A 115837-nucleotide genomic window follows, 5' to 3' on the forward strand; every position below is an offset into this window, starting at 1 on the left:
TTAAGCCAAACTAGGTGGAAATGAGATCAAGAGGTGTGGGCACAAGGTGTGTCTGTGGGAGTGAGGCAACTGGAGAAGCTCACATCCAAAGGGACCAGGAGGTCTATGTCAAGTGATGAAGAGGCTGTAAGATCTGAAGGTCAACTGAGACACTGCATGTGTATGTGTGTGTCTGTGCAGGGGGCAACTGGAGAGAAAAAAGATCCAGGCTGGGTGGACTGCGTGTCTAAGCTATTGGGTGGTGTGTGCCTGGTTACTGGAAAGGTCCACAGAGTGCATGGTTATGTGCTGCTGTGTGCAAGGAAATCTGTTCCAGCAGCATGAGTGGGACTGTGATGGTCTTGCGACTAGTGTGGCCAGATGTCAGCAACTGTGGAGACCTGGGATCCACAGCCATTTACTGGATGGACTGCATGTCTAAGCCTAGCTACTGAGAGATCCACAGTGCATGTGTTTGTGAGTGAGGAGGTCTGTACCAGCCATTGGAGTGGCACTGCTGGCTTTGGGGGCTCATGTCTAGGGTACAGCAGCAGGGGAGATCAGGGATCCAGGTACCTGCAGATCCATAGTGTGTGTTTGTCTCTGAGCGAGATCTGTACCAGCAACTGGAATTCTCCCTCACCTCCACAGGTAGATTGTTTTAACTGGATTCCAGCACAGCAGCTGTCAAGTTATGGTCCACCAAGCTCTGCCAGGTCATTGGAGTCTGGTTACAAATGAAGGTATGAGGATGCACAACAACAGTTCATTAGATTTCTGCTGACTCCTGGACTATCTGTGCTCTAAGATTTTGCATGGGGTTACTCCAGATTAGGGCAGGCCTGCTCCTAGGCCAGTGGCAAGCTAAAGGAATGCAAGGTTTTATGGAATGCCTACTGCACTGCACAGCCCTGTCTTCCACGTGATTTTTATTTACTTTATGTCAACAACTACAGCTTAAAGCACAACCTACTAGCAATCCGGACCAGACCTGCCAGAGCTTGAGAGGCCACAGAGGACTGCGGTGCCACTCGTTCTCCGCTTCTCCATCGGGAGGGGGGAATAGGATGCTCGGGATGGCGGAAGCTGGGGGACCTGGCCTCGACTTCCCCGCCAGCCGGGGCGGAGGGTGACGGTCCCGCCCCGCGCCGCCCCTACTCCCGACTAGGGGAGCGCTCAGAGAGCTATCAACTCCTGGCCTCCCCTCCACCTGCCCCGGCCCACCTGCTGCCCAGCACCCGGCAACACGCAGGGAGGAGCGGGCAAAGGCGCCGCCAGGCGCAACCAGCCATTTAAGGCAGCAAAAGCAGCAGCTGCCCCTGCGTTATTCATTACCTCAGGCTCCGCGGGGGGCGGGGGCGGGAGCGGTCGCGCGCCGGACGGCCCGCCCGGCCTATAGAGGCCAGCGGCGGAGGGGCGGGCAGGCGGTGCCGGACGCTTGCCAATGCCTGGGCAGCGAGGGCGGAGCTTGCCGGAGCTGCCGCGCCGGCTTCACACGGGCTCTCGGTAGCGCCGGAGCCTGGGGCCGTGGCAGCTTGGGCTGACGGGACTTGTAGCCACTCGACAGCCGGCGGTGAGTGGGCACCCCTTTCGGGGGGTGTGGGGGGTGTTTTTCTTGCCCTCTCCCGCCTCGTTAGCGCGCTGGCTAATATATTTCTGTTCGGTTAACGAAGGCGCCAGGGGAGGAGGGGCTGGGCGTGCTGGAGAAGCTGCCCCGGGCTGGTGGTGCCCGCTGCTGCCGCGCGACCAGTGGCCCGCCCCTACCGGAGGGGCGCGCTGCGCCCTGCCTTGCTGCGTGCGGCTGTTATGTAACGGCCGCGGGGGGCTGCGCGCGAGGCGGCGGCAGTAGCAGCTTTCCTCCGCAGGATTAACCCCCTCGTTGTCTCCCCCATTCTCTGCGTCCCTTCTGTTCTCCCGCGAGAGCCCCGGGGAAGCGACTGGTCCGGCGGGGAGAGGGGCTCGGTGCGGAGCTGCTCTCCTTTACCTGCCTGTGGGGATGGGCCCCGGCACCCTCATCTTCCGCCGCCATTGGGGAGGGGAGGCGCGGCCGCAACCTGCGCGGGGTGGGGGAGAATGTTTCCCCGCTCCTGGCGGCACTGCCGCGGTAGATCGGTGGACGGGCGATGCTGGCGCCTGGTTGTGGGCGGCTGGCAAGCCGGGCTCTGCCTTTGGGCATCTCCCGGAGGAGCTGGGGGAAAGATCCACCTTGCGCACACACCAAACGTTCTGATATTAGCCATTATCTAGATACGACAGCAAAGCCTCTGCAGCTGCTTCTTCGTGTTGTTATGCAGAACAAGCGGTCCCCTTTTATGGAGATCGATGGGTGAAGACGATTTGCCTTTTTTTTTTTTCTTTCTTTTCCTGAGTGCCCGAGTGTTAGCTGAAGGCTGTCTCCGAGATCTGCTCCTATACAGCGTCCTCCATGAAAACTAGCATCAGGTGTGGGAGACTGTTTAGGGACTGCAGTTTAACACCCGCAGGTATTAAGCCAAGTGCAGTACACACGGGTGAAAAAAACTGGGAGCAGACAAAATTCCGTGAATTAATCTGTGACTTAGGCTACATAGATTGAAAAAACAACAACAACAACAACAAACAAAAAACAAAACAAAAAAAAACCAAAAAACCAAACACTTCCCAAAACAGCAGCGGTTGCAAGTAGTGTTTCTTCAAGCTTGGGTAAAACCTTTTGTACCTGGGTGAAAATCTTCCACGGGAAAGCTGGGTGCATCCTACGCGGTGCTGAATGTGCAAGTGAAATGTGTGTGTCTTAAACGTTCGCAGCTTTGAATCTTGCAGTAGGTGCTGCTGACAGGCGATCTCCCATGTTTTGCAAGGTCTACATGAGTAGGTTTAGGGGGAAAAATTCTTTCAGATTTTACAGAGGATTGCATAACTGCTTATGTTTATTTAAATGGCAAAGAGAAGGAGGGGCAAAACCAACCCCCAGCCTGAAATGAAACACATGGGATGAGACAGTTTTCACTGACTTCTACTGAGCTTTCACCCTGTTTTATCAACTAATATAATTAAATAGCATGCTTTAGAAGGTTGGCGAGTGTTAGCATGATAATGAAACAGGGGTTTTTCTTCCTGTGCTATGAAAACTTGGTGAAAAAACAGAGATACCTATATACTTTAATAGTCTCAGGTTTAAAATAGTGTGGCTGTTTATCAAATGTGTATTATTTATTTTTAACATGTCAGTGGCCATTTTTTAATCCTTTTGTGATGAGCCACTTATTTTTCAATATTTTTTTTACAGGCCCTACAGCAACTCAACCTCACCCCTCCAAAAAAACAAAATTAAATACTGCTTTGAATGCTTGTATATCGGCTAGGTCACAGTCATATGCCTTTAAATAATCCATCATTTGTAACTGCTAAAGTGTATGTCCAGTATTAAATCATTGTACAGTGTAATGGTTAGCATGCTGTGTAAGGATCAAATTGCAGATAAAGTTCACATAGGAATCTCCTTCAGTGCTTGCACTTGACCCTTGTAAATGTAAGAAAAGATCTTTATAAATGGAAATATACATCCAGCAAGTAGTTGTTTCTGTGCCAGATTTAAACTGGATTTGCTGTGGTGAAAAGAATGTATTTTAATTAATTTTTATAGTAGATATATTCATTCCAGTTACTTTCTGTAGGCAGCTGTATGATAGAAATTATTTTTAGTTCTTATGCCTTGAGGTTAATTTGGAAAAAAGCAGACTCTTAGGGAGGGAGACAGGCAGTTATGTCAATTTATGTTAAGATTAGTGTATTCTAACTATAGGTAGAGGCAATTAATTGTACTTATGCATCTAAGAATGCTTTAGAGAATAAACCATACAATGTTTAAACATGATAACTTGCTTTCAGATGATAAGCTAAGATGAAAATTAAAATAATATCAGATATTTTTCTTATTTTGCATACTTTGATTATGTGAGTCTTCAGTGTGAGAATGTAACTGTGTTCACAAGCTTGTATCACTCTATGAAGAAAAACTTAAGCAAAGAACAGTCTTTCCTGTGGTGTAGTCACTCAATGATGTCATGTCCTTTCTATTTTACATGCATACTGCTTGCAGACCTTGCATAAATGAAATGGACTCTTTTCAGCAAGCAACAAACAGGGTTTTTTTCCTTCCACCCATTTTTATGTTGTGCATAACTGAAATTAAATGAAGGTGTATAATTTTCACCCCTACTTTTTCTCTGCCATGCTGGCATGATTACTTTGGGCATAGGTACTTTCAGGTGCCTCTGTCAGTTAGCTGAAAAGAACTTTGCTTACTGTTTATATTGCCATAGTGTCTAGAAGCTGTGATCAGAGACCTTAACTAATGTGTAAGGTGCAATATAACTGTGGAATAACTTGGGCCTGGCCCCCAAAATATGGTGATTCAAAATGGAACACCACACTGTAAGCAGTACAAAAAAGGGAATGCAGCTGTTGTTAAGAAGCTTACGTTGGTACATGTGTGTGCATTATTCAGCTGTGGATTTTATCTTTCTCGTATGTTAGAGCAAAGGGGAATGTAGGTCTCAATATAATACTCTCACAGTTCTCTGGCAGAAGTTCTGGTATCAAAGTGCAATCTTGGGGCATGTGAATAATGGCTTGGATTTGGGGGACTTTTAAAATGTGTTTAAGTTGACTAAATGCTGAAAGTTGAAATAAAAATTAAATAGCCTGAAGATAAAATGTTTTACATTGGGACAATGTAGATTTTTTTTTAATTTTACCATTCTTTAAATTTAAGGTTGTTCTTTAAATTTTTGAAATGAGAGTTTTCATTTCAAAATCAAAGCATTATACAGGAAAAATTGCTTTGCCTTATTCCTCAATGTTTTCTATAAGCTGTTCTAGCTCTTTCTTCCTCTCATCTCCCAAACCCACAAAAAATATGTAGCAACAAATACACCTTCAGAAGAAAGAAATTTCTTAGTGAATTCATCACTCTGCCCAACCTAAACTGCCCATATGTATAAGTACTGCAAGAATTTCCCATTTTTGTGTAGTCTGGTTATTAGAATATTTTCAAATAGTAGTGAAAGTAACTGTATATTGAGAGGATGTTATTGGTAAGAAGACCATACATCAGGGCATAAGGAGCACATGGCCTGTACATGTGGTACAGGACAAGTATGCATATCCTGCCAGGTTTCAGGACCGTTTTTCTGACTGGAGTTTATCTGAAGTGCTGACAGAGCAGAACAGACTGATTTCATGTGTGTATGTGTGTGTTTGTTTGTTTTGTTGTTGTTTGTTTGTGTTGTTTTTTTTTTTGTTTTGGCTTATATCAAAACAGATGGGACGTTTTTCTCTATTGTTGGTTGTTACATGTAGCGGGTGAGCAATTCAGTTTGCACCCGCTAAGAGGGAATTTTAACTTTGCCGGGACTCTAAAGCAGATGTGAAGAAGCCTAGGTTCTTGCTCTTGCCAGTCTTAAGGTTCTGTCTTCTTTTCCTCCTCATCTTTCCCCTGCCTCATAAGTGTACTGATATGAATTTAAGCTTGTCCTGAATAGAAACCTAGGACCCAGAAACCAAGAGGACACAGACCAAAGCTTTAATGCATTGTGTGACAGATGAAAAGACAAAAATGAATCTGCAGTGTAACTGTCTTAAGTAATCATTCTTAACCAGTTTGGCTAATCTCAAGAATATGCTTGTGTGTCAGTGTTCAAATATTGGAGCATTCAGCAAAATGAGCACAGAGGAACTTAAAAAAAAGGACATAACAGTTTTTATTTGAATCTCTGAGTGTTGCAGTCCTAGTTGAAACAAGTTCTTAAATGCACAGTTGAGGAATGGTGTTCTACTGGATCAGTGCTAAGGAAATTCTTGCAATGGAAATTCAGATGCTAAGAGGTCTTGCTCACGAAAGTGTTATTTTGTTGATGACTCTGCTTATTTTCAAATTAAAACCAAATCTGCATCTGCTTGTCTCATCTGATTTTTAGCTTTGGAAGGACCATTACCCAAACATTTCACCAGACAGGAGCTTATAGGTGTGAAAGAACTTACTGATGTCTAGCAAGGCAAGTATATTGTACTGAGCTCTGTGTAATTGAAAAAAATCTCAAAGGCTAATTTTTTTTTTTTTAATTCAGACAAAACTGAAGCAGCAGGCTTGAAGAACATAAGGTATCTTTAGACAATCTAATCTGACTCATCTATTAGTTACTTTCAGTTAGTTATCTGAGACCAATAACATATATTTGATAAAAATCTTTCTTTCAGCGATGCTTGACTAAATGTATCTTCTTTCAGGATGTAAAGTATTTGTAGCTATTCTTGGAAGTTACCTTTAGTGTTTTCAAGGGTCGATTGCCTCTCTCTAAGGAAGTCTTATTTCTAATTTGCACTGGTATAACCTGAATTTTCAGCCATTGAGGTTTTTTTTGTATCTTTGATAGTAAAGAGCTGTTTAGTATGCGATGCAGTTCCTCTACAAAGGCATTTCAGTACCTCACTCAAGTGACTTCAGTCACTTGACAAATTACATTGGTGGAATTCTTTTAAGTCTCTATAGGTGGTACACAAAACCCCCTTTCTTATTGGTGTTTGAAATGATCTCCTTGCTGTACAATCTCTGATCTCATTTCATGGCGTGAATCTTCATTACTTGTGGCTTTGCAGAAATATTTGGAAAGGGTTCTATGGAAGTTCTGATTAGTAGTCTGCCCTGGGTGAGGATGGCAGGAGGGGACATTGTATAGTGTATGAAGAAATGGGGCAAAGCAAATTCTACAATTGTAATATTACAAGTTGGGGAACCTGTACTCAACTAATCCTAAAGTGATGATAGGCCTAGCGTGTTATTTGAAGCTGTAAATTAAATGTATGACTACTGCGGAGAGCAGCCGTTGTCTTCCAGTCTTTTTTGTTCTGTGATTTCCAAGTCCTTTTTTTTTGATAGGCCATGAAAAAAATACCTCATCTAAACAGATGAAGCTCCTCTTTTGTTGTGCCTTAATCAGCACTTCTGTGAAGGCTCTTGCAGACACTGTCTTGTACCCTTGCCTGTGTGTTTATTTGCAGAATATGTGTCCAGATTATTTCTTCATCTACCAATGATAGCAGCCAAACAGAGCTTGGAATGCATGATTAGTAAGTGAAATCTTCAAATGGGCTAGTCATATAATGGAAAAAAATGCATAGTAAGAGTTCACCAGTACCTAAATGTGTGGTGGATGCTTGTATTTATGCTTTTGCCTTCATAGTTGAAACCTTGATTACAGTATATTGTAAAACTAGGTGAGAGTTATTTAGTTACGTAAAGAGTTGTTATGTGGTTTTAAGTGTTGTCAGGTGAACATGTGTCTTTTAGAGGAAAAACGTTCTAATGGAACTATTGCTGATAAAGGTGCGTTTATCTGTGTATAGGTGCTTCATTTATGCATATATAAAGAGGTCATATTTTATCAAGTGGTTCTTTGGAACAGAGAAATGTAATTTACTAAAAACTAAACTTAGTTTTGTATATAAATATGTGATATTGTACCGGTAACTATGTAGGTGGATAGTAATAGTTTTTAGAAACAGAATAAATAATCTCTCTACTTGATAATGTGTTTTCTAAGGTTGTTCCTTTAATGGCATGTATAACTTAATCAGAGTCTGAAAGACTATTTTGGTGAGGAGAAACATTGAACAACTTGAGTAATTGCCTTTTTTGTTACTCTTTGTGTGTCCTGCTGAAGGTTGTAATGTAGCTGTATGATCTACCCAACTTTCTCCTTCTCCATAGTGCTAGGTACGAGTATATTGTTAAGAGAAATCAAGCTTCAGCCATGTAGTTCCTCATAAAGCCTGTGAAAGGATTTAGTTTGAGTAAAGATGGGTTTAAATGTAGATAAAGTTGTGTTAGCTTTGGTGGGTCTGCAGTGTTTTCTGCTCATTTTCCTTCTGTGTTATATTCTAGGGAAAATGGATGCCTCTCATTCACCTGAGCATCACATGGGGACAAATAAGCCCAGAGCAGAACTCAGAAGAGATATGTCTTAACTCTGATTCCTACTGATAGCTGTAATGGAAGCTTAAGGGAAGCTTTAAGAGCCTTGCATTTTATTAGGAGGATGTTGCATTTCTCCAGCTGTTTATCCCTTCCCTCAGCTTGGATGTTTATGCAAAAATGTGGGAAAAATATTCCATCTGCTGTGCTTTGTCTCTGCTGTTTTTATTTGGCATAAATAATTACAGACAAAACAAGTGAGAATTCCCTTTAATGGTGATGCTGTAACATTTTTTAAATGTGGGGAAGATAGATCAAGTACTAAAATAAAACAGATGCAGTTAGATAAAATGCCTTGCACAGTTTGATAGCATTATGGATCCAATTCACTCATAAAAATAGCACTTCTCATGCTCATTGAAAAGTTACTTTCTTTTTTGCTTGAATTGGCTGTAGGGTCTTAAGAAATTTTGGATGGTGGCTAGCTGTGGTGCAGTGGATAGGTTTTACCAACAGTGCAGAAACATATCTGACAAAAATGGTACCTTAAGCGCTTGTATGCTTACCAACACTTGATGTGCAGTAAGGATTAGCAGAAGAATGGAAGGTAAAAACAGATAACAACATAAAACTACAAGGTTGTGTGCCTGTGGGCAGAATTCTTTGTAGTATTCCTATTTTCTAAAAGACAATCACCTTTCAGGTTTAATACCATCTAAGAAATAAGGAAGGCTGGTGGTTTGGCTGGGCTGAGGAGCTGAGAATGTAGGTGTGGAGAGGCTGAAGGCAATGCATTTATAAGAGAATGGCACAGAAATAGGTCTTTTTGTGAGGTTAAAACAAGTAAAATTGTTAATGTTGACATATGGGTTTTCAAATCTTTATGTAATACTGGACTTATCTTAACTTGCTGGCTGTATTAACTGCATTGCAAGGGGTCTACTGTCTCTCTCTTTTCCCCCTACTGTGTTTCTAGTTCTCCATAAAATCAGTAGGTTCCTGGCTACCGTTTTCTTGAGCATTCATTCAAATGTGAACACGTACATGAAGTGCTATCTGACTGAATGTAGAATCCTATTTTTCTTGGGCGACTAAATACATGTATAGATGCTTTTGCAGATTAGTCTTATATTTTCCCCACTTTGGAAGGTCAGGGTGTAAGGAAGATCAGCTGGATGAAATTCATCCATAAGCTAGGAAAAGCCTGCATAGTCATACTTGGCTTAACAGCTCACAAAAATGGAATAGAGTGCTTGAAAGATTTTTTGTTTGTTTGTTGTTTTTGTTTGTTTGTTGTTTTGTTTTGGTTTTTTAACCTGCTGGTAACATTTTGCAGACAGTAGAACAGTATCTTTGCATATAAATGTAGGGTTTGTTCTGTGGATTACCTACTTTCCCTTCTCACTTACCAGATCAGGCCCAGTCAACATGACTTTATGAAAGGAAGGTCCTGTTTGACCAACCTGATCTCCTATGACAAGGTGACCTAGCTAGTAGGTGAAGGAAAAGCTGTGGATGTTGTGTGCTTAAACTTCAGTAAAGCCTTTGACACCATATCCCACAGCATTCTCCTGGAGAGACTGGCAGCTCACAACTTGGATGGGTGAACTCTTCATTGGATAAAGAACTGGCTGGGTGGCTGGGCCCAAAGTGTTGTGGTGAATGTAGCCAAATCCAGTTGATGGCTGATCATGAGTGGTGTTCCCCAGGACTCAGTATTGGGGCCAGTTCCGTTTACTCTCTTTATCAGTGGTCCGGATGAGAGGATTGTGTGTATCCTTAGTAAGTTTAGAGATGACTCCAAACTGGGTGGGAGTGTTGAGTGTTGGGTGGCAGGGTTGAAAGGCTCTACAGAGGGATCTGGACTGGGTGGATCATTGGGCTGAGGCCAGCTGTAGGAGGTTTAACAAGGCCAAGTGCTGTGTCCTGCACTTGGGTCACAACAACCCCAGGCAGTGCTACAGGCTTGGGGAAGAGTGGCTGGAAAGCTGCCTGGCAGAAAAGGATCTGTGGATGTTAATCAACAGCCGGTTGAACAGCCAGCAGTGTGCCCAGGTGGCCAAGAAGGCCAACAGCATCCTGGCTTGTATCAGGAGTAGTATGGCCAGCAGGAATAGGGAAGTGATTGTCCCACTGTACTTGGCACTGGTGAGGCCACACCTTGAATCCTGTGTTTACTTTTGCCCGCCTCATCATAAGGACATTGAGGCACTAGAGAGAGTTCAAAGGAGGGTGACGAAGCTGATGAGGGGCCTGAAGTACAAGTCTGATGAGGAGCAGATGTGGGAATTGGGGCTGTTTAGCCTGGAGTAAAGGAGGCTTATGGGAGACCTTATTGCTGTTTATAACTTCCTGAAAGGAGGTTGTACCATGGAGGGTGTTTGTCTCTTCTCCCACGTAGTATGTGATAGGACAAGGGGAAATGGCCTCAAGTTGTGCCAGGGGAGGATTAGATTGGATATTAGGAAAAAAAATCCTTCTCAGAAGGGGTTGTCAGGTATTGGAACAGACTGCCCAGGGAAGTGGTGGAGTCACCATCCCTGAGAGTGTTTAAAAGGCATTTAGATGAGGTTCTTAGGGACATGGTTTAGTGCTAAGGTTAGGTTAGGTTATGGTTGGAGTCGATCCTGAGGGTCTCTTCCAACCAAAATGGTTCTATGATCATGGACACAGAATGTACAATAGAACTGCTGAGTGGCAAGGAGGTTGCAGAAAGACTGCCTGGGTAATCTCTATTTTGAATTACATCTTTGTAATTATTTAGGATACGGTTAAGGTACCGTCTCCACTCTACTTTCTGACAAAAGCTCTATGGTGTGACTGTAAGCAAAGCAGAACCTTGGACTGCATAAAAACAACAGCAAAAGGAATCGTAGAACAGAAGGGAGTCAAGGACAGAATTTTTAGATTTTTACTTCTTAGTTTTCTGGGGCATATGGTAGAAGAGGTTAAGAATTTAGGGAGGAATCAGGGCTAAAATTGAGAACTTGAGCAGATATTTCATTTTAGGCCTACTTTATCCAAGTTACAGTCTTCGGGCTCAAGATGAGGAATTTGCATTGTAGACTTAGGGTTTTAGCTAGAGGATGACCCTGATGGTCAGTGTAAACATAACTGTGGAGTTGTATTGCAAGTTGCATTGGAGCTAGGTGTTGCACATGATAAATAAGGTTGCCATATGTGAAGGCAAGGATTACAGGAAAGAGTAGATGTTAGTAATAGCATTATTGCATTGTAACTGTGCCATTGTGCTGTTGAGGCTTTTCCCCAAGTTCAGCGGTCTGCTGAACAGAGGCTTGCTTGATGCTTGAATGCTTTCTACCATTAAAAATTTGAACTGAAAGTTTTCCTTAGTTCACAGGACTTTTGACCTCATTTTTTGACTAACCTTTCTTGGTTAGTAAATATTCTAAAAACCCCTGGTTTTGTAATACTTGCTGCAAATAAAAGGAATTCAGCTTACATTCAGAGGGAATGTTCCTAGCCTAGAGGCAAGCTAGACAAAGCAGATGAGAAGGTATATGATATAACCCAAAAAGTTAGACATTCACACTTTTGATAGTGGTGGTTTGGTTTTTGTTGTGGTTTTTTTTTTTTTAACATTTTTTGGTGTGAAAATAGTAAACTGTGTTAATACATTTGCAGCTAGTAAGACTGTATTTTCTCCCTAGAGGCAGAATGTTGGTTCTTCAGAGCACTCTGTACAATCATATACCTGCTTTATGTGGTCTAATAATTAAAGCAGTGTACAGTATGGGATGGGTCCCAGGGCCCTCATTATGTTCTGGACTTTGGCAGCAGAACAGAAATGTTTCTTCATCTCTCTGCTTTGGTTTCCCCGTCTGTGAGATGGCAGCATTGCTAACTTCTGTTATAAATACTAAGCTGTCTGCACTTCTTGAGCAGATTAGACATGCACTAGTTCTCAGAGACAGAGAAGGTACTGCAGTGAATTCTGACTGCATCAGATACATGCATATTCTGTAGAGTTGCTTAAGCTGCTGAAATTGTTAGCAAAAATACTCTGGGTTTAAGTAAGTCTTTGGGTCTTGTTGGTGCTGGGAGATTAATTACTTCTAAGAGCAATTCCCCCAAATCTAAAGCAATGCTGTACCAGAATTCCTTCAATATGTTGACACCTGGAGAGGATGCAGATAAGTGGAAGTGTAAATTAATATAAATCTTTCAGTAGAGCTGACAGTTGGTCTGTACGGAGGCTCTGGGCTTATTTATATGTACCTAGTATTCATGAAGCTACAGAGAACTGACAGCCGGAATTCACAGAAGCAATAGCTGCTTGTCCCCTTATTATTGGAAGAATCCAGGTTAATACGTGACTTTATCTAGGGGAGTTTTCTCAGCTGTCTGTTTGCAGATGAGTATGTATTGTAGTCTCTGGCAAAAGAAAGTTTGATGATATGAGAATACTTCTTTTTCTAATGGGTTAGGCATATGCTGAGAACATAGATCTGTACTTTCAGTCTGTTTTAGCATGAGTTAGTCATGACCTCAGTCAGTTTGATCTCTAGCTTATTCTCTGTCTTCATCAATATCTCTGTCTATATAATGTGCTGCATTATCTATTGCAGAGTGAGAGAAGGGACCAGAACAGGTTTTTTTGTTATACTAATATGACACAGACTATACCACAACATACCATAACATAACACCTAGTTGTCTAAGTATTCAGTTGATTTCTGGAATTCCGTTTTTTTGGGACAGTTGTTCTTTCACAAGCCTTCTGAACTCTGGCATCTGCTTATACCTCTTTCTTAATGTCATATATGGCTGTGTTTGGTGATGTGGACCTGCTAGCTTGGAGCCAGCAGTATTTGGAGAGGTTGGGATCACTGCCTAGTCCCACCTTCCTTCCCTCTGCTGGCTCTGGAAATGTGGTATCTAATTGTGTACATATTAGACTTTCTGGATGGTGATGAAAGGTGTTTCTTTGGTTAGCTGTAATTGTACTTGGCATCTACACAGCTTATGCTTTTCAATAGCAGCTTAATTTTGTTTTACAGAATTTAATAATTGGTATTTTGGAGTAGTCACTGTATTTTGTCACTTCCACCTGTCACCCTGTTGTGGCCTGTCCACAAATTACTGTTAGCCTTTACTTCAAGCAGAAGCTAGCACGTACCTTCTGATACCTTTGTCCTGGAAAAAAAAAGGGTGAGGAAGACTCAAGACTGCATTTGATCTTGAATTTTTGGCAAACAGGTTATTCTGTATTTCTCATTGGAAGATTATTTCTTTAACATAGCATGATCTCTCTCCTCATCTCTTATCACTAATAAAGATACTGACCCCATTACAAATCTGATTTCATGTCCTGTGTTCTGCAATTCTTTACCTTTTCATAGAGTATATTAATTAATATATTTATCTTCAGAGCATGTTGTTTGTAGTGTTAAGAAACAAAATTTTAAGTTAAGGGTAAGTCAGTATTTTCATAAACCATGTAGCTTTTTAGTAAGTTTCCTGCTATTACATGGGATTTTAACAAACTGTAATTATGGTTCAATAAGAAAAGGCATACCTATGACAATTTTGGGCAACCACAGCAGAAGCCTAGTTTTAATCTATCCTTGACTGCCTTAGATGGTGAGAAGTTCTTTGAAATGAGTCTGCTTTGCATACCAGATTTCACCATTCAAAGCTGAACCCTTTTCTGTAGAGCGTGTCCTGTTCCCCCAGCCCAGAAATACTTGAAACACCCCAATACAATGTTCATTTACCGATGTCTGAGAGAACTAAGTCTATTAATGGCCTTTCTAAAGGCCAAATATGTTCTTTAGGCATTTTTCCTATACCAAGTCTAGAAACTAATTTATTAGTAACTGAAAGTAAGTAAAAAATGTTTTCAATAGATACAGCTATCATATTGAAGACAGTAGTATGGACAAAAAATAATTTAGCCATTTTAAAAATCACACAATTCAGGAAATCAGAACCCTTTCAAGTGTGGGTTTCAGCTCATGATTTGAAATCACTACTTGCTTTTTTAAACACACTTCTGCTGTGCTGTACAAAGTTGAGTTATGGCTATGGGTAACATGGGATTAGGCAAAGTTGGTCAGCAAGGTAGTGACGCTGACTAAAGAAATATTTTAGTTCAGGATATACTTAAAAATGTAGGCATGTGGTTATTTTTTCTAGTTTCGGATGAGACAAGACCAACACAGATGTTTTCTTGCTTATAGTTTGTAAACTGTTCAATTGTTGTATCTTTCAAGGATATTTACATTGAATATAGATTCTTGACAGAATTGCTAAGAGCAAGAGGGGGGGATTGGACTAGAAGATCTTTTGAGGTCTCTTCCAATCCCAAACATAACTGTGATACTGTGAAGAGAAAGCTAGCCCAAAAAATCTCTTGGAAGATTGATTGACTGCTTCTATGGCATGCTTCTGACACGTTAGGGCTTTTTTCTTTATGAAGACACCTGAAAATAATTTGTGTTCTGCTGCTCTGTTTAAGGTTTCTTTTAAAAAAGGCAAACCTATCCTACATGAACATAGGGTAACCTGAAAGTTGTTCTCTGCAGTAATGACATCCCTTCTCAGTGCTTCTGCATCATCAATTTAATTCCAAATGAATTCTACAGCTACAGTTCTTTGAATATAAACTTGAGAAATAAATGGTTTTGTTAACTAGAGAGACTTATCTAAGCATTTCTGAGGCTTCCTTACTTGTTATCCCCTACATTATATAACTTTAGTAGTATAACATTAATACTTCGCCACACTTTCAAAATATTCATTTTTCAATTAAAAATAATAATAATAATAAAGGTCTCTTTATTTTTCCTTTAGAAATAAAAGTAGATAGTAATGCCCACAATGCAAATGGTATACTTTTATTCAAATCAGTAGAGTGACAATTGCCATTAAATAAAGGAACAAATACCAAGTCTTCTCTTATAGGCTGACGTAATGACAGTGCAATTAGGTTTATGCCCTATTTTGGAATGTTCCTTCCTTGACTTTTTTTTTTAATATGCTAGTTTTTTTTTCTAGATGGGCAGAGTTACACCGTTCTATGTATTGACTGTTGTTTGATAGTGGAGGGCACTGAGTTCTTGCTAACTTGGTATACCACTTATTCTTCATACGTTATGACAGAAACTGTAGCCTGTAAGTAAACTAGTGCAAGTTAATGTAGTGAGTTTACTCTTCTCTTCTTTGTAGCACAATGGCTGACAATAAAGTGAAGTCAACAAAACCTGTGAATAAGACTCCTCCAAAGTCTCCTTCAGACCCAGCAAAGGACCGAGCAGCAAAACGATTATCTTACGATTCAAACAGCTCCCATGAGGGAGCTGTGGCAGGAGAAATAAGTGCCCTGGAAGAGGCCTTTAGAAAATTTGCCATCCATGGTGATACAAGAGCCACAGGAAAAGAAATGCATGGGAAGAACTGGTCAAAGCTATGTAAGGACTGTCATGTGATAGATGGGAAGAATGTGACAGTCACAGATGTTGACATTGTCTTCAGTAAAATCAAGTAAGTTTATTTCTGACAATATTTCCTTGTCTCCCCAGCATGTTTTGTAGATATCATCTAAATTTATCTTCTGTTGCTTACAGATGTTGTGAGGCACTGTATGTGTTTGCCACAGTTGATCCTTTTCTTTTTCCTTATACTGTGATGCTTTGTTTGAAGATACAGCTTTCAGCTTCTGTCATGCTATCTTAAACTGAGTTCAGTGTCACAGGTATTATGCCATACAAAGAGTTATGATGTGATCAAAACAAATGCAGGGTATTCAAAAAAACACTTCTTTTGAACTGCAGTAAATGATGTGAATGTTTCCTGAAGGATATCTGAGTGAAGTCAGGATGTAGTTTTATATCTTTCCAAAATTCAGCCACAGAGGACAGAGGTTAAGGTGTACTAAAAGCCATTATTCTAACAACAGTCCTGATGTCCAGCATACCACCTACTCAAGTTTAGAGTGTAGGGCCATGCCAAACAGATGATGAATTTGTGATGCAGACTGATGGCTGTAATTAGTTGGTTAGGATTATCTCAGTGGTCCTAGTTGTGAGCAGACTGGAGCTTTAGTGAAACTTTCTCCCCAGATCGAAAACATAGGCAGGCTTGATTCAGAAACTTGTCACATCCAAGGGAAGACATTCAAATGTTCTGGCATATTCTGTATGAAGCCCCAAATATTTTTATTTTTTTTTGTTCTTGCATTATGTGTAGCAGTGGGTCATTTTCACCTTCTCTCTTCCCTGGTATCTGATCTCATAGCCTTGTCTTTTCTGCTTTTCATTACCGCAGTAACTGTTTAAATAGTCTCTGTTGAGGGTTTAGATTGTGGGGTGACAATAAAACCCTGGCAGATGTATTGTTAACCTCCTCTCCCCCCTACTTCTCTCTTTTGGCCCTCCCTCTCCCCCCCCTTCCCACTAAGGACAGGTGATTGGGAGGAAAAGAAGGACAGAGAGAAGAGAGTTGGAAAAATTAACAATGTTTTACTAATGCTACTAATAAGAATAGAGAAAATAATACAAAATATACAAAACCAATCTTTAAAGTCTCAGCAACTGCAGAGCCGGCACCCAAAGTCCTGGATTAGACTCTGCAGCCAACCGGAGCTGGATTCAGTCTCTCACTAGGCCTCAGTTCGCAGGGACAGCTAGCAAGATCCTCTCCTAATGTTGGCCATAAGCAGAAGGGAAAAGAAGGCAAAAAGGGAAAAGAGACGAGCTCCTTGTGATCTCCCACTTTCATATAAAGTATTCACGTGAATGGAATGTTACACACAGTTGGTGGTCAGTTTCTTGGTCACTTGTTTCACATCGCCCCTCTCGCGAGATGTCCATCCATGCTTATCAATAACTTCACATTCCATTGCTATGTTTACCAAAACGTGTATCTGGTTCTCCAGGAAAATGCAGCTAATATGAAGGCTTTAGCTGACAGGCAAATTCACTAAAAGAGAAACTTGTTTTTTAACAAAACCAGGATAGTCTCACACCTCATTGTGTTGAGGGACATGCTTTAAGGAAGGTCCCTTAATTGTACTTGTAGCTGGTATGAATGTTTATTTGGCTTATGCTCTCAACTGTTGTGGTGTAATGTTGGGGAGGACATGCAAACGAGTTGCTTACAAGGGTAGCTGAAAAAACTTGATAAAAGCACTGACCATTTAGAGTGCATCAAAGCATAGAAAGGCAGTGAAGAAAAGGACCTTGATCTTGAAAGGCTGTCCAGTGTAATACACATAGTTAGAATGATATTACTTATTTGATTTCTTTTTCTTTGTTTCTTTTCACCTCAGAGATCTTATCTAGATAATTGAAAGCACTACGTATGCACACTTCAGCCCTCTTGTTTTTGTATCAGTCCACTTTCTCTTTGAGTCCCTACTTTTATTTTTTGGAAGTTGTGTTGCTGGAGTTAGGTATACTGTCAGTGAACTAGCTTATTTGAAATGGATGTTTAGGGTATAGGGTTGCTTGTTTCTTTCTTGATCTATGATACACAGTGCTGGCATTTATTTTCAAATTTTCTTTGGCTTTCATCAACTTAAAAATTTCCCTGTATTTGTCATCACAGGAAATAATAAAAAATCTTAGAGCTACTTTCTCATGTCAGTATCTGGGCAAGTTAGTGATAGAATAGCCCCATTATATGGCATAAACAATTGTGCAACATTAGCAGCTATAAAGAAGTATCAGCTTTGGTGCCTGCTGAGGTAGAAGGAATCAGGTCCTGTTGTGCAGGCATGAGTTTTGATGTGGTGGGGACCTGAGGCTCAAGGGGAATGTTAACATATTCCCTTGTGATTGTTCAGTATTCTCAGCTCAGCTGGGGGGTTCTTGTGTCTGCCTCTGTGGGGAGGTACCTGTTCAGCAGTTTCTCAGACCTTTCTTCCTGACCGCTATGAAGTGTTATCATTTCTCCTGGAAGAAGCATACCATCTTTTCTTCTCTCTGTCTAGTATTTAATAGTTTAGAAGTTAAATGCATCAAATGCAAAGGCATTTTAATCTTGTTTATTAATTACTTGCTTACCTATACTGTACATATAATGTATTTTATATATTCTTCTCTTTTAAAGTTATTTTCTTTTTAAATTGATATTGCTTAAATGGCAGATGGGGAAACTTACTATAGCTGAGATTTGCTGTCTTTATTAGGAAGATCTGTTTTTCATGTGCATGCTTTTGGTAGGTATACTTAGGTATACTTCCGCATTTTCTTAAATATTTATTCTTGAGAGCATATGTCAGCAATTCTTTTTAGTCTAGATCAGATTTATTTCATCTATAGTATTTTATGTTTTAACAAGAGAAGATTTAATGGCTATAGTTACTCAAGTATTAGCAATATACTGTAACTTAGGAGGCTGATGCATAGGCTGAGTATGCAGGGTTCCTCAAGCGTGTTCAGACAGCTGCTTTTCCTTGCTTTCTCTTTTGCTTCATGTTTAACCCTCAGCTAAAGGATAATGTTCGATTTGGTGATGCATTAAAATAGGCATATTCACAAAATATACTTTACTCATTTCTGTGTTATAAGCAGCTTTTTCCCAGCGGAGCATGAGGCTTTTTGTCAACCCTTCTGTGTTGAAAGAAAAACATTGAAGACTATTAAAGAATCTACAGTTCCTCAGAAAGTGCCAGGTACATGCCTCAATGAGAGTTATGCGTATAGGTATCAGAAGGCTCTGTACTCCACTGTTGCTTTTATGTTCTTCAGCTAGACTGCTTCTCACAACATGGACTTTGGCCTGGGGTTCTTAGGGTCAGCCATAGTGGTTCAGTCAGATGGGGCTGATGGATCTTGGCAGTTGTAGTCTGGCCAGGGAACACACCCAAAGATAAGAAGAGATGTTTGTCAGGATAAGAAGAATTGGTCTAATTGGTCTAATGCAAAGAATGCACAGTAGTACACATGAAAGAAGGACTGATAGAATTGTATGTTTGGTAAGAAAAGATGTAAATTGGGTGATTTCCCCCCAGTATTTTTGTTTAACAGTAATTTGTATGTTCTTAAGGGTCTCACAAATCTTTCCAATTTGGCGGATTGTTACATAAACTGTTGTGTGTTTAAAAATTTGTTTAATGATGTATTCTTCTGCATTTTTTTTTCTTCTCTATTTTTAAAGCCTATCTATTGTCAGTGCAGAAAATACATTAAATTAAGCAGTAATGAATTTTGCAATGGAATTACTTGAAATGAAAAGCCAAAGCCCACTTGTGAGAGTAGCCATGTGTATATGTGTATATGTGCAACTTATATTCAAGTTGCATCCCTGGACATCAGAGAAAAACCACCTACGTTTATGCTAAATATTTGGATTGCACTAATGCGGTTAGGATAGACTGCCATTTCTATAAAGTTTGAAAAGTTTTTGGTTTTTTTTAGGTTATAAAAATATACAACAAAGACATCTCACATGATATTGTTATCTTTCTATGCATGTTGTACCTAGAAAAGCAAAAGAAATTGTGAGGAGTGAATTACGAAGTTTTACAGTATGTTATAGGAAGAAATATATTAAAAATGCAGCAAAACCAAAAAAAGTGTACATAACTGTACATGCAGTTACATACTAAGCTTTCCTTATTGTATTTTTTAGTTTCACAGCCAAAACTTGAAGTTGGACTCTTTTCTTCATGTGTTTGTGGGACTGCATACTACGGTAACACTATGGTTACAGGATAAACTTCCATTTCAAAGCTAGCTCCTTGCATTAAGTTATGTAAAAATCTCATTTGCTAATTGGTATCAAGATAGCTTTTTCTCTTTAAATGGCAAAAGGAAGCAATGCCTTATCTGAAAAACCTGCTTATATAGTTTTTGTTTGTTTGTTTTTTAAAAAAAGAAAGAGCCTGAAAATACTTAGTAGGAAGTATTTTTTTTAACTGGCCCATAAAGTCACAGTCACATTCCATGAGAAGGAACGATTTCATAAATTACTGTTTATGAAATATTTATGACAGGACCAAACCAAATATTTCACCATTTTTGCAGTGATAACAATTTCAATCTCCTTCTAGCTCAGGCTTTTGCTAAAATGTAAGGTTTTAGTATAAATATCTTAGTAATATTAGATAATTCAAAGCATTTTTCACATACTATCTGAGCCTTGTATAGACATCTTTATATTGGGCAAATTAAGAGTGATAAGGCAATCTGAGTCTACTGAATTTTGAGACATACAACTTGCAGACATGCAGTAGCATTTGAAAATGGATGTTTTTCATGAGAATGGGAATTCCATGGATATCTTTTTAGTAGCTGAAACAATCATCTTCCTTCTTGGAAGTTTTCCTCATCAACTGGCCATTTCTTTTATGTTACTGTTCCAGAGCTGTAAAATTTTGTAGGCTGTGTATCTTGTGCTTGCAGAGTGCAGATATGGGTTCAGTGAATCTTGTTGCCTTGGAGAAAGCAAGCTCATTGGTGACACAAGAGAAGGGCACAGAAGTGTTCTGCATTTGGTATGAAAAGCAACATGTGACTGCATTCTTCTTAATCCAGTAAGAGAGTGAGACACAACAGTCTAAGAACTTCAGGGTTTTTGTATTAAGGAAAGCAGAATACCCAAGTAGAATAGATGTTACTGATCTCTGACCAGCATTATGGAATGTTGCCTTAAGAACTTAAATTTCTTTGTTTATTGGGGTCAACAACTGCTCTGGGAAACTGGATATGTTAGCTATGCCATACACATACTCCACTTGTTGTATGTAGTTAATATGGTAATAGTAATAGCCCTGATATAAATACCTCTGCTCTTATTTTAGAAGTGTTACCACTAAACACTGCAAGAATATTGTTTAAGCACTGCTATAAAACTGCTAATTCTATGACATTATTAGATAGAAAAATAAAAATATTTCTGTTTACACTGGCATGTTACTATGGTTGCAGGCAGGCCTGGGTGATGTCAGGCCCTGGATTCGTTGTAAGCATTTATTTAGGTAGTTGTCTCCATGGAAACATTTATTTGTTTTGATGTTACTATGTGTTAAATTTTAAACAAATTTTTGTGGTTCTATACTGGATTGTTATTGAAGACTAGTTAATCTACAGAAGCCTTGTAAATATACCTTACTCCCCATTCTCTAAAATATTTTTGGTAAAAGATCAAGTGAAAGCATAATTGTCCTCTCAAATTCCATTAATAGTTTCTTATATTGCTTTGACATGTTTTCTTGTTGCTGAGGAAGCCATGTGTTCTAAAGGCCAGAAAACTCTCCTCCATTTTTTTGAGAAAGGAAGGTTTTGTTCCCATGGGGAACCTTCACAACACACTTTACTGTGCCCTGACTTCTCAGCAGTCCCACCCATGCTCTACACTTAGTACATCTTGCAGTCAGCTGTTCAGCCTGGTTCCCACAGTCTGGATCAGTCAGGTCTCTGCAGGGCTGCTTCCACCTGAGGCGAGCTGGGTCTTAATTCAGCAGTAGTTCACCACTGCTGCAGGAGTGTGGAAGAATTTAAATGGATAATGTTTGCTTTAAGCAGCTGGCAAGATAACTCTTGGCAAGAATGGGTACATGCTTTCCCCATTTGTCAACTATAATATAATTATTGTCCTTTCTTTTTATTGAACAATTACGATACTTCTTGCCTTCTGAATGTATGTGAAAGGAGTAAAACTTTGACACTTGCACTCATTTAAAACAAATATCTCTCCTTGAGGTTTCTCTGAAACAACTTGTATTTAACAGAGATTTTACTGAAGCCTCTCCTAATTTTTGAAAATATCTGAATAGGTATGGAGTGGTCTTTCTATATAAATCGAGCACAAAGTAGTTGTAAGTTGTGTTTTACTTCCCTACTGGAGAAATTCTTTTAATGGTGACACAGAATCTGATTTGCATAATCATACATCATGCTCGAAGTAGCTGTAACAGTTAACTTGTGTACATTAATATATCTGTGTTACAAAATAAGTTTTAAGTGGATATAGAATGGCATGTGGAGCGTAATCTGTGCTAAAAATTATCTCCCAGGCAAATCGTGAAGTAGTAGAGTTATAGACAGAAATGTAGGAAAGTTACAACAGAAACTTTCCTACATTTCTGTCTATAACTCTACTACTTCACAATTATTCTTTACCACATCATCTGTATGTATCATCAAGTATTCATGTATGTACATATGAATGTATTGTTTCATCAAGTACTCTTTACCACATCATCTGCACTGTATTTTAATTGATTCAATCTCCTGTTCAAGAAGCCAAATGTAATGTTGCCTTTTGCACTTTATCCTTGAGATATTAAAAAAAAAAAAGCAAATGTTCTCCCCCTTCTACCAAGAGGCATAACTTCTCATAAATGATTACTTTTTTAGAAGATGTATTTAGATTCACTTGCTATTATGCAGACTTGTTCTGTGCATGTAAAATGGATTAAGTTCTGTACCCCAAATGATATATGCTGATTATGATTTTAAAAACATCATCATGAGTAGACATCACATGAAAACCCATAGATATGGTGGTGGGCGAATAATTTCCCAGATGATACAGAATGCTGCATGATATCATACAAAGTTCGCTTGGTATTTCCTACAGCTTGTGGCATATGCTGCTTATAGACTACAATGACTTCTAGTGGTTTAGAGTAGAGGTAAGACTCTGACATGAGATCTTGTCGTGTGTGTTTTTAGAGGGTTTTTAATTACTTTTTTTTTTTTTGCGCAAGTCAGCCTTATTGCACAATAATTTAAAATCACCTATTTTTCATTTATAAAAGCAATTAATCAAAATCTGGGAGGGAGATGAAGACCAACGTGAGAGGTTTCTCTAAGTACACTGGTAGCAAAAGGTGGGTCGACTACTTGGTGTGGCAGGGGACCTACTGACAAGGGACAGGGAAAAGGCGGAGATCCTCGAAATTTTTGCCTCCCTTTTGAATCAATAGGGCTTGCCCTTAGCATTCCCCAGTCCCTGAGCCTGCCAGCAGAATCTGTGGGCATGAAGCAGAACCCACAGTAGAGGAAGACAGAGTAAAGAATGACCTGAGCCAATTAGACATACGCAAGTCCTTGAGACCACGTAGGATGCATCATCTTCAAATGGCTGTGGCAGTTGGGGGAGGTTCCCAGTGACTGGGAAAAGACAGATGTCACATACATCCTCAAGAAGGGCAAGAAGGAAAATGCAGTTACCTACAGGCGAGTCAGCATAACCTCAACCATGGAGGCTGTGAATTAACTCCTCTTGGAAGGCCTTTCTCAACACACAAAGGATGAGAGGGTGCTTTGGAGCAGCCAGTGTGGATTTGCCAAGGCCAAGTCATGCCTGATCAACCTCCTTGCTTTCTTTCTATGGTAAGATGACTGGCACTGCAGACAAAGGTGTGGAGTATACATTAGTTGTGGCAAGGCCTTGGCCCCAGTTGCATCATCACCAGGTTGGTGAGCTATGGGCTGGATAGCAGGCTGACAGTCTAGGAAGCAGCTCTAGTGGTTTTAATAGACAACTGACTCATGAATGTGGGTCAGCAGCAGCCCTTGCAGTGAGTGAGTTAGGGCAGCATGGGCTGCATGAGTAAATGTGTGGCCAGCAGGTCTGGGGAAGTGACCCTTCCTTTATGTTTGGCACTTGTGAGACTGTATCTGGAGTGCTGTGCCCAGTCTGGGGCTTCCCTGTGCAAGAAAGAGAGTTATACACTGGAGCAAGCCCAGTGCAGGGCCACCAAGATGGTTGGGGGCTGCTTATGGTATATGATGACCATGGCAGGAAAAAATTACGTATCATTCTTTATGTTCCTGTACAGAGAATAGAAACTAGCTTGGTGTTCTGAAGTTAGAGCAGAAATGTTATAGGAACAAAGCATGTGTTTGACTTCTAAAATAAGGACATGAGCTAGAAACCCTACATCTTGTAAAGAAAGCTAATATACCATAAATGTTGTAATTCTGTTTAATTTGCCTGTGTGTATAAAGCTACCAAAAGAATTAAGATGTGGTCTGTTTAGGGTGTGATGCTGGTAAATGGAAGCATTTGATGCAGTTTTTCATCTTCCTTCAACTTTTTTGTTTTTTAAAGATAATGAGTTTACTTGGGAGACGCCCATTCTTGTGTTCTTTCAGTTTTCTAGAAATTTAAGAGGACTATTTTACAGCTGAATCAGAACACATCTCATCAAAGACTGGTTGTAGCGTTAAGCTGAAGAAGGTTTCCCCAATGCCCCAGCTTAAAAACCCACCAACCAAAGCCAAAAACACAAAAAAACCCAACCAAACAAAAAGCTAACAAACAAACAAACCCCATGTGTCTCTACTATCCTCCCTGTCGTGTTTTGTCTTCACCACCAACAGGAATGTAAAACTCTTCCTCAGAGAAGTCTTGGCATATTGTTTTCAACTTTGTGGAAAGCCATGTTAATCAGGCTACTAGATCCCATGATTTGTAGTTGCCTGGAGTCTTGAAATGCTTGGTAGCTGGAGTCTGGGGCTAACATTACAGAGGAGGAAAAGAAAGGGTCACTTGTCAAGACTGAGTGTGCAACACCTGATCTGCCCCTTAAGGCTGGGCACTGGGTCTTATCTTGATGGAGTTAGATCTGGGCCAGGCAGGTTTAAGTTATTGATTTGAAATTGTTCCTGGGAGCAATGTTATATACAATGCACCTTCTTCCTGTGTTTTGGTCTAGCTCTAGTCAGACTACTAGTTGGCTAGAAGTTTTAGATGCTATATATGAGTTAGGACTTGCAGTGTTAGGAAACCCAAGTGGTATTACCAGAAGCCACTTCTTTGAAAGTCATCACCCTGATTAATTAAAAGTGCTGTTACTTACTACTTTCTGGCTTTATTGCAGTTGCTTACCTTTTTCTTGTGTGTCTGTGTGCACGCTAAACTGAAGAAACATAGTTGAAATTAATTTTTTTCTTTCATCATCTGGTAATACAGAGTTAGTGCTGTAGACTTGTTCGTCTCTTTGTCTCTGCTGATACAGCAGAGCATTGTACCACTTAGTGTAATTTGTGATCATGGGCACCAGCAGCTGCAGAACAGTGGTGATCTTTGACACCAGGCTGTGACTCTCGTGACACATGACAGTACTTGCTTCATTGCCCAGTTGTCTTGGGTCTTTATTCTGTGCCCCTCAGTTGCAAATAGTCTTCAAGAAAATAAGCTGATGAGAGGAGCAGTTGCTGTGCTGTCCGTGGCTGTGTTTTTCTTTAAAAGCTACCAGTCGCATCCTTTACATAGCATATATAGTTACAGAAGTATGTACAAGGATAAGTTGTTTTTGTTTCAGCTAACAACAGATACACAGTGATACTATAGCATGATAGCATTACACCACAACCAAAAAAATCAGTATGAGAAAACAAGATAGGTCTGTGCTTATTGTTTGGAATCTAACTCTGTTATACAAGATCTCCAGATATGCTAATTGTGCTTCCCAGTTCAGTACCAATTAACCCTGGATTTATCTTCTTCATATCTGAGGTGTTTGTTATTCAGTGTGGGGTAGTGTTTGTTAAGCTTCTGAATGGAACTGACAGTGCTGAGAATGGAGAGTTTATCTGACCTGGGGAAGTGTGGAAGTAATACAAGAGGCTACTGACATGAGGATCATAGAGGAGAGGGTAGGCAGCACTTACTCATCATCACATGCAGTCTGTATTTCACACAAAGTTGTTGTGTGTTCATTTTTTTGAAGAGCAAGGCTCTGTGGTATGGGGTGAATGAAGAGTGGTGACTGCACTGTTTATCATCTTGTCCAGTTGCTTCCATGTGTATATATACTGCTGCCCACCAAGCTAGTTTCTGGCATTAGGGGAACATGGTGAACCCTATTTTGATATTCTTTATGCTTAGTCTTCCTATGTCTCAAAATGAAACAGGTAGCTTAAATTTGGAAGAAAGATTACTATTTACATTTGCTTCCTGTGATGAAGGCTGTATGGAAATAGATGCCTGGAACACTTGTATTCCAAGGGGATATCAGTGTGCTCTTGTGTGTTAAATACCATACTGCATACTATTCTCATTTGGCAGGGTGTCAATGCAAGGTTTTGCAGGTTTGCAAACAGTATGCATTGATTAATGTTTACAGCTCTACAGGAGGGTGTCTAGGGAGAAGTTTTTGAGTGTTTGTGGGGGTTTTTGTTGTTTATTTTGCAAAAGAAGTGAACAGGTGAGTTGGTATTCTTAAAAGAGCCTATGGATAGACAAAGAAATAAAAAGTGAGTGCCTTGACATTTATAGGGTCTTACTTTTTCATCTGAAGTGCTTTTTAAGTTGAGAGATTTCAAATATAAGAAAACAATAGGACAAGGTACTGAAAGGTAACTATAATGAAAGAAAATGTATACCAAATATGGTAGCTCATAGCCACTCTATTAGATTATATTCTTGTGTATATACAAAAATAAAGAATTTTGATATTTTTAAGCATTGTATTGGAAATACGTGTCAGAGAAAAATGGTTATGAACTGTCTGTGATTTGAGTTTGGGACTTTTTTTTTAATGCTAATAGTTAAAGATAATGAGTGATGTGAATGTAAATCTGAGAGTAATGACTATAATCTGATTAAACAGTTTTTGCTCCCAGTAGGTCCTGGTACTGGTTTAAAATGAACAGTGAAAAGTACTCATTGTAGTAATTCATTGAGAGGACCAATACATTTACCATGTGTTTCAGCAGCTTATTCTTTATTAAGACAACACAAATAGCACTAAGCTTTTGTAGTAAAAAGAAATAAAAATTATTTCCTTACTTTTACAGAAAAGCTGAAACTGTGGTTTCCTTTTCCAGACAGCTTGCTTTGCTTTCATCACTTCACCTCACATGAGAGTAATGGGAGAGCTTTACATTGTGCTTAAGTGGATAAGTGGATGGCATAGCTGGGAAAGCTGTTGAACTAAACTGCACAGAACTAGCTCGGTTTGTTTTTTTGTTTTTTGTTTTTTGGTTTTTTTTTAATTTTAAAAAAATTTTTAGGCAACAGACTGTGGCCTATTGGGTCTCATCTAGCCTGATGAAGAAAGCTATAGATACTGAGGGTATGGAGGAGTCAGTTACAGAAGCTGTTTGTTTTCCTGCTGTACTGATAAGTTGAACTCTACTTGTTAAGCTAACGGCCTGGTTTTGAGTTTGAGCTGCAAATCCAGCTGATATGGATAGACAAAGGCAACTTCAGCCAACATTGGCCATTTGGAACAGTTTGTCTGATTTTAATAATTAATTTTATTTAGTCCTGTGTTCTGTGAACAACAGTACAGTATCTCACGCATGCTTGGGAGATTGTTAATTTTACCGCCCTGGTAGATGCTACACTGTGCCACCCAGTCACTGGCTTCCTTAAGTTTTAGTTCTATGTCTTTAAGTACTAATCTATGAAAGGCATAGTGCAGATGGACAGTGAAGTGACAGTCACCTGAGGTAAACAGTAAAAGTACATAAGAGCTATCAGACTTAAGGGCTACCCATAGAGAACTAGATTTCTTTAATGTTAGGGACACTGACTTGATGTTATCTACCATGACATTTGCACTTTTTGCAAGCGTTTCAACTCTGCTTGTCAAAGCCTTGAGATGAGGAAGATGACAAGATGTGCTTTCTGGAGACAGTTATCCAAATGACTTATCCTAAGTGTTGATTAGTTTCCTGTGCTTGCTACAAGTGTAATCTCTTAAGAAGTCATTTGCTTAACAACACAGCTTCTCTAACATACGTGATGACGCTAAAGGAGTTGTAATATTGACTGACCTCTCAAGAGTGTTGTTAATTGTCATATGCTCTTTTTTAAGAAAATGAAGCACTTAAAATTTGCCTGATTTGTGTTTACTCAGAATTCTGGCCAGCATTTCTGCTTGTCATCTTCATCGAGCTTTGCTTGAAAATCTGTGAGGCTTCTTGGAGTTTTGAAGAGTGAGAGGATTTGACTTCTGATGCCTCAAAGGGTGGTGGACAACCTACCTCTGCTGCAGGGTAGAAAGGCACAAAAATACATTAGTTTTTGTAGCTGTGGTTTCTCAGGCTGCTTTGACTTATATAGGTGTAGGATAATGCGTTCAGCAATGCATAAAGCTTGCTTTGGTTATTTTCCACCCTGTCAGACTTTCTTTAGTAATTGAAGCAGAGCATTAGCTTGAACCAGTTGCTATTGAGCTCCTCCTGGTTTTGCTATCCTTACTGTAAGAAGTTAACTATAGATACATGCATCAAGTACTTAAGCTAGTTTTAAATTAACTACTTGTATAAACATACATAATATAGACGTTTTGTAATAAAAATGATGAGCATGTAACCATGCAAAGATGTTTGCTGCTTGTTATGAGGGGTTTCTACAGCAGAGCTGCACAGGCTGGTATATGCTGTGCATGATGTAGACCTTAGCAGTGTATATGTACATGGCATTGTCTTAATCTGTTGGTTTTATGTCATTCTATTTTCCTGCAAGAGTCAGTTTTCAGTTTTGCTTTATAGGCTATAAGGATATACTTACTTGCTTGCTTATGAACAGCAATCTACCCTACAGGCAGTGCTAGTGGCATGTGAGAGACCAGATGTTGAATTAGCTCCCACAGAAATTAATCAACAACCCTCATTCAAAAGATTTTTATATTGCAAATAAATGAGAAATAAGAATCTGGTAGGTAGGACAATCTTATGGCATATTCACTGCAATAAGAGCAGAGAATTCTAATAGTAATTGTACCATTAACTGGCCACAATTTAGAACACTTACCCTCCTGTACCAAATGTTGTAGGAATGGGTATTATTGCATTGAATATCCTTCTTGCACCAAAATACCATATTGTCAGCAAATGACAGTTAGGAGCAATACTTGACTTCTTTGGTTCAGCTGGTAAAATCAGTGACTTTGAAGCAAATGTCAGCATCAGAATTGAGATAGTAATTCAGGGAAAAAAAATGAGAAGCCTTATTTTCTTAATATAAGTAACTAAGAGCTGCTAGGTATTGCTAATGTAAGAATGTAGTAATTCCTGTTTGAAAATGGAACAGAAAGCACTCTTTATACAAAGCAGAAGTCAAGAGGAAAGCACATATTTAGCAGTTTGTGTTCAAAAGTTGAAGAGTTGTGACCTTACAGAGAATGCAAATAAGATGCATTTAGGAGGAGTTTGTATTGATCTTCAAGAAGGCTTCTGATATTTGGTATGACTTTTTACCTAGTGAGGCTTTTTCTGTTTTTTTGTTTAAGGAAAAGCTTAAGGTATTTTGAGGTTATTAAATGCTGTTGACTATTCAGTGGTATCTGGTCACAGCAACGTTGTTCAACTGGACTGACCTAAGGACTGCTTCAGTTTAATCCTAGCAGGTCTTGTGCCCTGATGGACTTTGCACCAGATGTAGGAGGCAGGCTAAATTTGGCAGAAATTTTCACTTGTAGTTCAGTAATTCTAGCTGCTTCCTTAGTTCAGTCACTGAAGTTATGTTAGACATCTCCAAAATTGTCAGAATCTTTCCCAGCACTGGCTTGGTACCTTCCTTCAGTAGCCGTTGATCTGAAGTTACAGATTTCCAGAAGAACGTACACTTGTTCTTTCACAGTCTCCTCTCTGCTTTCACAATTCATTCCAACATCTTGGAGGTAAACATCTGTTTATTGTAAACTTTTGGATGTTTTAAATACAGCTGGTGCTTTAAATTGAGGGAAGTGTGATGTGAATGAGAGATTATCTGTATTAGTATCAACTATAGTAACTTTCTGCATTTCTTTTGGATTGGTTTCAGGTGCACATGAGTCAGCACTGTAAATACTGATAAACAAACCTTCAGTCCGGGGGAGGAGATTGGGTCACTGTCTATTTATAGCTTTCACTAAGTGCCAAGACATCATTGGCATGGACTGTTCTGCAGATTCTGTGGTACAACTGATACTTCCATTAATAAAATAAGTTTGCCTCTTTGGACACGGAGAGAGGATCGATATCTCTCACCCCGAGGAGGACTGCCTCAGAATTGAAATGGCTTATTTCTGAAGCTGGGTGTAGCTTTATTGTAAATACTTGTTTGGCAGACTTACCTTGGGATTTTTAGCTTTCATTTAGTATTTTTATCAGGAAATTGATAGAACTCTGTGGTTTGCAAACCCACTGTTTGTTTTTTTGTTTTGGTTTGGTTTTTTTCCCCTCTTCAATTTTTGCTTTGCCTACATTGAATTATTTAGATCTCAGCTCACTTACCATTTGCAAGGTGTATTGTACTTCCTGCAGATGTTCCTTATTATGATTAGTAGGGGAATCTTGATTCAGGTTGATGGTTGCCTTTTCAATTACTGCAACTTTGTGTTGGGGTGGGAAAAGCATAGAGGTGGCTTTTAAGGTATATAAAGTAAGTAAGTAGGCAGATGCATTAGCTATTTTTTCCCTAAGCTATGCAAAGGTACATATCTCCACAAGATATTGTAAGGAGAAATGATAGAGGCATAGCAGAGGAACTTATTAAATAATATTCTCTGCATTGGCAATAATTGTCTTTAGACTAGTAGATCTGTGGAAGAAATGAGGTGCCACCTTTCTCATATGCAAGTGTTATATAGCTTATGCTGCTGTATAATTTAGCCTGAAGACTTCCCATCCACATTGACAGCTACCCTAGCCCCCAGTTCTGTTTCTATAGGAAAGAGAAATTTGCTACTGCAGAAAGTAATAAGGAGGGAAACAGTCCAGAACTGGTACTTGACTAAAATGCATGTATAACAGAAAAGCAAGTATTTACCCCTCAATTTATTTACACCTCTATGACACACATGAGCAATAATGTTTTAAGACCGTCTACAAGAGTTAGCAGAATGTGAGCCTTTTCAGCTTCTACATGAAGTGTCTTGGACTTCCCAGTAGTTAGAAACTGCTTATCACTCTGTGCAGTCTCATGGAAGTTATTTCAGTGCCTGTTCTGCAAAAAAACAGTAATATTTTTCTGGAAATGACATTGATGCTTGAATGAGCAGAGAAATGTAACTTCTGTAATAGATTTGTACATCATTGCTTTATGGTAATGTTGCAGCCTTATGGTAATGTTGCAGCCTTAGTTTATGGTTGTCATTTGGGTTTGCTGGGTTTTTTGGTTTCTTGTCACCTGGTTGCAGCATCAGTTCCCTGAAAATGTTGGCCTGTTAGTTTTTGAACTGTTTTTCACTATGCTTTGGTTTCAGGTTGACTTGAAAGCATTTTATTATGTGGTATGAGAAGAATTCAATGTGTTTGGTGTTCTACTGTTCATTCACTGTGGTAAGAGTATATTGAAACTATTGCAAAAGGTGAACTGAGCAAAACTGTGCTCTTGATGTCAAATATGTCTTCTGACATTGTCTTCAATACTCTACCTTCGAGAGTTAATTTTCAACATGATTTCTGAGTGGGTTACAGTTTTGTGTATGTGATTTCAAAAATACAATGTTCACCAGTTAAAACTCTGCTTAAAAACCTTCATTTATGTGGATATTGTTCTAGATTACTTGTATATGATCCAAAGTAGATAGTATAATGTCTACCAAATAAGAACAAGAGCTTATTTAGACATATTTCTGAAAACTTGGATTTGGTATCTGAAGTACTTTATCTTTTAGTTTGTTCTGTCATGTGAAGAAGGTTTTAAAAAAAATGTAAGACTGGACATTTAAAAAAAATTCTTACAATACTTGTTCAAATTCAGTTTACCTCCTAATTTTTCCTATCAGCAAGAATTATCTTGGACTCATAGATTTTATGTTCTGTTTCCTGCCTCTTGTCTGGTTGGGGTTTTTTGAAGTTTTTTTTGTGGTTTGGTGGGTGGTGGGTTTTTTTTTTTTTTTTTTGTTTTGGGGTTTGGTTTTTTTTGGTTGGTGTTTTTTTGGGGGGTTTTGTTGCTTGGATGGCTGGATTGGGTTTTTTTCCATCTTTTTTGTTTGGGGCTTTTTGGTGGGTTTTTGGGGGGGTTTTTGGTGTTTTGTTTTTTTGCTTGTTTGTTTTTGCTCCTCCACCCCTCCCTTTTCTTTTTTCTGAATGATGGAAAAGTACTTCTTCCACAAATTTTTGTGTGCATTCAGTTTTTTGAGTGAACTAACTTTGTTTGTGGTTGAAGTAACTTGGTGTTTCTGCAGGTTTGTAGCTGATTGAACAATGCTGTACCCAAAGCAAGAACATGATTTAAAGTGTTGAAATGTCAATTGTATACATCTCTGTGTGTGCTTTTCTTTATTTGTGGACAGAGATTAGAAGGAATATTTTGCACATCAAACAACTATTATGATTCCTATTTTCCTTTTTTAAATTAGTACAGTTCTCTTCAAGTGGATCTCCTTTCAAGTGTTGTTCTACTCTTGCTGTTTGAGAGACTGTTTTGGTCACAGTCTGCCTGTTTTTCTGTCTTTTTATTTTGTAAAATGAGAATGACTGCTGGCAATGCAGACAATTATGTTAGTAATTTTAAGTCTTTAACTGCTGTTTCAGAAGACAAGAAGGTAAGAAGGATACGGGGAGCAAGACATTGTTGAGAATGTTGAAGTTTTAACACAAATTTAAATGTCCCATACAAGGAACACAGAGAATGGGAAGACTGGTGACCATCTGCATATTCAGAGCTTTCTTGTGACCATTCAATTGTCCCTTTCATGCAGGAAGGTAATCTTCCAGAAAGGGAGGCACGTGCAGTTTCTTTGTTATTTAGGTTATCCGTCTTGTTTTGCTTGAAAGAGAAAATGTGATATTTCAGCTGTGTGTGTATCTGCAGTCCAGAGTCTCCTTGCTTGAAGGCTATGATTTGATCCTTGGCCTTGGTTATGACAAACAGATGTCTTTTGGGTTTCTCTGCATGTGACCTCTGGATATGGACTGCCATTGTAGTTAGTTTTTCTTCTTTCACTTGGTGTGTCATTCTTAATTTCAGACCTTTGTATCTCCATCCATGGGCAATGATTCTCACAGACTGAGCTTGTGCTCTCAGTTAACACCAGCTGTCTATTTTTAATGCTGCTACCTTCTCATATCGCCAGCAGAAAATCTTAGCAGATAGGTTTATATCTGTGTTTTGTCCCTGTCTGCAGGATCAGTGAAATAATCTCTACCACATCCACACGTTTTTACTTACCTGAATGCATCTGACCTCTCAGAAGAGTTCGCTATCATTGAGCTGTCACTGCATTCAGAAATTGCTTTCATGCTTATATATGAAAAGATTATTATATTTGACATGGAAAGAATTCCAACCCTGCGAAATCCTTTCAAAACCTGGAATGTTGCTGTTGTAAAACCATCTGACAATTATATTTTCTTATTGGGACAGTCTGATAAAAATCTGTTGGTTTTCCTCTAATAGAAAGTCCCACCATGGTTTGCATGAGACTGTTCTAGCTTCTGTAGTAGCATTTTTGGAAGCAATGAGCTGCTATCACAGTCCTCAAATACCTCAGGCCATGATGCTTAATGTTTAAATTATGTTTCAGAAATAGCTATGCAAAGACACTTCTTATGTATAGTATTAAATAGTACTATATTTTTCTCTCAAAAAAACCCCAAACCAGTATGTAACTGGAAAAAAATTATTTAGAGGGTTAAGGGAGAATGTCCGGGAGCTGGAGGGGAGCTGCATACAGCTATCAGCTAGTGCTTTCTAAATTTCTTGGCCATGAAATATGAATAAACTTGCTGTGCCTTGGCAGTAGGGTCATTAACAAACAGCTGCAGTGTCTGAATAATAGAATGAATATGTTTTACCTGAATTCAAGGTTGCTTTTTCCATTGCTTTCCCTTTTTCTTTAGTTGGTGACTTTTTTTCTTTATATTGAACAGTGTAACTTCTGAATTAGGATGGGAGTTTTGTCAGAGGCCCCACTGGAACAGAGTGTTCCAGACATCTTTCCATATGGGAACAAGCAATGAAATGTTAAAATTACACTTGTAGTTTTACTTGGGCTTTGTAGTGACTTTAAACCATGTCCCTGCAATATACAGCCTTTGTCTTGCCACCATCTTGCATTGCTCATTTCTTGATGCTCTGATGTGGATTGGCCCAACATAGGTGAAATGGACATTTTGGTAGCTATAAAGATACTGCCTGGGAATTAAAAAGGCTTCATAAATTAAATACTGGAAAAATTTGGATCTAGGATTTTGCTGAAACATCACAAAATCCAAGGAGAAAAAAAAAAAAGAAAAATTTTAGGAAAGTTAGCACATAAGTTTGGTTGGTTGTGTTGTTTTTTGGATTTTGTTGTTTGTGGGTTGTTTGGTGGTTTGTTTGGTTTTTTTTTTGGGGGGGGGGTGTTTTACAAGTGATCAACTCAAAGGAGACTGCTTGATTTGATGACCCACAAGCATTCTCACAGCAGGCCAGGTCCCTTTATTTCCTCTTTATTTCTGAATGTTCCTCAAGTGAAGTTTCTGAAGCACTGCCCTACTGATGTACATAACAAAGAAAGTGATGTTCGTGGGATATGTTTTATTTGACACCTTAAGTGGGCTGCATGGGTCTTCCTGTCCTGTTGCAGTTTTCTGTTGTTCACTGTAGTAAACTGAAACAATTCTGCACTTCTTAGAATGCTTGCTATGCTCTCTGGTAATTTCTCTCAATTTTTGTGTGTTTTGACAGGGGAAAGTCTTCCAGAACTATCACTTTTGAGCAGTTTAAGGAAGCTCTTCAAGAACTCTCCAAGAAGCGATTCAAAGACAAGAATGATGAGGAAGCTGTTCAAGAAATATATAAACTAATTGAAGGAAAAGCACCGATTATATCTGGAGTAACGGTATGTTACTGATTAGTGGATGGAGTGTAGTACTTGTCCCTTGTTCTACCGCAGCGTTGTTGAATTCACCTGCTTCCCATTACAATCCACAAATCCAACAGGCAACAACTGTGCCAAGCTGAGTGGGAGCAAGGATTATGCAACAGCCAAATATTGCTCTACTGTGTATTCTTGTGTGGCACTGTCGTTGCTTCTCTTAGGAATTGTAGTACTACCTAGCAGCACGATCAGGAAAATTCAAGGAGAGCTCTAGTGTGTGGTTAGAACACAGAAATGTTCATGAACGAGTAGTGTATCCAAATCAAAAAGATTAAAAGGGAATTAAATTTAGAACCTTATTAAACAGTTCTACAATGTGTGAAATGCCAAAAGACTAAAGCAAAGATGTCTTAAAATACATTTAATGCACCATGTGAATCCCAGAACACTGATTATCTGGGAATAATTATATTGTGGTCTGGTCTTTATTTTTTGTTTGTTTCAAGCCTGTCAGAACTATAATGTTCTTTCCTTTTTTTTTTCTTCTTCTGTTTTTAAACATTGGCATTAAGCTTTATATATGAAAAGGAAGTTATAAAGCCTAGTATACATGAGCTTGATTGCCCTTTTAAATGCTCAGGTGAGCAAGCTTTTACCCTGTAGTTTACAACATACTGGAGTGTTTACCATCAACTTCGATAGTCCTGTCAGTTTAGGTCATCTGATTAAAATTTGTGGATTTTCCTGAATTTTGGCTGGACAGCTCTGAATGAAAATATAATTGTAAATAATCTTTCTAGAAACTTGTTCTGCACAAATGAACAGTTGAAATGTCAGTGGGAAACAGTGTCAAAGGCTTTACTAAAGTCTAGGTATGCAATATCCACAGTCTTTACCTCACCAGCTAAGCAGGTCACCTTGTCATAGAAGGAGATCAGGTTGGTCAAGCAGGACCTGCCTTTTGTAAACCCATGCTGATAACACTGTCATTTCATGATTGCTGTGCCCAAGGCAGCCTCTGACCATCACATTGCCTGTAAGTCCTTCTCTGTTCACAAACAACCAGTCCAGTGGAGTACCTTCCCTAGTAGGCTCACTGACCAGCTGCCACAGAACCACAGAATGTTAGGGATTGGAAGGGTCCTCCAAAGATCATCTAGTCCAATCCCCCTGCTGGAGCAGGAACACCTAGATGAGGTTACACAGGAATGTCTCCAGGGGTGTTTTGAATGTCTCCAGAGGATGAGACTCCACAACCTCCCTGGGGAGCCTGTTCCAGTGTTCTGCTACCCTTACTGTGAAGAAGTTTCTTCTCATATTTAAGTTCCAGTTTGCACCCATTGCCCCTTGTCTTACCATTGGTTGTCACTGAGAGGAGCCTGGCTCCATCCTTGTGACAGTCACCCTTTACATATTTATAAATATTAATGAGGTCACCCCTCAGTCTCCTTTTCTCCAAATTAAAGAGACTCAGCTCTCAGCCTTTCCTCATAAGGGAGATTCTCCACTCCCTTAGTCATCTTTGTGGCTCTGTGCTGGACTCTCTCCAGCAGTTCCCTGTCCTTCTTGAACTGAGGGGCCCAGAACTGGACACAGTATTCCAGATGCAGTCTCACCAGGGCAGAGTAGAGGTGGAGGAGAACCTCTCTTGACCTACTAACCACACCCCTTCTAATACACCCCAGGATGCCGTTGGCCTTCTTGGCCACAAGGGTATGGTGCTGGCTCGTGGTCATCCTGCTGTCCATCAGGACTCCCAGGTCCCTTTCCCCTACATTGCTCTCCAACATGTTGTTCCCCAACTTATACTGGTACCTGGAGTTGTTCTTGCTCAGATGCAAGATTCTAAACTTGCCCTGGTTATATTTCACTAAATTTTTCCCTGCCCAACTCTCCTGCTTGTCTAGTTGTCACTGGGTGACAGCACAGCCTTCTGGAGTGTCAGCCACTCCTCCCAGTTTGGTGTCATCAGCGAACTTGCTGACAGTACACTCTATTCCCTCATCCAAGTCACTGATGAATAGTACTGGTCCCAGTACAGACCCTTGAGGGACTCCATTAGATACAGGCCTCTAATTAGACTCTCTGACTAGACTAGCTAAATAGACTAGCCATGTCAGGAAGTTGTCTTTCACACACTCCAGGAGCCTCCTAGACTGTTTCCTCTCTGCTCTGTTGTATTTCCAGCAGGCATCTGGTAAGTTGAAGTCCCTCATGAGAACATGAGATAGTGATGGTGAGAGTATTCCTAGCTGCTTATAGGACATGCAACAGGACATACTTTCCAGCACATGGACAACCATTAAGATGTAGTAGTAGTCCAGAGGACTACCATTAGCACATCAGAGTCCTTGGCTACAGAGGGAGGAGCCCACTATCCATGTCTAGTGCTGCAGGGTGCTCCTGCCTCTCCCTGGCGGTCGGGGCAGTGGTGGCCTCTCTTGTGGGAGATGTGCTAGGGTCAAGGCCTGAGATTCCAGATTAAGGAGGAAGAGGTAGAGGAGATCTAAGCTACACAAGGTGAGGAAGGAGCGACAGCTGGGGACCAAGTGGACGGAGACTATGAAGATGGAGAATGCTGGAAGCTTGTGACTTCTTGCAACAAGAAGTCATCACAGATCTGTTCCAGCTACAGATGTCCAATTTCAGAATAAGTATAGTACTCTAGATGTTGGTGAGGATCAGCGAGACCCATCAGAGTCAGCAGAGTGTGAACTTAGTGTCCAGACAAAAGGGGAAAAAATGAGTGATAATGTCAGCCAACACTAACTGACACTATGGGGACATGCAGGTTCTTTTAAGGATCCTTGGTAGAATGAGAACTGGACACAACTTCATAGTTATAATTAGACCTTTATTATTTTCATAATCAGTGTAGCTTATCATTACACAGAATTTCTAGTAATTAGGATAGCTTTCCTATTACCTAAAGTTGCAGTTACATATACTTATCAGTCACCTGGAGCCTCTACAGATCACATCAAATTCTTAATAATCAATGCAGAACAGAATAATAATAATCTGGACTCTGCCTTTAAAAGGAACACGAGTCAGTCAGTACTCAGAAGACTAATGGTGGAGGGGATGTCATAAAGGGGGTCTCATGGTACTCTAGCCCACAGTGAGGGTGCTCCCAATTTCCTCTTCTGTCATGGTGTGAGCGTCCCCTCTATCACACCAGGGAGCACAAAAAGCCTTAGCAGTCTGTCTGGTGTTGGATCAGCTTCAAAAACCTTTTAGATTAGCTGATGTATTTATACCTCTCAGTTTGGGTGTTTGGTCTATACACTTTTCATTAGTGGATTCTGAAGAGGCTGCCAGGCAATCAATATACAATAATTTTGGCTGCAGGAGACAGCAAGTTGTGGATGATAATGGCTGCATAATCATCTTTGTATCTTCCTGTCCATTGTGTCCTGCCTACATGTTGCCCTTGCTTTGAGCTAATGGTGCTGCTCCCAGCATGCATCAGGCCTTAGCATGAGCTGTGTGTTAGTCAAAATCTGAGCAAGAGTTGAGTGAACAGTCACAAGAGTCATTCCTGACCACCAAGGGATCACAACTTTTGCCATCCAGAATATCTTATGTGCTATTATGCTTCCCTGTTCTGTAATGGGTGTTGCCATACCCCGTCAATAGCGCTGTACCAGGTGTCAGGAGCAATGGCTACCAGTCACAGATATTTACTGGAGATTTCTCTTGTGGATGATCAAGGCATATATCTTCAACCCCACCTGATGTCTCAGGAGTTTTGTTGTTTGGCAGGTGCTAGGATCTGAGATTGTTGCAGATGCACTAACAAGATTTGTCCAGACTTCTAATGTGGACCTCTTCTTTGTGGGTACCAACAGTACCACTCCAGAGGTAACCTGGAGCATATCAAAAGAGACTACAGAAGTCCAGGGGCGAGAATGAAGGGTATGGAGCTCTAGTATTGCCTTCCTAATCCTTACAGGGAGGAAGAAAGCTTTGGTAGAAGTGTACTACACCCAGCTTATCACTTCTGTTGCGGACAGGGCTTTGGCTTCTGTGACCAGAGGAATGAGGGCTACTGAGAAGGGATGGAACAAATGTAACTAAGAGTGTCTTTGCAAACTAGGCTTGCTAATCTACTGAGGAGAGTGTTAAACTGGGTATGGAAGGTTACCATAACCTGAAGAGGCATGGTCATAAGGGGTAAAGCAGATGTGTCTGCATGACTAGCTTGACTTTGGGTCCATCTCAAATGCCTGTACACAAAAGCACATAGCGTGGGGCACAAGCAGGACAAATTAGTTTCAAAGCTATGACCTCACTAGGAGTGTGGAGGTGTGGTGGGACAGCTCTCCTGACTGGAGTGCTACAATGGATGGATAGAGGCTCTTCAGGAAATACAGTGCAGAAAATGAGGAAGAGGGATTGTGATCTGTGTAAAGGCCTTGCTTTACTGCATCCATCTTTGTATTGGGGCAGGTGATAAGTGAGTAGAGAACTTGCAAGTAAGGAGCAGTATACAGACCTACTAATCAAGAAGAGGAGACAGATAAAGCCTTCTTTATTCATTTGGAAAAAAACTCACAACCCAAGCCTTGTTATTCATGGGTGATGTTAATCAAGATTAAAGTGACTGGAACCAAGCTATCTATAAGATTTCTAAAATGTATAAATAAAAACCCCTTTTAATATGGATGATTGATTTGAGGAGATGCTCTGGACCTGTTATTCACAGTCAAGAAAAACTGGTTAAAAATTTAGGAGCTGAGACAGCCTTGGCTGCAGCAACTAGGTAAGTGTAAAGTTTAAGGTCCTGAGAGGAGCGAGCAAGATCAACAACAGAATTACAAACCTAGACTTCAGGAGGGCAGATCTTGGCCTCTCTAGTTTCCCACAGGAGACTGCCATGGGGGACAAAGGGGCCCAGGAGAACTGGTTGATCTTTAAGATTGGTCCATTCCCATGTGCAGGAAGTCGAACAAGCATGGTAACAGGCCAGCATGAATGAACATGGAGGTTCCACTTAAATTTGAGAAGAAACTTCTTCACAGTAAGTGTAGCAGAAAACTGGAACAGGCTTCCCAGGGAGGTTGTGGAGTCTTCTCCTCTGGAGACATTCAAAACACCCCTGGAGACATTCCTGTGTAGCCTCATCTAAGTGTTCCTGTTCTGGCAGGGGGACTGGACCAGATGATCTTTTGAGGTCCTTTCCAATCCCTAACATTGTGATTCTGTGATTCTGACTGACCTCAAACACTAAAAGGAAGTGTGTAGGAGGTGAAAGCAGGGAAGAGGCTATATGGGAGGAATAGAGGTGCTGGAGTGAGTTCAGAGAAGGTCAATGAAGCTGGTCAAGGATCTGGAGCACAAGTCTTATGAAGAGCACCTGGGGAACTGGGGCTGTTTAGACTGGAGAAAGTGAGACTGAGGGAAGACCTTATCACTCTCTACACCTACCTGAAAGTAGCATGGAGGATGTTGGTCTCTTCTTCCAGGTAATAAGCAACAGGCTTCAAGTTGCATCAGGGCAGGTTTAGATCAGACATAGGAAAAGTTTCTTCACAGAAAGGAACGTCAGGCATTGGAACAGGCTGCCCAGGGCAGTGGTTGAGTCACCATCCCCAGAGATGTTTAAAAGACATGTAGTTAAGGTTCTTAGAGGCACACCTTAGTGCTAGTTAGGTTAATGGTTGGACTCTATAACCTTGAGGGTCTTTTCCAATCAAAACGATTCCATGATTCTATGAAATGACTGGCACTGCAGACAAAGGTGTGGAGTATACATTAGTTGTGGCAAGGCCTTGGCCCCAGTTGCATCATCACCAGGTTGGTGAGCTATGGGCTGGATAGCAGGCTGACAGTCTAGGAAGCAGCTCTAGTGGTTTTAATAGACAACTGACTCATGAATGTGGGTCAGCAGCAGCCCTTGCAGTGAGTGAGTTAGGGCAGCATGGGCTGCATGAGTAAATGTGTGGCCAGCAGGTCTGGGGAAGTGACCCTTCCTTTATGTTTGGCACTTGTGAGACTGTATCTGGAGTGCTGTGCCCAGTCTGGGGCTTCCCTGTGCAAGAAAGAGAGTTATACACTGGAGCAAGCCCAGTGCAGGGCCACCAAGATGGTTGGGGGCTGCTTATGGTATATGATGACCATGGCAGGAAAAAATTACGTATCATTCTTTATGTTCCTGTACAGAGAATAGAAACTAGCTTGGTGTTCTGAAGTTAGAGCAGAAATGTTATAGGAACAAAGCATGTGTTTGACTTCTAAAATAAGGACATGAGCTAGAAACCCTACATCTTGTAAAGAAAGCTAATATACCATAAATGTTGTAATTCTGTTTAATTTGCCTGTGTGTATAAAGCTACCAAAAGAATTAAGATGTGGTCTGTTTAGGGTGTGATGCTGGTAAATGGAAGCATTTGATGCAGTTTTTCATCTTCCTTCAACTTTTTTGTTTTTTAAAGATAATGAGTTTACTTGGGAGACGCCCATTCTTGTGTTCTTTCAGTTTTCTAGAAATTTAAGAGGACTATTTTACAGCTGAATCAGAACACATCTCATCAAAGACTGGTTGTAGCGTTAAGCTGAAGAAGGTTTCCCCAATGCCCCAGCTTAAAAACCCACCAACCAAAGCCAAAAACACAAAAAAACCCAACCAAACAAAAAGCTAACAAACAAACAAACCCCATGTGTCTCTACTATCCTCCCTGTCGTGTTTTGTCTTCACCACCAACAGGAATGTAAAACTCTTCCTCAGAGAAGTCTTGGCATATTGTTTTCAACTTTGTGGAAAGCCATGTTAATCAGGCTACTAGATCCCATGATTTGTAGTTGCCTGGAGTCTTGAAATGCTTGGTAGCTGGAGTCTGGGGCTAACATTACAGAGGAGGAAAAGAAAGGGTCACTTGTCAAGACTGAGTGTGCAACACCTGATCTGCCCCTTAAGGCTGGGCACTGGGTCTTATCTTGATGGAGTTAGATCTGGGCCAGGCAGGTTTAAGTTATTGATTTGAAATTGTTCCTGGGAGCAATGTTATATACAATGCACCTTCTTCCTGTGTTTTGGTCTAGCTCTAGTCAGACTACTAGTTGGCTAGAAGTTTTAGATGCTATATATGAGTTAGGACTTGCAGTGTTAGGAAACCCAAGTGGTATTACCAGAAGCCACTTCTTTGAAAGTCATCACCCTGATTAATTAAAAGTGCTGTTACTTACTACTTTCTGGCTTTATTGCAGTTGCTTACCATTTTCTTGTGTGTCTGTGTGCATGCTAAACTGAAGAAACATGAAGGAAATCCAGATTTTTCTTTGAAGCTTGATCTTTGTTCCTGACTTTCTGTAGGATGTTTGTTTGGTTTTGTTTGTTTTTAATGCATGTGCATGTGTTCCCATTAATTGAAAAATCATTTTGGTATGGAGTCCTGGTATAATCACCAAAAAAGGAAAAACTTTCCCTTTGAGAATTTTTTTTTCCCATTTCATAGTCAGTTTTAGGTTCTCATTCTTTACAAAGTTTCTGGATGTCACCAGCAAATAAATAGTTTTTAAAATCTTTCTAAAATTTGTAACAGTACTGATTCTGAAGGCTTCTAGAACATTTTAGTTACATAAACACATCTCTATGGCAACCTTTTCTAGGAAGAAATGCTATTACATACTGAAGTTTTATGGTTGACGGAACAAATACAGAAAGCCATTCGCTTTCAGTGAGGAACTGAGGAAGGATGATTGCCACTGACAGAGTGTTGCCAGGAAGATCGTGGCTAAAATGTGTATACCCTTTTGGTAAGGAGATATATTAGCACCTTACATACTGCCCATCACAAGCATTTTTGGCAGTGCAAACACTCCCAACACACTGCTGCTTTTCTACATAGGAGTACTGTTCCTGAGTTACTGGTTATTTTGAAGAGCAGCATTGTATTCTGAATAGCTAGCACCAATTTTTGCAGCTCCCCCATCAGAGGGTTAATATAATTTATTTAATTTAGCGTGTGAGTTAAGAAAATGTGATAGTTTGGGGAAGAAAAAAAAGGGGGGGGATGTTGGGGGAGTAATGCTTACAGTCTGACATTTTGTTAGGTAATGTTTGTAAGTCAAACCTGAGTCTTTGTCAGTGATGGCAAGCAGTGGAAAGAGGTGGGGTGCAAGCCCTCAAAAAGCTAGCTGAAACCCATTAGGGTGTTCTTCAGGCAAATTGTTTCAGTAAAGGCAGGAGTTCATTGTTAAAACCATTGCACTTCATGTCTGTTTTGAATGCATTATATTCCTGAAGTCCAGTAGTTTCTCTTGCTGCATTTACTTCCCAGTAGCTGGTTCTGGAGAGCCTTTCTGGGAATGGTGCCATTTGTGCAAAGCTGCATGGTGCACAGCTGACAAGAGCTTGACACAAACTGTACTGGCTGCAGAAACTGAAGCAGTGTGGCTACAACTATGGGGTGATGCACTGATCTGGTTGTGCAGCCTGTTGCATTGAACCAGGTCAATGCTCCAGCTTTCTTGGTATTGGCTTGGTGTTTTAAACTGCGTGCTTTATAAACAGATGATGAGTGCTGCCCGAAAATCAAGAACACAACCTTAGCAGCACTGAATTGTTCTCCTTCTTGTCTCAACTTTGTTCTGGAAGGAAAAGTCCTGAAAGGGTTGGGAGTCTTTCAGTGTTACACTGTCACCCTATTTTCATTATTGTGGCACAAGCTTCACAGGATGCTTTTAAGCCTTTGATGCCAAAGTTGAGGTAGAGGGTCCTGTTGAGTCCATAAAGGTCATGCTAACTTTACCATGTTGATGCAGTTTCTCTGCTGCAAACAGGCCAAGCCAGTGCAACAGCAAGGCTTTTAGTGGATATATTTTTCTTCAGCAAATTGCAATATTCTTCTACAGTGATGTTGATGGAACGTATGTTCTTGATTTCTGTGCTCTCATTTCCTTTTTATTGTAGTTCCTTTCAGTTCTATAAGGATTGATAGTACACTTCTGAAACTTACTCTGATTCTTAAAACTGATAAAATTGAATGTTCTACTTGCTCTGCAAACTGCTCTTTGATTCATCTTTTATCTTGAAGTAGAAGGCAATATCTGCCCGAGTTAAGAGGTGTCTTTCATAAGAAAGGAAGGAGGCATGTGGCACTGTTGCTAAGGGTTTGAGAGTTTACGAAGACTATACAGCTTTAACTTCCTGTCTTTCATATGAGGGCTGTTTCAGAGAGAGAAGTTGAAACATGGGTAATTTGTAATTTGGATGAGCTGTTAGATGTTTTGGTTTCTATCCTGGTCAAACTGGAACAAGTTGCCCAGAGAGCCTGTGAAATCTCCATCTTTGGAGATGTTCAGGAGTTGACTGGTGAAGTTTCTGTGCAGGCTCATTTGAGCCTTACTGTGAGCAGGAGTTTATGCTAGATAAGGACTCATATGCAAAGGTTCCTTCCAACCTAAATTATTCTGAGTATGATTTTGAGTGTTGATAATCTCCAGGGATAGAGAATCCCCAGTCTCTCTAGGTAAGCCATTTCTGTGCTTGACCAACCATAGTGGTGAAGAATTTTTTCCCATGTGTCTAGTTGGAATTTCCCATCTTCCAGATTGTGTCATTTATCTTTTTTTTTTTTTTTTTTCCCTATGTACTTCTGAACTGGATATATTTCTAATACAAATCCTCTGAGGACAGGAATAAGATTTGCCTCTCCTTTTTTTTTATTCTGAGTCTGAATAAACACCCTTTTCTCACCTCCTTGTATGCCACATGCTCCAAGCTCCTCACTGTCTTAGCAGTACTTCTCTGTAAACACTGACACAAAGTGGGAGAAGTACTGAATTGCTAATAAAAAAAGCATGATCATCTTAAATTAGCAAATCTACTGGTCTAAAATTTCCTTTTATTTCCCATAACTGTTTCTTAGACCATGCCCTGGTCTGATTTTCTCAGTGAAGTTTTGGTCTGAGAAGAGTTTCAGTTGAAAGAGGTGGGATGCATAGGTGCCTTTTCTGACTCATCTGAGATGTTTCTATGAACTTGGAGGTCATATGACCACATCTTTGGTTGGAAACTGACTATGAAGGAGCATCAGCCTTTTTTAAGAGATTTTTCTTAAGGTTAGGGGGAGCACAATGGTCCAGCAAAATACCAGTAAAAACACAGGCTTGGCAAATGAACAGGTCTTTTGTCACTCATCTCTTCTTTGGATAGAGGCAAAGACACTGAAATTACAGCTGCTGGCTTGTGTTAAGGGAAATAACTGAGTGAAAGGAAGAATGGTCAGTCTTGGAGAAGTCTTGGTATTTTTGGAAAGTACCTTTGATTCATTTGGTGTTTCAAAATGAGTTTATAAAGCGATTATATTTGATTCTGTTGTGCTAAGTAAAACTTTACTCTTAAAGAGAGATGGGGTTGTTTAATCAAAAATAAAAATTTAAAGTTCATATTCATCCTCTGTGATATGCAGGCTTTGTGGTTAACTGTTTGTGCAAATAAGTGAAGGAAAATGGAGGCTTCTGTGGACTCACAGAAAGGAAAGAAGTTGGACTCCATTTATTGACTTCAGAAAAATATAACTAGAGAGATTATATAACTTACTCTAGATAGCAAACAGTTCACAGAATCACAGAATAGTTGGGGTTGGATGGGACCTCTGGAGTTCATCTTGTCCAACCCACCTGCTAAAGCAGGTTCACCCAGAGCAGATCACACAGGAATGTGTCCAGGCAGGTTTTTAATGTCTCCAGAGAAGGAGACTCCACAACCTTTCTAGGCAGTTTGTTCCAGTGCTCTGGCACCCTCAGTTCAAGTAGAATTACTATATGAAAAGGCAATTATTCATCACAGGGTGTATTACTTTTTAATTAGCTCTACTCTGAATACAGGTTTCCTGGTTATAAGGTGCTAGAAGGCCAATGTGGACAAGAAAACTGTATGAATTAAGAAGCAATACAAGTATTGTCTTATTTTCAATATAGGGAAATAATCACTTCTGTAAATAGTATTCTGAGACTGCAAGGCAAAACCCCCTAAAGACATTTAGCAATGCTGTTTTGAGAAGGGAATGCTCCAGTGGTAATTTTGATTCAGAGAATGACAGAACTCAGACGTCACAACACCTTTTTCGTCAGGGCTGTATGTGAAAGTAACACAGCAGTGCAGTGTTGTATGTGTTACATGTTGGGCATATTTGGAGGAAAAAAAGCAGAAGTTTACAACCTGAGATTCTCATTAAGTAGTTATGTATATGAAGAAATTCCCTTAAAACAGCTTTTATTTAAATAGTGTGAAGGACATGTGGCTTTCCATGGTGTACAGGTTATAGCATTTGTTCCTAGTCTAACTGAATCCAAGTATCCTGTTCCTCTTTGAACAGATTCAAGCATCTTTCCCAAGTCTCTGATCTTTTAATGTTCAGCATTAAAAGGTATTTGACATATGTTGTCCTGTGGAAGAGCTATGTGTTACTTTGAAAGCCTGTTTATTAGATCTCATTAATGAGCATTTATTTGTGCTGAGGTTGAGTAGAGGGAGAATGAGATTTTTGATAAAAGATAGGTTTCCTAGAGCATTTACTTTGCAGCAATGATGCCCATGTCACTTTTGTATCTAAAATGCACCGTAACAGGGTGGCATACATAAGAAAGATACCCAAATTTTTTCAGCCTTTGTTCATCTTAGCTCCATTTCCACTACTATGCAAAAATCTTTGGTGTTTTCCTTTCTGATTTTAAAATGTAAACTTAAGGATCAAAGAGCCTGCTCCCAGTCCAAGCACACAGCTTAGCATGCTCCTATACTGTCTGTGAAATGACTTTTTCTTTCTGTTTGTGTAGTCACATTTTCTTTGTCTTGATGGCAAACTTTGATTATTTTTTGTTGTTGTTGTTTTGTTTTTGTTTTTGTTTTTTTTTAAGTAGCCTGATACGCCTCAGTGAAAGCAATGTAGCGGGAAGTCTTAGCTCAATGCCATTTTCTGGACTGCTAGTTTGCTAACCTTGAAAACAACTTTCAGACCTTCTGCTAGTTTGTTGCTTTTCTCATGAATCCTGGAGTTCAAAATAAATTTCTCTTGAAGCAATGAATTCTAGCTGTATTGGTTTGGTTTTTGTGTATTGGTAGATCCAGGCTTAATGCTTGGATGTTGACATAATGGATTTTGAACATGGCTGTTCCCTGTCACTTGTTTATATCTTTGGTGCTTAGAACTTGATTATTAATTAGAAGTATCTCATATTGAAAGTCTTTTCCAAGAGTTTTTGACATAACTTGCACTATTTTGTTCTTGGCTATATGATTATTGTCATTGTGCATAATGGCAAGAAACAAACATTTTTTTTGTATCATTTTGCTGGGATTAGATATTTATGTAGTCTCTATCATTAGCAAGATTTAAATGTTGGTAGGATGTACAAATTTCTGTATTAAGAATAATTGATTTCTAATGTGGGTTTTTTTGTTTTCTTTCTTTATTTCTATAGAAAGCCATTTCATCTCCAACTGTATCACGCCTTACAGATACATCAAAATTCACAGGCTCTCACAAAGAGAGGTTTGATCCCAGTGGGAAAGGAAAAGGCAAAGCTGGCCGAGAAGATCTGGTGGATGCTTCAGGATACGTATCTGGCTATAAGCATGCAGGCACATATGATCATAAAGTACAAGGAAGCAAGTAAGGCTGAGCGTTTACAACACAGAGGGGAAAAAGAGAGGGCAAAAGAGAATATATTTGTAAGAATGATGTAGATGAATCCCACATGTTTTGGTTATTGTGAATGCTAAGACTATGTTGTCAAGAAATTTTCAGGAACTGGAACTGATTTCAACATCTGCTGAGCTACTTGCAGCACAATGCCACTTCATTACATTCCTCATGCATATATTGGCAAAAATAAATGTATTGGTACAAAAAAATACAGCATTTTATTGAGCTTTAGATAGAAAAACAGAACAAAAAAAACAACCAACACTACCATAAAACATCTAAGTCAAGACAATTTTATCACATTTTGTCAATTCAAGCAAAAGATCTCAAGCATTCCTAAATGTCCAGTTGCCCTGAGGATGTCAAACAGAACCTCTTGAAAAGAGGGTCTTTCATAGCAGTCTTTCTGAAGAATATCCCATTATTTATACAGTTTTATTTGACTACTGTTTTGGAGCTTTTAAAAAATGTCTTATATGGGATCTGGCACTTTCCTTAAAACATTCAACAATATACTGTTGGGGAGTAAGTGGTTGTAAAATACAAGGTGCTAACTTGTGTGATACACCACTCATGAAAAACTGAAAAAAAAAAAAGCTATTTCTAGGACAATATAGGTTCTAAAGTATTTTATGTTAATAGAAAGTAGTGGAAAATATTAATACTTTCCCCCTGTCTATACTTTGCTTTATTACTGTGTGTACTGTAACATAGTTCTGACTGGCTGGATTTGGATGGAGCTATTGTACTAACCTGAGAGGTAATGAATGAGACATTACCAAGAAAGTTTATTAAAGCTTTTTGCAGTCTGTTTTCAAGTTTGCACTGCCTCACATTTGAAATGAAGGGGGCATTAAGCTAATTAATGCTTTAAAATATTGGTTATGACTAAACACTGCCAATCAGTTTGCTTTTAAGTGAATGTTATTAAGCACATACATTGGCACATATTCCCTTTAAGCTCTAACATACCTAAGAAAAGTTTACAACCCCTTGGAATGAGGACATTTACAATAATATCCATGTAATTAGGTGTAGTTTGTCCACAAAAATAGGCTGTTATAACCAGGATACATTTTATGTTAGATTTGTTTGAAGCCAAGGTATTTGATTCTCTGTTCACTTTTGTTGCCTAACTTGGGAGTAATTGTATTGATAGGCATGGCTTTCTGCTGCTATAGGAGAACTAGTTCTACGGCCTTAAGGTACAGGCAGCTGAGTGTGATCTGCCTGGGGCCCAGAATGCCAAGCAGCTTAACAGGAATAAAAATAACTCAGTTTTTATATTGGTTAAAAAGGAGGGAAAAGGCTGGTCCAATTTTCCGCAAGACCTGAACAAGTACCCTAATGTATTACTCTGCTTCTCTAAAACTGTGAAAGGTAAGATTTTCAGTATTCAAAATCAGTTGCTAGCAGTTCTGCCATGCTTTCTTTCCAAAAGAGCTCATGCACTGATTTTCATGTTCAACTCTCAATAAAGGTTAATAAATTTATTGTTCTCCCCCAACCTGCATCAGCATCCCACTCAGAGCATTTAAAATGTACTGAGCACTGTGTGCTGTCAGTGCAGGTCAACAGGCTGTATTTGGCCAATGTCTGGAAACAGAGCACTGTTTTTTCAGCCCTTAAACTGTTCATGTTTTGTTTTTCGGACACTGAATGGTAGCCTTTATTGTAACTTTGCCTACAATGACCCTTTGAGCCCATACATCAGCCTGAAACCAAAACAATAATAACAAAACAAAGGCAAGGACTTCCTTTGGACTTAGAGGTTTGTTTATAATATATTTGGGGTTTTGTTTTTAAGAGGGATGGAAATTTTCCAAAACTTAGGATATGTTGTAAAGATTTAAATGGATTTTGCCATGGTTGGCTCTGGTTACCTGGGAAGATTTTTGATGTGTATAAGGATGCTCAGGATGAGAATCATCCAGAATTGTGAAACCTTTCCAGGAGTTACCCATTGTTCTTGAAGAAAAATTTCCATGGAATTGAAGGATTATAAATTCCTGTGTTGCACTGGTGAACTGTCACACTCTGGGGCAGAAAATAGCATACTGTGATGCCAACAAGGGCTTAATTATTCCAACATGGTAATGAATTGTCTAAATGTAGAGAACCTCCTTCTACATCACTGGTGTCTGAGCACCTGAAGAAGACTCTGGGATAGTCCTGGTTTTTTATTAATAGGAAGGCTAAGCCTCTAACCCTTGATAAATACTTCAGCTAAGTGACAGACAAAACCAGTGTCCATGTTCTTCCCATTGACTTTAAAGACTTGACTCGTAACTCACTGGTACCTGAAAATATCTGGACCCAGCCCAAATGAAGGATGAAGTGCAGCCTACTGGACTACAGCCCTTTCAGGTGATACTTAACCTGAGGTTCACAAGTAACAGGCTTTCTCAAATACCCAAATACTGAGTGTCAGTAATGCCAGACTGTTGCTACTCAGGACGAGTGATTGGCTAGGAAGGTTTTAAGGTATAAGTAGGTCTTAAGTTGCTAGTTCATGGTGTGAGAGAGACCAGTACACTCTAAGATAGAAGGCATACAAAGGAACTGAGAATGTGGACAGATCCAAGCTGACACAGGCTAGAAATTGAGCCACCCTGTTTTGCTTAGAAGAGACTGATGAAACTACCTGGATTCTGCGAGAGTTTACTTTGCATTACTTGTACAGTATAAAATCCCTGCCGTGAACCAAAGTACTTTGTTTGGACCTTTGAAATACTTTGAATTGGCGTAGTAAGCTTTGGATCAGGTACCCGAGAAGATGCTTCAGATAGCAGTATTTTATTTTGAGGAGCATACGTCTTTGTTTCTTCTTAGTTTCTACAGTTGGATAGTTTTAAAACTCAAGCAAATAGATGCATGGAAAGAGGTTATTCTGATATGACAGTGATAAAGGGAAATATTGGCTGGAAAGATAGTACTTTTGAAAGATTTTTCACTTTTACTACACTTGGTGTGGAAGTTAAGGGCTGTGAATAAAAGCAACATATGCAGCTGTGTATTAGGAGTGCAGCCACCTGTTTAAGCTCTTACTTTTCCACTAATATCTGTAGAAAATTAAAAGCCTAAATACTAGCTTGAATGTTAGCCATAAGTTCCAGTCCTGCTTGGAAACAAGGCACAGTACATTTTCTTGTTCATCTGCCATTTCCTCAACTCATGACAGCAAGTACAGCTGGTACCTCAGAAATGATGGGAAGGGATAGCTCAGGCAGTGCAGGAGGTAACCCATTTTCAACCCTTGAAGTGTTGTAGAGAATATGCTCTTCCTGTGCACCATACTCCAGATTAAGTATATGTCACATCTGAAGTAAGGACATGGGTACCTAATAAGGTTTACACTGCTTTTTTTCAGGCATCTCAACTCATTCAATCTAACTTTCCAATCTAACTTTCAAGTCTGATTTTCAGCATCTTATATTATATAGCACTCTTTTATGTGACATCTTCTATAAAATCCTGTTGTTCCTAATTATATTTGCATTCATTATTGCTGAACAGGCTATCAAAAAAAAGGTGGTCAGAAAATTCAGGAAGCTTTTAAGAAAAACTGCCTTAAAGAACAAATTCAAATTATACTGTTCATTTAAAATTAAACCCTTAAATACTATGGCAGTACACAATCTTACTGTATCTCCACTGAGGCTTAAATGACCATCAAAGCCTTTGCAAGACGGTGGACAAGAAATAAAAAAATCCTCACTGAGGCAAAAGAATAGTCTTGTTTTCTAAAAATAACCTAGTTTTTAAGTAAAATATGCAGAAGTCAAATAGGATTTCATTTTATTGCTTGCTTACTAGTTCCATCTAGTTACTCCATCTGGTTTAGTTACTTGTCGAGAATTTTGCAACAATCTTACCAATATGGAAATGTCAGAAACAAAAAATTATTGTCCTGCTTTTTGTGACTATCAAAGCCATCACAATAGTGTTACTGAGAATAAGCTATTTAAAATCATACATTTTTCAACAGTCCCGTGTGAACTGTTGTCACTAATTGTAATCAAACATTTGGATTCCCAAAGGAAATGTTGAACATTGCACAGTGACCAAGATCTAGCCCCCGTTTTTTTCTTTTTAAACCTACAATATTTCTGATCTCTTTTTCACTTTCAATAAGGGAAAGGGAGATGTCAAAACTACTCACACATCACAGCCTGTGTTTTTTATCAGCATAGAGATTGTCCTTCAAAGATATTTTGGATTTAAGTGTGATATTTTTCATGTATTTTACTTACTTTACCTAAATTAAAAATTCCTCAGGCAATTTTTTGGCCTCTGTTAATGAACTAGCTTTTCAGCCACCCATATTTTTCCTCTGTTGGCTCAATTAATATTTTCTATGGTAGCTGGATTTAGTTGGAACTAAAAGGCAAATGACTGCTATGGATTTGGCTTGCAAGTGATAAGTATCCCAAACATCTGTAGAGAAAATCCTCATGTATCTTTTTGCCAAACCAAAACTTTAGGGTTGTAATGGATAGTTTTTTCCTAAGGCCTATCATAGTTATGAAAGAAATGTTAATTCTTTGTGCCTGCATGTATGATATTCAAAACATAACCACGCCTTTCAGTGATGCATGTGTTCTGGGAGCATGTGCCTGTCATCCATGAATAAGAATTTGTTTTCACTGGCCAAGAAACAAATCTTTTACTTTCATGATAGAGCAAATGCACCAGTACCTGTCCTCTTAACTATTAGCCTTGGGTGCGTGCCAAAATAACTACACCTTTGTGTAAACTGTTTTTAGTGTGAATATTATGTTCTTGGCTTGTTTATTAGTTGGTAATGAGTAATGTAATACACAAGGCTTGTACAGGTTTGTGTGTGTGTGTGTACACATACTCTTTGGATCCAGCTAAGTAAACTATATAGATTTTGATCCAAACCTTAACTCTTATTAGGGCCAGACTCCAGTCCTGCAGCCAGTACTGTTCAGCTTGGCCAGTTGGTGACACTGCCATTCTCCCTCCATAGTATGAAGGTAAAGATCTAAGGAGGCTTTTATCTTTTTACAAGTCTACCATGTTCCTATCTCTGGGGTAAATCACTTTTCAGTGGTTCTGTCATAGACTTAATGTGAGAAGAAGAGTCTCTCTTATAGTGAGGAACTAGGAGAGACAGTGTCAGGGTGAAAGCAAGATTTCCTCTGAGTGCTTTCAAGAGACCATTTAAACTTATGCACTGCATAGGTCCTATATTTTCCCTTGCCCCAACTTTGTGAAGCAAGTTGACACTTACTTATGTGTGCACACAGTTATTCATAATCAGTAAGTACAAAGTCATGGTGTATTGAGGTGGGAACAGGAAACAGGACTGGTTTAAAATGCTTATGGACTTGAGTCTTACATAGACCTTTATGAAATTAAATACCTGAAGCATAATGACAGATCTCAAACTTGTGTGAAATTCTCACAGTCTGGAATGCCTCAGCTTGATACATGTGTACCTCCTGTATTTGGAGTGCTTGCCCATAAAATAGCATTTAGTCATTTTGTGCACCCAGGTGCCCATTTGGCTTACCTAATATAAGCTGGAAATAATGAACTGGGATGTTCTTTTTAAGTCTTCAGAATCCTAAAACAAGTGAGAGACCTTTAGTTGCATTCATGCTTGCTTATTAAACTTAAAAACAGTGCTTTGAAAGACGTCCCAGCTAAGAATGGTGCTTCAGGAAGCTAAAGAATATTGCAGATAGAACCTCCACATCTTAATTCTCCAAGTAATTTTTTTTTTTTTTTTTTTTTTGGTAGAGAGAAACTGCAGTAATATATTTGGTATTTTTTAATGGTTTTCAATATATTACCTTGGTGTTATTGCTTCAAAATCCCTATGGAGAAGGTGGATTTCCAAACATGTTTAAGATATAATTCTTTGTTGTCAGAAAACATTTGAATTGGCTTTTCAGTGAAAGTAATTGATGTAGACTTTGGCAAGAGCAAGCCTGATAACAAATAAAAGGAAAAAAAAAAAGCCTCTTTGCTGGATATTCTTGACAGTCATCTGCAATACTAGTAGTCTGATTTTTATTTTTTTTTTTTTTTTTTTTTTTTTTTTTATAAATTTTCTTTTGTAATCATACACATGGACATGCCCTACTTTGGGGCATATACATACAAGTGAGTGGCAAGACTACAGAAGAGGCTTTTTTATTTTAATACCTTACATTTGGAAATTAACATTGAAATGCCCAACTGACTAACCTGATTTGGAAAAATGTTAAGCACCTACCATATTCCATTGCAGTGAAACAGCCAAAGAATTAATTTTCAAATATAGTTACGCAGCATCTCTTTTTGTGAATTACTGTAAAGCTTATGGCACTGTAGGAAGTGAGTCTTAACACTCATGATAATTTGCCTTTACCTTCAGTTGTCTTTATTCAAGGTTTTTCTATTACTTTGCACATTTTTAGAACAGATCACAAACGTTAATAAAGTTGCATTCAAGTTAATTACAAATGTAGCCATAAAAAGATACTTCATCCATTTTTCCATTTTGATGAGGAGCTATATTATGGATGATCAACAAGATAAGGAAAAAGATGGCAATCTTTATCCCCACAATGCTGAATTATTTTAAGCTTCAGTTTACATCAGATGAGTTTCTGTATGCTTGCATTTGCTCAAATGCTATTTTTAAACAAAGTAATTAAATAATGTGAAATAATGCACCCCGGACTCTGTTAAATAGGGTTATATTCATGCAACTGAAATGCTGTATTTCTGTAACATTAATGCTGAATATATACTAGGTCTTTACAAAGGCTTTGTGTAAGTTCAGTTAACCTGCAAACTCTGATGTCCTGTGTAAAATCCTGCTAGCAAACTATATTTGTTAGCCCTGTAGTGTATGAAGTGTCAAGGTCATAGACAAAAACAAGTTACAGGATGAACAAAAGTGTGTTTGTGTGCATCTTTGTGCTGCATTCAGAATATGTCAGCTTTGAAGTTTATTCTTAGCAACGTTTTATGTTTCACAGATTTAAATATTACAGGAGAAATATATATTTATACAGAAGTATAATTTTTGAATGTTTGAGGTTGGTTTTCTTCAGTTGTGAACCATTTATTAATCCATATTATGCTTTATTCCTTTGCTAGCTTGTTTATCTGTCCATGCTATTCCGACATCCATTTCTAACCTGATTTAGATGTTTTGATGCTTTATTTGCACAAATCTGGATGTGCATGCCATCAGGACATGATCATAAAGTGTAGAGGCAAAACTGTTTTGTCTTTGATTACCTAGAGCACTAATAAAAATTTAATTGTTAAATAATGGTAGTAGGTAGATAGGTCTTGACATAGTCTTCCTTGGAACACTGTACAACATGATAGAAACCTTCAGTGAATCTTACTGTTTCTTGTTCTTATTTTCATTTGTCTTTCATCTTGGTCCAGAAAACCAGGAAGCTGCTGTGTGCTAATAATTACCTGTAATATTTATAATTGCAGGCATTGCAAACATTAATATTCAGCTGTACTGGCCTACTGTGTTCACTGTGAAATTTCAACACGGTAAAAATTTTACATGATCATTTAACCATATAAGTTTACCTTTTTTTCTTAGAAATTTAACACTGAACTTTTTGTTTTTCTTATTGCAAATGAACAACTTGAGCATAGTATTTCTTAATCTTAACTATAATAGATAAATATATCCTAAACAAAGATTTTTAACCACTTGATGAAGGGGGCCAGGCACCATCCAGTGCAAAGCACACTGAGCAAAATCTTATCCCCACTGCAGTCAGTGCCAAAATTCTAACTGGTGTTAGCAAAAATGGAACCACCACTACCAAGGGGTTAATATGCTTAGTAACCATGACAAGAGGTTATGGGGGAGCACAACAGTGATTCTCTCTTTCCCTATTTTTGTTTCTGTTAATTTAAAACTACTACTATTCAATCTTTAAAATAAGTAAAAGAAACTTGAAGGGGGGATCATATACTACTAGTTTGTACTAGGTTTTTTCAGGAAAAGGAAACAAATTTATATATATATATATGCAATATATTTTTACACTGTTTATTAATGCTAGAAAGTATTAAATGTATCAGTTTATCAGTGTGAATGTTAAAGTAATGACAATATTATGGATGTTTTAAACATTTAAACATTTAAAGTTGTCTTGTTAAATTCTAAACCCACATTAACAATGGAAAAGCTACTTTGTCTACAACATTATTGTTGATATTTTATGGAAAAGTTCAAGTACAGCAGTTGTTTGGTTAGCACTGTAAAAGCTTGGCTTTAAAAGTTGTAGTGAAATCCATATTATAAACAACATTTTTAAAAGCATAGCTTCTCATAAAGTATGTTACTGCTGTTGACTGTATAAAATGGTATCTTTAGTTGGTAAAGTGATCAATAAATGTGTTACTACATCATTTCCTGGATTTCTTGAAATAAATCATATTTGCTGATGAACTTTGCTACCAACAGTAATATTACAATTTAGATGTTAAGCAAATTGCTAATGAATTTATAAATTACATCAAAATACTCTCTGAACAACCAGCTCTTTGGTTCTGAACAGAATATATTTCTTCTTTACCACTTATTTTCTGAAGTTATTTAATTAAACTCAGACCATCCTAATAACATAATGACTAATGTGACAATAATCCAGGCACATTGCTGCCTTAGAAATGTAGAGGTACTGGATTAGCAGCTACAAGGAAACATAACAGGTTACAGATACACTGTCTCTTCTCCAGTTCTTGAACTGGAAGTGGTGTTCTCTGTGTTCACACAAAGACAACCTTCTTCAGAAATGCCCTTTAAGTGAAATCTAATACAGTTGTGTCTGGAGATAGCTTTTCTTCCTGCATAGACACCATACACTGTTTGTAGTATGACTGCCAGATAAAGCTCCTTTTGTATTTGAACATATGTGGTTACTGAAACTGTAAAAAGCCTAATGAAGCAGAACCTTTAGGGATTACTAAAGGAAAAATCAATATTTTTTTTCCAAGCAAAAAGCTCTTACGGAAGGCGAGATATTACCCTTATGCTCTATGAGAATATAAGACACTAAGATTTATTTTCAATATCTATTTTCCAAAGAGTTGAGGATTTTTAATTATTTTCCTGTAGAGGATTTTTTTATTATTTTCCTGTAGAGCATTTTGAAATGCCTGCTCAACCTTACACGCCACTTACCCATTGTGACTTTAAAATAAAAAAATTAAAAACCATTTGCCAGGATGTGTTGTCTCCAGGAATACAATTATTTAGGCTAGGTTTCTTCTGTGTGTAGCTGCTGCTGCAATGACCACCCATAGACTGTATGTGTAGAGGTAGTCCTATTGAGATGGGACTGACAGAGTGCCACCTAACCCTTGCTGGCTTTCCGTTCCAGGCTTTCAGAACTGACCACTCACATCAGCATCAGTTAAGCCTCCTGCTCTCATGTCCATTTTCCAAATGCACACTGATCTCTCCCTGCTTCTACCATAGCCAGCGCTGCATGGAGGAAGGCGGGGGAGAAAAAAAATAAAAAAAAAGTAGCTACCTCTACCGCATCTGAGTCTTCAGAGGACTCATAAAGCTGGTCTCCTAGTTAGCCTTTTTTCATTTTCTCAGCTTCCTACTTAACTGACTGCACTGCTTTATTAAAAATGTAAACTAACCCAGGCCCTTTGAAATTTACTGCTCTGGTTCACATTCCAACCACAAGTTCATTCCAGGTCTACATTATTTCCAAAACTGTGAACTCAAAAGATTACACAATCATCCATGGGTCACTTAAGGGCTCAAGGCTGCAGAGGTTTTCAGGAATGAATGTGGGAGTATAAGGAGTGGCAGATACAATAGTAAAGAATAGCCAGCTTGGGCTGCTGGAGTGAATCAGATCTTGATTCCAGCTAGCACAGGTGTGTCTTCCCTCTTTAAGGCAGGTAAGCTAGTCAACCAGAGCATCAGTTTTACAGCCCCATTGGAATGATAAGAAAAAACTGTTACCATCTTTTATGTATTACTGTGGCAAGAAGGCAACATTTTCTGTAACAATCCCTGATACTAGATGATACTATAAAAAAGAAAATACAAGTTTGAATCCCATTTTTACTTGACCTCTGTGAACACTGTAATACCAGGAGAATTTGTATGTGGAACAGAAATTGGATAGCATGGTATATTTTCTCTGAGTGACCCAGCTAAACAGCTTCTGTATGAGGAATCATCTAATTAAGTGCTTTTATAGTAGTGGAGGAGACTGCATTCTTCATCCAAGGCAGTTTTGTTTGTACTCAAGAAGCAATTCCAGTTAAGGAACTGAGGGTCACACAGAAAAATAAGAATTTACTATCATTGCCATTATTAAATGACTACTGAAAAAAAGGGCATGGCCTGGGAATTCTAAGCACAATGTTGTGGAACATGAATTAATTCCAGATATTGAGACTGACTGGGTTTTTTTTAATGAATGCCAATATATATTTGATGCTAATATATATTTGACCAGTGAGTTGCTTATTAAGAAAATGCCATATACTCACCTGAAAGTTTTTTTCAGTGAAGTAGTGCCTTTACTAGAGCTTGTGAGTCTTTTGAAGTCATCCATTCAAGCATTCCAGAGAAAATACATGCAGTATATTATGTTAATGCATTTGCTTGGAATCATTTGAAAGCAGCTTAGTGGTTGTAGTATTTCTATAGTTCCACACAGAGCTGTCAGTTAAATTTTGTGCATTACGCTTATATTTTATTATTCTGGGTTTTTTTAACAAAATATAAACAAATAGACCATGTACATAACATTTAAGTACAATCTCTCAATTTTAAAATGAACTGTTAAACTTCAGATACAACTGGTTTAAAACAAGCAGGATTTAGAAAATATTTCGGCATCAAGCCTGTTTGAACTGCTACTTTTGCATCAATAATTTTGCTAAGCTTCCGAAGTGTACTAGCTCAAGATGGATTCACGCCCTTAACCATCACTCCACTCCTGAAGATAAATCGGATCAGATATTTTTCTACTGACAATAGGGTTGGGCAGGTAGGGGAACTGAAGCAACTTCAGTAAAGGCATTCTTTATTGTCTGAAGTAACCTGTGCACTATGTCTTTTAGTTTTTTATTTTATTCATCCTGTTATTTTTTTTCTTCTGTCTCTGCTTAATTTTTCTTAGGTTAAGAAGGCTGAGGAAGGAAAATAAATGAGAAGAGCACTTAAGAACTAAGAGTTGTATTCTGGTCAACAATTTGCAAACACTGATATTTCACCCACTGTTTTTTTTTCCCACTTTTTGTCTATTGTAAAATGGCCTCAATATAGATTTTAAAAATACATAATATTAGTATAGAAGATTGACTTCAGTTGCCACTGAAAAGGACAGTATTTGAATACTAAAAACAACCAAGTGCAGGCAGGCTTGTTCTGGTAGCTATAGTTGACAGTTATTTAAGTTGATATTTGAAGAGCAAACTGTCACTACAGTGACAGTAGACTGGCAGGATGCCCGTTTATTGTAAACTAAGGAAGAAAATACTGTTTTACATTCACCATTTAGAACAGCTAAAGCAGTGGAGTCAGTACTGCCAGGAAAAGAAGGGCAGTTTCCAAGGTTTCAAATTAAGTAGTGATCAGCTTTCATACTGTCTATGACTGTAGCCAGTCACTGTCCAGCAACTCTATCATTTGTTCTGTGATTAAAAAGCTTGTTGTCATAAACACGAAGGAGCACAAAGGCATGATGGCAGCCAGGGGAACCCAAATAGCTCAGAGGAAAGGGGGCTTTGTCGCAGATCTTCCAAGAGCCATCAGCCTCCCTGTACAGCTGCAAAACACATTGAGATGAGTCAATGGCTCTTCAGCACACCTTACAAATCAAGGCAGGTTACTACCTACAGGCCTATGCAGGCATGAGCATTTAGGAATTGTACAACATTATGGGACATATATGGAAGGAACCAAAGGCAGGGACATAGGTGGTCTGAGTAGGAACAAGCACAGGAAAACAGAGAGGTAAGAGGCTGGTCGCTGGGCTGTACAGTTGTTTGGTGATGCCTTGGACCTTCTGAATGCCAGCTGTTCTGTCTTATTAATTTCTAGCTATTTTCTTGGGTGAGGATATTCTCTATTCTGTTTCCATATGTACATATGGAGGACTAATTTCCAGCAGCTGGGCTCAGACCATGGGTCACAATAGCCAGTGGTACCTGTGGTGCCAGCAACTAAGTGTAAATGAGGCTCTACATGCCAGCAACTGGAGTGGGGACCATTGGTAGTAGGAGGCTTTGTGTCTGTGGTACCAGCAACTGGATCAAGTGAGATGTATACCAGCATGTCACTGCTAGCAAATACCATGCTGTACCTAGTCAGCAAGTAGGTGAAGGGGCTTTAGCATTAGTTACCAAAGCAGCCATAAGACTGGGCCAGCTGGGTGTATGTCTCTGAGACAACTGGAAGAGCATACTGGAGGGGCTAGGCAGTGAGGTCAACTACTGGGGAGACCACAAGGTCTGATGATGCGTGTAGACAGTGATGCAGGAGACAACTGGAGGTCATAGAATAGAGGGTCTAGTTACTCAAGGGATCCACAGTGTGTGCTGCTATGTGTAAGGATGGGAGAGGGGCGGAACTGTACCAGCAGCTGTGAAGTGTAGCTGTGGTACTCATGGGCTTGCATGTTCAGGTGCTGGCAGCAGGGGAACAGAGGGATCAAGGTGCTGGCTGTTGGATAGACTGGAGGGAACCATGCCGAATATATGCATGTTTCTTACTCAAAGCTCTTCATCCTGATCAGAGACAGGCTGTTGGTACTGGTTTTGGTTGTGTTGGTGCTGCTAACTTTGTTTGTGTAAGTGCTGAGCGTTTCTGGCTGTGTTGATCAACACTGCCATCATGAAACAACTCTGCCTTCTTTACGATGTTTCTAACATCTGTTGTTGCCCATGTTTTTATTAAAAAGTTGATTCGTATGTTTCTTAACTGATAATAATTCCAGTGAAATTGCTGAACTTGAATCATGGCATGTGCATGTCTGCTAATTCTTGGTAGAAACTAAAGTTCTGCAAATTAAAAAAATTCAGGCAACCAGTTTTGTCCATTTCCTCGGCTAAATTAAATGACTCTTTTAAAGTTTTCCTTCAGTACTATTTTGGTAGTTTTACTCTGTTTTAGTACTACTAATTTGAACTTCTACTCCAAAGCAAACTTTTTAAGGGAACATTTCTTATAAATTATTTTGTGGAAAAAATATTGTAGTCATACATTGACATCTATCCAATAAGAGTAGATTCCACATGAAGAAGTCACTGGATCAGATGTAGTATAAAATAGAAAAAAGGAAAACATAAAAATTATAAACATACTTACATTTAAATATATATTTAACTATAATTAAATTTATACTATGTCAATAAATATATATAATATTAAAAATTGGTATAAAATGTTTCCCATTATTCCAAATTTTGGCTCTGCTGTGTGACCAGGCACTGTCACCAGCATGAAGTTATATTCTGTGTTAACTTTGAGATCCTCTTTTAGCTAGTTGACATGACACAGACATCTTGAAGGATGTAATCATCTTATACTGAAGTAAATCTTGTCTGCCTTAAAGCAGCACCACAGCATTTTGTGCCAAGTACAATCTATGCTCCTTATCACCTTATTATGTCATCAGCCTCATAAACACCACTTGATAATGGCTTTCATGCTGAGTTGTGTCTTATTCTAATCTTCTCAGTTTCTTGTCTGTCTTCTCTTGGCCCATAGCTTGATCTAATTTACACATTACTGAGATAGTTTTAGATCAAGTGGTATTTCTAATTAATTTTAAAAGTAATTTGAGATTGTATTTTAAAATTCCATTTTAGACCAAATTTTCATTCCTCTGCAGATCCACTAGAAGGCAGATCATATAACAACTCTTACTTTAATTACGGAATACACAGCTATTTTTCCCAGATATTTTACTCAAACTAGAATGGCATAAATTATAAATTAACAGAAAAGCAAGCAAGCTCCTGAAACCAACTTTGATCCCAAAAGGATAATTATTAGGATATTAACTTTTCATCTGGTCTGGACAAAAAGAGCAGTGTACTTGTGGTTCCAAATACAACCAATAGATATATAGATATAATTTGATTATATATAAATAGGATATAATATATAGATATAATTTGATGCTTTCAGCATTGTAAATTATTACAACATTATTCAGGAACGTAAGAATGAAAAAGTAAGCCAAAGATAAATTGACTAGTAGCACAAAGACTGATGTTATCTTACATTACCCAATCCATTTATGGTATGTAGGCTTAGAGAACTAATTGATTAGATTTAGTCCCCAAAAGAGTCTCCCTTTATTATATATTATAAGATCTAGATCCAATCCCAGATACTTCCTCTGGTATTTCTACATTTATATTTGGAATGTAAAGAGTTTCTGTTTTCATGTGATGTTTTGAACTCTTCTGTGTTGGTAGGTCACATGTTTTTGCTTCTTTTTCTTCTTTAATCGCCACTTGTCTACCCTCTAGGAAGAAAGCCTAAAACTTGCCTTTGATGGCCATTCCATCTGCAATTGCATTTGCCGTGAGTTTCATGCACACTCAAATATTTTTATTACAAGTAGAGTAGTTTCAAAAACTTTCTTTAGTATTGGCTTGAGTATTAGAGAGTTTAATATATATTTTTATTTAATTCACTAAAACACCATTGCATCCAAATCTCATTAAATGAAGCCCTACATATAGTTTAAATTTCAAATCCTTTCTAGTTATTATGGTGTTGTGGTTTAACTCGAGCTAGCAATATAACCACGATAGCCACTCTCTCACTCCCCTGCTCCCACCCATGAACAGGGCAGAGAATCGAAAGGGAAGGGAGAAACCTGTGGATTTAGATAAATACAGTTTAATAACAATAACACTATAAATAAAATGGAAATAAAATATAAAAGATAATCAATGTAATTCCTCATGATCTCTGTCTGCACTGAGCAGCCAGTCCCAGGCAGCACCGTGGTCCGAACAGCCAATCCTGGAGAGAGAACAGAGAAAAAAACCAGAAAGGCCCAGAAGCCTCTACAAGTGGCAGGATGGCAAAAGGCTGAACTAATGAAAGTCCTAAACAGAACTCCTCCAAACAGGTCTCTGTCCTAGCTCTGAAATGACTCAAAGCAAGCCAGAAGATCCCAATTCTCCTTAAATATGAAGCGTGACTCTAATGGCACGGAATATTGTTATTGATCAGTCTGGATGTCAGTCAAGGTCTGTCCCATCCATGCCCCCTTCCCCAGCTGCCTCACACCTCTGAGCAGAGCTCAGAGGCCTTGACTCTCAGACCAGAGAAATTAAAAACATTACCTCTGTGCTGGGGTGTTATCATCTTATTCTCAAACTAAATCCAAACAATGACCATGCTAGCTATTAAAATCTTTCTAACTGCATGAAGGAAAATTTACTCATTTCCGTTAAACCAGCACATTTGGTTGCATCAACATGAAGGGTATCCAAATAATTTTTACTTCCTGTAGAAAATCACAGAATCACAGAATGGTTGGGGTTGGAAGGGACCTCTGGAGATCATCTAGTCCAACCCACCTGCTAAAGTAGGTTCACCCAGAGCAGATCACATAGGAATGTGTCCAGGCGGGTTTTGAATGTCTCCAGAAAAGGTGTCTCCACAACCTCTCTGGGCAGCCTGTTCCAGTGCTCCATCACCCTCAAAGTAAAGATTTGTTCCTCATGTTTAGATGGAACCTCCTATGCTTCAGTCTGTGCCCATTGCCCCTCATCCTATTGTTGGGTATCATTGAAAAAAGTCTGGTATCATCCTCTTGACATCCACCCTTCAGATATTTATAAGTATAGAAAAGATCCCCTCTCAGCCTTCTCCAGGCTGAACAGACCCAGTTCTCTCAGTCTTTCCTCATAAGAAAGATGCTCCAGACCCCTAATCATCTTTGTAGCCTGTGCTGGACTCCCTCCAGTAATTCCTTGTCCTTCTTAAACTGGGGAGCCCAGAACTGGAAGTGGTACTCCAGATGCAGCCTCACCAGGGCAGAGTAGAGGAGGAGGATAATCTCCCTCGACCTGCTGGTCACACTTTACCATTGGCCTTCTTGGCCACAAAGGCACATTGCTGACTCATGGTGAACCTGTCGTCAACCAGAACTCCCAAGTCCTTCTCTGCAGTGCTGCTTTCCAGCAGGTGCACCCCTAACCTGTACTGGTGCCTGGGGTTGTTCCTCCCCAAGTGCAGGACCCTACACTTGCCCTTGTTAAACTTCATTAGGTTCTCCTCTGCCCAGTCCTCCAGCCTGTCCAGGTCTCGCTGAATGGCAGCACAGCATTCTGGAGGGTGCACTCAGTCTCTTCATCCAGGTCATTGATGAACAGGTTGAACAGGACTGGACCTAATACTGACCCCTGGGGGACCCCACTAACTACAGGCCTTCAACCAGACTCTGCACCATTGATCACAACCTTCTGAGCTCTGCCGTCCAACCAGTTCATGACCCATCATGAACCAGCCCACACTTCCTGAACTTGCCTATGAGGATGTTGTGAGAGACGGTGTCAAAAGTTTTGTTGGAGTCAAGGTAGACAACATCCACTGACTATCCACCCAGTCATACCATCATAGAAGATTTTCAGGTTGGTCAAACAGGATTTCACCTTGATGAATCCATGCTGATGATTCCTGATAACTTTCTTTTCTTCCACATGCTTTGAGATGATGACCAGAATAAGTTGTTCCATCACCTTTACAGGGATGGAGGTGAGGCTGACACCATCTAGACCCCTTTCTCCCTCCTTAATGGAGATATGAAGGAGGTCCCTGCCCTAGAACCAGAGTTTTGAGAGGCAGATTCCTACAGCTAATTTACTGAAGTGTTGAAGTTGGCTTAATGCTTGGATGGGCTAACTGACTTAGGTTTTAGAGTTTTGGGTTTGTGTTTGTTTGGTTTTGGTTTTGTTTGGGGGTTTTTGTGTTTTTGTTTTGTTTTGTTTGTTTGTTGTTTTTTTGTCTGGTTTGGTTTGGTGTTTTGTGTTGGTTGTTTGGTTTTTTTTTAATCTAGGAGCTAAGAGGCAAGTACCAACCTGGCTTAAAGTAGATTCTGCGTAATTATCATTCATGAGCAAGAAGGTTAGACACATTATCTGGAGCTTTGCTAAAGCCTCATCCAAACCTATTACAATAGAGAGCTGTGATCTTTATTGATGTCAATGGGCTTTTCATCACATTTTCCTTCCTGGTGAGACAGAGGTAGATGCCAAAAGCTAAATGATATATTCCTATTGTGTTTTACTCCTGACTTATTAGAAATACTTATAGAAAGTTAGGATTAGTTGGAATGGAGTAAAGAAAGGGTATGAGGACAAAAACCCAAACAAAAATAGGCAAAGTAGTGGAAACTTTGGAGAACAGGGGAGCAGAGAAAGCTGGTCACAGCAAAGGTAGAGAAGACACAAAAGAAGCAGCCTGAGGATTATGCATTTAATAGAAGGCCATCTGTTCATGCCTAAAGTTAACCTTTTGATGGTATAAAAGGAGGCGTTTCAATAAGAACTTACAAACTTGTCACAAAGTGTCTATTACTGGTTTGAATCAGCATAAAGTTGCTCAAAAGCTAGAAAGCTTGTCTATAACATACAAAACACATTATTTTTTTCTGAAAAGACAGAACTCCTGCAACACCAGAATTGGCTATTTTGCAACTACTGCTGCATGCATCAGTGAAAAAGAAAATGTGTAAACAAGCACAGAGTTAAGGGATTTGCTTTTTTCTAAATCACAAGGACAGATGCACTGGCACCTGGGAGAACAGTATACACTTTATCAAATGAGTTGCTCAGTCCTGTAAGAGCTGTTACAAAATGCCAGTGGAAGTTTTCCATCCACACACTTCCAGGTTATCATCACCTTTTATACAGGTACTTTAAAGATTTTCCTTTGATTAAAGTAGCTTTATTTTAAAATCTGAAAAACTGTCTTTATAGCTATTTGAGTATTTTGAAGTACATCCATACTCCTTCAACAAGCCAGTCAGCAGCCTCAGACACTACCTTTCCACATGTTGCTTGTCAGTCCATCTGACAGCCTTCGCACCTGACCCTGCCGCAGCACCGAGCATCCACCCACAGCAGAAGCCCCTATATCCTCAGCTGCTACTTCTTACCAAAAATATGGGTGTGGGCAGCAGGAGGGAGAGGTTTATGCACATGCACAGATTTCCTCTACTGCAGGATGTATTTCTACTGAGCAGTACAATACTGTCCACTCTGTACCACTGACTTAAAAATAAATGCATAGATGTGGATCATTCACACCTCAATGAGGACATAAAATTTCATGTTGTTGACAGGCATACACAGCACCTGATTAGCTGTACTGTTGCAGCACACAGCCCAGTCCAGTTTCAGTTGACCTACTGACCATCACCAGATAGATAAAAAAGGAGAACCTATTTCCAGCAGAAACATGAAACACAGCAATAATTTGTGCTTTTTTGTGTGTTTGTTTTGTAAAACACTTGATCCACAATCTCCTTGAAAGAAGTCTTTATTAGGAAAACCCTTCAAGTATCACTTCACATGAGTTTAGAAGTACCTACCTTCCATGGAAAAAATCTCATTTATTTAGATTTGATTTATCCCAGAACTCTTACTATCTTTGTTGGAAAATACTCACACAAGATAGAAAAATCACATTTTTTTCTATATCCAAAACTAAGAGCTTAAAAATGCATATGATTCTCATCACTGATGTTTATAACGCCATTAGGAGCAGTGTACACAACTGCTTAAGACATCTTTCAAGTCACAAGTTTATATTTGACTTAGCAAATATTGTTTAGTTAAATATAAAGTAAAATAGTGTTTAGTTAAATATTTAGTGGTACTTCCAAGTCCTTTAATTTACTTATAATTACTTTTTTATATATAAATATCCACAAGAAAAGGAGATTCTTCTGAGAAAAATACAATGAAAGCAGATTGATTGGACACTAAACAGACTCCTTGAGTTTACACAAGAGTTCCCCTCGTACCCACTTATTAGCAAGTTTATATCTTGTTTCCAACAACTGGCAAGGTGTATTAGCCATCATTGTGGAGTAAACCCTTAACAATTGGTATGCGTTTTCTGTGATCCTAGCTTGACTCCAGAATATAGAGAGGGATGAAACTATCATGGCAAGATGTACTGTTTTGGCAGAGATTCCAGACTTTCCCCATTTTGATGGTCCCATGACACTAATGAGAAAAAATGGGAAATGAATACATGCAGTCAGGTAAATTAAACTTATTGCTTGTTTTACTTGGTTACCTAAACCACAAGGCTAAAAAAACACAGTATGATACACAGCTTAGTTTTGAACACAATTTATTCCTAAATTTAGCATCAGAAGACTTGTGTTTTCTCATTCTATTACCCTCATTGGTGCTAAGCAAATCAAAATGAGTTATTACAGAACTTCACAAAATAAGCAAGCATCAGCTAAAAGCTAGCTTATTTAAATATGCTTACTTACGTGAGAGGTCAAAGTCAACAGTTAAATACTATCACCCTTTGACTGCTGTCTACACCTAAAATACTACTGAAGAAGTATCTTTAAAACTCACCTTTAAGCTGTAAACATCTGTGTTTTTCTTGCATATTTAAAAGACTTCAAACTGGTGTTTTTTTCCAGAAACTGATCCAGCTGCTATTTCAAAGCAGTCTGAGGATATTTTAAAACAAATTAAGGAAAAAAAGTTTGTGACTGTTTTCAACAGAGTTCGGCATCACCACTGAATCAGAGAACTACACCACGTAAGTAAATGTGATGATTTTCTTCTTCCTCTGCAGTTGTGTGAGTGGTTTTATATAAAACTCTCCCTCTCTCTCTCAAAGAGCACTGCTTCCTTGTTTCATGTTTCACAGCAGTAATGAAAACCCAGTGAGCTTCAGCAGCCATTACAGGGAATTGCACGTATTTTCATTAATTAAATATTAAGTGGTATTTCCAACTACTTTTGCTTCATAAAACGTGTTCAAAATTGTTTTTAATGTACAATACTTAAATATTCATTTTTAATTAAGATTTTAGAAAAATAAATATAATTCTAAAATATGTTATTAAAATATTGTAATGAACTATTATGTACAAATAATGATATTAAATATAAATGATTATTTTAAAAAATTAAAACTGTTTTGATATTCACCCAGCAGAGAAGAGCTTCTTGTCAGCATATCCATATTTTCCCTTATGGAACTGACGACCACTGATTTACCCAGTTCAGAAGTCCAGAAGATTTACTTGTACAGCTCACAAATCAAGGAACAAATGCAGGATATGGCACTATCGGTCCTGAGATTTTAATCTCTCAATCTGCTCATAGTGTTAAAACAACCAATAGAAAAGCACACTTCCTATCTCTATTCCAAAATACCATGTGTGAACTCTAACTGAAATCTTTGACTGAACAGAGAACACAAAATGTTTAACCTCAACAAAGTCAATTTCATCTTGGGTTATCATAACGATATTTTCTTCTGCCAAGAGTGTCAGTTTTCACAAAGCATGAGCTACAATTAGCTTGCAATAGCAATAGCAGTGCTATTTCTTTGGAGTTTTTTTAAAAAAACATTATATACACAAGTGAATGCATGTCTGTTTATAATCTTTGTAATTTACATAGCTGAAACAAATGTATCTAAACATCATAATGATAAATGATGACCAGAGAATCAAGACAGATGCAAGAGATTGCTGTTTTGAAATTACCACAAAGACGAGAAGGGAAAAGAAAGATGGTTTTTATGCTTGATCACCAACCAGGGGGCAGCAAAATAAGAATTTCAAGTTCACACTTTATGATATTTTACTTAAGGCAAAATAATACCTGTTATTCTTGATGCCTGCCTGATGTCAGAATGGAATGGCCAGAACAGAGGAGATTTTTCAAGTGTTCTTTGGTAGAAGATAAAACGCAGTATTTCCAAAGGTGAATAATTAGATTACAGAAAGATTTAGAAAAACAGAAGTCTTATCATACCTTAGTGAGAAATGCAAAGTATAAACAAGATGCTAAGCAACCAGAATCCACATGTTTGTAGGAGATGTGAGAAGTTTTTATATAATTAGTCAAACTTTTTAGGTAAAGTGCAGTAATCAGAATGAGAAGCCAGTGAGCATGATGTTACTCAGATAACTGGAGGATGAAATGAATGAATTCAGAGAAATCATACTTCAAGGAACCACCTTTTTCCTTTCTGATCTTCAGGGGGAAGACGAAAAAAAAATAGAGGCAAATTCTTCCAATGCTTAGTAGAAAGAAGGCTGAAAAAAGTTCTGAGGCGGCTGATGAATATGGAGTTGTTAGACCAGCAACCTTGAGTCATGATCTTCTCTTTTGAAACCTGATGACAAAGCTGTCTCTGAAAATCCTGAAAAAGAGTATTCTTCACAGAACCCATGTTCACAGCTAGCTCTAGATCCTGCCAGAGAGAAAAGGATGCAAAAAGTCCATGGTGCACAAAGACTGAACCTCCTGAGTGATGCAAAAAGTGCACACAGTCCTAAAGCTTTATAAAGTCATGCAATTGAATGCAGCTACACCCTGCAGCAAATTTTATACGAAAAATCCTCCCGTTAGTACTGCTCAATTCTGACATCAAGTCATTCATTTTCAGGCTGTGCTGTTGGTTTTGCTCTGACAAGTGGTATTGTGAAGGCTTTTTGCCCTCTGAGAGTAGGTAATTCATTGCTTGATAAGTTTTTGCAGAATCTTTCTATTGATCTGCTTTTGGATTTTTTTCGCATTACAGAAAACAGGTCCTGCCTTACCTGTACATTACAAACAAACAACAAACAAACAAAAAATCAAGGTTGGCTAGTTAAACACACATTTTCTATGTTTCCTGACAATGCAAAACTTTGCCTCAGTTCTCTGCTATCTATTTTTTTGTTTTGAAAAATCTTAGTTCTTTCAGTAAAATTCTACTTGGAGTACTTTATACATTCCTCATAACTGCAGTGTCATCACCTTGTATGAAAGTTACTAAATGTAAAAGGATCTTTGCTTAAGGAAAAATAATGCATATATGAACTATTGGAATAATTTGTAATACACATTGCCTGTAGTAAACAAAACTGAGTTTCAAATTTAAACTTACAGAATTGAAAAGCCAATAACTAAATCTGATTGTGTGCATGACGCTTAGCAAGGATGAGAAAGAATATCAAGGCGTAGTTTCAACTGTGAAAACATATTCACTGCCAAGTCTTAATGAGATCTTTTCACATGGTTTCATGCAAACAATATTTAAGGCTTTTGAAAGTGCTGTCCTTCCTGATTCTCTGTAATTGATGAAGACTAAATTTAAACTAGACTGCCACTAATGATTATTGATGCCATATGTTAAAGCAAGAACTCTTAATGAAGTTAAACAAAATGCATCTTCATGATGCTAAACAAAACTGGAAGTTAAACAAAAAGGCACGAATTAAGACATTTTGTTAGTAGACAAAGTAAGTAGGGTGAGAGTTACCTTTTGGAAATAAGCAAATACTGCTATTATAGACCTGTGAAAGGATGAATCTTTGGAGGGACATTTTAAAGAATCCACTAGGTGGTGCGCAAGGCATAGAGGAGACAGGCAACGGTCTGGAGACCTAACTCCCACCTAGAAACTGTTTTCAATGAAAAAACAAACAAACAAAACACGCAAAAACAACCTACAAAAACAAAACCCCACATCCAACAGTCATCACAAAGAATTAAAAGAAACCCCAAAATCTAAAGTTAAAGTTGTCAATGACAAAGCCCCATGAAACAACCAGAGTAGAAGCAAATTTCACCTCACTTTGGCAATGGAAGTTCACTTCTATGCACATTCACTGACTACATCTGGAGGAAAAAAGAAACTTTCTGCTGAATAGACAAATGTTTTCATCCTAAAGCCTACACTATGTGTTGTTCCTAGGGAAGAGCAGGGAGAGAGTGAACTACCAAATATCTAAGGTATGACACTGAGCTGAAACCCAAAAGTCACATGCGTTTCTCCTGTCACACAGGATAAAGGAAGCTTGTTCATCAGTTCCAAGTTATTTCTACTGCAAGATATGTGTCCATTATGCCTCTAAGGATTGTGGGGTAGAAGAGATTTAGCAATCTTAACAGAACTATGAATCAATATCTAGCAGTCCATATGACACCTTACACCTATAGATTTGTTATATGTTACTTTTATTTATGCGTCCGACACTCATTATTAGCTCAAGGTCCTCTTTTATGCAGCCCATGCACATCTTTTCCTCCACAACACTACCTCCAGTTATTAGCCAAACGACATAATGTTTATCTAAGCCATTACTTCCCTGCACTCCAGATGTACTCTCATGCACACTCCCTGCTAAGCAAGAGGCAGTTTCTGGCCAGTCTGCACACAACTCAGCCAGACACAACAGGTATACATAATTACTAAAGACTGCGGTCTTTTCTTCAGTAAAGACACGAATCAGAAAGCTCAAAAATTCCTTCTACTTAAAGACTGAATTTGGTTTCCATTTCCTTACAGATATCTCTCAGAGATACTGATGGTCACAAATAATAAAGTAGAAAACAACTGTAAACAGCCATAGCCACATACTTCTTAATAGAAGATAGAGTAATAATTTGCACGATGGTTATCAACACCTTGAACAAAGCAATTGAAAGAATTTAAGTGCTAAAATCGATACCTGGATGAGTTGTAAAGTTAGCCTGGATGGTAATTTTATCATAAGCTTCAGCTTCATCTTGAAGTTTGGGTCTTTTTTAGACAAATCCTTAGTCTTACTTTCTGAAAATGCAACTTTGCTACTTCTTTTTCATGTCCTTAGTTACTGTTGAGATGTTTAGCTGGTGAAATATTAGACATTTACAGTGTAGCAAAGAAAAAAAATAGGTTTGCTATCAAATAACTACAGATATTTTAACATAAGGATATATGCTAGGACGTGCAAGAGAAAAGAGTGCTAATGGATCACCTAGACAATTCTCATTTCCAAACATGGCAAAATAAAATGTGGTACTTTTTGAACAGAACTGAAACACAGCTTTTCAAAGTTGAGCCACTGACCAAGTACTCCACACTTATTGTTTGGGATTATAAGAAAAATAGGTGATAACAGATTGATAATTTTCTAATTTTATGCTACACTGTTTGTGGGAATATAATAGAAGCTTGGTGATGAGAAGAATTGTAAATATGTTCAAGCAACTGCAGCTGGGGTGTAGAAAAACACATATATCACAGTCACTGTTATTTAGCCTTGTGTGTTTCACAAGTAGAACCTCTGTGTTTAGATAACATAGACATGTGAAAGTCTTAAAGGCACCTTATCAAGCATCCTTGAAATTCCTGCTCTATTGCAGGCAAAGATCAGTGTGATAAACTGTGTGAATCCCTGATACACAGACATAACCAGCAGGCTCACTGATCTTCTAGCAAGGACTGAGCTCTGCACTGCCAGCATTCCTGCTTGTGTACCTCTGCCTGGGTACTTTGGTGCTCTGAAAGCTGCAACAACATGCTAAGTAAGAAGGAGACAATGAACCACTGACAAACTGAAAAACAGTGGCCAAGTAAATAATTGCGTTATGCATGTGTTTATGTGAGAATACATATAAAAAAGAGAAAGTTATAAAAATAAATTTCACATAAATATGTAAAGACAAAATACTAAAATTACTGCAATTGTAACTGCTATAATATAGTCCTGTATCTTGATATAACAAAATGATAGCACCAAAGCTGACATTCAAAACACGATATTATTTTTTTAAATTGCCTGTGGTGGCTTGAAGGCACGATATACAGTTACATAAATACAAAGAACCAATACAATGGACATTTAAATTAAACTGAACTACACTATAACTAGGTTTTTCATAACAGCAAAACCATTCTGAATACATCAGAAATCCTTTCTCCTCTATGCTAACCAGTTGTGTTCAATTCCCAAAATTCTTACAAACCCATTCCAGGTTTAGAAACAAGCTAGCAGGAACACAGGATGCTGGTGTTGAAAAATTAATATTTTAATGCATTCACAAATTAAATATCGAGACTACGTGGAGACATGTGATGCCAGCAGAAAAGGTGCTACCAGAACTAAATTCATGCACAAGAAACTGACAAGACTTATTAGTTATATCTGAGATCATATCTATGCTGCTGAGTGTACTACAAGACAGCTACTTTAAAATCAGATGTGACATACCAGAAACATTTTAGCCACTGAAGCATGAAGCTGTTTGTAAACCAGTTCAGCACACTGAGAGGCAGCAGTCCTATAGTTATGTGTAACTGTCTTTTCAAAGTACTGGAGAAAAAATAAATTGGTGAGTGAAGTCTTGTAGATTTTCTAAGTGTTTCTAGACTTCACTGTGAATATTTTTGAACTGACCGAACTATACTGCTCACTTTTGAATGACACTCTAACTTCTGTGACAGCATTTCAATATCACTGTTTCAGTTAATGCATTTGTACCTTTTAATTTCAGTTGCTGGGGAAGACTTAATTTAAATGCATGATCTGTAGTAAAATGCAACAAAGATGCGTTTCATTAACTATCACTTACAGGATGATCTTCTAAAGTTTCCAAAAAAAGGAATTGATTATGTTAGGATTTTCATAAGTGTTTAAGTCAAGACATTAGAGCAACACCACTAAATCTTTAAGATTATGGAATTAAAAGACAGTATATCAATCTAATGTGATGTGTCAATACTGAGGTAGGTAATAAATGTTAATGGAAAAAATAAGTGTTCTTAAGATAGCATTGTAAGGCATGAAATTCATACTAACATAGCAACTGTACACAAAATCTTGACAAATCTTGTAAATCAAATCATTCTCAGAGGAAAGGGGATGATTTTTTTTTAACTCAAGTGTCAGGAAAAGGTTACTTATAGACTATAATTTTAAAAAACTCCATTATATTACATCTAAGTGTTCCTGCTCCGGCAGGGGGATTGGGCTAGATGATCTTTTGAGGTCCCTTCCAATCCCTAATATTCTGTGATTCTGTGATTGGCTGCTGAAATTCCTCTCCCATTGATACCACATGTTAGAGCTATAAAGAAAACAAAAGAAACAAACTTGCAGACTTTATGTTAATGATACTTTTAGATTACCTAAGAATATAAAGTGGGGCGTGACAAATATAGAACTTTGGCAACAGTTAGGCATGAAGGCCAAAAGTGATGTCTGAAGGCAGTACCATTAGGAATTCATATGGAAATGGAAAAGCTTCTGAATACTTACTTCTTTTGAGCATGACTATTATTTAACTTAGTCTTACACATTAAATAATGTGATTTTATTCATACAAAGGTAAACATGCAAACTGTCTGCTATGAAACTCTAGAAATTGGGTAGAAGGGAAGAATGGAACAAATAGCCTTTACATGCAAAAAATAGTATAGAAATAACTCTAAGAAAGTCATAGAAAACAGGAGGGCCTCACAGTTAACATCCACTTAAAACTATATATCTTGCTATAGAATTCAGTCAGTTAGCAGTACGAGTTCTACCAGTAACTACTAACAGAAGTAGCTGTCTTCACTTTCTGTGGCCTTTGATATCAAGGACAAAGCAATAACTGACAATACAGATGACAGATCAAAGTTCATAAAGCAATAATATAGCAATTTGTTTTGTAGCTCCACAGAAAAGAAGAAAACAGCACAGCTTCCCCAAGGAACTAGAATCTAGTTTTCTTACCTTGTGTTACTGTGAGCACAAGGTAAGCCTATCATCAAGACATTTCAAAGGAACAAATGTAAACAAAAATAAAATAAGCTATCTTATCAAAACATTTGTCTATGTAGTTAATCTGTAAAAGAAGTGTTTGCATACCTATGAATTTAATTAAGCCATATGCTCATAGGACAGTAACATAAAAGCTTAAGTGCAGAATATCATCGAATCATAGGATGATCTGGGTTAGAAGGGACCTTAAAGATGATCTGGTTCCAAGCCCCTTGCCATGGGCAGTGACACCTTCCACTAGACTGGGTTGCCCAAAGCCCCATCCATCCTGGCCTTGAACACTTCCAGGGATGGGCCATCCACAGCTTCTCTAGGCAGCCTGCTCCAGTGCCTCACTACCGTCATAGTGAAGAATTTCTTCCTTATATCTAACCTAAATCTACTGACTTTCAGTTTAAAGCCATTACCCCTTGTTCTATCACTATGTGCCCTTGTAAAAAGTTCCTCTCCAGCTTTCTTGCAGGGCCCCTTGAGATATGGGAAGGCTGCTAGAAGGTCTCCCTGAAGTCTTCTTAAGGCCGAACATCCCAACTTTCTCAGCCTGTCTTCACAGGAGAGGTGCCCTCTGATCAGCTTCAAGGCCCTTCTCTGGACCTTTTCCAATGGGTCTATGTCCTTCTTATGTTAGGAGCCCCAGAGCCCTCCAGATGGGGTCTCACCAGAGCAGAGGGGCAGAATCACCTCCTTTGACCTACTGATCACATTTATTTTAAGGCAGACCAGGATACAGTTGGCCTTCTGGGCTTGAAGCATCCTGAATGGAATCACACAGCACCTTCAGGATGGACAAGGGATCAGACCCAGCCAGCATGGGTTTAGGAGAGGCAGGTCCTGTCTGACCAACCTGATCTCCTTTTATGATCAGGCAACTCACCTGGTGGATGAGGGGAAAGCTGTGGATGTGGTCTATCTGGACTTCAGCAAGGCCTTTGACACTGTCTCCCATAATATACTCCTGCAAAAGCTGGTAGCCCATGGCTTGGACAAGTGTACTCTACGCTGGGTTAAGAACTGGCTGGAGGGCCGGGCCCAGAGAGTGCTGGTGAATGGGGCTGCATCTAGCTGGCGGCCAGTCACTAGTGGTGTTCCCCAGGGGTCGGTGTTGGGTCCAGTCCTATTTAACATCTTTATTGACGATTTAGATGAAGGGATTGAGACCATCATCAGCAAATTTGCTGATGACACCAAGTTGGGAGGGAGTGTCGACCTGCTGGAAGGCAGGAGGGCTCTGCAGAGGGATCTGGACAGACTGGAAAAATGGGCTGATTCCAATGGGATGAAGTTCAATAAGGCCAAGTGCCGGGTGCTGCACTTTGGTCACAACAACCCCCTGCAGCGCTACAGGCTGGGCGCAGAGTGGCTGGAGAGCAGTCAGACAGAAAGGGACCTGGGGGTACTAATTGACAGGAAGCTCAACATGAGCCATCAGTGTGCCCAGGTGGCCAAGAAGGCCAATGGTATCCTGTCCTGTATCAAAAATAGCGTGGTCAGCAGGACAAGGGAAGTGATCCTTCCCCTGTACTCTGCATTGGTGAGGCCACACCTGGAGTATTGTGTTCAGTTCTGGGCCCCTCAGTTCAGGAAAGACATTGAAGTGCTGGAGCGGGTCCAGAGAAGAGCAACAAGACTGGTGAAGGGACTTGAGCATAAGACCTATGGGGAGAGGCTGAGGGAGCTGGGGTTGTTTAGTCTAGAGAAGAGGAGGCTTAGAGGTGACCTCATCACTCTCTATAACTACCTGAAGGGAAGTTATAGCCAGGTGGGGATTGGTCTCTTCTCCCAGGCAGTTAGCAATAGGACAAGGGGGCATGGGCTTAAACTCTGCCAGGGGAAATTTAGGCTGGATATTAGAAAGAAATTCTTTACAGAGAGAGTGGTCAGGCATTGGAATGGCCTGCCCAGGGAGGTGGTGGACTCGCCGTCCCTGGAGGTTTTTAAACTGAGATTGGACATGGCACTTAGTGCCATGATCTAATAAACGGACTAGAGTTGGACCAAGGGTTGGACTCGATGATCTCTGAGGTCTTTTCCAACCCAGTCAATTCTGTGATTCTGTGATTCTGTGATTGCCTGGTCATGTTGAGTTTCTCATCAATCAATACCCCCAAGTCCTTTTCCTCAAGGCTGCTCTCAATCCATTGTCCGCTCAGCCTGTATTTGTGCTTGAGGCTGCCCTGACATGTGCAGGACCTTGCACTTGGTCTTGCTCAACTTCATGAGGTTCTCATGGGCCCACCTCTCCAGTCTGTTAAGGTATCTCTGGGTGGCATCCCTTCCCTGCAGCACATTGCATCACAGTACAGTATTGTTTTGTATTCCCTAAGTTTTACCTTCATCCTTTTTTCAAAATATCTTTATTCTGAACTATTTTTTTATTTCCAAAATACAGTCCAAACTGATAGAATTGATTGAGTCTGATGTTTTACAGAAGCCAGTGTAGTATTCCCAAAACATGAACAGTATTTATGCAAAAGTTGAACATACTTATAATCTAACCCTGAAAGTCTACACCTTTGCAACTTTGAGGTCATCTGTTTATGGACTTTTTGCACAATCTAATATTATTTAAAAGTGGTAGCAAGTACTTGGAACAATTAGATTAAGAGTTTGTTGCTTGCTTTCTTCAGCTTCCATTATTTACATTTCTGCTACAGTAACCTAACAGATAACAACAGTTACTGACACATTCTTTAATACACACCATGCTCATAATTTTGCTTGAAAGGCACTCTATAAAGATGTGGCCTTGAAGTAATTTCATTTCATAAATAGAACAGCAACAGAGGACACCAGGTTTGCCAAGTTCGGAGATAAGATGGTTGAGGGGTGACCTCAGTGACCTCCAGCTTCCTGAAGGTCAACTGGAGTTGGAGGTGTTGAGTTCTTCTCCTGGGTACCCAGTTCCAGGACATGTGGCAATGGCTCAAAGCTGTGTCTGTCAGGGGTGGTTCAACCTTGACAGGGAGGTCAAGGTCCTTGAGAGGGAAGTCAAGCCCTGGAACAGGCTTCCTGGAGAGGTGATAGATTCTGCATGTCTGTCAGTGTCTGGACAATGCCCTTAAGACCATGCTTGAGCTTTTGGTCAGACCTGAAGTGGCCAGGCAGTTGGACTTGAATGTCATCATAGGTCCCTTCCAGCTATTCTGTTCTATTCATATATATTGAACTATAGCTCTGATACTCATACTCTGATTACATCTTATGGTACCTAAGGCAAGCACTACAGCAACTAAGGCCACTACGGAACAAGGAGCTGGATTTTTTGTTGCTACTTGAGGTTCTGTTTGGTGGTTGGTATTTGTTTGCTTGGTTTTTATGGTAGAACTAGTAATAGTAGCTATTTGGAAACCATCGCAAAAGGATGCTGGAAAGAAGTAGTACATCTTTCAAATGTCACTTTGTATCAAGACAGGATGAAATTGACTCTCCAGTACAAAATAACTTCTATGCTTCCAACATTTTCTTGAAAACAAGTATTTATAGCAGGTATATATTATGCAAATTAAATCACAGTCATCTTGTGTACAGGGAGAACATATCTCAACTACACAGACATGTTATTACCTTCCTCAGGAAAGAAACTATAGAACAATAAAAATTCAGTGTCTAAATCTGTGAGGGTTTTGACCACAAACAACTGTTTAATTTGTTTTATGAGCCTGCAATGATCAACTTTTTTTTTTAATTTTATTTTATGTTATTTTATTGGTAATCTCTGAAAGAGAAAATGGTTTGTGAGCTCTCTGATAGCATTTGGCCTACCTCCGCTGAGCTCTATTACATTATTTCTGTAGGAACAATTATAAAGAAAACGTAGTTAATACAGCGAAGGAGGCATCAAGGGTAAGATCTATCCAGGATACAAGAAACAAAGTATTTATTTCTAAAATGGGAACTCTCTCTGTGTATCCACCACTTCCTATGCCCCTCCCATGATTTAACTCAACCTTAACATCTTATTTTGTGAAGATGTATAAGCCTGAATGCTATTCCCAAGTGCCTTGAATTATAAAAAACACTTTGCATTTCATGTTACTCAAAGTTCAAGAAACACTGAACTATGTCAATGGCACATCTAACTAAGTTAGGTCTTATCAGGACTAGTACTGGACATAAGCCAAATTTCTGCTTCATTTTAGGTCCAAATTATGAATGTCAGAGATTTCAAACAGTCACAAATGAGAAAACTACATTTGTCAGACAATACACTGCCAAATATCAGCCAGAGATTTCATTCAAGAAGAGGGGAAAACCTCTACTTAATAATTCTTCTAGACCTGTCTAGATGACTCCTTTTTAGGTCATCACATTACATGCCCAAAAACTGATAAACTGCATTTTAGTTTGAGTTTACCATTACATAGTTATGCAACAGTTAGTATTGGTTAACAACTGCTTTATCTAAGAGCACCAGGCAAGAAGAACAGACATTCATTTTTTTTCTTTTAATCTCTCAGCACACACAGTCTACTAATAGAGGAAAAGGGTTACTAATGTCAGCTCAATCAAAACAGAAAGGACAACAGCTACTGGCACTTCATTATTACCTGGGAACAGATGAAAAGGGGATGGGAAACAATGGAAATTCCTATGCCGGAATTTCAGGCTTTCTGTCTTACTTAAGGGAGAAAGATAAGACAATCTGAGTGATTTGTTTTTGTTTTTTTTCCACAGCCTAAGTTTAAGAAACTTAAGTCATGCTCCTCCCACATCCACCTTTCTTCCAGCTATGTCCTTGCGTTGCTTTATTCTGTATTGACTCTGGCAGTGATTTAACCAGCTTTCATGAAATAACGGACAACAAACCCAGAATTATGCAATAGTTTTCTGCTGGGTTAGCAAGTTGAATTGCTATACTGCATGAGCTGCCAAATGCCAGAGATGGTGCAAAGCAGGAAGATAAAGCACTGGAAGTGAAGAAATGAGAAAGCAGTGAGAAAATATTAACATGAAGACAAGATACCCCCATATATCAACTATCAATTAATCTTATACATATTAAGAAATCACATATTTAAGAGGCTCTCTCTTGTGGTACCTCTACCTAACATACATACATCTGAACAATGAGTTACACATGCTGACTTTGTAGATATTTACATCCCTTAAGCATACAAATAAACTACTACCTAAAGTGCAAGATGACAGGAGCCTCAACCAATCAACAAACTACAGCTATTCTGGTGTATAGTGTACACAACACTTACAAATCAGAGAACGTGTACTTGTGTGTTTGGGGTTTTGTTTGTTTCTTTGTTTTTTTTTAATCTGATGACTCTGGATCAACAGAACAGTATTTGCATTTTCCTCTTCTTGAGAGTAGCATTTACTAAGTACATTTAAAGGCAAAACACACAACACTGCCTATGACTAAGTATTTGGAGAATATGGTGTAAAATACCCAAACCTGACTTAAATGCTCTTCTGACATAAACCACTGTGAAGTCATTTGTTATTGTATGAATTGCTGATCGGGGAAAAGTGACACCAGTTAAACTTTTGCTATATTACAGTAAAGGTTGTCCCTCAAATTTTCAGCGAGCAAGAATAAAGGAAGTACTAAGATAGTACAAAGTTATCTTTTACTTATCACCGGTGGATGAGGATACAGGAAGTGCAAACTACCTTCAGAAGATGCCGAGTCAGGGATTAGCAGTGGGGTAACAGACTACTCCCGCCGATTCACAGGCAAGCGGCAGCGATAAGGGCCTAGGCCCGACCAGCGCCTCAGCCACCAGCGGTGCGGGAATGCCAGCGCGCTCGGGCCCCACAGAGCGAATCCTCCTCCCGACCAGCAGACTGAGCTGTCAAGGAGGGAGGGAGAACCCCCGCCTTCACGCCCGATCCTCTTCCTCCGCCCCCTCCCGCGGGGCTGCGAGGCAGTTGCCAAGGTGCCAGTACGGCAACCGGACCGTCCCCATCCTCTTCTTCCTCATGTTGGAAGGGACCCACAAGGATCATTGAGTCCAACTCCTGTCCCTGCCTAGGACAACCCCCAAATTCACGCCATGTGTCTGGAGGTGTTGTCCAGTCTCTACTTGAACACTGTCAGTCTTGGGGCAAGTGTCACCTGCCCGGGGAGCCTGTTCCAGTGCTCCACCACCCTCTGGGGGAGGAACCTTTTCCTAATGTCCAACGTAAAGCTCCCCTGGCATTCCCTCGGGTTCTGTCATTGGTCACCAGAGAGTTCAGTGCGTGCCCCTCCTCCTCCCCTTATGAGGAAGCTATAGTTGCCATGAGGTCTTCCCTCAGTCTCCTCCAGGCCGAACAAACCAAGTGACTTTAGCCGCTCCTCATACAGCTTCCCCTCCAAACCCTTCACCAACTTCGTAGCCCTCTTCTGGACACTCTTCAGTGGCTTTATATCCTTTTTATAGTGTGATGCCCAGAGCTGCAGACAGTGCTCCAGGTGAGGCCGCACCTGTGCAGTGTAGAGCGGGACAATCATCCCCCTCGATCGGTTGGCAATGCTGTGGTTGGTGCACCCTTCTTCCTTTTCCTGTTCTTCCTGCCTTAGCCTTCCATTCGCCCCCGCCTGGAACACACACACATCCAGCCCTCCGCGAATCCCCTTTTCTGCAGCCAATCGCAACCTGCCGGAGGCGTGACCACGGCGGAGGGAACAACGAACAAGTTGGAGCAAGTGGGAGCGAGATGCTGGGTGCGGCTTGTCGCCGCCTCAGCGCCGGGTGCATTGCCGGTCTGGCAACACGCGGGGGGCGCGCGGCCGTCGGCTCTGCTGCTGGCGGCGCTTGCCCGCTGCTGTTGCGGCTGCAGGGCTGGTGCTGCTTCGCTGCCGCTGCTTCCAGTCCACCCCGGGCCTGAGGCGCGGGAGCTCCTTGTTCCCTGCGCTGAGGCCGTGCGCAGCGGGTGGAGGCGTCGCCAGGCCTGGAGCTGCGGACCGGCCTCTGCAGGCACAGAAGTGCAGTGGGTGGGAGACAGCCGGGTGCGGCGGCGCGTGCCTTAATCCCGGAGTGACGCACCAGGAGGTCAGGTGGAGCTCGCCTGTTCTACTGTAAGTGCAGGACCTACGGGGCTGGATGCGGCGGTGGCGCTGGAAGCGGAGCCGGACCGCCGACTGTGCCCTTAACAACAGAGCTTAGGCTGGGCTTCAGGGTGGGGAGCAGAGGAGACGCGCCGGTGTGACGCAGCCAGCCCTGCCGGGCACGGACAGAGTGTGCTGGGCCCTAAACGTTTGGAGAGCGAGGCGCTGGACCGTTGCGTTGTGGAAACAGTAACGAAGGAGGAAAGACAGAGAAGTAGAAACTGGCTGCATGTGTGTATTTCTGTGCGTGAAACGGGAACGGTTACGATCTGCACTGACTGAAGATGTCCCTGCTCGTTGTAGGGCCGGTTGGACTAGATGACCTTTAAAGGTCCCTTCCAACTCAAACTGTTCCATGATACTATGAAAATGCTGTTAATACTTACAAACTATTACCTTCTGCCAGCCAGTGTGGAATTTTTGCAGTAGTCGTCCTTTTGTCACATGTAGGCAAATTATTGTTGAGCAAACTCATTTGCCACCCTTTGTAAACTATGAAGTATTTTATTTCTTGGTGATGAAAAAGGAATTATGTTCCAAAAAAGTGCATAAAAAATAAAACACATTTTAACTTGCTGGACTTCCTTAATATTTTTAACTATTATGGTTTAACCCCAGCTGGCAGTCACAAGCAGGATAGCTGCTCACTCACTCCCCTCACTGCCCCCCCAAACAGAGGAGAGAATTGGAAGGGAGAAACTCATGGATTGAGATAAACACCCATAACAAATATAACTAATAACTAATATAACTAATAACAATATATAACAACTATAACAATAATTAATATAACATTGCTACTACCAAAATACAAAATGGAAATAAAAGATGCTCAAAGCAATTCCTCATGAGCTCTATGCTGAGTAACCAGTCCGAGGAAGAGAGAGAGCACCCTGGTCCCAAACAGCCAATTTTAGAGAGGGAGAGTAAACAGCAGAAAGGCCCAGAGACCCTCTGCAAAACAGCAGGACAGCAAAAGGCCAAACTAAAAGAACTTCCAAACGTAATTTCACCAAAAAAGACTAGTAGCAGAACAGATCTGTCTCCCTCTTCCTAGCTGGAAAATCAAAGTCTGATGCTAATGGCCTGGAATATTATTGATCACTCTGGATGTTAGTCAAGATGTGCCCCATTTATACCCCCAATTCCCAGCTGCCTTGCACCTGGAGGCAGAGACCCTAGAAAAATCCTTGGCCCCCAGACAACTACTAAGACAACAGTAAGCTCATGCATTCTATTTGTTCCAGCTCGAAGACACTGGAAAGTTACTTGAAGAAAAACATTAATGCTGTCCAGGAGTGTTATGTTCTTGTTCTCAAAACAGAATCCAAACAGTGATGGTGCTAGCTACAAAAAAGAAAAGTTTCTAATTGCATGAAGAAAATTAGCTTGCTTTCAGTCAAGCCAGCATGCTGATTTAGAAGATTTTAAGTTGTAATATGTTGTAACTGACTTGCTTGTTACTGTAATGTCACTTTGTCGTGAGATGATGTGGAGAATGCAAAATTGCCGGCAGGACCTCTTTGAGCATGATGGGCGGGCTGGCGAGAGTAATGAGTCTAATTCAATATGAATTTAACATCAATACCCTTTAATGAACTCTTAACAACACTGAATAGCAATGTCCCCGAGACCACGTTTTTCCAACCCTTATATACTCAATACCGAAAGGCCATGCGGCAAGCACAGGCTACGATTGGTTACACTTGCAGTCATTCTTCCCCCCACCACTATGGTGATTAGCTGCAGGGCACTGTCCACAAACTATTCATGCGCAGCGACGATGGCAGTGCCTGCAGCCTGGGTTGAGGGCAGACCAGGTTCTGTTCACTTCCTTTCAGTCTTTGGTGTCTCTAGGAAAAACCTCCGTGCAGGTGCCAGCCTGCACGACAGCCACATCAAGCACTGGTTTGTTCACAGCAAACAGCCCAAAACTCTCCACAAATTCCTCCTTTTTTTTTTTTTTTTTTTCTTTTTGGACAAGCCAGGCTTGATTAGCTGTGTGTTCTAATTCCTCTTTGATACATGATAGAAGACAACTTATACATATCAATTACAACAACAATCAACATAAACAATGCACTTTGCAATAAACTCTTAATCCACCCCCCTAGGCCAAGCCAATTTGTTAAACTTTCTAAACCAAAAAATCCTACGTCTTTCTTTTTTCTTTTTATAAAAATACAATAAGAGGTGTTCAAAGAATGAATCAGTATGATTTCCTGTGGCTCTGGCCCTATGGGAAGGCAATCATAGCAATTATCATGGTTGTCAAACCATGCACTAATATTTTTCTTCTTAGTAAACTTGAGGTATTCCATTGCCGTTTAAATATCGCCATGGATTGATTAAACAAATACCAAGAACTTTGGTTTAATGGTACTCCTACTTAACATGTAACAAACAATGTGCTGGGTGTTGATAAACTTACTCAGAAGGTAGTGGTGTTTAAAGGCCTACTTATATAACTATATTACACATACATGTCACAGCTAAATTAATGCAAAGGTTATGCCTCACTCTGTGTCCTCCGAAGGTTCTGTTGCAGGGAGTTGATTCGATTGAATTTGTTTCAACTCCGGCTTTACCGCTCGGCTTGGAACCCACAATGGACGTTGATCTGTGGAGAGACACATATACCCTCTACCATTAAAAATAACAGGTACTGGTCCCTTCCACATTTCAGTGGTGGGATCATGATATCTCACCATGAATTCCGGTAAAGTGTTCTTCCTTCCTAGTCTGATCTGATAATGATGAATGATCACAGGAGGCTCCTCATGATCTCCAGTTAAACATAAATAATTCAAGGTAAACAACACCTTTGCTAAGCGCTGTTGACAATCTAACTCTTCCTGCTCCTGTTTGTTCAAATACCCCTTAATCATTTGATGTGCCCTCTCGATGATTCCTTGGCCCGTTGGGGAATGAGGTATACCTGTAACGTGTTTCACTCCCCATTTCATTAGAAAAGGTCTAACTTTCAGGCTAACATAGGCAGGGCCATTGTCTGTTTTAATCTTTTCTGGGACAGCCAGAAAAGCAAGCTGTGAGATGTTTACGTACATGTTGTGCTTTTTCCCCTGGTAAAGCAGTAGCCCATATCATTTTTGAAAAGTATCAATTGTGACATGCACATATTTAAGTCTTCCAAATTCTGGCACGTGTCACATCCATTTGCCATACTTCTAAGGCTTTTAAACCTCGAGAATTGACACCGATTCCTATACCTAACATCTGGCCTCCACACTGAGGACATGCCTGTACAATACTTCTTGCTTCATTAATAATAATCATAATCAGATTCTTATGTGTAAGGTTGACAGCTGAAAACTTTCTGGTCGTAGCCAAAAAGAAACCAATTTATGAGCGTCATGGAGCTTGATCAACTGCTTGATTTCTTTGAGTTACTGTACACTTGGGATACTGCAACATTTCTTTGTATAAATTTACATTCTGAGTGTATTTTTTCAATTTCTGATGATAGTCTTATTGACTTACAGAGCATAAGGTTTAGAACAGTGTGTCTGTAGTGTTTTCTAATTTCTCTGCAGGTTCTTTAATTGATACATTTGGATTCAACTTTTGAACTACAATAGTATTAAACTTAGAAGTGTTACATATCTGCACAGTACAGACTTAAAACAAAATTTGAAAATAAATGACATTTAAAACACAAAGGCAATTTTACAGGTGTTTTAACTGTAGAAACTGATGTTTAGCCATGTAAGGATTTTTGTAGTGCAAGGTATAGGTACTAACATATTTAAGAAATGTCATTCGTTTTTTTTGACCAGTGGCCGTTGGGCTCATTAAATCACTATCTTGAACTTCAGTACCAAACTTCTACTCAAACCCTAGGGTAGGTGTCACCCAAGGTGAGTAGGTGGGTACCCAAGGTCCAGATGTACTCTTGACAAATGAGCAACTCAGTGTTACTTTTGGAAAGAGAACCACCAACCTTATTTGCAGTTTTCTCTGTCCAAATGCTTTCTGGATGTATTATGTTTTTGTATACAGATGTATATTAAGTGTAACATACAGCCTTTAATTTTTTCTTAAAGTAATTGCCTACATTTCTTAATTTAAAAAAAGACAATTGAACCGTGAGGAAATAAATTACGTTTCTAGACTGACCTTTTCAAAAGATTTCTGTGAAAACAGATTGTGAATCTCAAGGTTTACAGTTGGCAGAGCAGATCAGATGTTTTCGTGCTTCTGAAGGTAGCATATCTTACAGGTCTTTTTCTCTTGCCCTGCTTTGCTCTGTCCTCCTTTGTTCCAGGTCGCATACTCCTGTGTCTTTCTTTGTGCAGGTCTAGTGCCTGTCAGACTCTCCTGGTAGCTGTTGTAACTCCCTGGCAAGGCAGAAAAGTGACATCTTTCTTGTTAAGACTGGTTTCTGTTACTTTACTCAGTTAAAGACACTCATGGAAAGGTCTGAAATCCACCACAGACAGCAGAAGGCATAGAACAAGCTGGAGACAGGAAGATGAGGCAGTTATAGGCAGAAGGGAACAGAAACTCACTTTTTGGGAGCAGTGCATATCACTTTACCTTACCTTACACTGAGGCATCTCAAAATTGGGAATTGGGTCTTCAAATCTAAACTCTTTGTAATCTGTGAAGACAGACCTCTCCACATGATAATTAATCTCATAGGACAGATATCTAAGACAAGCTGTAGGAATAACCTTTTTAATGACTTTCCGTGGTTTACAAGGGGATCTTGTAGATTCATAGAGTGTTCACATTATCTCTAAAATTAAGACAGATTAATCTTATTTTCCTGGCTTTCAACATGTCTTAGAGTAGGATTTGAGACATAACATTTTCTTCCAAAATGTATTTTAGGGGAGGCTGAGAGCACCCACTTACTCAGTTACCACAGTTTAGCTGGTGAGCGGTCACTGGCTGTCATCTGGTATCTCAGCAGCTTGAGGTCACTAGTCCATACCCTCAGTCTCGTTTATACTTCCTTACCTGTAATCTATATCTATGCTAATGGCCCCTGATAATTTTCTTGTAACAGTTTTCATATGTGATAAAATACTAAGCACTTGTTTTCAGAAAGGATATTGTATTTCAGATGCCTTGCTGGCAGTATAAAGTGATTTCTGTATTTTAATAATTTCTTCAATAGATGGCAGTAGCTGCTTAATGACTGATAAATGAACACAATTTGTAGTACACTATCTAAACATAAAGCATTAAAACTCATGTTCATAGATAGGTATTTAACACGTAACTGACATGTAGCTGTGTATGTTACAAGTGTGTCACCTGTTTTGCATATTTGAATGTGAAATCCTTTCTGACTATTTTCCTTTTGAGTCTGTTGGTTTTCTCAGAATTACATGATAGCAGAAAACTAATAAAATTATTGTAGGGCTTCCAAAGGTTAAGGAAAAATGTATCTCAGAGCATGCTTAGTTCTGAAGTTGAGTTTTTCTACATTTGAAAGCTGTCGTGTGTTACCTTGAATTGGTTCATTTTACAATGTGTTACATCCAGATTAGAATGCTTTATCATAAATTATCTGTGCTTTTATGATCGGCACTTTACTTAAATAATATTATAAGTTTACTTGCACCAAAACCATTATGGATGATTTTACATTGTGAAACATGTCATGTTGCAAGACTTTCAAAACCTGTCGCTGTTTTTCTACCATGTTCTGCTGCTTCTAAGCTTTCTGTTCATCCACGTTGCCTCTTCTGTCCTGGAGTCATAGTAGAGACATGGCTACTGTGCTGTTTAAACATTGATCTGAAGACTTTTATATGGTTATGCCTGATTCATAAGGAGTTCACAAACCAGGTGCTTCATCTGCCATACATGATGCTGGCTTGAATCATATACTGAGAAGCTTTGAGTGGAAACCTTTTTTTTCACCAGAATGATCTGCATTACTTTAAGTGATCTGCAGTTATATGAACAGCCACCATTATACAGATGAAGGAATACAGGGGATGAATTCTGGTTTTACTAAATATCTCATAAATAAATTTGGATGAGAATTACCATGGTCTGCTATTTCCATGGAAAGTTTGGTAGTATCTTGCTAACTGTGTTATGGCAGTTTCAGTAACACAAATACAAGAATGTCAGACATTGGATCTCATTAACCACGATAGAAACATGGAGAACTAGAAGACCCTGAAAAACACTGAAAAATCAGCCTGAACCACAAGCAGAGGACAAAGCCCATGCATGGGACCAAATCCAATAAATATAAATTGATACAGTGGGATACAACTTTAGCATAGGTGGGCAGGGAGGTTTAAATAACTTAATGACACTAACACATTTTTATACCCTTTCTTTGTTTCATGGATTAAGTGCTTTTCCTACCATCTTGGCTGCACCCTGACTGCTATTCAGCTATACCGCACACCACCTGCTACCACTTCCCTATTTCTGTAAGTAGATACAAACGGAAACAGTGTCCCACTCTGTGTCCCTGGTCGTGGTGCTTCTTCATCTCCTCACTTCTGCCTAGTTGACCCTTAATGGCCTGAAAAGGGTGATATCCAAGTGACTGTTTTAAAGAAAAGATATACAGAGAAGAGAGATGCAGTGATATCTTGGAGGGATATTCACAGGAACAGCAAGCTTGTTAGTGGTCATTCATTCCTCCAGGTTGGCAGGGCAACCACTTTCTATTGTGATGCTTCATGTCATACCTGGGGAGTACCAACGCACATGAGGAAGCAAACTTTCTGCCTTTTGCCTTCTCTCTCTAATGCCATGAAAAAGAAAGGATGGGAAGAGTGAATGGATAGTGAATGATGTTGTAAAGGCCAATAACTTTCTTGGAATACATAGAAAAGTAGTCTTTTGAATGTACATAGTGTTGTGAAAGCCTAGGCCAAGATTTTTATAAGAATAGTATTAATTTTTTAGTATTGGTATGTGTTGAATAAAAAAAGAGTTGACTTTTTCTTCTCACTGTTCTGGATCATAGATCCTCCTTTTATATCACCATCATCACATATTCAGTGACTCGAAGATAACACAGAAAGTCCAACCTTGTTACAGGAACTGTTTTGCAAACTATGCATGCAAAAGTAACACTAAATGTCATAACACTTATTAAATCTGATTGAACTGTGATACAAATACACTGAGCCAAGAAGACATGTAGCATTCCTAAGACATGTCCTTTGTGAAAAAAGTGTATACTGATGAAAAAATTATATTACTACCAGTGTGTGAGTACAATACATCCCTCATTTTTTGAATTTGTATCATTCTACTGAATACTCCTTTCTGACTTACCAAGCTTGCTTTTCTCCTACTGCCTTGTGCAAGATTCTTTCTTTCTTGATCTCCCGAGCTTCTGCAAAACACATCAATCAGCAGTCAAAAGGAACATGGTTTTTTTTCTCTGTAATTCCTGTCTTAGAGTCTTTTAGATGTGCCACTGTATTATGTATTACTGTAGGTGAACTTTCCATATGCAAACCAAACACACACCATGGAGAAACATTTTTCTCTGTTTATGAATGTTGGTGTGTAGAATAAAAACAAACAAACAAACAAACATTGATACAATCAGTAGCCTTATTTGATTTAGAGAATACCAGTTATGTAAAACCATTTGTAACAATCAAAATAGAAGGCACTGAGAAGTTATCCACTGCCACGGCAGACCGACCTTTACTGGTTTATGTGAGTGTTTATCACATGTGCGTGCACATCTTGATTTCCTGGCAGGGATGTTTAGAATACATGCAAACTTCGTTGGAGTGCACTGCTTGACCTGGAGATGATAGTGTTTCTCTCGGTGCATAAATCCATGCATTTTGTGTAAATCTGAGATAAGCAAGTAAGTTACTACTCCCAAGCAGGAGCAGTTGGCTCCTAGGAGCTAGTTCCTGTTCCTAGTTACAGCTTCTAAAGTCTGTTTACAGACCTGTTTGTATGAACTCTGCCTAGTCTTTTTTGGGCAAAATGAGCTGACTGAGCAGCATCTTATCATTCATACCTTTTATCCCATCTGAGCTTGTTTTACTATGAACTTTACACTCTAATATGGAGCATGCAAACAAATATACTGCTCCAGGGAAGACAGAGTTCCTTTTATTCCAATGATTGGCTGTGTGGTAAACATTACTTAGTCTGAATCAATTAAAATTTGTGCCTTAGTGCAGGAATGCTATAAATGCAAAAATGCCATAAAAGCATTTCCTTATATAGTAATTTGAAGAATTAATTCTGGTTCTTTTTCTTTGCCCTTAAATCACTCTATGGCAGCTCCAGGAAGTTTAATGTTATAAAAAGATGGGTTATTTATGTCATTATGTGTATCCAACTAGCCCCAAGGTGTGGAAACTTAATAAACAGGCTCTAGCAGCAAAAACCTTTACAAAGTTTTTCAGAGTTTTCTTCTAATATTTTTTCACATGAAGAAAGGACATACACGTACCAGAGTGCTGCTGGGCATAACCAACAAATAGTTATGGTCTGTAAGTGATTGGAAGGCAGTCAAGGACACCATGCTGAGTCTACATGCCCAATATTGTCTCCCGCTCCTTACTATAGCATTTTTCAGGAGATGTAAGCAATCAGTATTGAAACTCATATATGTGCAAATTATGCTGTTAACAGTCCACTGTCCACATAGTGCCACATAGTTCTTTAAAAATATGGGCAGGCACATTCACGTCTAGTGTGAAAAATAGTTAAGACAGGTTTGTTCCTCCTTCATTGTCAAGAACTCTGGAGGTTGAGACAGGAATCTGATAATTTCTATGCCAGAGCAGCTGTCTTGTTCCTATAGTCTTTACAAATGAAACTGGAGACTATCTAATCCCATTTTTTTCTTGACCACAGAGAATTCACTTGGGATATTTCATAGTTTGACATTGGCTTGCAGGACTGTGCTGTTCAGTTTGAATGCAGATTCAACAGGCATTACACAAGTGAAAGCCTGGCTGACAACCATTGCAGACTTAGTGAAATGACAGGTGGGATGAAGGAAGTTTTGCCTCAGTAAAATAATGTATTTCACTAATCAATTAATACAACTGTGAGGGCATGGTCTTCTGTCAGCAAACAAACAACTGAGACAGCTTTTGGGCAGACACTGACTACTGAAAGGAACAGATTTGACAGGTATGAAGACAATAGAACAAGAGGTTGTTTTATTTAAAAATTTTAAAAGATGTTGAAATAGTTAAGTAATTCACTTAGTTTGTTAAATCAAAACCATCCAAGCACTTCTGCTTGACAATAAATCAGTGTTTTTCTTTAAATGTAAGTCTGACATATTCACAATGGTGCAACACAGATTAGAAGTACGTTAGAGTTTGAAGAGTTCATCTCTCTACATTTCTATGTGAATGTGAAATGTAAGATTTTGAATTTTATTTAATTATAAGCATAATAATTCCAAAAACTATACAAGCTTAACAAAACTGACCAAACCTGATATCAGTTGTTTTCATGAGAACTTTTGAGGTTTGGCCTTTTTTTTCCATCCTTCAACAAGAGCCAAAGACCTTTTCAGCATGTGCTGCATAAAATGTGTGCTTTTGAATCAGAACATCTTAATCTGGTACTTGCTAAGCAAAAGAGATCCAGCAGCCCAGACTTCTCTCCTAGTAGAAACTTGGAATCCTAATGGAAACATTTCACCCACAGTGGAACTTGATGAAAGTCACTGGAAACTTGTCAGTCAGCTGCCACTGGTTTGGGGAGGAGAGAACTGGTAAGTTTGATATAAGCCATCTTTGCTAGATGAGGTTCTTCCTTGCTATGCTGTCTTCTCATATATTTCAGGAAGTTATCATTCCCATATACTGAAAGGCCTTCTAAAATATACATATTAGTTATATTTATCATGTGTGTTTAACTAGCTTAAAAATAATGCATTTTAAAACTTTCTCATTAAGTACATTTCATCATTGCTAAGACTTCACAGACTAGCTTCTGCTGATCTACAATATTTTCTGAGGGTTTCAGTGCAAGCCATATGAATTGCTACAGGGTACAGTCTTGAGACTACAGTATCTGTTGATTAAAATATTAAAATGGATATGTTCTTAATTTCTAGTATCAGGGATATAATTTGGTGTTGTCTACTAGGACAATTGGTAACACATTCAGTATTTCAGACCGTAAAACCAAGCCTGTCACTGCTGCAGAGTTTAATACTTACAAAAAGAAAATACATAAGTATCAATAATAGGAAACTGCTGCTGTGTAAACACTGTTACATCCTCTGCAATAATTAAGAAGTAGGAAATATTATTTTACTTATATGTCCACACACAGACACATCCCCTTGTATGAGAGTTTAAACGCCCCTAGAAATCTTCCATTTTTGGCTCAATTTGATTCAGTTACAAGCTTTCTATACCCCACCTAACTTGCGGGAAATCCTTTCACTGTGTTTACAGACCATTTGTGTGTGTGTGTGTGTGTGTTTACTTCATTCAAACTGAGAACAATGGTGTGTGTTTTTTTAATGCTTTTTATCTTTTGGAATTGTTGGAAATCCCACAGTTCTGCTGTCATTAGGTCACTTAGATAGTTTAGCTTTTCCCAGTTGTGTGTACTGTAGAAGAATAACTATGCTTTGATACTTAAACTCAGACGTCAAAGGCATCTGGTTTTTAAAGCTGGCCTAGTGGCTTTTTAGAAAAGGTAAAAACAATTGATTTTTTTAGACACAGCTTTTTCAGCTGATATAACTTTACCAAAACTTGGCTTGCTTTCCCAAGGAGCATAGTAACAGCAGAGGGATGTGGTTTCAGGCCTTGCATCTGATCACATGGTATCCTGTGGCATGTCCTGTATCATGTCACAGGTCCTGCATTCAGTTAAATGGCAGAGACCTGCTTTTGCATTAACAGCACAGAACTGCCAGACCACGGGCATGGCCCTGTTACAGCCATCCCTCCCTAGGGCCTGTAGTTTCAGAACCAATGGCTGGGACAGGGAGCAGGGCTGATTGTGGTCTCAGCTCATTTTCTTAGCTACTCAGTGAGTTTAGGCAATCTACTTTATCTTATTGTATCTTGATTTTCAGATTATAATGATTAAGAACCCTTTCCACACCACATTAAAAAATTCCATGTAAGATCTAAGTAAGAGTATCATTCAGCTTCTCATTTTGTAAAAACACGGGGTTTAAGTGTCCTCATCTGATGTGACAATCACAGATGCTCTTTATCCCAGGGACTTGTAGTTTATGCTGAATAAGATATAGGCTTAGGTAGAGACAGAAACATGTCACTGGGACACCTAGATTGTTTAATTGTTTTAATTGTTTTTTAATTGGACTGTAAATTCCAATGTATTATAACATCAGTTTGGCTAAAGGTTCATGATGTGTTGTGTACAGGTGGTGACTGGAAATATTTCTATTCAAAAGAGCTCAATATTGATAAAAGAATGTTTACAGGTCATGATATACGTATCACCTTGCAAGAAAGAATTTGTTCAGTATTTTAAAAATAATTTATTGCAAGTAGTCATATGTGTAGTACTAGAACCTAGCTCATGAAACACAACTTTAAATTATTTTTCATTCAGGTGTTGATGAGCAATACTGTGCAATTTATCTAGGAAATGGAAAAGTGATCTTAACTACTTTCTGAACCATTAGTTCTTCACTGGTATTTTCTAGCAAAATCCAAATAAATAGTTGGACAGCTAATGTGTAAGGGTGACCCATGTCTTTTGCTTGTAGCTCAGTTTAACGATGAGAGAAAAGCATCCTTCTGAGAGATAGGTTATACAGGTTATTTAAAATATAATACAGTGTAAGGAACATAATATACATTATTTTACTGCATTATAAAATAACTTAGTAAATGCTGCTAGCGGGTTTCTTAAACCTGACATGCTACCTACTTGAGTTATGTCTTTGTTTATGTGGTAGTGGCTACTCAGTCTTTTTCCTTTGTTAATTCTGTTCCCTTTATGCACGATATTATTGGGGTTTATGTATGTCTTGACTGATTTTGAACCTCATCTGTTACTGCCAGGTTATTTTTCTTTGTAGCATTTCATGAGTGTGCCCAGTAGACTCAAATCTAGGTCTTGTGTAGTTTTGCACATATGTATTCTGCTGGCTTTTCTGTTGTCTGCTCAATTTTTCATTACCAAGTCTGCAGCAATGCCAAACAGTAGTGAAGTAATCCTGTATCAACCTAGTGATTCCACATGGAAATATTCTGTTATCTGCTGATTAAAAACCTTTACACATCTGAAAATTATTATATTGATGGTCAAACTGGAATTCCATAGAGCTGAAAGTTAAAACTGTAGATCTTTTCAGGATAATGCCCTCTGAAAAGAAACAAAGTAGGTGTTTGGGTTAGTTGGCTGTTCTGTGCATACTTCTTTGAATGTCCTTAGTGTGAATACCTGCTAATATACCATATGTTTAATATGCAGTAAAAAGAATAGCAGTTTTCAAATTCCTGTGAGCTTTGCATTCTGCACATGATGCTTTTGCATCATGCAGCAGAAGGTTCTTTGTGCAACAGGGATTATCAAGATTTCTCTCCAGGGGCACTCAGTGAAATATACTTTGTTATATCGGCTATCAAAGGTTCCAAGTTTCTTTCAGTGAGCAGTGAGCTCTCTTTCAGACTTTACTCAACAGTTCTGTCAATTTTAATGGTGGGGGGCTGCTGAACATCACTATTCTGACTTGAGTTTCTCCGTTTGTTCTCTGTTTATCAGTTTCTTGATTATAGTCTGGTTCATGTATGAACCATATGTATGTATGTATGTATGAACCATATGATGGTTCATGTATTTCACTGAAATAAAGCACTGAGTTAGTGGACTGTGAGAATTTCTTTGAAATGCTGTGCCCATCTACTTATCTGCTTTATTTCAATTATGAGTAAGTTGATGCTGAGTGAATAATTGGATATTCCCAACACATACATGCAACCTGACCTCTCTAACATGTAATGAGTCCCTGACTCCTTCAAGAATATTATAAATGTTTGGGTAATACTGCTTAAAACAGCAAGCAGAGATGAACTTGCAACATGACGCTTTCTATGGCACACTTAATAAATGACACATACTTCAGACAGACACACTCAAATAATGGCGCAATACAATGGAATCTTACTTTGACTGTAAAGCATATCCTTCTGTCCAAAGCCCGAAACTCTGGATTTGTCTCCATCACAGAGTGCAGTTTCACATAGCAAAGCTGGCGCTAGTTCTGATTAAGCTGGTATGCCTACAGAGCTTAGTGCCATACAGAGATACTAACCTTGCTTGTAAAGCAATATAATTACATCACCTCAGACTCCAATCTCAGTAGAATATCCTGCCTCCTAGTAAATATAATTACACAACAACAGAGCTCTACACTGAGGTGGCCATAATGCTGACCCCTTAGCTAGTTAGTTTTGAATTAGCATAAGTATCTTGATAAGTCTCTACTCTGTGCTGCATAAAGGTATTCTATACTTCAATGCTGATTTTATCACCTTGTTTTGTGGAACATATATAGCAGAGGTATATGGGGTAAAAGGGTAAAACTTTTCTAACTAGTCCAAGTCTGCTTGTATTTCAGACTTGAGTTCAGATGTTTCCTGGAATGCATCTGAAAAGGAATGTGCTGCTTCATTTCAGTGCTAATAAATTAGTAATTATTCTTTTTTCCCCACAAACAACATTGAGTCAGCTATCACAACCCTGGAAACAGCAGAGCCCACCTTAAATTTCTTAAGGTGAAACCTGCTATCTCCTCAGTGTTCAGCACAGGTCTGTTCTCTGCTCTTTGCCCTGAAACAGTATGGTAGTTTTGTTGTACTCAGGCTGTGTACAGCACTTAAGAGATACCAAGGTTTGACCTTGACCTCTAGCCTGTACAGATACTTAAGCTCTAAGGAGTCACCTGATGGAAGGTAACAGAGGTGTTTTAGCCCATTTGCTTATTTCTTAAAATTTTATTATCAATGCCTGAGGAGACATAATTGCTAAATATCTTTCTAACTGTCATACTTTATGTGTGTTTATTTAAAAAGCCAGTGGAAACAATGGGTGCTTTGATGATTATGCTTAACTGTTTCTCTGTGTTGAATGTTTATTTTGACAGTGATCCCCCATTACCAATAAAAACCTCTATCCAAGCTCTTTATAATGAGCACAAAATTTTGCACTTTTTTCCTGCTTTTTAGGAAAAAAATAACAGTATAGTCCTGGATTACCTGAAGCACATTACAAAATAAACTGCCCGGGATCAACTTATATGCTATGGACATTTGTTGTAAAAGAAAACTAAGCGAAGTTTATGCTATTCCAAGTTTACATGGTATTTTTTATGCAAAAGTTATGTAGCCATGATGTGTGATAATAAAATCAATAACAACACAGTGTCTTACTCCAGTAATAAGCTTTTCCTACAATAGTAAGTCCAGTAATAATAAACTTTTCATGAAGAGTTTGTGCGTGTGGAAACTGGTGTCATGTTGCAGCTGAGATCTCTGACTCCCTGCTCTCAATTAAGGAAAGAGGAAGTGGGATCTCTCCTTTTGAGTGACAAAAAAATACAAATTTGACTTACTGTAATACAAAACCTTATTTAGCTATACAAGCAGGCTGCAAACACAGTAACTGTTCTGCAGAGACAAGTATTATATCAAGAAAGAGCATGTTCTAAAGCAAATTTCTCATTTCTTTAACTTCTGTGCTTGAGAATTTATAAAATACAGTCACTTGCAGAACGGCTCACAGTCATAAAGAATAGGAACAGTTTGAGCGTAGCTCTTCTGGAGTAATGTTGAAGTATTGTTGAAGTAATTTGATTAAAAGTAATTTGGTTATAACTGTTGAAGTATTTTGGTTAAAATCCTGTATTATCATCTACATCTAATATATATAGCAGTGTAAGTATTACATTCACCAACACCAATTGCTAATGAAAAGAAAAATGAATTAAATGAGTCATTAGACTGCATGTTGCTAAACTCTGTTTCTAAAGAAACCTGAAATAAGTGTCAACCTTGTTAGACAAATATAAGATGACAAATTATTTGCTCTCAAACAATTTCAGTTCAAAATTCAGTCAAGCTATAGTGGAATATGCTTGACTATGCTAAAGAGTAAATACAGGTTGTCAGAGAAGAGGAAGAATATCTGCTGAAGTTGGATTTCTAAAAATGATTTCCAGAACTTTTTTTTATGTTGTTGTTCACAAATAATTTTCAAGTCTGAAGTAAAGAAGCCTGTAAACCTTTCTTTAAGTAGCCCTACTATTGCCAGCAGAATAATCATCACAAAAATTTAAGATGAGTGTGACTGTTCACTCAACCTCTGCTCAGATTTTGGCTAAGCCAGCTCATGTTAAGTTCTAATGTACACTGGGAGCAGAAACATTGTCTCAAAGGAAGGGCAACAAGTATACAGGATATGGTCACCAGAAATGGCTAAAGGTCATTATGCAACCACAATCACCTACAGCTTGCAGTTTCCTATGGCCATAGTCCTTGCATTAGCAATTGTCTGGCAGTTTCTTCAGAAGACATTAAAAAATTGATGGAAATACACCAAACTTCCAAGCCAGAAGATATAGATACATCAGCTTACCCGAAAGGTTTTTGAGGTGAATCCAACACCAACTGGACTCCCAAGGCTTTCATGCTTCCCGGTAGGATACATGGGATGCCTGCAGCATGACAGAAGAGAAATGATGAGCACTCTCACTGTCAGCTAGGTAACAATTTTGTACATAAGTGCATGAGTTACAAGTTATGAGCTGCAAGTTATGAATTAGAGAACTTGTGAGTTAGAAACCTCAGGAATTATAGAATCATAGAATCATAGAATGCTTTGAGTAGAAACGCACATGAAAGATTATCTAGTTCCAACCACCCTGCCATGGGCAAGGACACCTGCCACTAGACCAGGTTGCTCAAAGCCCCATCCAGCCTGGCCTTGAACACTTCCAGGGATGGGGCATCTGCAGCTTCTCTGGGCAGCCTGATCCAGCCTCACCACCATCATGGTGAATAATTTCTTCCTTATATCTAACCTAAATCTTCTGTCTTTCAGTTTAAAGCCATTACCCCTTGTTCTATCACTATGTGCCCTTGTAAAAAGTTCCTCTCCAGCTTTCTTGCAGCGCCCCTTGAGATACTGGAAGACTGCTGGAAGGTCTCCCTGGAGTCTTCTCTTCTCCAAGCTGAACAACCCCAACTTTCTCAGGCTGTCTTCATAGGAGAGATGTTCCATCCCTCTGATCATCTTCGAGGTCCTTCTCTGGACCTTTTCCAATGGGTCCACGTCCTTCTTATGTTAGAGGCCCCAGAGCTGGATGCAGTGCTCCAGATGGGGTCTCACCAGAGCAGAGGGGCAGAATCACCTCCTTTGACCTGCTGGTCACATGTATTTTGATGCAGCCCAAGATACAGTTGGCTTTCTGGGCTTGAAGCACACATTGCCTGGTCATGTTGAGTTTCTCATCAGTCAACACCCCAAAGTCCTTTTCTCCTCAAGGCTGCTCTCTATCCATTCTCTGCTCAGCCTGTATTTGTGCTTGAGTTGCCCCAACATGTGTAGGACCTTGCACTTGGCCTTGTTGAACTTCATGAGGTTCTCACGGGCCCACCTGTCCAGGCTATCAATGTATCTCTGGATGTCATCCCTTCACTCCAATGTGTCAACTGCACCACACAGCTTGGTGTCATCAGCAAAATTGCTGAGGGTGTGCTCAATCCCCCTGTTCATGTCACCAGCAAAGATATTAAACAATGCTGGTCCCAATACCAACCCCTGAGGGATGCCACTCCTCACTGGTCTCCACTTGGACACTGAGATGTTGACTGCAACTCTTTGAGAGCAGCCATCCAGCCAATTTCTTATCTACAAAGTGGTCCATCCGTCCGATCCATAGCTCTCCAATTTAGAGACAGGGATGCCGTGCAGAACAGTGCCAAATACTTTGCACAAGTCCAGGTAGATTATGTCAGTTGAACTTCCCTTATCCGCCAGTGTTGTAACCCTCTTGTAGAAGGCCACCAGATTTGTCAGGCACAATTTGTCCTCAGTGAAGCCATGTTGGCCATCACCATCACCAATCACCTCCTTATTTTCCATGTGCCTTAGCATAGCTTGCAGGAGAATCTGCTCCATGATCTTGGCAGGCACAGAGGTGAGGCTGAGTGGCTTGTAGTTTCCCTGGTCTTCCTTTAAAAAATGAAGGTTATGTTTGCTCTTTTCCAGTCAGCAGGAGCTTCCCCAAACTGCCATGACTTCTCAAATATGATGGACAGTGACTTAGAAACTTCATCAGCCAGTTCTCTCAGGGCCTGTGGATGCATCTCATCAGGTCCCATGCACTTGTGCACCTTCATGCTCCTTAGATGGTCTTGAACCTGATCTTCTACAGTGGGTGGTTTTTCATTCTCCCAGTCCCTGTCGTTGCTTCCTGTGACTTGGGCAGTGTGACTAGAGCACTTGCCAGTGAAGACTGAGGCAAAAACGTTGTTGAGTATCTCAGCCTTCTCTGTATCACAAGTAACCAGGTCTCCTGTTTCCTTTCAGAAAGGGCCTACATTTTCCCTAGTCTTCCTTTTATCATCAATGTGCCTATAGAAGCTTGTTGCCCTTGGTGTCCCTGGCCATATTTTAATTCTATCAGGGCTTTAGCTTTCCTAACTTGCTCCCTGGCTGCTTGGACAATTTATCTGTATTCCTTCCAAGCTACCTGTCCTTGCTTCCACCTTCTGTAGGCTTCCTTTTTGTCTTAGAGTTTGTCCAGGAGATACTTGTTCATCCATGCAGGCATCTTGCCATTTTTGCCTGACTCCTTTGTTGGAATGTGTCCTGGTTTTGTTAAAAACAAGTTTCTCTTTTAGTGAATTTTCCTGTCAGCTAAAGCCTTCATATTAGCTCCATTTTCCTGGAAAGTCAGATACATGTTTTGGTAAACATAACAATGGAATGCGAGGTTATTGATAAGGATGGATACACTTCTCGCAAGAGGGGCAACAAGAAACAGGTGACCAAGAAACTGACCAACAGAGTATAACATCCCATTCATGTTAATACTTCATATAAAAGTGGGAGATCATGAGGATTTCATCCCTTTTTCCTTATGGACGGCATCAGGAGGGGACCTTGCTAGTCGTCCCTGCGAACTGAAGCCTAATGACAGACTGAATCCAGCTCCCATTGGCTGCAGAAGTCCAATCCAGGACTTCAGGTGCCAGCCTTTTCATCTGCCGGAGCAGTTGCTGGGACTTTCAAGATTGGTTTTGTATATTTTGTATTATTTTACTCTATTTTATCAGTAGCATTAGTAAAACATTTTAATTTTTTCCAACTCTCTTCTCTCTGTCCCTCTTTTCCTCCCGATTGCTTGTCCTTAGTGGGAGCAGGGGGAGAGGGAGGGCCTGAATGGGGAAGGTGGAAGAGAGAGGGTTAACAATACATCTGCCATGTTTTTATTGTCACCCTGCAATCAAAACCTCGACAGGATGCTTTGCTCCTGAGCTTGGAGGAGGTGTTCCTTGAATATTAACCAGCTCTCTTGGGCCCCTCTTCCCTCCAGGATTTTATCCCATGGTACTCTACTAAGCAGATCCCTAAAGAGACCAAAGTCTGTTCTCCTGAAGTTCAAGGTAGTGAGCTTGATGTGTACATTCCTCACTGCCCTAAGGATCTTCAGCTCTGCTATTTCGTGTTCACTGCAGCCAAGGCTGCCCTGGAGCTTCACATTCTCCCACACTAGCCCCTCTTTGTTGGTGAGAACAAGGTCCAGCATAGCACCTGTCCTCATTGGCTTCTCTGTCACTTAGAGAAAGAAGTTATCATAAACACATTCCAGGAGACTCCTGGATTGCTTATGTCCTCCAACAGCTCTTAGAGTGGCTGAAGTCCCACATGAGGACCAGGGCTTGTGAAAGTGAGGCTGCTCCTATCTGTCTATAGATGGCCTCATCCGCTTGGCCTTCCTGGTCGGGTGGCCTGGAGCAGACTCCCCCTCTAATGCCACTGACCCATGAGCTCTCCATCAGCTGCTCATCCATCCCCAGGCAGAGCTCTGTGCACTCCAGCCAGGCACTGACATAGAGGGCAACACCCTCTCCTTATCTCATCTGCCTGTCCTTCCTAAACAACCTATACCCTTCCATTCCAACACTCCAGTCACAGGAGCCATCACACCGTGTCTCCGTGATGCCAATAAGATCACAAGTCCTGCAAACATGCAGACATCTCTAACACCTCTTGTTTATTCTCCATGCTACCTGTGTTTGCATAGAGGCATTGAAGCTGGGCCCCTTATAGAGGTGACTTACTGGCTGGAGTGGCTGGAACTCCTTTGTGCTGCTCTTCAGGTGCTCTCCTGCTGACTCGGGACCCTTTTCCAGGCCCTGGGCATCTATTGCTGGCACTGACATAAAACTGGTAGGAGTGGGATGGATTGAGGTTTCCCTCCCCCAGCAAGTTTAGTTTAAAGCCCACTTCACCAGCTTGGTAAGCCTGAGATTGAAGATGCTCTTCCTCTTCTCCGACAGATGAAATCCATCAGGTCCCAGCAGACCAGGTTTCTCAAAGAGGGTCCCATGGTCTAAGTAGCCAAACCTTTGGCTGTGGGATCAGACCTGTAACCATTTGTTGATTCACCAGAGTGGTGAATTAGTGAATTCATGGGTTAAACTAGTCTATGCAAAAGGCATATTTGTTAGTTTCCTTTCCTACTGTGCTCATAAAGGTTAATTTACATAGTACATCATCCTGTACATTTGAGAGATCCAAACAGACAGTGAGAAATGAGCCAAGAAGAAAACTAGGACATTTAGCCTCACTTTAGAAAAATCACTACCAAATAGGGAAGAGACAAATGTTACAGAGGGTTGTAAATTTATGTTGAAATGTGCTATTTGAACCTGACAGAGCCCTGCTGGGTACTGGTATGATACTTGTATCCTGATAGGACAGATAGCCAGGCAGAACTATGGAGAGCACCACTGTTTCCATTACTGGAATTACAAGTCAAATTCCCAAGTTGTAGGTTAAACACTTTAGGAATAACATGGCTGGTAAGTTAGAAACAGAAATTTAGCACAGAATTTTTTACAGTGTTCTTATCTTCAAAACACTTAGATATTAGAGATGCACCTTATTCTAGTTTGATTTCACTTGCTGTGTGAGCCTAAATTCTCAGCATCATAGACTAGGCAAAGATCTCTTGCCTGGAAGACATTCCTTCCTTTATTACCACTTCAATTTGCTATCCGACTGCTTTTCAAGTGTAGTCCTTCATGGAGACACTAACTGCATGTTAATTGTTGCAGGCAACCAAATACTTATGTTCAGCATAAAATGCAAACTGGTATTTATAATTTTATTCACTTCTTTTTTTCTCCCTCTGTTCTTTTCTATAAGGGAAAAGCATTAAAGCTGTACAACAATAGGTTGAATTTGTATGTCTGCTCATCTCAAGATGGCAAATCGACAAAGAAAATGCTGCCTTTTTGGAGTTTGAACAGTGATCTGATGATTTGCCTAATGGAAAAATCTTGTTTTTAAGGTTACCAGTCCATTGTGTGCTATCAGATCAGGCAAAGTAATATTACTTCCTGTCACATACCAGGTCTGGCATGGTAAATGGAAGAACATCCCACTCATGCAGCTGTGCTTTTTGGTAGCTAGATTTGTACCTGAAGGGACTTTGAAACCAAAATACAGAGTATTTTGCACTTTTTCTGATTACTGATATGAACATAATGAAGATATTGTGCACAAATATCAATGGTAATGTATCGTGCATTCAGAAAGGGGTCATGTCCATGTGTTTTACTTTAGAAATTGAGAAATTCAAAAGTTTCAGAACTGGTTCAACTGAGGGTGCATTTGTCAAGAATAGTCCTACCCCAGGAATGCTCAAGCTTGTAAGTTCTCCCACTTCAGCTGAGTTGGTAAACTCTTGAAAATAAAAACCAAAAGGTGTCCTTCCTCAGTTTTTGTCAATGGAGATGAACAGTCTGCAGAAAAACAAACAAATAAAACATCAAAAGATTCTAACTTACCTAATTATAAACCTGTCCTCACCTATTGGCTGCTGTTCACTATCTTAACTATTGAATGCTATAATTGTACTAGTTACCCAGTTGCGATGAAGCCTGTATGATAGATAAGACAGTAGTTTCAATCAGACTAAAATGTATTTTGTATTGGTACAAATACATACATACACACACACATACATAAAGTGAAACAACATCAGCTTTTATTCATTCCAGTTAGTTCCCTTCTGCTATTCCTTTTACAGATTTAGAAGGAAATTAAACTTTAATATCATACCATGTAGTTTTCCATGTGTTGTTACGTGGAAGCCTTAACACATCCTGCTACACTATACTTTAGAGTTCGTGCCCACACTTCTTTATTTAGCTCATCAGCTATTTTCAAGAGTCAAAGACTGTGTAAGGTAAGAAAAAAAAAAAAAAAGAAAAGGATCAGTAAAAAGTAAGCCTAAAACCTTATGTACAATTGTAATAATGAGCCAATGTCTTGCTTCTTGAAGGGAGCTACACCTAGATGGGACAAAATCAGTGTCAACGTTTAAGGCGAGGCGGCAATAAACCGTGGCAGACGCTCCCTGTTACCCCCTCACCTCCCACCGCCCCATTCCTCTAGATCAGAAAGATGATAGGGAAGATAAGAGGGATGGAAGAGAGACTTAGACTTCAAGTTGGAAAGTTTTAAAGGGTTTTATTAATGCTACTAATACATGGAAAACATATACAAAATATACAAAACCAATCTTGAATGCTCAATGTGGAGCTGGTGTCACTCCAGCATCAGCAGAGCCCCCAGAAGTCATGGGTGGCACTTCACAGCAAACCAGAAACTGGCTGCAGGGCTTGAGGCCTGTAGAATCTCAGGCAGACAGTCAGGGTCCTCTCTAGATGCCAGCCACGGTCAAAGAACCAACTGACCCTTGTGATCACCCTCTTATATAGGGGGTATGACAGTTATGGGATGGAATACTCAATTGGTCAATATAAGTCACCTGTTCCATCCACCCCTCCCACTAAAAGAGAACTGGTCTTGTTTTTAACAAAACCAGGACAATCAGCATCCACGAATTTCAAAAATTAGTTGAGGTTTAAATATGTTCCCTAAATATAACAGATTTCCTTTGCCTACACCTATGTAAAAAATGAATTAGAAAGAAGCAGTAAATCTAATTCATATACAGCACCAAAAGGAAAGGTCTTGTGGAGGCCAGAATTCCTACATCAATGCAGTCACAGATTCAGTTCTCCAGTGACTTATCTGGACTAGGCACTTTAATAAGGAACTGGGGAAAAATAACACTCTCATACACAGTTTCTTTTGTTTCTCTGTTCAGGATACCTACCATGTCAACATCCACAAGCACCTCAGAGCATGGAGGCAGACAGAAAACATGGAAGAGAAACAGCCTAAGCCTTACTTCAGACATGCCCCAAGATGATGGCCAACGCTGTTGATTGTACTGGTAGTAAATTATTACTGCCTTGAAGCAATGAGGAAATTATATATATGGATTGCCTCTGAGGTGTGTTTCTGGGACATAGTGCCTCCTGTGAGTTCCACTCCCATAATGAAGGTTAAACACCAACCTTTGCTTAGGGCTGTGCCCAAAGGTATAGTCTACTTTTCAGAAGCAGATTCAGGTTTTTCTTCCTGGCCTTAACTGAATGCAGTCAGCCAAGATACTGAAGTAGTTCTAGGCAAAGGCTGACCAGGATTGAGATACCTGTACTTGTTTGTGGGTGAAATGATGAGGCTTTTGGGGTCCAGTGTCATAAAGATGCAAGCAACATTTAGTTTCACCGCATATTTTTGTTGCTGCTTTTGCTTTCCCATGACTGGCTGAGCTTTGAATCTCAGTGAGGCAGATAAACAATGGGAAATTATCGTGAGCAGAATGGACTGCAGAAAACTTGCAGGTTATAAGACTTATTTTCTATGGGATTGTATATTCATTAACGCATTCATCATTTGGGCAATTGTCTTTCTATCCTGCTCTGCTTCCTGTATGTGTGAGGTTGTGAAGACTAAATGTAATTTTTCTATCCAGACTTTTCCAATATTCTCTCAGATTTTAACTAGGCTGCTAATGTGCACATAGTAATATATCTCAGAGCCACTATATAGTGCTGTTTCTTACTATATCACATACGTAGGAAATACTTCTAGGAGTGTTTGATTGACAATATGTGGCCAAATAAAGCTCTAAAATAATGTGAATACATTCTACCAGTACTATTTATTACCTAGGATATTCAGTAAATATTACTTGTTTGCCATAATTTTCTACAAGACTTCTGTGGTGCATGTCTACATAATATGAATTTTACAGTACAAAATATGTCTGCCTTCAACTAGAAAGTACGTGTAGGCTTCTCACTTGCTTCAGCACTCATTTCATCCTGCTAATTATGTATTTCAAGGCTACTGGATGGCTTGGGGCAGTCATTAGAAAGTCCTGCATCTTGTTATCTGCAGTATCACTAGCAATTTGCTGGACATCCCGAGTTCACTGGAGGCATTAGTATGAAGGCAAACATCTCATGAAATACCCTATACTTTTCAGTATTCATATCTCCACCAGGCTAAGTTGTTAAACTTTGGGGCACGTTGTAAGTCTTTGTCTTGAGAAAGTAGGGTGGAGAGGGTTTCAGATGATGTCATGTCTTCTTGTATTAACAATTGACGAATGTACAGAATACAAATAGGTATGACTAATACTGAAATGAGCAGCCCAGAGCTTTCTGAAAGTGGTTATTAGGCCTCCACACATGCATATTACTTTAGTTGGTTTATTCAGAGAGATTCCCAGGTAAGAGCCAAAGGTCACAAAATGTCCTTTTGCTCTCCCTGGTTAATGATAGCCTATGGCCAATAGAACTCCTGGGTTTATCAGAATGTTCTCGTGTCCTGAAATACAGAAGGTAATGAAGTGTTAAACAATTATGCACAGTGGTAGGTGATAATGCAAGAGAGACATGTTCCTGGTAGGTTAATATTCATACACTAGTCTATTACAGCAGCTGGAGGGTAATTTCCTTTTCTTTTGTCTGGGCTATGGTTACTAATATCCCCATTTTTCCTCGTCTGTCTCACTTTGATGTCAAAATAATTATTAAACAACTAAGTACCCCCATTTGGCAAATGATTTTCATGGGAAGTCTGTCCACAGATGTAAAAGGGTGAGAGTGAATGACAAATAAGTATACCTTGTACCAGTTTGTGCAGATTTGCTAAAATGCCAGCAGAAGCCCCCACAAGAAGAAACTGTTAATTATCTGTTAATAATCCTGTCACAAGGAAGAGTGTGTATGTGTCTATGGAGTGTGAGTATTTTTTAAGTTACCCATTCCACAGCAGCTTTCATAACAGTTAAATGTGGATTAACAACAAAGACACTATGGTTTAATGTTCTCCTTTTGTAAATTACTAATTACTAACACATACTGGAAGCAAGTATTGCATCTACCAATCTTTATGAACTTTAAGAAATGCAGTTATGTGTTTTGTCTGCTTTCTGTGTATTTTTGTTTATGTAGAAATAAGGCACTGAATGTTTTTCCCCCTGGGCATAGTATAAAGACAACCATATATGTTCCATATAAGTGATTCCCACTTGCTTGTTAATGAGTAATTCACAGAAATAAGACATATAGGCAGTAGAACTGTAATACAGCACAAGGCCTGAATAAATAGACTCTCTTGTGTAGTTCTGCACCAAACATTGCGGGAAGCAGATGTGTTGATGAGCACAGTGCAGGAACACAGTGAGAATTCTGAATGGCATTAGCTGATATAGTTTCTTGGCCTTGGAAGCCAGAAAGTGGCAGCAGCAGCAGCCCTGGGGCAGTGCAAGGTGAAGGCTCAGGATAGGAAACTGATTCCAGTGAGATGCAGAACATTGGCAGATTTTTTTTTTTTTTTTTTTCTTTTTGCAAATGTATACAAAAAACAGTCACTGGCTTTCCTGTGTATCTGTTCTACAGTTTGGGAAAATGCTTCTCACTCCTACAGGTTTCCCCAGTATTTCCTATGTATGTCAAGACACTTTTACACTATTACTTTAAGGCAAAGGTTTGAGTGTACATGAGCACCGAGATCAATGAGCTTTAAATCATCCAAGTTTATTGGAGCCAAATGACTTCATTTGAAGTTATTTCAATCAAAATCTCAGTCCAATTAGAATATTTCCATAATATCCATCTAAAGCAGACCATATATGCATCCCCCGTTCTTCAGTGGCAGTAATTTCTTTATCTACTGTTATGGTTCAAAATTCTGATTTGACTATACCCTGAGATGAGTAGAAGGGCATCAGAGTTTCAGGAGCAACAAAGTCTGCTTCCTGAAAAACGAAAACACAGTACAGGCTTTGCCTCAGGAAATTTAAGCTAGTTTTAAAATGAGAAGCCAGTAGGCTGAAATGAATAGGTGAACAGTGACTTAGCATGTATCTGTATTTAGTGTTGTTTATACTATAAGACCCTTTCTATTTGATTGATGAGTAATAGGAGAAATAGTGTTAATTTTCTAACGTTATTGCTTTTATTGCAATTTTAAGTCTCCAAAATGTTAACAATCATATTAAATTCTTCCTTTTGTTGCCTTGATCCTTTTATTATTGGTGCTGTCCTGTTGTTCCAGAAAATGTTCTGATCTAGAAGTGCTTTACTCAGGTTATTTTTTCTGTTCAAAAACACCTAACTGACAAGATCAGATTTTTGGATGGCTGTAATACTCAGGTATGCAATTTGAACTATTCTGGGAGTGGCAGCTAAAAGGAGTTTGAATAGCAAGCCCTCATGGCTATGACTAAACCATCTGAGAAATCAAAAATGAAAGTAAATTCTTTACAAAATTCAGCTAAGTGTGCTAATGGGATAGCTGAGTTGCTGTCATTAACAGCTGTTTTTAATGGGCTCCTGAGCCACCCTACATGTGAACTACAGCTGTTGAAAGTGTGGTCAGCAGAGCCTGATTGCCTAACACAAACAAAAGCAATTGAATTTCAGCTTTTGACACTAATGCAAATTCCTTTACAGTGTGTATCATGAGGGAAGTAGAGGTTCTGCAGTGTTACTTTAGAACTGTGAGAGGATGTGGAATACCATAGAAAGGATGGCTATGATATAATAGCTGATAAGAAATCAAGGACTGGAAAATTCAATCAGAAGCCATTTTTCTACAGCACACAGCAACATGAACATCCACCTCCTTAAAACTCATGAAGTTACAGTAAGTTAAAATTAATATAAATAAGACAGAATCAAAACTGTATCTATTGACTCTTGAAGCTGACTTACCTTGCAAGAGAATACTAGTAGTAGTATACCAGTAGAATCCTAGCTTTATCTTGATGAATCTTGCCTTCACCTTAAAAAGAAAGTGTCTGATGTTTTGGGCCCTAAAAGACTTTGCTGTGATGGCATGATTCATCAAATCTGCAAAGATATGCACCTCCTCTTTTTCACGCATGAGAAAGTAAAAATTCACACACAAAAAAGTAGAATTTTGGTTACTTCTCTCCCCTGTCAAAGTCTGATAATGTTACATGCTCCTTCAACTGTAGAACTGTATAACTGAACAACAGTCACAATTCTTACAGTGAAAGTGAAGAAACGACAAAAAATATTTCTTCCTGTTGTTCTTAGCTTCGGCTTCTAATGTTACAGAATCTACCATCACAGACCTACTGTGAGGCAAGAGCTTTATTCCAGATATAAGAATCAGTATAGATCTCACAAAGACGACCACTGATTCCCAGTAAGACAAAATTATGAAGAAGCGCCGAGAGGAGGCTTAGAGGTGACCTCATCACTCTCTATAACTACCTGAAGGGAAGTTATAGCCAGGTGGGGATTGGTCTCTTCTCCCAGGCAGTTAGCAATAGGACAAGGGGGCATGGGCTTAAACTCTGCCAGGGGAAATTTAGGCTGGATATTAGGAAGAAATTCTTTACAGAGAGAGTGGTCAGGCATTGGAATGGCCTGCCCAGGGAGGTGGTGGACTCGCCGTCCCTGGAGGTTTTTAAACTGAGATTGGACATGGCACTTAGTGCCATGATCTAATAAACGGACTAGAGTTGGACCAAGGGTTGGACTCGATGATCTCTGAGGTCTTTTCCAACCCAGTCGATTCTGTGATTCTGTGACATCAAGTGTATGCCAGAACCATGGCCCTGAACCCAGCTTACTACATACATGCTTACTACTTCCTATTTCAGAGCATTTCCTTGCTCTTCCACATAAAAATAACTCATCCAGAGTCTCACTGTGCTCTTCTTTTGTCCTGTGCTCACTATGTCCCTGTTTTTCACCTCAGGTGTTTCTGATTTTCTTCGTTACTCACAGTGCTTGTACTGTGGCTTCCCTTAATACCTAAAATTGGGATCTCTGGCTTTCCCTTATTTGTATCTTCTGTAGTTATTAGAAGTTCTGTATATGAGTGTTCTGTGAAAGCTGGGGCCATTGATGCAAAGAACTTAACTTTTCCTAGAACTTGGTAAGTGAGGAAGTAATAATAGTTATATTCAGTTAGTCGCATATATCCAGGCTGACAAAACCAGAAATGATGGGAGGACATCAGGATGGCTTGCTAACTCTTATTATACATATTGTGCAGTTTTTTTTCATTGCTAAATAATGATATTTTGGTAATTTCTGCATCCATATCTCAGATAGTCACTGGTCATAGATGATGCAGTGTCTGAGGAGACGAAAAAAAAGAATAAACTTATGTCATTGGTAAAGATGAACATAGAGTGTTCTCTTTTCCACAGCATCAGAGAGCATGCTGCCACAGCATGGATTTCCTGGATCTCTTGGGGAAATTTTACATGCTGGCACATCCTATTCACACTACAGTTAGTATCAAACTTTCAGTGAAACAAAAGTTTGCCAGAAAATATTATCTTCTTGATCCAGAACATCAATACTTTTTTTGTTTCTTGGCCACTGAAAGTCCTGGGAGTCCAATCTCCCTCTCCACATTAGGGATCCTGAAGCGTTATGGATCTGTGGCTTCTGGGCAGCCTGCAGACGGGGTCTACCCCAAGGGCAGGTGTTGATTGCCACTCAGGTTGCTGCAGTTGTCCAGAGAAATTGTCATTACTGTCAATTCTGATTAATAATTTGTTAGAAGAATACTGATAGCTACATGAACTTTAAATTCCCTGAGCAGCTGCAGGGCACCTGGGGCACTTTCCTTGGAATTTCAAGTTATGAAAATATAACTAACTAAATAAAATATCAGACCTTTTCAGACCAAAAGTAAACAAGACTAAGCAAACCTTGCTTTTCAGTGAACTTGACAACTCCTTGTGCTTCACACCTCCTTCAGCACAGACCGCATTTTAGTAGACATAGGCTAGACACCAACATTTTGAAATTAACTCAGTCTGATATTCTAAACCTTAGCTCACTTCTTTCTTAATATGTTACAGTACCAGTATAACGAGTTGTACTTGAATAGAGACTGGTTGTAAATAGAAAGAATTATGGGATGTGTGTTAGGGGATTAACTTTCTGAATTAATACAATGTAAATTTGTTTTCCAAACATTTCTGTTCCTATTTTTCAGTGTCATGTCGTTTATTGTCCTGTATATTACAATTAATAATAGGAAAATGTTTTCTACTATGCCTAGTGGAACCATACTGGAACACTTTGATTATTAATCAATTATGATTACCAAAAATTAACTCAGTACAGAGCAATCAACATCAGACCGATTTAGCCCACTCACCCAGTGTTTACAAACAAACTAGTGAAAATAGAAATGGAACAAGGGTCCCAGTCAGGTGTTACTTTGTATGAGAATCTGCCTTATTAATAGATCAGTACTGAAAAATCAACACACATGGCAGGAAAAAAAAAAGGTAGAAAACAGTAGTGCTTTCAAATTCTTTTTTAGGGGAAATTATTTCAGCCTTAATAGTAAATCAACTCAGAGAGTAAAGACAATGATTACTTTGCATATGATAATGATTTCCATCTTTGTTATTTATAGCTAAATACAACATGAATAATTTTTAAAGCAAACTCAATGATAACCATATTTTCAAGAGCACTAAACTGCTTACTAGGGAATGTTTTACTTGAAAAAATTGCTGAGTGATGAAAATATTAAAATATTGAGCTACTCATTTGGAATGACTTAGAATTAAAGGATTTGTTTTGAACAGTAATTTTCATTTGGTTTACTGTGTGCAAAAAAAAATTAGCCTAAGTAATTTGGAAAATAAATTGTTAAGGTCATTTTTTTTCTAGAGTGAAAGATTCCAGGTTTATTGGAAATAAGTGTGTTTTCCTTTAAATTTGTGTGTGATCTTTTGTTGTGATTTCATCCAAACTAATATATTTATTTTTTGCTTCAATTCTAGTTATGTAACTACTGAATGAAAGAAAATAATATTTGCACTGCTCTAGTAGAGATGCCAATAAAAAGTAAAATTATAAGACACAAGTGTGTTTGCTGCAGCTGAATTTCATAAGTTTTATCAGGCCACAAACAGCAGTCAGGCTGAGAAAAAAGTAGCACTTTTGAGTTTGAACACAGGATAGGTCAAATAAGGCTTCTGAACTAACCTCACATTTTTAGTTTTGGATTAGGGTGATCACTATATTGTTATGAATTTAGGAAAATCCTGATCAGAGTGGGTTTAATTTGTTGTGAATTATAAAGATCTGGGCTCGAAATTGTGTTAATGACAGTAACAAAGAATGTGGCTAATGAAATAATCAGACAGGTAATGTGTTCACTGCAACAGTGCTTTGCATGTACCGAAGTTGTGACAATGTAATATAAAATGGAAACTTCCAAGCTAGTAGCTGGGTGTTGTGATGCTATATGGCTTTAGAGAAAATGTCTTCTGTCACTCCCAGTAAGTTTGTGACATATTCAATTAAATGAACCAATAGATCTGTTCCTTATACTCAAGATCTCATATGCAAATGCCATGATCATGCCGAAGCGCGGACATGAACAAACAAAACATTGCTCAATGATGTGCATCATATGGCAATAATGTCATTTAGTTTCTCCAAACAACATAATGTTTGTACTGTAACCTCTAGTTCATATTTATAAAATAAGGTTATCTTTCCTTAAAAACTCTTATTTTGGCTGAGCTTTTGAGGTTATTTCCTTAACTATGCTAAATCAACTGATTTCATGTAGTCAACTTGGTGACTTCAAAGAGTTCCTGTAACTTATATTAATCAATTCATGTGTGATTTTAAAATGTTGAATCTTTCCCTTGTTCTGCTGCGTTTGTTTCTTTGTTTTTGTTTTGTGTGCTGTTTGTTTGTGGGGGTTTTGTTTGGTTTTGTTTTTCTTTAGCTATTGGAATTAAATAACTAAAAGCATAATCAAACATTTCTTAACAGTTGGATTAAAATAATTAATTTTCCTTTTTGTTTCCAGTTTCTTGTTATGTCAATATTTCATTTGTTCTGTAGTCCCTATAGAATTTTCCAATGTATAGCTATACTGTATATTAAAAAGCACAGTAAAGCCCTCTCTTGAATGTATTCAGTGCCAATTAAAAACAAACAAAATTTTATATTCCTGGGCAAAATATAACCTGCTTCCACAAGTAAAAAAATACTGCTGCCTGCTTTCCCAGAATAAGTGCAGAATAACCATTTGCTTTTCTGCCATGACATATCAATCCACTTTAAAAAACATATTTTCTGCAGAAATTATTTGAATTATCATGTTGGAATGTCATATACAAGTGTAATAAAATAAGTCTTCTAGGGAAAAAGACACTACAGTAAAGTCGAGGTGTGTAGTAGTTTTTTTCTTTCAAATGGAATCTTGTGGTTTCTGCTAAAACATTTCACATATGCCAGATAACAATATGACTTCTAAATGATAACATGCAGGGGGAAAAAAATCCTACAAGTAAACAGATCTTTTTGCTAAGTGTGTATTCCCCACTCTTCTTTAATGTCTTTGGTGGGGTAGTCACTGTATTCAGTTTCCTAAAGCAACACAATTTACAAAGACCCCCAAGAGGGAGAAGAATGACCAAGATTATATTAAGCTTTGTGTTTGATAGATGGGAAGTTACTCATAGCTGTAAGGAGGAACAACATGTAGAAATGGCTTTGTTGTTGTTGCATTTGTTACATTGCCAAGATCAGAGTTTACTGAGGATCATAGTTTACTTTGCAAACTAAAGCAATGTCCTATTTGATCTAAAATAAGATCATACTCTCATCAGTTCAAAAGAAAATACGAGTCATTTTTATATAACTGCGAAACTCGGGAGATTTTAGCCTTTGCAAATAGTCCTTCTGAAAAAAAGTTTTCAGCTGATATTGGTTTTTTTTGGTAACAATTGATTGAAAACTTTTGAGTCAGTGGAAATCAAGCCTTCATCTCCCTCTTTAAGAGAGGTAAATGTGTATACCACTCCCTGGTTAAAGGTGCTTTAATTTCATATGTATTTATACTTCAATTGTAATAACTTCCAATGTAATACACTTAAAAATATGCAAGTGGTATTATGTTGCAGAAACCAGTCAGGCAAAGATAAAACTGTGAGGAACTTCAGAGGAATTCAGCAATGATGAAATTCAGTGTTGATTAAAGCAGTGTATTTGACTGAGAAGGGGGATCTGAACTACCACTCATGAAGTCCTAAGTAAATCCTATCATCCTCAGGACAGGTTGTATGTAAATAACTTTTGTCAACTCAAAAACAAAACAAAAACCAGACACACCACCACCACCAACAGAACAACAACAAATAATCAAATGACCAACCCTGACAAGCATGTAGCAGTGATAAGGATATTAGAAATTAGGAATTATAAGGAATTAGAAAAAAAAAAGAAAGGGAGATGATGTATGGAAAAAAAAATCCAAGAAACTGGCACAAGTTGAAATTACAGTACTATTTAGAATATATTTTTAATTGTCTGTAACTTCAGTCCATATTCTTCTCACTTAATTGTAAGAGTATCATCGAGATGGCTAAATTATGAAAGTACATCCCCTTAATGCTAGTTTCAATATACAAAGCATAAACAAACACTTCCAGAGATAATGAATTTTTACTTCAGAATGTCCTATGTTTCCCTATGAACAGCCTGTGTCCATCCGTTGAATACAGAATGCCAAAATATGGTCCTAACTTCAGTGAGATATGTAATATAAAGAAAAATTAACCTGTATCTAAATCTGAAATACCAAAGTGATATTATAGTTCAGAATGAGACAACACTGGGAAGAAATGAGAAAACTGGGAAGCATGGGAGAAATCTTGCATCTAAAGAACAAGTCAAAGGAATTACATGGTATAAGAGGAAAGTAAGAGGACATATGGTAATTGTACACAGTAAAATAACACAGGAAATAGGCAGAATGTTTTGTTCTTCCTATAAAATAAAAATCAAGGAAATATTATGTGAAATTGCAGGATAATAAATTCAAAACTAATGAACAGAAAATAATTACTCAGTCCATAATTACAATCCTAGAAATTAGAGGTGGGAACAACAAAGAGTTTAGTCAATGTTCATGGGTACCACATTATTTCAAGTAAATAATAAAATCAATGAATGCTCTGCTCTATAAATCTAAATCCTGTCTTTTTATTTCCTAAGAACTCTCTAGATTTAGATGCCTGCTTATTTTATGAAAATGTCTCTTGCTTACGTAGAGTCTAATAATTCCAAATATTGTGTAAACTCAACCCCTGATGATGATTTTAGATCTTTTTAAACTGGATTGTTCGTGCACTACTGCATTCTACTTCAGAAACTTTCTGACCTTTCAGAAATCTCCCCTACGATGAAAAACTGACACTGTTTAGCTTCTTTTTCCTTTCTTACATTATTTTCTAGAGCATGAAGTTTCGTGCTAAATGTTACTGATGAGCACCACTGCTAGAATTAAACATGGTATGATCATAAGAATGTAAGAAAGGTCACTCTAATTCAAACTAGTCACCTCATTCTCTGACAGCAATAAATACTTGATGGACAGTAAGAAGTTCAGGAACAGGATAAATATGCCTCTGTGTTTTGGTTGGGTTTTTTTGTTTTGTTTTTGTTTTTGTTTTTCTGGAAGGAAACTGTGTATTCATTGCTGGAGTTTTGTCTAAATTTTGGTTTCCAGTTCCTATTACAATTTTGAGCAACCTGCAGGTCTTGAAGGTGCCTTGAAAGCAGCAAACCAGGAATTATTTATTTTTCCATAGATTATACTAGAGAACATAAAAAGAACTTCATTGATTTTCTTCAACTGAAATACTTTTAGGCCTCTTCTTTCCTCTGTCCCACAGTCTCCAAGCCCATTTATATAAATGAAAAGTAAATATGATTCTGTGAAGTGTTTCATATATTCATGATATTAATATCATCAGCTAAATTGTGGTACACCTATTTACACACAAAGAGACCAAATTTTAATCTGTCATAATTCATTATGTGTGAGAAAGAAAAGGCATTTGCTCAAGAAAAAAGTGAGAAACATAGACTTCTACTAATACCTTTTTGTAGATCTCTCACCATTGATAGTAAAGAGTATTCAATCTTATATAACTATTATAAATACCAGTATAAATAAGGAGGTGATATGACAAAAACTTTGATTCATCCTTAAATATGGTGATCAGCCTACAATATTAAAAGATGCAGCACCCTTATGCAGTACTGCATAAAATTAATAATACTTCTCTGCAATTGTGCAGCTTATTTTTCTGTATATTTTTCCAGAAGTGTGACTTTGCAGGAAATGGCAGTTTAAAATACATTGGTCTGACAAGCCTGGATCCACTGCATAATTTTATTTGTATAGCTTAATGAGATAAATGTTCTAATCAGTTTCTTTCTTGTTTAATGTTATCATGATAAAGTTAATTTTTTCAATGTTATTTGATTCTAGAAAGAATTCTTGAAAATTCAGTAATAATAACTCTGATCAAGGCTTCCAGATTCCAGAAATTTGTCAAAGCAGATTGCTGTAGTTAATTATTATATATGATAGGGTCAAATTATTTTGCCTATTTAGAAAAAATCCCTCTTCCTGTTTACACATTCATTTACTATCTTAGTTTATGGCTGCTGTTTTGATAATATGAAAGTGCATGCCGTGTATATGCTGCACCTTATGGTCTTTGGAACTTCAGTGAGATAAGCAGCAATCCAGTTCAGACTCCCTCAATTCAAAGTAGAAGCTCTTCCACTTCAAAGAATCTTTGTCACTTTTTGTACCAGCAGCAAAAGACTGTCTAGTTCCATTCCATACCACTACTGTCCAACTGACTACAAAACATGTACTACATTTTAAATACCACATGCAAACTTCTTCAAATTGGTTATAACTTCTAGCACAATTAGTGCAAACATTTGTATACTAATATAATAAATGTCTTTAAAAACTGAAACTGGTTGTAAACCAGTTTTCAGGGGTTTTTTTCTCAAAAACTGAAGTTCCACCTTTTTTTTTTTTTGCTTCAGTGTAGAACAAAATTAAATTGGGACCATCTTAATTTATTTTGAGTCATTATCAGTATCAGAGTATTCACCTGAAATATGCAAGACTCAAGATTATATCTTTGCACTGAGTTAGGCAGATTATTGATATTATCATTGTCTCTGAAGTTTTTCCTTCCTTTGTGGTTTTGTTCATGAATACCACTCTGATCATGTGAAAACTTTCTAAAGAAGATTAACAAAAAATGTATGTTATGGTTAAATGTTTTGATTTTAATGAACTGGA

The 115837-nt window shown here is 39.0% G+C and overlaps 1 protein-coding gene across 7 annotated transcripts; it reads left to right on the forward strand.

The window, feature by feature from the left end:
- The first annotated feature begins 1463 nt into the window (after positions 1 to 1463).
- TPPP (tubulin polymerization promoting protein) lies at positions 1464 to 81660 on the forward strand. 7 transcript variants are annotated; one of them, XR_014183403.1, is made up of 7 exons: positions 1464 to 1552; positions 15125 to 15439; positions 34469 to 34622; positions 47031 to 47221; positions 52175 to 52254; positions 66931 to 67052; positions 78721 to 81660. XR_014183403.1 is itself a non-coding variant. In XM_082046213.1 (6 exons), exons 2-5 carry the CDS (start codon positions 15129 to 15131, stop codon positions 52245 to 52247), a joined length of 729 nt encoding a protein of 242 aa, XP_081902339.1. In that variant the 5' UTR covers positions 1464 to 1552; positions 15125 to 15128; the 3' UTR covers positions 52248 to 52254; positions 54728 to 55663. The 7 variants fall into 7 exon arrangements, 3 of the variants coding, with proteins under 3 accessions (XP_081902339.1, XP_081902338.1, XP_081902340.1); XR_014183404.1 differs by lacking the exon at positions 78721 to 81660 and adding an exon at positions 73938 to 74051; XR_014183405.1 differs by lacking the exons at positions 52175 to 52254; positions 78721 to 81660 and adding an exon at positions 73938 to 74051.
- Positions 81661 to 115837: the final 34177 nt, after the last annotated feature.

Source organism: Streptopelia decaocto, assembly GCF_964273445.1.
Source record: "Streptopelia decaocto genome assembly, chromosome: 2".
NCBI lineage: Eukaryota > Metazoa > Chordata > Aves > Columbiformes > Columbidae > Streptopelia > Streptopelia decaocto.

What these genes read in the sequence shown, in the direction of transcription:
- TPPP (XM_082046212.1), top strand. Translation starts at nt 15,129, where the DNA reads ATGGCTGACAATAAAGTGAAGTCAACAAAACCTGTGAATAAGACTCCT. An exon ending in ATTGTCTTCAGTAAAATCAA is followed by an intron (nt 15,440 to 34,468) that starts GTAAGTTTATTT and finishes GTGTTTTGACAG; the next exon opens with GGGAAAGTCTTCCAGAACTA. An exon ending in CGATTATATCTGGAGTAACG is followed by an intron (nt 34,623 to 47,030) that starts GTATGTTACTGA and finishes TTATTTCTATAG; the next exon opens with AAAGCCATTTCATCTCCAAC.